At 47.7% G+C, this 144,179-nt stretch overlaps 1 long non-coding RNA gene across 1 annotated transcript; it reads right to left on the bottom strand.

Annotated features, from left to right (window-relative positions):
- Nucleotides 1-42,404: 42,404 nt before the first annotated feature.
- Nucleotides 42,405-123,113, bottom strand: LOC118919601 (uncharacterized). Its single transcript, XR_005027585.2, has 4 exons — nucleotides 122,864-123,113; nucleotides 57,385-57,637; nucleotides 53,859-54,029; nucleotides 42,405-43,393 (listed from the first exon to the last, which is right to left on the bottom strand). It is a non-coding gene; the product is annotated as an uncharacterized LOC118919601 (long non-coding RNA).
- Nucleotides 123,114-144,179: the final 21,066 nt, after the last annotated feature.

Genomic DNA, 144,179 nt, shown 5'->3' with positions numbered 1-144,179 from the left:
ACTTAAAAGTATCTCTGAAACTTTTTCTTCTCTATGAATCATAAATCAGCTCTTGGTATAATTCCTTTCAGTATAAATTTCCCAGTCATTGCTGCACTGTGTGTGTCTCCAAACCAGATGAGGGGAAATGCTTTAAATCAAACAGCCCTGGAATGACCCAGGAATGGTATGACCCAGCAGTCCCACTTCTGGGTATTTATCCCAAGAAACTGAAACCAGGTTCACTGCAGCCTTACTCACAATAGCCAAGATAGGGAAACAACCTAAATGTCCATCAATGGCTAAATGGATAAAGAAGATGGCATATACGTATTTACACAATGGAGTATCATCTAACCTTAAAAAGAAGGAAATTCTCCCATTTGCAACAACATGGATGGATCTGGAGGGGATTATGCTCCATGCAATAAACCAGACACAGAAAGACAAACACATATTATATGATCTCACTTATATGCAGAATCTAAAACAGTCAAGCTCACAAATGGTGACTGCTAAGGGCTAGAGGGTGGGGAAAACAGGGAGGCGTTGGTCAAAGGGTGCAAAGTTTCATTTATGCAGATAAACATGTTCTGGTGATCTCTGTACAGCCTTGATCCTACAGCCAACAACACTGTATTGTGTACTTACATTCTCCTGAGGAGGGAGGTCTTGTGTTACGTGTTCTCACGATGCTAATAATAATAGTGACCGGAGGAAGCTTTAAGAAGTGCTGGATAGCGTACGGCCTTGAAGGTGGAGCTGACCTCACAGGTGAGCTTATTTCCAAATGCAGTGAGTTGCACTCAACGGGTACAGCTTCTGACATGTCAGTTATACCTCAACAGGGCAGAGTTTTTTAAAAAAAGAATGACCAAAGTTCCCAAGTAAAGGACTTGGGTCGACATGTGCTTTATGACACAGGCAGGGCAGGGCGAGCGGGTCGCACTTCCTCCCTGCCTCCACGCATGGCCACCTGCAGGGGCCTCTGCTGGGCTGAGCGGGCCCTGATGACGGCGAGCCTCTCTGGCTGGGGTTTCCCCTGGCCTTTCTGAGGCTCCCGAACGCCGAGAGGAGCCCTGCAAAAAGCCAGCCCGGGAGTCTGCTTGATGGGGTCTCTGTATTTGGGGGCCAATTAGGCAAAGTATCTCTCGGGGCCCCTGTACATTATGCATTCAGTAAACATTTCAGCACACAAGCGTGCCGTGCTGACCTCTGCGCAGGGCAGAGACAGACCTGTGCACCTGCCCTCTAGGGGCTCACAGTCTACAAGGCAGACATTCTCATCTGTTTAAAAAAAACCTCATATTTTATTCTCTGTGCCCATCTGCCCATGGCCGCTTCTGCTGACTACCCTCTGGCTACCCTATTACAGGTTAGCCCTCTGGTAACCCTATTACCATGAACCTATTACCAGTCTCTAACAGCACATCTCCTCTGCCCACTGTCCAGCAGATCTCAGCTGCAACTAGGAGCAAAAACTGCTGATTAAATTCACACTCTTAGGCAAAATGATCAGGAGTCCCGTTTAAACTCCTAATTTTAGAAATACAATAATGTTCTTTACATTAAAACAAGAATCAGTATTTTACAGCTTAAGAACCTATACATGAGTATAAAGTGTGTACACTGAGAATGATCATCAGCTTCTCAGGCTCCTGGTTCTGTTTCCTTCAAACCCTTGCATTCGTCCATGCCCCGGCTGCTCGTAACAGTCAGCCTGACTCAAGGCGTGAACACTTGCAGTGAGTTTTACTCTCTGTTTTATGTGTTTTCCCTGTATTTCTCTTTTCTGCATCAAAGCTTCCTACATGGCTTCTGTGAATTGTATCTGCTCGGTGCACACAAGGCATCCGCTGAGGGTTCCCCCACCACAAACCTCTGTTGGGAGAAACAACTGATCACATTTTGGGCTTCATGCTGTCTTGTCCATGACCTGAATTCCGAAAAGCCCTGGGAGTGTATCTCTTCAGTAAATGTGTATCAGTAACCGCTGAAGAATTTTATTTGAGAAACTAGCATAAGGCTGAAGAAAATCCCCCAAGAGCTTTACTAAAGACTGAAACTGTTTTTGAAACAATAAATAGGGCTCAGAATTTTTGTTTTCTAAGAAAATTTTTGCATACAATGGCATGTAACATTCTTCTGATTCTCAATAGCTCCCACATGTCTGTTACTTGGTTTAACATGTTTGTCTTTCGAAACACAGTCTCCAGCTGATCACATCCCAGGTTTTGTGTATATCTAAGGAAGGTGAATTCCTCGGGCCTGAATTCACACCAGGTCAGGTTGCTCACCTGTTGCTCCCCGAGTCTTCATCGTCTCTATAAACGGAAGCTCAAACTCACACCTGGAACACATCTTGTCACACACTGTCACCCGCTTCACCCTCCCCAGGCCTGTCGCTCCGTATCCACACACGTGCATCTGGACTCTGTCGGTCTCTCTGCACCCTCACTACCAGGGTGGCCATAACCTTCCACCTGAACTAAGACAATAGGCTCCTCACTGGTACCCACTTGTGACCTTTCTGCTCATAGCACTGAAATGCTCATCTTATGTGTTATCAGTATATCGCTTCCTGTTCCAAACCTACAATGGCTATGTCTGCAAACAGGGTGTCATGGGGTTCTCACCCAGTTCCAGAGGCCCTGTGAGGTCCAGCCCCAGGCTGCCCTCCCCTACTGACCGTGCTCGAGTGACGCCAGCCTGCTTTCAGTTCGAGCAAAGATCTTTTCTGAGTGAGGACCCTGGCACAGGCTAATTCCTCAGCCAGACTCAACTTAGGGCAGACTGTGCCAATTACAACTTTTTTAAATTGGGATATACCTGATATGCAATACTATATTGTATATAATATATATAAATATAGATATTATAATATATAAACCAATATATATGTATATTGGCTTCAGATGTACATCATAGTGATTCAATAATTATATACATTACTAAATGCTCAGCACAGTAAGTCTATACCCGTTTCCGTGCTACAATATTACAGTAGTATTGGTTACAAATTGTGGGATCAGAGAAGTAATTTTTCAGACCTAAAGGGTGAGTGGGCCACCCTGTTATGTTGTCTCATACTGTGTCCCCTTGAATTTATTAGCACTAATTGTATCATCATAACTATGTTTAGCTGGCCTCCTCCCTACATAGTCAGCCTCACAGGGACCAGAGGTGTCAGTTTTCCTGTTAAGGACATCTCCTTTGCTTGGAACCCCCCCAAAATAAAAAATTGCCTACTCAATAAATATTTGTTAAAGAATACATTAATGTTATTTTCTCCTAAAACCCAGCCTGCCTTAGAGTATGTTATTTTTCTTCTTTAATCTAGATTCAGGGTTTTTTTAACAAGAAAGACTGTTTCTGAGCAGCAGAGGCCTCTCTCTCAACTCCAGTGGTTGCCATAGCAAACAAATCTTTGTGTTTGAATGATTACACATTTTAGATTGATTCCTCACTCATTCAAACTCACGTGGGTGTCGGTGGCCTGCAGTCAGCTCTGCTTCTCCAGAAGGAAACCCGAACTCCTTCCCTGTGGAAGCGCCCCATTCGGTTCCACCGTGAGGGTCGTGCTGTTCCTTACAGCCTCATGGGGAGAGGACGGGCACGCAGGGCGGGCCTGGGAGGAGGGGCTCCTGACTTCTGCCCACATTCAGCAGAATGGGACTCTGTCTCTTCGCCACACATGCAGGGCAGGCTGGCAGGTGTGTTCCAGCCGGGGCAGAAGAGGAAAGTATTTATGATCAGCTCAAACACAGTTCCAAACTTGCAAAAGAATTATGTTTCAAGAATTCCTCTCCTTTAACTAGATCTGCTGTGGTGATCATTTTGCAGCATATGCAAATATCAGATCATGTTGTACAGCTGAAATTAACATAATAATATACATAAAAATATATAAATACAGTGTGAAATACAGGACTAACTACAACTAGGTCACAGCAGCAAGAGGGTACTGAGGCCACAGGGGGAAGGAATGGTCACAGAAGGCTTCCTGGAAGAGGCCCTACGAGGACTAGCAGTGACCTTAAGGATAGTTCCCGTGGGTCACAAGATGCAAAAAATGGTTTCCAGGCAGAAGGAGCAGCATGACAGGGTTGGTAGACCACATGGTTGTGGGGGGGTTGGCGGGGCTCTGTTGAAATGGTTGTTTAGATTTGGGGGTGTACTGTTTTCCACCTTCCCGCTCCCCAGTCCCACCATGGTGTGGGCCCTTGTAACCAGGGTGCAAGAACCCCCAAACCCCGAAGAATCACAGCTGAGTTGAGGCGCCCTCTGTGGCCACACTCATGGCCCTTCTCTGTGGACTCACAGCCCAGCTGGCTGGACAGAGGCAGGGGCCTCAGTCACAGCAGGCCTCTGGGTCTGGGGCAGGCAGGGTGGGCACAGGGAACGGCCGGAGGAGGCCCTTGGGGACCAAGACGTGAGCAGCCCCTGCACCGGGCCCAGAGGAGGAAGGCTGGTCGGGAGAGGCACCCTGGCCTCCAGGTGCACAGCTTTCGGGGACAGCTCAGGCCCAGGGACCGTCCCTTCCCTGCTCCTCCTCTCTCTCCCAGCTTCTGACTGTGTGTTCCCCTAGCAGTCTGTGAAATCTTTTATTTAAAATCCAATTGTTTGTGAAAAATTCTCTGTGCCTCAGAGGTCCTGTGTTTGCCTTTGGGCTCCCCTTCAAGGGCTCTGTGAAAAGCAGGCACATTGGTCTGCTTATGTAGGTAAATTTTTTTTTGTTGTTGTTGTTGTCTTTCTGAGATTTTCTACAGTTTGAAACAAAAGTAACATCCTTGCATGAAATGTAAAAGGTTATTCCATAACGGACCAATAGTGAGAAGCCTAGGTTGGAAGGAGTAAGGTAGAGAAGGGAAAGACAGCAAGGCCGTCCCCAGAGCCGTGGGGTGAACAAGGCCATGGGCTGCGGAGTGTCAGAGTCCCCAGTGCCAGGACTGTTAGGCGGCCACTGCCCCGTTCCAGTGCCCAGCAGAGGCAGACAACGCTGGGTCTGGAGGGCTTTGGCCATGCGGGGGACGCCTGGCTGAGGCACGTGTCCCCTCTGTGGCCTTCTCAGAGGGTCAGGGCGAAGACATCAGCAGACCCTGACAAGGGGAACCAAGAGCCATGTGCTCAGGGAGCGTGTGGGACCTGGATTTGCAGAGCATCCGTTTAGTCTCTGGATGGCCTAAATCAACCCATTTCTAGGCTTCAAAATGAATATGTAAGACTGTCATTGCTTGTCTTAGGACTGTTCTATGAAGCCAACTTTTCTTTTTTTTCTTTTCGATTGAAGTATAGTTGACATAACACTGTGTCAGTTCAAGGTGCGCCCCATGTTGGTTTGATACGTTCATACACCGCAGTAGGACTGCCTTTGTGGCAAGTCCTGTCCCATAATCACCAGGGTTTGTGGTGGGAATCCTTAGATCTGGTCTCTTAGCCAGTTTGATGATTGTAATACAGTTGTGCTGCCTGTATTCGCTGTTCTGTGCTTCAGACCTCCAGGACTTACTGTTTGCAAGCTTGCCTCCTTGAGCAGCGTCTCCCGTCGGCCCACCCCCGGCCCCTGCTAACCACCGTCTTACTCTGTTTTCCCAAGTCTGGCTTTTCAGACCCCATGTGAGGGGCCCTACCGTGTTTCCTGCCACCTGCCACTCATTTCAGTAACTTGCCTCTGCCTTTTCTCTGCTTGCTTCATGCTTTTGATGTATCTTTTCCGCTTTTCCCTTCTTCTCCCATCTTTCCTTCTGGATTCTTCCATCTCCCTCTTTCCTCTCATGTTAGATTCGGGTCTCAGTGGTCTCCGAGGGTTCAGCCAATTTCCTTCTTGTCCTGGGCTGCAGATGCCACCTTTCCATTTGCGATGGATCAAGCCAAACATGGTGAGTGAGGCTGAACATGTGCCGAGCACAGAGGTAGAATAGGGGCAGAGGGCTTCCTTCCCAGGGTACCAGAAACCGGGGAAAATCAGAGAAATCTTGGGTTGCTGTGGGCCCTGCTGTGACCCCGGAAGTGTGTTTCATTGGCTCTGTGGCTCTACTCCACGCGTCTGCCTTGTCCAGGCCTAAGTTTTCTGGTGAGTCCCAGAGCCACCCCGCTGGCGCCCCCTCCCTCCTGCCCAGTCCCGCCCCTCCTGCTGGCGTCTGGTGAGGAAGGCCGGGGCTGTGAGGACCCACTGGCAGCAGGACAGTCTAGGTACCCCACCCCCAAATTTAACTGGCACTTACGTTTATTGTGGTGGGTGGAAACCTCTCTCCCAGCTGGGGAACTGAGGGTAAAGTCACGTGTGATTACTCCTGTTATCATTGTTATGAGGATCATGTCTTTCAGAAACAAGCTCTTGGGGAGAGATTGCTTTTTGTTGTTCGTTTGGCCTGGGAATAGGAAATCCCCTCCCTGCCCTGATGTTAGGCAGTCTTCGGCTTTCCCTCTGGGGGCACAGATATGCTGGCGAATGGTACCCACCCCCTCTCTGCAAGCTGGGCACAGCTTGCAAAACTGATGAGTCACAAGGATTCTAGTTGCACAGTGATATTAATGATGATAATGATGTGAACAATACTGGTGACTTTTCAAAATGTTTTCTTCTCAATTCTTATTTCACTCTCAAGTAAATTTGAGAGGCAAGCCTTTGCATTATTGCTGCTTAGCTCATCGATGACTAATGTGGCCCGGAGAAGCCGAGGCCACTGAGCTCATAGTTGGAGAAAAATCATTCTAGGACACGGGGCTCCTGATTCTGGGCATGTCCCTGTCTTACATCAAGAATGCTTCCTATTTACTCTTCTCTCCATCTTCAGTGAATAACTATCTTATCCGAGCTTTCACTGTGACATTTCTGTTATTTTTCTTTTCCATTCCATTGCTTTCACCAGTTAAGTCTGAACTTAAGTACCCACGATGGTCCTCACAATTTCTGCACATCCCAACTTCCCCTCGCTCCAAATGTGTCGGTTCCTCACTACCACACTATTCCTCCTAAAAATAATCTTGGAGATTCTGTTATCCATAAAATAAAATCAGAGGCATGAGAGGTCCCTACCTACATCACTAGGCTTACCTCCAGGAGGAATCCTGCTCTGTCCCCCCACCCCCAACCTGCTGCTCGGAGCGCCCAGGGAACTGGCCTGGGACCAGGCCCTGCTTCTCCGACCCCCGCTCCCAGTCCGCAGGGGTCTGCTTGTGGGTCAGGCCTTCTCCTGCCGCGCCAGCCAGCAGTGCCCTCACTCTCCGGGGTGCCTGCTTCTCACCTGCCACAGGCGGGTCCTGCCTCTTGCTTCTTCAGCTTTGTTTTGTCTGTTCAGCCCCCTCACAGGCTCCAGGAAACTTAAAGGCACTGCTTCCTTCCGGCTGCACACACACGGCTGCAAATGCACAGTATGGCCCTCCGTACAGATAGACAGAAGGACGGACAAAGGGATGCCAAAGCCAGCCAAGAATCAGCACATACCCGTGGCCATGGTGGCTAGGAAGGGTCTTGTGGTGGGCACAAATAATTGAGTCTCCAAAGGGACTGAGTTTTTGACACAAGGAAAGGAATGGCCGTGACACACCCTGAAACTGGGTGGGGAGGACAGCAGCGGATTCCCAAGGCTGACTCAGTGTGGCTACCAGCCGACAGGTCTGCTTCCAAAGAGAAGGCCGGAGAGTGTCTATGTGTTAAGTCATTTTAAAGAGAATGTCTATGCCCAGCCAGGTACTCTCCAAGCCTGGCTGTGCCCTGTGGCACACCCTGGGGGACTCAGTCTCAAAGCCAGTAAGACAGGCAAGGCGGTGGGCAGCCGCCTGGTGCTCCCTGGGGCTCACATCAGGGTTGCGCATTATTGGGAGGGTGGCTCGGAGGTGATCACATGGGGGGTGACAGTGTCTGCGTGTCACTGTTAGCCTTGATCACCGCACTGGGAGGGCTCCCCACCTGCCCACTCCCAGCCTGGCTTCTCACCTGTTCTGGGTCATGGGCCTCCCTGTGGAATGTCTCCAGGTGGGTATCTCCTGCTTACTGCCTGCCTTGGGCAATCTGTCAAAAATCTGAGATTTTTGAGCCAAGACATACAACCTTGTTTCTATTATTACTTAACCAGAATTTTTCCAGAATCCATTCTTGCTAAGATTTTTCTCAACAAGACAACCAATGGAAGCCATGTCCAGTATCAGCTGACAGCCCGCTCTAGGTCACTGAGCACCACCTGGGGCATCTGACCAGGTGCAGCTCGGTTCCACTCTCAAACAGACCTCAAACATTTTGGAAAAACTTACATTTACTGCAGGGAGAGGATCCTGGCCAGAGGGGGGTCTGGAGATTCCTGACTAGGTCATACTAGCAGCTAACACCTGCAGGCTGTTTACTATATGTCTGGCATGTGGGGGGACTGCCTCTCTGAGTCCTCGCAATCCTAGGAGTCACGTACAATTCTCTTTTACAAACAAAGAAAACTATTACCTCTCTTTCTCCCAAACTGGCTACTAAATGCCCACATTCAGCCCTGCTGTGTACACCACCCTTTCAAAAGGATTTTGTTCTGCCATAGGAGACATTTTACAAAGTATTGCTTTAATAAGGGAGGAGTTTGGAGTCTGAGAGGGTCTTTGTTGTCCAGAAGCCAGACATTCCTAAAGGATTAAGCAGGCAACCTACACTCTAAATCTGCTCGGCCATTACTCTTCAAGACTGTCCTAGGAAGTCCACTAATACATTGAACAAAAGGCTAATGTAGCCATCACAGACCACAACAGTCATGCCCCGAGCATCCCGCGTATTCTTGGTCCAGACACAGTATGATGGGAAATCCAAGGTGGAGTAAAACATCACCTCTGCTCTCAAGAAGGTAGAACTTGGATATGGAAGCAGAATTCACATGTGAAATAATTACCAAATGCACAGGTGGAAGTAATGCCCAAGGGCTCAGAGTCCACGGAGCCCTCGGAGAAGGGCTCGTGCTGGATGGAGACAGGACTGGAGGGGTTTGAAGGATGGGGTGGGGGGTCTAGATGAGTGGGGGCCACAGACCGAAGAGCCTTCCTGGCAGGATGAGGGGCTGGGACAATGCTGCGCCTGGTGTATGTGAGGGCCAGAGAGTCAGTGCGTTAGGGCCCCGGGTGGTTCGCAGGAGAGGCTCAGCCCCCGGCAGGGCTTGGTCTGGGGAGAGGCATGATGCAAGCGGGGCTTCTGACGGTCCCCCCCTTAGCCTGCTGGGCACACTGATGCAAGCGGGGCTTCTGACGGTCCCCCTCTTAGCCTGCTGGGCACACTGAGCCGCCCAGGGGGTTCTCAACCCTCCTTGCCTTTGCCGTGAGGCCTCTGTCCAACCAAAGTCCCTTCTTAATTTGCAGGTTATTTCTGGGTGATTTACCCTTACACTTATTGGTTCTCAGGTGCACCGATGAGATCATCAAGTGATCAAGCCCAGGGTGTCCGGTGCCACCGTCAGCAGGGAACAGTTCTAAAGGACAGCATGCAGTCTCCTCCTGCCTGTGGCCTCGACTTTGCCTGTGTGTCTTTTACCACTTTCATCCTCTTTCCTCATTTTGTGTCACTTCTTGTCCTCTCTGTCCTCTGAGTGCCCACTACTGCTAGGACTGCCCCACCTGCCAGCACACATTGCACTCCCCGCTGAACTGCCACTGGCTTTCCCACCCCAACCATCGCCCCGTCTTCCCGTCTCTGAAACGCAAGAGCGCCTGGACCTCCCTACTCAGCTCCCAGCGGGAGCCCCGCGCGGGCCCCTGCAGAGAGGGCTGGGTGATGACCGCGCAGGATGCAGGGCTCGCCCCGAGGCGTCCAGCACCACCGTCTGGGCTCCTTGCTGAGCCCTGGCAGTGGGCCTCCTTTGTGCTTCGTGGGGATGGATGTGATGAAAACTAACACAAGGCCCGACCCTCCCAGTCTCCTCTCTGTGCTAACAGATCATCTGCCTTCTGGAAGGGTGACCCAAAGTTCAAAGCCCTTCCCCCAGTTCACGCTCAGCAGAGGGCCGGCGCACCCTGGACCCCGCTGCCCACAGGCTTCACTCAGCAGCCCTCCTTCAGCAGCTGCTGTCCCAGCCCCGAGAAAGGCACCCAGGTGTCTCCCCAGATGCCTGCCTGCCTTCGGACCCAGGCATTTACAGGAGAGTCTCCTCAAAGGAGCCCAAAAAAGCTTAACAGGGTTGCCAGTCAACCCCAGGTGGGCTTTCAGGGGCTCGAGGCTTCAGCAGGTCAGACAGAACCCAGAGTCCTGTCCCTGGGCGGCCAGGCCTTCTCTCTGGGTGAGCTTTCCTTTCTATGCTCCATCCCCTGCCCCCTCCTATCCAGGTCTCCACCCCTGATGGCCTGACCTCAGGGTGACCACGGGCTTGGCACAAGAAGTACTTCCTTTTGATTGCTGTGCTGAGCTCTCTAGAGAGCTGACTCCCCCAGCAGTGCTCACTCAGAGCCCACTGTGCCCGGCCCTCGGGGGAGGGACTCCGAGAGCATGTACAGAATTCAGGAAACGGGATGCTTAAACTGAAGGGGTCCCAGCAGCCACGTAACCCAAGCCCTTCACTTACAGGTGAGCGGCCCGCATCCCGCCTGCTGGAATGAGCAGCTCAGGTTCCCACGGGCCTTCAGGGATGGAGCTGAGACAGGCACTTCCCAGATGCCCCATCACCTCTGACGCAGACGATGAAACAGTAAGTTGATCAGATCTGTGTGTACACTGACCGCGATTCGGTGAAGGTCTGGGGAACCGCTGAGATGCCCCAAGAACCGGGGGGCAGCCAGGGCAGGGCCCCACCCTCAGCCCACTGCCTTCCCCCCGGCATCACTCATTTCCACCTGGGCTGAGCAGGAGGGCCCGCGTGGCGATGGTCCTGCCACCGGCTCGGCCCGGATTGCTGCTCTCTGAGCCGGTCCTTCAGTGGGACACACGGTCTCTTTCCAGGTGTGAGTGGCATGTAGATGGCAGGGGGAGTAAATACTTGGCTCCCCTCATGAGGAAAGGCAAGGGCGAGCTACCCCCCAGCGAGAGGCAGCAGAGGCTTCTCCCCCCGCCCCCCGCCCCGCGCTGAGGAGAGGGAAGGAGGATCAGCTCTCCACGAACGCCGAGGCTGCTCTGCTCTCCCGCCTCTGCTCTCATCGCCGGCCTGGAACAGCAGGACGGAGCTCCGAGGTGCTTGTCAATAAACACCGAGGATGCTAATACGCAGGGGGAAATAATTTCTCAAAGATCATAAGGAGGCTAAACAAAACCCCCAATACAAAAAAACAAAGCAAAATCACGGGTAAACCAGTGACAAACTGATAATGCTAATCGAAGGTAGAACGTGGCCGCGATGAGGGCCTGGGTTCCCATGTACAGGAACCGGCTGCTTTCAGATGGTAAAACAAGGAGCCCGCAGCGCATGGGGAGCTGCAGTAACACAATCATGGGCTCGGTAGACCCGGATCTCCCACAGGTCACAGTGGGAGGATCAGATTCTCATAGTTGTAAAGAACCTCAGGGTTTCAACTTTCAATGTAAAAACTCAAGTGCGATGTTCGCTTTTAGTGACTACTGGTTATTTTCCAAATTCTAACAGATCTTCAACTTAGAGGATAATATTGTTTCCTAATAATGTTTCTTTTAATCCCATTTTATTGTCAAGCTACCATGCTATTTAACATGTGTATGTAACGTGGGTGTGGGACTGGACATCTTTAGGACATTGCCTCAGGCTTTTACAATAAAACAAGAAACATGAAATACTCTGGTATTCTTGAACAACTTACATTTACTCATGAATACCTTTTGTTTTTTGAAAGCCCCTCCTTTTACATAAATAACCAAAACGGTATTTCTCCATAGGCCTTGGCCCAAATAGAAATCAGGAAAAACTATAAACATTTTTTTCCATGCCAAAAAACCACAAATACCTTTAGATTTATCTTGCACAAAAAAATGCCCAGTGTCATCTGGCTTCAAAGCAGAATTTTACATGGCACAGAAGTGGAGAAAGTCCCCTAGAAACATCATTATGGGTTTGAAGTAAGGCCTGTGTTTTCATCACACCTTTTTAAAAGAACTAGGAGACATGCAGGGAGAAAGCTGGATAAGAAAGCAAGGAACTTGGTTTTGGGGGGGAAAAAAAGAAATAAATTATGACTAGAAAAATAGAACAAAGGAATTTCCAAGAAACAATGTTCATAAGAATGTACAAAGAACAAGCACGGCCACCCCAAGGCGAAATGAGAACATTCATTAGAAGCACCCCCAAACAGGGCAGGGCTGCGGTGCAGCAGGGCTCCCGGAGCGGCAGGACACGAGCAGACCAACACCAGAAAATGAGATGTGGAACCAGTGATCAACACCCGGAGATTATAATTTGAAAACAACCTTGACAGAGACAGAAAGAAGCAAAGAAATAAATAGATTTGGAAAAGATAAAGAATCTTTGTAGGTTGTCAATAAAAGGAAAGTCCCATGGGTTAGGGATTCGGAAACTACTTCACTCTGTGCTCTAGCCTTGAACAAATAAATACATTGCAGATAATGAGACCTAAGTGTCTCACTGTCGGAAAAGAATTTACAAATAAAGAAGGGGAAAAGGCTAGAAAAAATTCTGTGGCACTGGATTATACCAAGTTGGAGATACCAATTTGGACTCATGATTTTATTTTAATACATGTACCAAAAAATAGATAAAGGCATAAATACAGATGTGTGTATGCATGTGTTATGTGACTACATATACTCTTAGCTATGTCCCCCAAAGGAAGCTAGATGTAGCTGACACCCCAGTATCAATGAGCACAATTATAATCCATGACTTGGTTTCTAAATACCATTCACAAGAAAACAAAAACAAACAAAACCACCCAGAACAAGAGCTCCTTAGCAAAGTAGTTGATTCCAGGACTGGAACAAAGAAAATACAAGATGAGCACAGAGCATCTTATGGAGCCAGAAAATAAGGACGTGCTGAACCAAAAAAGCACTCACAGCAAAAGGAGACAGGACCCAACCTGAAAGATGTCCCAAAGGCCAAGATCAGGACAATGTGGACACATAAATAGTAAGTAATGATAGTCTTGGAGTACAACTCAAAGAATAAAACAGACACCCATAAGTCTAGAGTGATAGAAATAAATAGCCAAATAAACAAAGTAATGGGAAAAGTGGCAGTTCTTCCTTACAGGGAAATTTTAATTAATACATGTAGAAAGAAAGGGAGAAATTTTAAAAATCACCACCGTTGTATTGGTGAGGTAAGATCCACTGGGGAAAAGCTAAAATCAGTGGGGGAAAGTTGAAGCAGAAGTCCTAAGGTATTTTCACCAAAATATTTAGGAAAAAAGATTAACTTGACAGTGGCAAATCCTGGCCGACACCACTCTGGCCGAGACATCAAGGCTCACATCACCAGTAACAAATCATCGACTGAGAGTCCCACCTGACAAGGTGCCCTGAGAAGGATCCGTCACTCCAGTGGTTCCCTTCCTAATAAATCTGATCATGAGAAACCTCAGAAAAACTCAAACGCCTCAGCAGTATTCTTCAGCGGCACCAAGGGCGTGACCGTCAAGGAAGGACTGAGCACCTGTCACAGCTGGAAGGCCCACGGAGACCAAAAAAAACAACATTGGTGAAAAAGCCTGGTGAAATCCAAATAAACTCTTTACTTCACTTAATAGCATCATAACTGTTCTATGATTATGTAAGAGTTGACTGAAGGGGAAGCTGGGTGAAGAAGATAAAGAAACTCTAGACTATTTTTGCAACTCTACTGTTAAAGGGAATTATTTCAAAATTTAAAGGTTAAAAGAAAGGAAATTCTCACTGATAAAAATAATAGAAAATGGCAATAGCAAATGAATGGCATCAGGCAGCAGATACTAAATAGATTTCTTAATATTACCTGGTGGGAACCGTCTGTCAAAAAAAATGTCTTTATGAAGGAGAAAGAGAAAGCATCCTGATTTGTTAGCTGGACAGCTTCGTGTTTTAGTTGGTCGCCCCCACGGTGGGCCCGGCCTGCCAGCCTCTCCTCCATGGGGCTTTCCTGCCCGCTCTTCATCCCTGCCCCCAGCTCCACAGAGGTGAACTGGAGCTCAAGCCAAAGTGCCTCCTCTTCAGTTCTTTCCAGAAGAGCAAGAGCCTGCACCCGTCTGGTCTGAGGGACTTCCTGGTTCCTAATTATAATGTTGGCAGAGTTGAGGCAGTCTTCTGGGGGAGAAAGGACCAGGGGCTCAGACAGCAGACAGCGAGGGATGTTGCTAGACCCCGAAACCAAGGGGCTTAGAGGAGGATGTTCTCCCTCAGCCCAGGAGGCCAGCAAGGAGGAGGCCCCTTCCCGTTGCCAGCCCACCCCGAGTGTGGCCCTGGGCCGAGCAATGGTGTGCGGGTCACACTCTCACAGAACCAGCACCCCACACATCAGGGCCCTCTGCAGAGGTGAGTGAAGTGACACACTCTCTCTTCTTGCCCTGTACCCCTTCATTTCCTGCTCAGGAGTCACAGAGGAAATAGAAGACAAGGATTGAAGAAGTTTTTCATGGTGTTAATTCCCGGGCCTCTGGCACTGTGAATATTGCTTCGCACCCCATTGCATACTTAACACGTCAAAGCATCTTACCTCTGTCTTCTGGTTTCAGGCTCACTGCAGCTCACTCACAGGTCAGGAACTGACAATCATGTGCTAACATACAATTTATTGATTGATTGCCATGTGCTAAATAAGCCCTGGGCCAGGGACTGGTCTACACACATGGGGAGCTGGTGAGTGAGGCCCACCCTGACTGCAGACTGACATCTGTGGGGGTACAGTTCCTCCTCCTGGCACTCACGTGCTCTCCCACCCCTTCGTGAAGTGTGGTGATAGGCGGGTCTGACCTGGATCCAGTGGTCAGGACGGCATTTAGGATGGTGTGATGTTTGCAGAGATGGGAAGGAAGACCAGGAGTCGGTCAGAGGAATAGGGGAGAAGGCAGAGTCCAGGAGGAGGAAGACAGGAACGGCCCGAGCCGACCATGTGGAGCCTCTGAGAGCTCCTCGAGGACCCGGGTTTCAGCACGAGTGTGATGCGAACCTATGGAAAGTTTTGTGCAGGGGGATGACACAAACCCACAGACTTAAATGACACCAGGGAAGTAGTGGCTTGATGCAGATGTGACTCTCACACATCATTCCTACCCAGGGTCACAGTGCACGACAGGAGGAGCTGGGATGAGAACCCCGGTCTCCTGACATTTGGTCCATGTTCTTGGCCCATTTCCTCCCTTCCTACAAGCTGAAGAATCCACAAAACTCCAGGCAGAACTTCTGATTCATCATGTTGGATTGGCCTGCATTAATTTTGCTCTGACCCTTAATGTCAATAAAGGAATAAAACTGTAATAAATCAGATACAAAAATGGAGGAGGAAACGATAGGAGGTAATAAGTAACAAAGTAAGAGCATTCTGGGCAATGCAAAGTGTGTGGAAGAATCCGGGCAGAGGACACCAGCTGTCCACGGAGAGGATGCCCCCCTCCCAACCAGCTGAGAAGCAGAGGGTCACTCTTGGGGGGAACTGGACCAGAGTCCGGACAGCAGACGTCACAGATGGGGGGAGGGCGGGGGAGGAAGCCATCTGCACGCTGAGCCCCAGCTGCCTCCGGCCTCCCCTTCCATGGGGTCCCTACACCTACACCGTGCCCCACCCCAGTGGATTCTCTATCAGGACCCTGAGCAAAGACCATGGATTTAACTTTGAGGGAAGGAGATGGTCCCGAAATGAGGTAGCTTGATAAATACTCCATTGTTTAAATTTTTCCAATTAAAGGAAAAATACCTTTGGCAGGCAGAATAATCACCCCCAGAGATGTCCAGCTTCTAGCCCCCAGAACGGGACTATGTTACCTTATCTGGCAAAAGCGATTTTGCAGCTGTGGCTAAGGGTCTAGAGATGGGGGAATAGCCTGGGTCATCCAGGTGGGCCCCTCGCGATCACCTGGGTCCTGAGAAGCTGAGAATCTTTCCAGCTGTGATAAGAGAGACGTGAAGGGAAGGAGGACAGAGAGACACAACTTTGCTGGCCTTGAGGATGAAGGGAGGGGCCTCGAGCCCAGGAGTGTGGACACCTCTAGAAGCTGAGAGTGGCCAGGCTCCTGCCCCAGGGCCCCCGGCAGGAACCAGCTGTGCCTGCTCCTCGGTCTGAGCCCAGCGAGGCTCAGGTGGGACTCCGGGGCTACAGAACTGCAAGGTGATGAATCTGCACTGCTCACAGCCAAGTCCCTGATAGCTTGTTACGGCAGTAATAGAAAACAATGACAGCATCTCTTCAAGACCAAGTTCCTGAGAAGCGGCAGGGTGTACAGAAGCCGTAGCTGGTCGGAAGAAGCAGGCTTCGGCGGCAGCGCTCACTCTGTTCTTCGTCAGAGGGGGCTTTCCCGTCTGATGCCCCAGCTCTCTGCTGCTGGGATAAAACATGTGCTTTCCATGACGTTCAGACTGCACAGGTGTTCCTTGTACTCCCCTGTTGGAAAAGAAAGGTCCTGTGGTTCATGAAAGGGATGATTTCATGGCTTAGACCAGAGAAAGTTGCTCCCTGCAGGGTGAGGGGCTTCCTCCGCTTCCTGCTGGCAGTCACGCTCTTCTTTTAGAGTGGCAGTCCGTGCACTATTGACAGCCATCCAAAGGGTGACCTGACATGCAGTGCAAGGCCTGTCTCCTCACTGCTGGGAGCCTCCCTGGGCTTGACTTCAGTGGCCTGTACATTTCATCTTTGGCACCTGTTCCCCCTCTGCCACACTACAGAGTCATGATACGTAGCAAATACGAAAACCATCTTACATCTGCAGGGTAGCCACTCAATCTATTTGTGTTACCTGTTTCTGCATAACAAATTACCCCAAGGCTTAGACTTAGATGAAAGCAGTACATTCATCATCTCCCAATTCAGCAGGGGTTGGTGGCCCGAGGGCCGTCATGCCATTGCAGCTGGGGCTGAATCATCTGAATGCTGGGCCGAGACAGGAGATCCTCCTCCACGACGGCTCACGCACATCCCTGGCAGCTGGTTCTGGCTGTTGGTGGGCGGCCTCAGTTCCTTGTTCTGAGGACCTCATAGGACTTCTTAAATACCCTCACGATACTGTGGCTGGTTTCCCCCAGGGCAGTGATCTAAGGGAGAGCAAAGAGGAAGCCGCATACCTTTTATGACCCAACCTTGGGTACCATTCCATCATTTCCACAATATCCTCCTGATCCTCCTGACACAGGTCACCCTATTCAATGTAGGAGGCAGAGGGGATGGATATGGGACGTGAGAATCATGGGGATCACTTTGGAAGCTAGATATGCTAATTTTAGAAAAAGAAAATGATAAAGCTAGAATTTAGTGGTTTGTAAGATGCCCATACTCTGCATTTTCATGTCAGCTTGTTCTAAGGACATCACTACCAGTTCATAGTAAGCCAGCCACACTAAAACTCAACTCTCCCACCTATAGTTCCATTATAGTTTTCCCCATCCCAATATTTCCCTTTTGCCTGTGGTTCAGAGACAACAATCCATTGATTGGCAGGTGAGGAGAAGCAATGGTTGGCACTGTTAATGCAGAATTTGGATCATTGCTAAGCAAATTTCTCTAACCTGCAAATTTCTTCTAAGTCTAAGGACCACCCTGCCAGACTTTCTGAAAGACAAACATATTTATATGTGATTGACACAAAGCAGGCTTCAGCTTTGCAAAATTGAAGGCCTCCCACAATTTGGTGAGTCTCTTTGACTCTATTGCTGAGTTTACTCATCTTTTGAGTAAAAATGGAATAGATGAGCGGCTCTTGAGTTTGATTATCTCATTCTTCTGTGTTAAAATCAAATTTCCAAGCCCTATCCATGACCTTTCTGATTTAGTGGATCTACAGGGAGGTTCCAGAATCTATATCTTATATAAGCTACTGCAGATGAACTGATGGCTTAGAGATCATTGAATAGGCCCAGATTTTCTTAACTGGAGATGGCACACTTTGGGGAGAAGAAAATAGTGAGATTCTTTTCCTCGAAAAGAGTTTCTACATTATTGTAGAAATGACCTAGAAGATGGTCTTCCAGCTATAAACATCTAAAATTTTATGGTCCTAGATAGAAAAAAAGTTTGGATTTTTATCCTTAGCAAAGCTTTACTAAGTAGATTTGGTCTAGTATTGTCTTATCTATAAGTTTGTAGTTATCACTTTCCTCTAGGGCAGTAGTTCTTGAACTCTAGAGTGAAAAAGAATCACCTAGCCTAGGATCCTCCTCCTAGACCAGGTGTCCAAGGTGTCCAAAATCTCCCAGATCATAAGAACTCCCCAGTGGTGCTTGTTCAGTGCAATACACAGAAGCTAGATCTCTTCCCTGATTGTACTTCGGAATATCTAGGTCACTTTGTAAACAAGTGTTGCAGGCAAGTGTGGGACATTCTGTTCTCAGAAGCTATAGGCCCAGCAACCTAGAGTTATCTACCCCCATCTAGTCTTTGTGCACATGAAGTGACAGGACCACCCCCTACTCCACCCCCACCCCAAGGTTACATAGCTGGCTAACCTCCGGTTGAATTGCATATTGCCTTAAAGGTTTTTTAAATACTGGGTCTTTAGAGGCAGTGTGGGCGTGACAAATTTGGTTGATCTCATCAGAGACAGATTAAAGCAATAAGACAATGCAAATCAGGAAGAGAAAACTAATTAGCAAATTCATTTTATGCCCTGTCAAAATAAAAGAAGGAAAAAGTAAAGCGAATAAAGTCCCTAACAAAATGATTTAACCCTATGAGCAGATAGTTCTTGGAGGCCAGAAACTGACAGCTCCAGGGGAAGTTAGGGGAAGACAATAAACCCCTCAGATTATAAATACCAAACGTGCTTTCTAACCACTGCTACTTTCTCCATATTATTTCAAGGGTGACCAATTCCAGTAACAATCACAGGGAATAACTAATTTGGAGGGGATCCCAAATGGTTTGTAAATTATGGTTTACTATGACGATAGAAGCCGGCATTCACAGATAGTCCGTGGAGACCGTGACGACAGAGCAAGGTGCTGAAGAGGGTGCATGATGCTCAGTCCGGCATGAACCTCCCTGAATGCGGATCCCCCAGGGCTTCACGTTCAGGGGATGCTGGCACTGCGGCCCCTGCCCAGCCTGAACGGGGGACAGCCTCGTGACCTCTGCATCAGAATCAGCATCCAGCAGCCTGATGTCAGGATCCCTGACAGATGTTTCCAACACTGAGGCTTCCTCTGCAGACCAAGGGGGGCCCCTTAAGTCCAGAAAAGAGTGCAGGCTAGGGAGGCGAGAGAGACCAACAGAACGCCCCACGTCGGGCCCTGGGTTTCTGCTGAGGCCACATTTCCCGCACTCACGCTGCAAGTGTGAGTCTCTGAGAAGGGAAGGCTCCAACCCTCCTCCCACACTGTTACTTCTCTCCATCCCCTTACGTATGCCTCCCCAGGGAGGAAAGAGTGGCTAACGTGACTGGCAACACTTGACATTTATTGGACCAAACTTTTAAAATAGGTGATGTCATTGTGTCGCAAGTCGGTGCTTGTGCGCAGAACACCGTTACGCTCTCCCCTTCACACTCCATCATCTGCCTTCAGGCCAGCGAGTACCCTTCGCAGACCCTCCATGGGGCAGGGAAGCAGGAGGGCTCTGCTTTGACACCCCTACCCTGTTTTCTTTCTTTTCTGCCTGTCTTCAAAAGAGCTAGAGAGCTCGAGCTTCTTGTCCACACACCTGACTGAGAAAATGGGCTTGGAGCCCACTGAACTTAGTTCTCCATCACCAATTTTTGTAAGCCCACCCCCGGGTGGTTACAGGGTCCTTGCTCAGTATTTGTAGTCTAACATGATTTATAAAGGGTAGGTATAGCTTCTGTTGCTCGGAGCCCTGGTGGGCTGAAAGCAAGATATACCTTGAGGGCCTTAATAAGTAGCATGTAAGGATTTATGGTCGCTGTACGCAAAGTCCCTCGGTTGGAATGCATTGTCCTTACTGCCAGGATCCTGAACACACAGTTACCCTTCCTGGCCACAGTTTCCTCAACTTTTTTTTAGGGAAAATAATGGTAGCTAACGCAAGAGATTATTGTGGAGATTAAATGAGTTAATACATATAAAGCACAATATTTAAAGTGCCTGGAACATAGTAAAGAATAGTTGTTAGTTACTGTTATTATTGTTCCACTGTTATTAACATCAAGATAAGAAGCCACTACTTTAAGAATCAATGCTCAAGTTGACAGCCGAGCTCTAAGATTTGAAAGGCATAGACACGTGCGGATTGGTTGGCATTTGGCTCAAAGTTAATCAACAACCGCAAAAGCTAATCTGCCCTTAGATGGTATTAACAGAAGTACAGCATCCGGATGGGAGAGGATTCCTCTCATGAGGTTCCGTGTGTCTGTGGCCCTGCCTCTCCGTGACGCCACAAACTAAAGAGTGTTAGCAAATGGGGGCATGACCGAAGGGCGGAAATCAGGATGCTAAGCCTGGAAAAGAAGCCTCAACGAGGGCTGGAGAAGCTGGAAATTTTTAACCCAGAGAAGAAAGCAGAGCGATGATGGCACATGGTGCAGCATCACGGGCAGTGACCTTCAGACTGTGCCTCTTGGAGTGGCACGTGGGTGACCGTGGGTGGTTTACGTCATGCAGCTGGTCTTCAATTCCCTCATCAGGACAATGGCTCTCAATCCCTTGCAGCCCCACTATTCCAGGATGCCGAGGCTGACACTGGATTTGGATCCCAAATGCTCCCATTTACTGGCCCCCTCGTTTTCCCCTCCCTGAGCTCTGGTTGCTGGAACAGAAATACAAATGGAGCCAGATGGCAAATATGAGAGTAGCTATCCTGACAGTAAAGTAGTTTAGAGAACAAAGCTTGGCCCTGGTATTGAAGCAGGATGCGTGGCAACCTCTCTGCCCCCTGAGTTGAAGCCGAGGTGGCAGATCAGAACTGACCCGACCCACGGACCTAGCGCAGGCTGACGAGCTTGCACTGGGACTGTCCGCGCTTTGCACAGGGCCCGACAGGATGAGCAAGGGAGTGTGGAAGGGCCCGCTCTTGCCCAACCGTGCATTCTCACTGGAGGGAAGGCTGCCTTCCATTCCTTGGGACATCGACGGTCTCTCATTTTTCTGAGTCCTTTTTCTGGGCAGAGTGTGACGATGCGACGGTATTCTGACTTTTATTTCTGAGATTCAGCATCACACTCACAAAGACTCCATCATTGTTTTATGAGCTCCTTAATCATTTCTGGTACACAGCTGTGTCAGGGTGATCAGATCCAGTGCATTAAATACACATTAAATGGGGGCTGTGTAGCCGGAAGGGCAACTGGAAGGAGCTAGTAAGTGGGCAGCCCTCTTCTCTGGAATGGGGAGATCAAAGAGCCCCCAAGTAAGTTCCCAGACCTTTAAGGAGATACTTTTCTTCCTTCCACCTCTTACAGAGGCACTTTCTAACTGCTTAAAATTCTTTAGCCCAGGTATATTTATCACGGTGCAGTGAGAGAAATAAAAGTCTGGGAATGAGAAATAAAGAATTATTGATCGTCTGCTTACACTAGGTATTTTAATACAAGTTCTCCATCAGTCCTTCCAACAATCCCATGATCTAAATAGCATGTGCCCCACTTACAAAGCCGAAGCTCTCCCGTGGCCAGTAAATCAGAGAACAAGGGTCTCTGACCCTGAAGCCCACATTCTGTGTGACCAACATTTCCCTGATAGCATCAACACATAATTTCACCACTCTCAGCACAGACCCGAAAGAAAAGTTGCAACTCAGGTTAAAAATGTTTATGATACACCAGATTATCTCAAACACATGTGAAAAACCTGCTTCGCAAGCACTTCTAGAAGGAAATGCTGCGGTGAGCGCCCCTCGCTGGCTGCGCCGGCGACATAGCTGATCTGAGGCCCAGTCCTCAGTACTTCACATAGCGCCTGGCACCTTCCAAGTCCTCCAAGAAGAGTTTGAAGGGTGACATTGTTAGACTTCCTTGATCCTCGCAAGTGGCCCTGTGAGCTTCTCACTCAGCCCACCACTGTCTCCCATGACTGAAAAAAACAATCTACTTGGGAGAGGGAAAATGGAGTCTTTTTGTCAAAATACCAATGAGGTATCTTTCAGCTGTACTGACATGATTATCCAGTAAATTCAGAAAATGTACAGTGCTGTTACAGTGCTGTACATATGGTAGGCGTAAGCCAGTCTGACTAGCCTAGGAGGCGTCCAGGCACGCGGTGAACTGTTCTCATGAAATCCTCTGTCCCTGACCCAAGCAGGAATTTAAGAGGGCTTTACTGTCTTCTCCATTTGAGCATAAAAAACGGTAAAAAAAAAAATTCTAGGCCTGAGGCAGAATGAAAATCAAGGTGGCAGTGACTTCCTTGCAAACCCCCCAGCCTGAGTCCTCCCACCGTACCCACAGCTGATAGAGATTTGAGATCATTTCCCCAGAGAGGACATTTCGTCCCCACTCTTCCCTGCCTGTTATACGGTGGCATCTTCCTTCCCTTAATGCCGGGAATTAAATCACCCAACCAACACTTAGCTCTCTCGTGTTCCATTTGCCCAGCGACACGAGGATTCTGAAACTGCCAGGTGTGAGTCTCAGCCTCCAAATAAAAGGGACCATTACTTTCTCCTCTGTTGAAACATTTCTCTTTTAGTTTCTAATTCAGCAAAGTCCGTAGTTAGTGGAGCAGGAAATAAAAACTCACTGGGAACAGGTCCTAGGTTGGGACTTGCCAGGACCTGCCCCTAATGCTCACCACTGGACTCCTAGTCCAGTGTATTCTGGTCATGACAGAAGAAAATCACTACCGATCCCTCACTGTTTTGCTGTGTCCACTGTCCCAGGGTTTATGTGACATTCTGAAGGGCAGTACCTCAAACTTACAGAGTAAAATCTTGAATCGCACCTAAACCCCTAACAGCTGCCCTGTTCCTCAAAGCCAATGACTTCCAGAGGACAGGCTGCCCCCCAAGACCAGGGGTCCCAGGAGCACCTGCCTTAGTTCTTCTGCTGCAAAAATATCCCTGAAGACCAGGCAGTGTGGGATATGATGATCCATGTGAGACCGTAGGCCCATGAATGAGGGAAGGGGCCAAGTTCCCCTTCTCCTCCGTCTTCACCGAGCCACAGTTCCGAAGCAGCCGCGTCTGACTGATGCCCACGCACCGTGCAGAGCCATCCCCATCTGGGCTTTCATCTCTTCCAGGTGCCTCCACGTGTAGCTTCCCGAAAGGCACTGGTGTTTGTTGAGGGAGGAGCAGTGGTCAGGACCAGGCACTCTGTCTACATGAGAGGTATTCACACAAATCACTTTAGGCCTTGCGTGACAGGTGCGACAAATGTCATTTCCATCTGGTAATAGGAGCTGTTGACAAGCCCAGGCTATGTCCAGATGGCTCAGGTGCCACTGGGCTCTTGAAGAGCAAGTCTGATCCCTTCGTGTCTGTGGTCAGCCTAGCAGCAAGCCAGAAGCCATTTCCATAAAAGAGAATGTCTTTTGCCCAAGAAGGTATACATTTGCTCCGTACACCCAGGGGCTGGCCACAGCCTCCACACAGCACCCCAGATGTCTCAGACACTGCAAGGGCCTTGGGATCTGCTGCTATAACGTTGAGGACAGAACTCCTTACCCTGCAGCCAGGACAAATAGAGGGCTTTCCCTTACTCTGTGCTTGACACAAAGCTCATAGCTTCCCCAGTTACCTGTCAAATTAGTGGGACTAGCACATTTCAATTTAACTAGAAAGTAAAAGAACTCCTCATCCTTCACTTTTGGAGGTGATATCAGCACGCACCAGGTGAGCAGAATGTCAAGAAATTTATCAAGGGTTGAGGCTCCTGTATTTTCCTACATGTGATACTCAACCCAGTAAACACATGCATGTATACATACATACCAGGCATTAGAAAAATATCCGTATTTCTAGAGGTGTTAGCATACAAAGAATGTCTTTTCCATTGCAGATTCATAATGGAAATTAACAAAACATATGAACACCGTATTGATATGTAACACATTAAATGCTCAGGAGCTCATCTCCCAGATGGAGAAATGGACTCTTCCCAACTCACCTTTCCCTCCTCTGTGCCGCCGTGGCTCCACCCAAAGGAAAGATCACCTTGCTTTTGATGTTCATTTATTCCACCTGCTTCTTCCTGGAAAACCACATCTGGTTTGCCATTCCATCCCCAGCTTGGTGCTTATAATCTGCTTGTTGAACGGTTCCACTCCCTGTACTTTTTAGAACATATCTGACAAATTGTGACTGGTATTTCTAGGCGGTGAAGGTTTTTCATGTTAAGGTTTTCTTCTGTAGCCCCAGAACACAGACGGACTCCCTGTGCCTTCGTGCCCAAACCCCGTGCTCGGGTCCATGACGGCAATTACGAGTCGATGCCTGCATCACTAAGAATGGATTTCTCAGATACCTCAAATTTCTCATTAATATGTGGGTGACAATCAGACAGTGGATCATCAATTATCACTGAAGAACTAAAGCCACCTCCCACCTCCCCATGTTTTTTATAATTATCCACTCAACAAATATTTATTAAGAACACAGTATATGTTCAAAACATATATTGTGCTTTCAGACTAGATGGTGAGACCAGCAGTAAGAAATTAATACTCTCTCTTGACCCAACAATTTCGAGAAGGAGAAGAACAATGATGATGAATTATTAAGGAAGGTTTCCTAGGAGAAGTTAGATGAGAATTCAACTTGCAGAATGTGTAGATTTGGGTACAGATCCCCAGAAAGGACCACAAGCTCTCAAAATCCTCAGCCTTTCCTCAGCACAGCACCATCCCCTGGCCACTCTAGTTGGGGAGAAAATGCAGAAAACGACACTGGAAATCATGAGATCATGTGGGTTCACCCTATCAAGTGTCTCTGGGTATTTTAACTCACAGGAAACATTGACCGGGCAGCGGGCCCTGTGCCCGCTCTGTCTCTGGGGTCTCATGTTCCTCATCTTGTGTCAGCTGCACACTTTATTGCTCTGAAGCTACAGGGCTTAATGGGTCCTGCCTGGCCCCCACATAATCCTTCATTTTTTCCATCCTAAGGTTCTTGAACACCATCCAAAAGACCTAGAGAACACGATATACTGTTGGCAGGGTCAGTCCTGTCCCATTCCCAGTAATGAGACACACACATGCGTGCACATGCAGAAGTTTTAAAGCCATTATACCTACAAGCTAAGCCAAGAGCACAATGTTTGTTTCAACCAGAAAGGTGCTTCTTTCCCGGTGTGCATTCTATAGTCGCAGATCGCAAACACCTGCTACAGGACGCATCACGAAAACTAGCAGAGGGCCTTTCTGAAACTGCAGCATTTTATGCCAAGCATGAAGCATATCTTTTTTAAGTGGGCCTGAGCTGATATCCCAGAACCAGGGTGTGGACAGTGATGACCTTTTGATGTGTTACCTTGACTCGTAACCGTCCTCAGTCAGTCACTCAAGCACTGATCTAGGTGCTTTTGTGAGGGTATTTTGTAAATGTGATGGAAGCCCGTAAGTGTAATCACTGAGTGCCCAATCGGCCAGCAGTGGAGGCCAGAACTGAGTGCCCGGGATGACGGCACCACACAGCGGCGGGGAAGAAGAGTGTGTCTGGAATACAGGACATCTCTTCGTGCCTTTTGGTACCACCACATCCTTGGATTAAAGTCAGTGGAGAACAACAGCCATCCGGTTCCCGGGCACTACAAATAGCCGGGATGCTTCAGGAATGAAGGTTTGGGACACTTACCGGGCAAAGGACCACCACCAGCCAAGGTACTTGCTGAGGGCAAAGGGCACGTGGGATGAACAGTGGAAGAGGGTCACAAATACAGCTGTGGCCGTGTGACCCGTTGCAGGTCCTAGGACTGTAGTAGTTACAAGAATTTTTTCCTACTTTGTTATGACTATGTTTGTATATGTGTTGACCGAGTATTTTCTTTGCTTTCTTTTCTCTATTATCCCCTTGTCATCTAATGTAAGATAGATCAATAGTAGTTAACTTTACATCACAGTATTTATGCTCCAGAATATCAAGGGAGTAGAGGGGACTTTCCCCACGGATCCTGCATCCTCTTCTGGAGAACGGGGTAGCTTGCTGTGGTCGAACCCAAGATCGTGGTGTCATGTTGGGTGGAAACAGGCCTTCGCTGCCACCTCTAGGTAGAGGTTGAATTTGGTCTAAGGAGCTGTGCATGCTGCCAAATTCACAAATGGGCAGACCGGGCTGTGATGATCTGTCAGGAGGTTCTGATCTATTATTCAGTCTCATGCTAGTCTCCCTATATGTTCCTGTGGTGGTATTTCAGTCACATGGCTTTACCTTCTATCTGTAACAACCTTCTTCCACCGTAAGGACTTTTTTCTTTCAACACATTTTTCAAATCGCCTTCATATTCATTATCACAATAATCCTATAGCACAGATAAGCCCTGAGTCACCATCCTCAAATGACAGGGAAGTAAACAGGAAGGAAAAATGAGTTTCTCAGAACAAGACAGACCCAGGGTTAAAAACAATAGATTTGTCTCTATTATTTTCTTCATTCCATTCATCAGTGACTTTAGCTGAACTTGAAGGAAACGTGGTGGATCTGTTTCCCCTGGCGACCCTCCTCAAGCCTGACGATCATGCCACAGTGCGCCACATGCCTTGACATTGGCTATCCTCCAGGAAACACTGTTGTGTGATTAATAACCTTGAATGCCTACTTCCTGCTGGCTACAAGACCAAATGGCCATTGCTCGTAACATTCACTTTTCATCAGTTCTGACGTTCTCTAGGGATTTGATTTCTGCAAATGCCTAGTGACCTTGGTATTAAACAGAGAAAGTTTATGTAGCAAAGCAACCAAGCCTGGGATCATGTTAATGGGCAGTTCTGAAGGTAAGAGTTTGTAAAAATAGCCTATTGATCACAAAGAACAGAGAACCAGCAGGAAGCGGGGATAGCTGAATAGAAGGTGGGGGATGCCTGGTGAAGGCTGACCAGCTGACTGTGATTGGAGGAAAGACGTTTGCACAGGAGGTCAGGAGATCAGAGCAAGGCAGTTTGACAAGGTTTAAGAAGGTGACATAACATGTAAATACGGGCTCCTGTGACGAGGGGGATGTTCAGAGTTTAAGCCACTGCTCTTCCCATCAGAGACAGGCCAGTGTGACAGCTTGTCAGCTCCACTGCCTGTGCCTGAGAAAGCCAAGTGAGCAATTAGATTCCCCAGTACGTCCAGCCATATACTTCCAGCCATGATGAACAACAGGTCCCTAAGTAATCTTCTCCTGAAATTAACTCAAAGACTGGACAAATACATATGAAATGATCATTTTTAGACACAGCACACTGACAGCACAGAATTACGAAAAAAAAGAAAAAAGTGAGACTATCCTGGAACAGCCTGGAGCACTTTGCAGGTCCTAACACAGGAGGGGGAACCAAAGGCCCGTCGTGGTGGTGGTAACACTAGTCCGCGAATGTGATAAACGTCATGTGTGCGAACTGGTTGCAATTGGAGATTTCAGTGCTCCTCTCAGAAGCTGCTATAAAAAGGACACAGAAAAAAAATACTCACTAAGGATGGAGAAGAGTGGATCAGCCCTACAGCTAAGCCGACCCCAGTGACTCTCAGGGAACCCTCCACCCAATGATGGTAGGACATTGTTTTCAAGTGCAATCAGAACATTTATGAAGAGAGACTATATCGAATGGCATGTAACAACTACCAGTGCATTCAAGGGCGGAAGGTGCGTGCCCTTGGCCAGTCTAGTGCTATGGCTGCTTTTGCACCACAGTGGCAGAGTTGAGTGTACAGAGAATATATATAGGCTCATAAAGTCTAAGCTCTTTGCCATTTGACCCTTTACAGACAAAGTTCACTGGCCCCTGTTTAAGAAAATCAAAATCACAGAGATCATGTTATCTGATAACAACAGAATCAAACAATGTCAGCAACAGATTCCTAGAAAAATCCCAAGTATTTGAAAGTTAAATAACATATTCCTATATAATGCCTGGGTCAAAAAAGAAATCACACATTAAACTAGAAAATATTTTAAACTGAATGAAAATGAAAACACAATATATAAAAATGTGTAGAATGCAGAATGCTTACATAAGAAAAGAAGAAAAGATCTCAAATCACCAACTCTACCTTAAGAAACGAAGAAAATGCAAAAGAAATCCAAAATAAGTGTAAAGTAGGAAACAATAACACTGAAGATAAAACAAAGAAATGAAAAAGAGGAAAAAGCAATAGACAAATCAGTGAAACCAAAAACAGATTTTTTGAACAGAGAAATAAAGTCGATAAAACTCAAGTCAGACTGTTCAAGAAAAAGCAGGAAGAAACAAATTACCAAACTGTTCAGGAATAAAGGAGAAGCTGTCGCTATACCTCCTACATTCTCTAAAAAGATAATAAGGGAATATGATGAACAATTTTTAAAACTCAAAAACTTAGATAAAATAGACAAATTTCTTGCATGACCAACTTACCAAAGCTCAGACGAGAAGAAATGGATGTAGGGTAACTGAAACTCTCACACATTGTTGGAAAGATCACTAAATTATACAATCACCTAGGAAAACGGCTTGGCAGTTTAGTGTAACATGGAGTGAGCACATGCTGTGTGCTCCAGCAATCACACGTCTAGGTATGTGCCCAGGGGAAATTAAAACATTCTGCATAAAGACTTTATGTGAGTATTCACCTCGGTTTTATTCATCGTGGCCGAGTCATGGAAAAATTCAAGTGTTCTTGAACTGGTGAAGGAACAAAGCTATTGAAGTTCATACAGTGCAATACTGCTTAGCCATTAAGAAGGAATAAGCTATAGATATGGTTTCATCATTATAAAATTCTAGAAAAGGTTTCAACTGTAGTGACAAAAGGCTTATAAGTGGGTGCCAGGGACCTGGTGGTAGTGGGAAAGAATTGAGTGCATAATGAAGGAATTTTTGGAGTATGAGATGTTCTATATGTATATGATAGCTGTGAGGGTAGTCTCACAACATACACCCTTGCCAGAATTCATCAAATTATACACTGAAATTGATGAACTTCATTGCATATATATTATATCTCAATAAAACTGATTTTTAAGAAAAATTCCCAGTCAGAATCGGAGAGAAAACCTGGAGTGCCAGGGTGACCCAGTCCGATGCCAATCAGCATGGCAGCCAGGCAGGCCTTGGGACAGACACAGTTTTGATGGGACCCTTGCTCTAGCCAGCAGGGTGGGAGAGGACATTGGCCGGTGAGCAGAGGAAGCTGCCAGGCTGTTGAGGCTTCATACACTGGAGAACATCTTAGGTGCATCAGACTTTAAATCCTGCTAGAAAAAAGCAAGGCAATTTTATTAATCAACATATAAAAATTACAAATAAAGTTACTTCGTTGTATCAAGAATATTTCCCCCTTGCAAAGCCTTATTATATTAGCTCCTGCATCAGAGAGAAATGAAGGCACTTGACCGCCTCTCATTGCCTCCAAACACATGACATAAACTCTGAATGTAGATTCTGCTCCTAGGAAAACACAGCAGAAATTCTCAGAGGAAGGGTCAGTGCAGAATTGCCTGATTCTGAGAAGTCTCTCTCAGGGGCTTGGGTTTTTTCAGTCTTCCTGAGAATTGCAGCCACAGGAAAGCACTGATCCTTCTGGGAAATGGTCTTCTGGAGATGCAGGCATGCAGAGAAAGAAGTGCTGAGCACCCTGTCCCATGGCCGGAAGGACCCAACTCCACACGATGCGGCACACGGGGTGGTGCAGATGGTCAGGCATGTGCTGTACCAAGTGGTATGAGCCAGGAGCTGGACGGCTTGACAAAGAATAATTTGAGAGATCTGAGTGCGAAGGAGAAAGTTAAAGTAGGAGAGGGAGCTGAGAAAGGGTGAGCGAGTGCAGGGAATGGACGGGGAGTTCCAGCCGGACTGCTGGGAGCTGAGAGCCCCTGGGCCTGAACGGAGCCCCCAGAAGTCCCCCCACCCCACCACCTGGCTGCGGCGGCCCATCGTTTGTCCACTCACTGGACATTTGCTGAGTATACTCCCCGTGCGGGCCCTGTTCAGGATACAGGATGGAGTTGGAGCTGGAGATGGCAGCAGTGCCTGCAGAGCGGCCAGGGAGGCAGACTCCAGAGAACTTTCCAGAATAGGTCGTGGTGCCAGGAGGGGTACAGCTGCTGAGAGGCATGGAGTGGGGCTCCTCCTGGGGCCCCCTGGATAGACGAGGCCCCAGGAGGAAGTGACATGTAGGCTGAGACCTAAGTAATGGGTCTTCCCGGCTGGGTGAAGGCAGCCACCTGTGCCTCCCAGATCCGTCCAGTCACTGCCCAGTCTGTCCCTCACTGTGCAAAGGAGCTGGACTCTTATCCTCCAGAAAATAGGAGCCAGCAAGGTGGACTAAGAAAAGGAGCGACACGATCACATTTGTATTTTTCAAAGATTTCCTGGAAGGCCGGGAATTTTGGTTAGTCCTATTTTACAGATAAAGCAACTGAGTTACAAAACCCAAGTTCACTTGCTGAGTGGGTCCTGTATCCCAAACGATGCCATCCACAATTCTAAAGCCAAATTTTGGCAGCAACAACTTTGAAGGTAAATCTGTACATGCGCTGCCGGGGTCTGGGTGGGGTTACTTTTCTGTTGTCAGAAATAGGCACCGGGTTGTGGACAGATTAGACCAGAGCATCATCACGCCCGGGAGGCAGGCAACCCCCTAGGGCACCTTCAAGTCCAGGAGGCTCAGGAGGCTCAGGGCTTCGCAAGGTTGGAGGAAAAGACATTCCCACATTCCCACCTGAACATGGCTCTGAGTAACGGCCAGCAAGCTGGGAAGGCACCTGCTGGGCACACTGCTGCCCACCAGCCCCTGCCCAGTTGTCATATGCCCCCACCCAACCGCAGGTCACAGCAACCCTGAGCCCAGCAGTGTGGCCATGAGCGTGGGCAGTGGGCATGGCTAACTCCTGGGGGGGCTCCAGGAAGGGCCGTGGGTCGGGGACACGGATGGAGCAGGGATAGAGTCTCCAACCCTGTCCATTTGGACACAATAATCAACAGAAGGGGAACAAGAAGGTCATCCCAGGTGATAGTAAGTGCTAGAAGGTTCTCCAAAAGCATATCATGTTGAGAGTAACAGGAAAACCCATGGAGATAGGATAGGCAGGGCAGACCTCGAACTCAGGTCAGGAGGAGGAAGCCCCAGGGGTACCGGAGCCCAGGCACAGGGAGAGCTGAAGGACCCCATCTGCAAGGCTCCAGGGCCTGGCTGTCCACCTGACGGCTTCCTGCCTCACCCACCGAGCCCTGACCCCTTCTCGGCTCCACTTCTCCCACCGCTGGGCTCTGTCACACCACAGGTCAGCTGGTAGCCTGCAATAAATTGGTCCTTGCTTTGGCAACGGATCAGCAACAGCTCTGAAAACATAACACCTTCTCATTCAGTAACAGCACCTTCCGAGAGTCTATCCTGAGATTCCGAGAATGTTGTCGGGGGTGGGGATGCACAGAGCCATGTAATTACTAAGTACGTCTTTTAATAATGGAAAACCTGCAGATCATTTAAATATACAACAGTAGGGTAGATTCTTTATAGACGATGATTCATCAATTCTATGGACTATTACACAGCCATAAAATGATGGATATAATAATTTTTTGCCACACTTTAATATTTTGATGTATTTCCTTCCCATTATTTTAATAGGCTTCTTTTTTTTAAGTACATATAAAGTTAACACTAATTAACAGTGGTTGCTTTTTCTACTTTCCTTTGCTTTCCTAATTTTTATGATCAACATGAATTTCTCTAATGGGGCAATAAACAAACTCTTTTTAAAGAGTTAGGACACGTCACCCATAAGGGGTGTCTTCACAGCCTGCCACAGTACCCTGACTTCCAACTGGAAGAGAATAGGTTGGTCAGGAGTTAGCCTCCTGAAGACCCAAAATGCAGCCATCTCAGTTCATGTCTGGGAGTTTTGCTCTTTCTTATTTTCAAACATTGCTTCCAAGCCCAGTCACACGCACGCACACGCCTGTAGCAGGCCGGGTCCTGCGTCCCACCGTAATCTGCTGTGGACCTGGGGAGGGAAAAAGGAAGGTTGTGGTGGCAGGCACAGTGTGGCTACAAGATCTGAAGGACGGCCAAGGGCATCTTGCTTCATCTTCTCCCTCTGAAGGGAAAGTAGGGTCCGTAGCATTAGGAGTGTGGAGGCCAGAGGGGCTGGCAGGGCCGCACGCAGTGCCGTCGAGCCCCTGGGGAGAGCACACGGGGTGGGGGCGCACCTCTGTGCCCTGCGTGTCCCGGGCCCCAGCTGCAGCGGCTTCTCCCGTCCCTGAGCCTGGCGGCTCCTCTCCCCGAGCGACGCCCGCCCGGCCCCACCCCCTGCTGAGCCCCTCCTGGGTGCACCCACAGTGCCGTTCCTCCAGGCACCAACCAGGCTCTTAGGTTTTCTAGTTTGCTCATTTTGCTTATTTTGAAACTTCACCCTAAGACCTAAGCTCCATGGGGCCCAAGGCTCTTCATTAAAGTGCTGTGTCCCTCCTCCAGATGGTGGCGGTGGCCAGAGGCCAGCTGGGAACCCAGCAGCCTGAGCTCTGGTGTCAGGTAGACCCCTTCTCCTACAAATCAGGCCATAATTCTGCCTCTGTTTCCACATTTGCCAAACAGGAATCAAGTACCACCTACTTTGTGAAAGACAATAGATCAGAAAACCCCTTCCAAACCAAAGCACTGGTTTTCCACAGAAAGTTCAGGGAACAGCCCGTTTCTGGAGGCCTCCCCAGCCGGGCCAGAACCGCCCGTTCCAGTCTCTTTCTGAGGCATGGGGGCTCAGTCAGGCCTACCCCACCCATGGGCTGCAGTTAGAGCCCCGTGACCGGAGTCAGTGCCAGCTGCCGTGGAGGGTGCACATGCCTGCTGCCTGCTGGCTCACCCTCAGTACCGAGCGCCAGGGCCTTGGGTCCCCCAGGAACCGGAGAGCGCTGCCCACTGAGGCTGGGGGCCATCTCAGGGCAGAAAGGCGTCCCTTGGCCTTGTTCTGGCCACCCCCTGCTCGCACCGTGAGTCAGCAGGCTGGTACATGTCACTCAACAGGTCCTTCCCGATCCACAGTTGTGGAGGGAGGGGGTAGAGGATGGGAAGTGGGGTTTAGGAGGCCTAATGCGCAAAGCCACCCCTGACCCCTGCCAAGGGGCCCTGCCTGCCTGGAGCTAAGGACTGAGGGCCCTCCTGGAGGCCCCGAAAATAGCAGAACCTTGTGGGCCAGCCAGGTCTGCATTCACAGCCACCTCCCACACCCCCTGGCCTTGAGACGTTGGCCAGAATACTTGTAGACCTCAGTTTTCCTCTGCAAAATGGGGCTCATCATATAATCCACGTAGTATCACCCTGAGAGCTTAAGTGCATGTCTGTTTTCTAGGGTAATTTCTGGGACAAAGCAGATGCCGGGGCTGGTGGAGCTCTAGGGCATCCCCCAGGCCCCAGGACTACTTCGGGTCTCCCCTTCCCTCTGCCACCTTCTTCCCGCAGGGCCACACTGGTGGCTCACTGACATGACACATGCTCTCACGTGCACCTGCAGATTCCTACAGATGTGATGACTCCCTCAAGATAGAATTTCAGGCCACTGTGGTGTCCAAGGATTGGCTAAAACCACCATAATATCTTTGTTTGAAGAGTTGGTGATGTTTCCCCCAAACCACCTCCTGTCCTCTGGGTCCCTCCTGCCCCGACCTGTTAACCCCCCTCCCTTCAGTGTGGCCTCCACTTGGAAGCCAACTCTGAATCTCTCCCCACCACCTGCTTGGCTCATGTCAAGCCCGTCACCCAGTCACTGCACCCAGCCCGTCCGCCCTTCCCCACTGTCAGGGCCACTAGGAACGGCATGAAAACCAGCTGGGGCTGGCGAGGCCGTGCGAGCGCACTGGGCCCAGTGAGACGGGAACAGGGGCATCCGGAGAGCCAGGGTCTGTAGGGGAGAGGCCCCAAAGGAACTGCAAGAAAGGCAAGCACGGGAGGGGAAGGAAGGGGAGCCCGGCGAGGGAGAGGCTGCCGCGCACGCCGTCCTGCTCCCAGGGGCGCCTCGGCTCTTCTGCTCGGACCCTCTGCAGCACCACGGGAGCACCTGAACTTAACTCTGAAATCCAAGTAGGAGCACCTGCTGCAGGGGGAGCCGGCCAGGCTCAGGGGAGTAATCAGGTAAGTCTTAGGACTACCCCCAAACGCTACATTTTGAAAGTCAAGAAGTAAAACAAGAGAGGGTCAAAACTTCTCTTTTCTAAACCACCGATTTGGAATTGGAGATACCTAAATTGTTCTCGATGATTTTTTAATCAGAAGAGTGAAAATAGCTCCCCTCAGATTCTGCTTTTCTTAACAGGCTTTTGCTCAGCAGGTAGACACTGTTTTCTGCTCCTGCCCAGTGAGTGGAGGAGAGAGCAAGGGGGAAACTGCCTCACTAGGGGGCTGCGAGTTCGGGCGATGACACAGGGTGACCTTCTCTCCCCGCTCCCACCCTGCTCCCCACATACACCGGCTCCTCTCCTCCAGCTCGGGGTGTGGAAGACATACGCAGTCCGCCCCACTCCCCCTCTCCTTCCCAGCCTCCTTGTGTAGCTGCCGCAGCAAAGCCCTCACGCCATCCTCCTCCGTCCCCGCTGCCTGCCAGCCGTCCCCCCAGCTGACGCAGCCCTGGGCAAGGAGGAAGCCCAGGCTAACTCTCAGCAAAGGAGGGAAAGAACTTAAGATTTCCAATTTCTCTGAAGCTGGGGTGCTCAGAGTCAAATATGTCCTTTGGGGAGGGTTTCTGATTTGAAATGGAAAGATTAAGATGATTTTAAAGAAGGGATCCCTTGAAGCTGAAAGAAAAGCAGGATCAGTTTAGGCAATAATTTAAAACAATTAAGGAAAATCAGGATATTGAAATTACACCTCATGCTTTTTTTCCCCTTTAACTTATGGTGTTTTTTTCCCAAATAGTACTGCTTTATTTTCAATGCTTAGTTCCTTAAATAGATTATAGTATCAAGGGCTCTCCTGAAATCAGAAGTCATGTTCAGGAGGATTCTGGAGAGAACTAACTGCAGGACTGTGCAGAGAGGAGCAGGCAGGGGGGAGTGAAGCCCCTGACATTGTGGGAGCAGCCAGGGGTGAGCAGCAGGGGTGGGGTGGGGGCGGGTACTGGCCCCAGACCCAGAGGGCCAAGAAGAAGAAACAGTGGGTCCTGGCAGAGCCGGGGCTGTGGAGGGGGCCACTCGACAGAACTGAAGCCTACAGGAACTGGGAGCCAAATGCCAGGGAAGCCGCAGCGCAGACCCGGCCCGGCCAGGCCCGCAGGCGCGCCTGGTGTGGCCTCGCAACAAGCAAGCACAGAGACGCACCCACACACCCACTCCCCATGCAGAGAAGACCAAGAGGTGAAATATGCATGGGGGTGGCCAGAAGAAAAATAGTCGGCATGAATATTTATTTATTTATTCTAGAAAGTATAACTGATAGGAAAGGCTGCTAATCTGCCTTCTACTTACTCTCTTTGTCTGCCAAGCTTATGGGAACCTTAATTTAGATTAAAGGAAAAAGCCAAATGCCTGCTTACCTAATTGGAGTAAATACCTGTATCAAAAACACAGAGCCAAGCGTTCATTTTTCAATGGAAACCTATTGTACCAAACATGCAAGCTAGACAGTACGAGAGAGGAAATGAGAGAATCACGTGATGGGCAAGCAGAGCAGGACCCACAGCTTTCCTGCCTGGACCTCTTAGCTGCAGTTTGCCATCTGGCACCTGAAGGACAAGCAGTCAGGCAGCACTAACTTCCCCGGGATGGGACTTCCTACCCGCACGGACTGACGGCAGTTGGCATGCTCTCCACTCTTGACCTGCCCATAACCCAGATTTAATAAAGATGACATTGGAACATGTTGGAATAGGAAACATTCACTCAACATCTATGGAGCCTTCACTTCCTGCAGAGCTCAGTGCCCCTTCCAGGCTGACCACTCGTCCACCTGGAGAGAAAACCCAAGTGCAGAAATAGTTCAGACACCGAGCATTGGCAGGCTGTAGTGAGGACTGTAATAGACGTGTAAGCAGATCCTCGCAGGCTCTGCTCTCATGTCGCGCAGCACACCCATGCACATGAAGATCTAGGTGTTTACCCTTCCCCTTCCAATTTGTCTGATATGTGTCACATCGATATATCAAGAAAAGAATGAGACACACCAGTACGTTCCTTGGCAAATGTAATTATGTGATCGTCTGGCAAAGAAAATCCTAGCTAATGCAAAACTTGTTTTCAAAACATTTTTTCTCTTTTTCTGCCTTGAGCAAGCTTACAAATAAATATTGAGGGTGCCAGGAAGTTGCTCAATTATTCATGTACTAAACTTTTTAAGCATAGCTGGGAAAGACAATCTCCTTGAATTTACCTGCTTGCCCAAAAGCCATATGCTATTCATTGGCAGAGGTTTCTACATATTCATTTTATTCACCTGGCAGTAGTGTGTCTCCAGGTGAAGTAACTCAAAGTGCATTTTGAACCACTTCATTTCACCCAGTTAGTGGCTGTCTTTCTTAAGCCCAAATTCAAAGGCATCTGCTACATCCGTTGTTAGAGCAGAGGTCAGAGACACACATGGCAGGCATCGTGCACAGTCACGGGGTCTGAGGTACAGTGAAGAAAGGACATTTAAGTCAGCGCTGGGAGACCCTATTTCTTGCCAAGCACTATCCTGTATCAGCTGTGTGACCTTGGCAATCATTTAACCCCTCTGAGGCCCAGTTTTCTCATCCTACAACTAAAACCTTAGAAAAGTAATATTTGCTCTGCCTGCCTCACAAGGCTGAAATTACATATATTAAAATTTTATATGTATTTAAGAAATGACTTTATGGAAGCATGGGCCTACGAAATGACCTATGTCCCCCAAAGTAGGTATTTGCATGCATTTCCCAGAGAACATGACAATAAACCTCCCTGACAGAGCTGGTTCTCATGGGTTCCAGTCTTACACTCAGTTGCAGAGCTCATGGGCTATTTATTTGAGCTCTGTGTGGCCAGCACAGTGGAGGACACTAGGAATTGTGTGGAAAATAGAAGTTCCTGTGGCCAGGATCCTCACCTGACCCTAAACTACTTGATGTAATTGGTCTGCTGCTAGGCTAGTGCTCCCACACCCGCTGGCAGTGAGCTATTATTGACTGAGTCACTATATAAACAGCTCTGCCCAGGGCTCTTGGTGGAGGCAGAGATGGGGGTGGGTTACAGACCTGCAGACAGCTGGATGCAGATATAATTCTGGTGCTGGACCTATCACCAGGAGAAAAAGCCAGATAATAAACCCTTTCACCCTAAGAACATCCCATTGTCATTCCTCGGTCTCACTGAATCCATAGTGAACTTGCCCAGGGCTGAAACCCTCAGGCAGGACAGAACACAAAGGTATTTCCTGCCCTCGGTGACCTAACAGCATGTTGAAGAAACTGGAAAGAAAGAAGAGAGGGTGGTGAATGGCAAGTTATCAGTGATAGCAATGCTCCAGCCCCCACCCCTCCCATGAAGATCTGACTCATGGAGGCTGGGAACAGACAATCGGACGGGCCAGGGACAGAGCTGAGAAGCGCCAGGGGCCTTTGGTGCTGCTTCTGGCCTGGGCGGGATCACTAGACTGAGGCGGCTCATGGTGGGAGCATAAGAAAGGAGTGGATGGAGATGGAAGGAAAACACAGAGCTGAGACTCACGTTTGGTGGTGCAAACCCACGGGTTTCATTGAGATGGAGTGGTGACCAGCCTGTGCCTCCCCAGAGGGGACTGAGCAAGACCTCAGTCTGAATGGAGGAAACAGTTCCTACCCCCCAAGACTCCCACCATGGAGAGTTCCAGTGACCTGTGAGCGGCCAGGGAGGATTTGGGAGGTTCGCTGTGAAACCAGCCATGCCTTCGGATGGCCAGTGGGTGAGGCTCCTTACTAAGCACGAAGGCGGCTATCTCAGACATGAAGTACGTGGGCGGGCTCACCAGACATCCTGCATCCTCAGTTCACGCAGCAGCTGGTTACTATTGTGACCCAGCCTTGGAGTTCACTGGCAAGCCCCTAAGAGCCTTCCTAGGTGACATTTATTTTACCCCATAAATTCTGAAATAATAAAAGAAAACATGTATTTTTCTTTTATAACCATGTCTTCCTTTCAAAAATGTACATCCATACCAGTGGCCTGGCATTCAGTAGAATTAGATTTTCCATCTGTGAGTGATGTTGCCCCGAATGAAGAGGCCCAGACAGAAGAAGCTATTTCTCCAGGACATGCAGCTAAGGTTGCAGCATTAACATGAAAACCCAGGTTCCGTGCCTCCAAATGTAGCATGTCAGCTGGGGTCAGATGCTTTATTAAATCATTTGTTGGACAACTTGCAGAAACTTAGACATGTGCTGTAGAGACATAAAGAGGCAGTGATGGAGCTCATTCAATTAAGCCACTGCACATCAGGTGTTTTCAGTAAACCAGCTCAGTATTAGCTTCCCAAGGGAGACTGGTCCCCGTCCAGCAGGGGGTCATCTCGGCTTTGCTTAACCGCTTGAGGTCAGAGCCCACCAGAGTTGGAGAACACCTGTGTCATTCATCAGAACGCTTGCAGAAAGCCCTCTCTGTCTCCATCTTCCTCTGTCCTCACAGTTCCCGAACTCTACCCAGGCTCCCTGCCTCTTCCTCCCTATGCTTTAATAATCTCCTTTCCAGCCTCCAGATTGCGGCCCCAGCAGCCACACCTTGCAGCTAAGAGACAACACTGCCTCCTGGTGGCCAGCCCCAGACTCTGCAGGGGACCGCCTTTTCAGCGCCACCCTCTGCATCAGTTTGCAGGGCACAGGACGCCGTCCACTCAGGTCTGCGCCCATAAAGGTGGAGGGAAGCGTGACAGATGGCTGCAGGGTTTGGCTCTGGGGTGGGCACCCGTTCTGATTGCCGCCTGCACGTGGTGGGCTTCGGCGCTGAGCCTCCGTGAGGGCCTCCCCGAGAAACCTTCTCCCTGTGAGGACCTCGATCAGCCACTGAGAGCTGCCGTCGAAGCCAAAACTCAGGTGTTTCATACCAGGACAGAACATCACAGACACACACATCGTACACACAGGAGGAAAATTGATTAAGGAGACCTAACTCCAATCTTTACTGGCAACCCTCGAAGGGTGGTAAAGGTGATCTAACCTCTGATCCCCAGCACCTCTCCTATCCCTGTATCGCCTCCAGGTGTCTCCCCACCCTGCCCCTTGGAACTACTCTTCATCCACACCAGGTTCCAACAAACAGCCGCACCCTTGCCACGGAGCTCGCCCCGCCTCCCTCCCCGCCCCCCTCCAGGTCTGTGTTTTGAACGTAGCCAGTGCCATGTCCTTTCCTCCTCTCCAGCCTTGTGCCTCTCTCTGCTTGTCCACCTGCCCTCACAGATGCCCGGAGCACCTGCCTGGCCCAGCAGGCCACTCTGCGGCGTGGGGAGGGGTGAGAGCCCACCTGAAATGTCAGACCCTTTGATGGACCAGGGAGAGGCGAGCCGGGAACGTGCCCACTGAGACCTTCCGTCCAAGCCATGCACACCCCCGTGTGATGTGCACTCTCTGTGGCCTCTCCTGGCCTCCCACATGGGTGTGGTCACAGGAAAATATAAGCAATGCTCTCTGAGCCTTACATGTGACCCTTGAAATCACTAAACAAGGACGGATACTTGCTGGTCAAAAGGAAGGCAAGAACCCTCTGAATGTTATTAGATTCTGGCTCTGGACTGTAGCTGCTATCAGATAAGCCACGAATGCACCCCGGGAGGCCTTCTGGATGGAGGTGAGGCCTTAGATCTTCTTGGTTTGTCTCTGCCACAGGGAGTCCCCTGGAACGATGAACCCACTCATGCTTACTTCCCTAGCCTGGGATATGTACAGCTTGTAACTGGCGGATCCCCACCCTGATTCCCTGGCCCATGGAGGGAGGACACTATGGTAGGAACTGCCAACAGGAAGCCCAGGGAACTGCCTCCCCTTTGCCAAAATAAGCCAGAAGCAACGGCACATGCCTTAGGCACCCATGCTCCCCAGTGTGCAGGGGGAGGGAATGGGGCACCCCCACTGCCTTCCCGTTTGATGGCCTGGAGGGTGACTGGGCTCCTCAGCCCTGTACCGGCACTGATGCCCATCGTGCCCATGGTCCGGCCCGTGGTGTCCTCACCGCTAAAAGCGGCGTCCTGTCCCTGCCTGGGACGCAGCCAATGTCCGGTGCACAGCTCGCCCCACTTCAGTCAGTACGGACGGCCAGAGACGATCTGTCCTCACAGGGACGGGGCGGCAGAGCTCTGTGGTCCTGTGCCAGCTGCCCTGCTTTTGTCGTAAGATGGGGCAGAGGGGCCGCAGGCGTCTCACATCGCGTCCAGGATCGCCTTACGCCGACGGCATTCCGCTGACCGGGCCTGGAGGGAGGAAGCGGCGAGTGTGAGAGGAGGGGGCAGCTACGCCTCAAAAGGCTCGGAGACCCCCCACGCTGATAAAGCTTCTAGAGGCGGTGGCGGGACATGTCAGAAAGTCCCCCCAGAGGGAGAGATCCGCTCTCAGCTGGCTGCACCCAGTTCAGAGAAACAGACTACGGTGGCCTCTTTAATTCTGGGGGACCCTCGGGCAGGCAGGCGTGCTCCTACAGTCACTGAGCGACCTTCAAGAAGGCCAGTTTGGGGGCAGAGACAGTGACGCGCAAGAAGGTCCAGATCTGCATGTCAGGCCCTGGCAATAGTTTAGCTGTCCTGTCCTTCATGGCTGTACGCCGCCATATGCAATGGCATTTCCTGTGTGACAGACAGATACTGTGTTTCACAGAGTCTGTGACAGATCCCAAAGTGAGTCGCCGCACAGTCCCCTGCATGTGGAATGAAGCCACGCCCTCATCTGCCAGCAGCTACCCTCCATGTGGTAAGCAGGGCCTGGCCTCCTGCCGACCCTGGTACAGACCTAACACGTGACCGCAAGGCACCAAGTGATCGTGTGACCCAGCCTACCAGAATCAAGTGGGTTTTCTGATGTACCAATCATACGATTGGATATTAACAGTCCTAGTCAATGATCCAGTGGAAATGGTGTGTACCAGAACAGGCCCCAGAGTCGGGCACCACCCTGTGTCCACTGCTCTGCCCTCAGTACACACCTGTGGCTTCCCGGGGCTCCCTGTGAAAAGCTAACAAGAAGGGAAGGCTTATTTACAGATGGATTTGCTTAATACATGCATAACCAGCCAAATGTATTTCAGCTCCAAAAAGGGTTGGCTCCAAAAGACAAGACCGCAGGGAAGCCCTCCAAATGCAAATGTGATTGTGCATGGCAGTGTGATGGGAGACGGCCCGGGGCACGGAGAACGCCCCCGCTCACTGGAATAAACTGTCAGATTGGACCGCTGCTCAAAAAGTAAAAACAAGTTGGAAAGATATGTGACAAGGCAGCCTGAAGCAGAAGGATCTCGCAGCCTCTTGGAACGGGAACTGTAGGCAAAACATTTGTTTCCCGCAGAAAGGCCTCGCCGGGGGCCACCCAGGGGGATGCAGGCCCTCGGTCCCCAGGTGGACGCGACAAAGCCTCTTGCAGATGGTCTCTCCACTGCCTGCTGATCGCTCTACCAGACAAGCAGAGGACAGTCATGGCCACCACAGAAGCCTCCTCATGGCACCTCCCTGGGCAGTGGCCAGTTTCCCAGGGCAGAGGCTGGGGCGGACCCTCTGATCTGGCAACTTTTCCACGAAGACCAGTCGGTGCTAGTGTTCTGCTGACTATGCTGGACTCTTTCCATGATGGGAGGTGTGGCTGTTCATCATCACCAGGAAAGACTCCCACTCTGGGTGGAGATTTGCTTCTGCACCGCCCACCACCCTTGTTTGTGAACTTACCAAATGCCTATTTGTTCAGCATAGCACCCCATCTAACATTGCCTCTAACGAGGGGTTCCTGCAGCACCAAAGAAAGTACAGCAGTGGGCTACGCCCGCAGGGTTCACCGACCCTATGCCGTGTACACCGGGACGCGGCGCAGATGCTTACTGAAAGGCAGAAGGCCCCACCCAGGCTTTTACGTCAGTGGCTATAGACGGAGCCATGCCCCCATAGCTAGAATGCACTGGTCTGGAACAAATGGGGGCTGGGAAGCTCTTTTACTATTGCTGCAAATAACCCACCAAGGATATCATTTCTTGTCTTCACACCTTGAGCACGTGCTGGCCCTAACGTCCAAGGCAGAGGTGATCGGGGTGAACTGCAAGCTGCCCCCCGTGGTTGTGCAGTCTCCTCATGCTGGTCAATCAAGAGCCATGAGAGGAAGACCCAGCTGAACCAAGGGAACAGCAGCCGACTGCCCCTAGGGGGACAAGGGAGATGTCTGAGCTCAGGAGAGTCCCTGGTGGCCCCTGCAGCAACTCCTTGGAGGTGGGGACACCGGGAGCTCTGAAAGTAACAAAATCAAAGTTCCAAACAGCCTGCCTGGTAAAACGGCGCCACCCAGCTGAGGTGCAGGAAGCGCGTAAAGGGAACAGGAAATTAATAGTAAATATCAACAGTTATCCTTACCGACTCAGGCACCTGATGCACCCCAGAGACAGGTGCATCAGCTAAGTTTTATGTTAGTTCATCTTTCATTTTCTCCATCTTTACTCCCACTGACTTTATTAAGAAGACGGTGGAGACTAATACTTTCATTTCAAGTACTGCTATCACTTAGTGAAATGGCAGCTCGTGGAGCTTTGTGCTGAAAACACATTTATTTTCACTTGAATGACAGATAGATAAGCAAACGCTCTGAGGGACAGAAAGAACTGCATGGGCCACTTTCATCACACCAGCCAAGCCCGCCCTCCAGCCAGCCTGTCGCCTGTGCCCCTTGCTGTCAGCGTCTGGCTGGTTCGGATTCCCGGGAAGTATAAGCAGGAGACTCGGCTGGGAAATGGGTGAATCCGAATACTTACTCCCTGGATTGCTCTGCGTGGGTTGCTATCAGCTGAGTGAGTTTCTCTGCCGAGACCACAGCCGCTGTCAGGAGACCCTCTCCTACGACTCCTCTGCCCCTGGGCTGGGGTCAGCCTTCCCTCTCCGTACCCTCCAGGCCCGGCAGGGGCTATGACTTCCTGTTCTTGCTGGGTTTTGAGTTCAAGTATTTCTTCTTGGTTTCCTGAAACCCTGCTGACACGTTTGTAAGAAGCCTCTTTGTTCAAGTTTCCTCAATCACCCACTGGAACGTGGTGTCTGTTTTCTGTTAAGATTTTAAGTTACACATTCAGATCAGATTCTCAGAATAACACTTCAAGTAATTAGAAATCAGCAACATACACAGACCTAAAAATGGACTCATGAGTTAATGAGTTATTCATGCAGGTAACGTTCAGGACTGAATGACAAGCTGTGTATTGTATCATAGACATCTAAAGTAGGACCAAGAAAGGGGAAATTTGTGCATTAATAAAAGGAGATGAAAAGTAAATGCCTCAAGAAGTTAAAAACTTTGACTAAGCTTTAAAAATAAAGGCCAGACTTATTAGATAATAAGTTAGTAAAATGGAATAAAACTAATGAGTTTCAAGAAAACAGAAATTTTCTTTTTTTAAACTTCTCAGAAAGAAAGATCAAGAAAAGAATGAAACAAAAAATTCCTTACTAGATATCCAGACTTATCATAAAACTGTAACAATTGAAACACTGTGATATCAGTGCCAACACAGATAATGGAAGAAAATAAAGAGGGCAGGCAACAACCTATTAGCATATAGGACATTGACAGTCTAAACCAGAGAAGAAATGCTAAGCTCTTCAACAAGGGTGCTGGGAAAATTGATGATGCAAACATTTGCATATTTTATATTCCTTATAAAAGACTCATACCTATGTCGTACCATAAATAGAACTGATTTTTTTAATGAGTTAAGTATCCATATGTAAAAAGCAAATCCTAAAATCTTACCAAAAAAAATAGAAGACAATGCCCTGGGGTTAAAGAAGAAATTGTTAAATAAGACACAAAAATCACAATCAATGAAGAAAAAGATGGGTACATCTGAATTTATACATACATTCACTTTATGTTTGCAGAACTGTACATGTGTTATGTAATGGACACAACAATGAATTCATTCACTCAACAAACCAGGCAACAAGAATGTGCCAAACACTCCAAATTGCTGTCAGTTGCACAACAAACAAAACTGACACAGTCTCTACCCTGCACAGTGTATTGGCGGTTAAGCAAGCTGAACAATACTGCATCCAAGAGCACAATGAAAATACTCCTTTTATATCATCAACTCCATCATAAAGGATGTTTTTTTCCATACAAATTATTAATCAATTCATCAATGGAGTTGTAGGGATGTGGCAGCTCGGGGGTGGCTGCTTCTCCTGAGGCATTTGTCCTATGTGTTCAGTCATCCAGTAAGTACTTATTGACTGACTCCTGAGTGTCAAACATTATAATAAACACTGGGATGCAAGACGAGTAAGACACAATTTCTCCTCCACCCACAAGCAGGAAAGCTCTGAGGCTAATGATGGGCACGGCAGACATATAAACAGAACAGTGTCACGTGGCGGGGATTATGAGAGTGGGAAGTTCCCGGTGCTGCGGGGCCCACTGAGGGGCCTGCTCCACATCCAGGGATTAGGGTGACGCTTTCGGGGGTGCCCCAAAACCCAACAGTGAAAGCACCCAAAATATTTTAATTCAGATAATTGGGTGAATCTTAATTAACTCAGAATTCTCAACGCATGCATTGCCATAAAATTATAATTGTGTGTTAAAGGTCATCTTGCAATTTTGAGCCAAAAAAGTTCAGATTCAGAAAAACACAGGTATTTCAGAGATCTCAACAGCCAAAGTTGTACAGTAGGAGTTTTCTTAGGTTAAGATACTGTAACAGCAAACTAACTATTGTTTCTTGGAAAAGCATAAAAGAAGAGGCAAAACATTGAGTTCAGTCCTGATTTCACCACACCCTAACTGTTTGAAGGGTGCACTGGGCCACCAATCCTCTCAGCGTTCGGGAACTCCGCCACACACGCCGTGCGGTCATTGCCCTGATACAGAAGCACTGAGCAGAACAGCCTACATGCATCATTACCCAGTGGCTCCATGTGACCACCGAGACAGTCAAACAGCCGGGCTTTACCATCCCCAGAAAAGGTCCTCTTTCCATAAATTAATCCACCAAAAACCCACTGGCCTGTTTATAGCACCATGTCTATAAATGATGAAGATCTGTACTTTCCTTTCCAATAATGACCCTGTCAGATTTCTGGCCTCAAAAATATTGGGAAGTGCTTCCTTCTCCTCCCTTCTTTGGAAGGAAGATGTGCAATAACAGTAGTATTTCCTTTTAAATCTCTGATGGAATTCCCTAGTGAAGTCAGCAAGGCCTCAAATTGGCTTTATTGAGTAATCTCTTTTTAAAATTTAAATATACATATGTTTTCAGATTTTCTATCTCTTTTTCTGTTCATTTGAGTGGGAGATTTTGTACATTTCGCTTCGTGCTGGCTTTACTGGCTTAGGTTTTTCACAGTATTTCACATTCGTCTTTATCTTGTCTATAATCTATTGATCTGTCCTTTTAAATTTTCTCATGCTGATTACTTGTGCCTCGTTTCTTTTATATTAATTAATCTAACTTGGGGTTTATCCGTTGTGTAAATCTGATGAACATATCCACTTTTGATTTGGTCAAAAGTTCCCCACTGGCTTCTCTATTGCGTGTCTCATTTTTATTTCATTGATTTCTGCTCTTATTACTTTCTTTCTTCAATTATTTTGGACTTAAGATGCTCTTTTCTTCAAAGTTAGTTAGAAAGGGCCAAAAGCAAAAAAAGATCTGAGTAGACACAGCCATGCATCTCCCCAGAAGCACTGCTTCATTGCTCATGAAGTTCAGTGCATTACATTTTCATTACCATTCAACTCTAAACAGTCTCTCTAATTTCCCTTGTGATATCTTCTTTGACTCACAGATTTTTTGTGGCATATTTTCCCATTTGAGCTTCTCTCAATATCATATTGTTGTTGATTTCTAACATTCATGGTCGGAGAATATACTTTCTATGATGTCAATCCTTTAAAACTGACTGAGACTTTTTTATCGCCTAGCATATGGTAGATTTTGGTAAATGTTTATAAATATATCTGGTTTTTGTCCACAAAGCTCTATTGTGTTAAGTTGATTCATAGCTATATCCCTATCGCCTACATCTTTGTGAATTTTGACCACTTCTCTTACCAGTTACTGAGAGGGATGTTAAAACATCTTCAGTTCTGGTTATGAATTCATATATTTTTCCAACAAAGACTGACTCCTGTCAGTATTTTTCTCATTTATTTTAAAGCTCTGCTATTAAGTGTACACAAATATAAAATTGCTATGTCTTATTTCACTCTTAGAATTTGCATCATTTCTTTTTAGGTTTTCATTGCTCTGCTGAAATTCTCCACATATGTATATACATATATTGTTCACCTTCACCTTTCCCATTATATCCTTTAACACATGTTATGGTTATTTCACAGCCAACACCTCCTAATACCATAATTATGTCTTCGGATCTGCTTCTGTTGACAAATTTCTCTCTGGATAAAAAATCACATTTTCATGACTCTTTGCTTGTCTAATTTAAAAAATTTCATTCTGTTCATTCCATGTAAAAGAATGATTGAGAATGAAATAGGTAATATTCACCCCTGAAGGCCCCGAAACGGGTGGGAGGCTGAGTCAACTATATCTGGAATTAGGCTGAGGCTGGGCTTCGTGGCCGCTTTAATTAGACTCGGTTCCCCTCTGGCTTCAGATACTTTGGGGTCAGGATCCAGACCCGCCCACAGCAGGGCTTAGATCAGAGCTGGAGGATTCTGAGCATCTCTCAGGGCTTCACGAGCCACAGCCAGCTTCCCGAACGAGGAGACCTCGCTGCATCCCGCGTCAACGGGGGCGGGCCTGGATCCCCCACAGCTCTGTGCCCCGCGCTCCTCCTGCACGCCCGCCACGAGCTCCCTAAAGGTTCCGCGCACCTGGGGGTGCTCACTCCCCCCTCCTGCCCTACCCTCAGCCTAGGTGCTATCACCAGGCACTCAGTGAAGGTCCCATAGGAAAGATTTGGTGGGTGGGTGGGATTCACCCTGCGACTGAGAATCCCCAGAATTCCCAACCCCCATGTCAGCCACACATGGATGAAAGTCTAAAAGACATTGGGTACCACATCCTCCTGTATGCTGAGGAAAGGAGAAATATGCCAGGGACCAAAGTAGCCACAGGTTCTCCTCTTCTAGGAAGGGCTTGTCTCTCACTGGAATTTGGCTCATTTAGGCTTCCCTGTGTCCTCAGCTCTAGATTGCTTTTTAAAATCCGTATGAGCCTGTAACTTATGTGAATTGTTTTCACTTTTAGGGTGGGAGCAATGGTCTCCTGCAACTTGCTACCCCTTAAACCCATTCGAGGCTTTACTTAGTGTCTAGAATGTAGATGTGAATAAATCATCCTTGCAGGGAGAAAGAAGCAAATGCAGATTTAAATAGTTGTCTGGGCTCACTTTACTTTCCATCAGCTTTACACACCACTGAGAGTAAAATTGGCTTTGTTACCTAATTGTGCCCATTTCTAAGGGCTTCTGCATATAGAGCTGTAGATGGTTATACAGCCCAAAGCTTACAAGCCAACAGGACAAATGGCGACTGAAACACACCTCAAGCTTTTTTCCCAATTTATCTTCTCAAAGGAGAACCTATTCTTAATTCACACAATGGCTCTCTTTACAAAGACCAGCGATGGCCCTAGTATTACTATCCTCTGCAGATAAATAAACTCATGTCCCTAAACCATAAACATGCACTACATTTCTCTGTTCGACTACTTCTTACTACTATAAAGAATATAAATTGTGGTGCACAAATTAATGACAGTGCCTTTCGTATGCCAGGTCCTGCACCAACACAGATGCCCTTTCTCGAGTGATGGAAGTTCAACAAATTCAAAAACAAACGGGAAAATGCCTTGAAAGATTCCGGCATGAATTTTTAGAAAATAGGACAGCTTTTTACCAGATGTTAATATTTACCTTTTCCTGCAGACAAATTTTCTGATTTCTTTGATTATGTTGTATCTCATACATTTTATTTTCTGAAAAGGACATAAAAGCAGGCATTATTGCTATTTGCAAGAATATCGCCTACATTATCTAGAGTGACTTGTCATGTACCAAGGCCGGAAGGAAAGAAAAACTGACAAAGGTACAGAGAGGGCCTCGGCTGAGCCCTGATGCGTCGCTGACTCTCTGGGAAGTTCCCTGAAAGCAGCAGGAGGGACCGTTCCAGACCAAGTTATTTTTCAATAAACTTTCTTGAAAATTACTTTACAATCTCATTCCTCCAAATAAGCATGAGTTTATCTTTTTATACATTATTTGGAGTATGAGTCCAAATAGCTGTGAGATAAAGCCTAGTTCAAAATCTTTACCGACACCCATTTATGCGTCTGTGCACAAACATCATGTGAAAGCCTGTGATTCATTTATGTAATTGGTTCCATCAAAGCTATTTATCCAGGTTACATGTGAGTCTTCGGTTTTGTCATACAACCAGTGATCTTACTCCAGGATGAGATATTATTAGGAAGGTGCTTCCGCAAGGCTACTTCTCAGAAGGGCACTGCTGATGGATGGAGCTCCCAGGAAAGGAGCTTGGGGAATGGAAGCCCCTTTAGTAGAAGGAGAGTCAGTGGGCCAGTGCCCTGGCTCTAGTCCAAGCAGTGGGGTGACGACCAGTGCTTTTCTCTGCTAAAACCATGCTATTAGGACACAGGCCTGCACGGCAGAGAGCAGTCCCTGAACGAGCGTCTGAGCCCGGCACAGAGGCCACCAGGAATCTCCTCAGCGTCTCTGTTAGGAGCTGCTCCTTAAAGCTGGTACCCGAGAGAAATACTGAGTCACCAGCCATCCAGAATCCTGAGGGCTAAGCTTGTTGAGGGCTGAGAGACGCTGAGAAACATGAGATGATAAGGATGAGATGACACAAATAATAGCAGCCCCGAACGGTTCTTCATGCCAGGCCTGAGGTAAGTCCTTCCTACCGTCACTCACCTGCTCACAAACCGCTAAGTGGTTCCTGGCATCGCGTCCTCCGACATAGAAGGAAACTGAAGGACGTGCCTAGTAGGTCAGGTGATAAGGATCTAGAATCTGGGCTGACACCAGAGGCTGAGCTCTTCGCCACTGAGGGAGGCCCAGCTGAGGATGGAAATCACTGACTGGAACAGTGACTAAGAGCTCCACGTGGTCCCCAGGGAGAGGCCACGGCAAAACTAAGCCTCCATCTGTCTTTGTCTGGCATTGCAGTATCTTCACCGAAGGCCAAAGGGACTTTTTAATCATTTTATATTTCTCACTAAGGAGACAAAAATAACAGTTTTCCCCCCAAGAAATACTTATGGATTTGGAAGCCCATAGACACTAGCTAGGATTTAATTCAATCCCAATAGTCAGAAAATTCTGTGGGCCAGCTCAAAAGAGAAGTTATTTCATATATATTTGATAACTTATCTATCAAACCTATAGTTGTTAAGATTAACAAACTATCCTTAATAATATTGTCTCAGCTGGATTTTAAATGAACATCAAAAATATATGTAGACAAGCTTCCAGTTATAAGATTAACAAGTGCTGGGGGTCTAATGTACCTCATGGTGATGATAGCTGATGATACTGTATCATATGCTTGCATGTTGCTAAGAGAGTAGACCTTAAATGTTCTCACCACAAAAAAGAAACAAGAATTACATGACAGGAGGGAGGTGTTGACTAACACTATAGGCTACGGTTTTGTAATATTTAAATGTATCAAATCAGCACATTGTACATCTTAAACTCACACAATGCTGTGTGTTCATTATCTCTCAATAAAGCGGTGGGAAAGAAATCTAATTAATTAATTAATTGTGTGTGTGTGTGTGTGTGTGTGTGTGTGTGTGTGTGTGTGTAGAAAAAAAAGCCTGCAGGAAGTTAAAATGAAACAATGTTGAGCAGGTGGTATTTATGAAAAAATTCAAGAAGTATGATATGTCTTTCATATTCTGAAGCAATGATTAAGCATTTAAAGTGGTAGCTTAGATGGAAAGCATGTGTTTTCTAGAAATGGCTGAAAGAATATCTGCTGTTCTAAACACTCTTGGAGTGACCAGTAACCGGTTGCTCCTACGTGGACGGTAGAGCCCTCTTCCCCACCCCTTGGCCTGGGGGCAGGCGGGGGGTTTGTCTGGGGCCAGCAGACTCACTCATAACCAAAGGATGCCAGGGCAGCTCTGGGCAATTTTTTATGCAGCGATCGGTAACTACAGCTGTAGATGTGATCTTCATTCCACAGATATTGCAGAGAAATGAAATACCTTCCCTAAGGACACAGTTTTATTAGATGCCAGATTAGAGGCAGCTCTGATACTTAATCCTGCACTATTTCCATGGCAGCCTCCACTTCCATCAGAAATCATGGCAACAGATGCCTCCAATGCTTAGGGCCAAATTAACCAGATTTTAAATTAAGCTGCCTGGTTGTTTCGGCAATATACTCTCTTTTCACATTTTGTCGGCCCATAGATAGATTTTATGCAATGAGAATCCATTATACAAAGTGGGATTAAAAAAATACATCATTGCCTTAGCTCCCCCCACATTTTCCCCAAAAGAGTCCCACATCAACGACCCGCAGTAACACTCCATTTGCCTTGAGTTCCAATTAGTTGTTGTTAATTTTTAAAAAGCAAGAAATTAGCTGCTCACTTTTTGAAACGGAAGAAATGGGAAGGCACTTCGAGAGTGAAAGCAACCTCAGTGCAATGCATTAAACACCATGGGAAACGGCTGGACTTGCTCAGGTCAGAGAAAACTGCTGACCAGCACGGGTCATTTCTGCCTGCTGGTTTCTTCCTTGCTTGATTTTTTATTTAGGAAGAGGAGGAAAAACTGGAATAGGAGAAACAGAGGCTTAATAGAAGGGCTACATTTAGGCAAAGTGAAACGTTTGTCAGGTATGACGAGTCAACAGAGATAAAACCAAACAAAAAATGGCCAAAAAGTAAAAAGAGAAGCAGTAAGTCCCAAATAAAAGATGGTTCCATGTATATAAATTACAAAGAGATAAAATAAATTATGCTATTAGAAGTGAGAACAGCAGTTCTCTTTGGAGAAGGTAGTTTCTGGAAGATTGCATAAGGGGGATCTCTGGGGTGGCAGAAATGTATATCTCTTCTGAGTTCCTCTGAGTTCTAGTTACATGTGTGGTGTTCCATTAGTGAAAATTCATCAAGCCGTCCATTTATGGTATGTACAATTCATATATATTACATATAACATATATACATAGTTATGCATACACATCTACATGCATAGGTACACATATACATACATGTACATATATACACACACATATATAATGTTTCCATAAAAATTAAAGGAAAAATTTTAAAGCTTATTGATTAGCTTATTCAAAATGTATTATTATTCCTCACTGAAAACTAGGGAGTCTACATGCTTAGGATTAAAGTCTAAAACCTGCAGAAACCTAAAGCTTGGACACCAACTTTAAAACCTTAAATGGTTGACCATTGACCTTAAATAAAATCCGAAGCCTTTGGAGTCTCAGGCATGCCCTGTCTGCTCCCCCTGCCCCTGCTCCCCTGCTGCAGCTCTACAGAGCCGGCCCAGCTCAACGTACAGGGCAGTCAGGATCGCCGGCCCTGCACCCTCTCCCTGGCCCTTCTCTCCCGGGCCCCCCAGCCCCATCTATCTGCCTCTCCCTCCCCCCCCACCTCACCACCTCAGCCTGCCCTCTACCCACGTCGCCCCCTCAACCTGTCCCTCCTCCACCCACCTCACTGCCCACTGGGAATTTCTGCCTCTCTCCCACCATCCCACTGCTTGGACGGTGTCCCCCTGCCTGGAGTCTCCTTTGGGCATTTCCCCCTTTAATACCTACCTGACAGGTGTTCTAATTCCTCATTCTCTTTACATTTATTAGGTGGCCTTCTCCTCAAGCAAAGGCTTTCCTTTCTCCACATTTATTTATTCGTTCCTTCACTTATTATCTGCATGGATTTCTTTTAAATTCGCAATCTGTTACTTTTATGTTTCTTCTCTTAGTGTTCCCAGGCTTGGCCCATGGGGGCCCCTCCCAGTTGGCTTCTGTGTCGCTGGCAGGTCCCCATAACCCCCTGAGTGGCGTCCTGTTTCTGGCCCAGTGAGATGCTCTGGCCTCCCCTTCTGCTTCTCCCCGCCCCAGCCTGGGATTCTGCCAGCTCTCCGAGGATCCTGGTTCCTCCAGCAGAGAGCCATGTGGAGAAGCCAGAATGCGCGCACCTGGTGTGCTCGATGCCAGCAAGGCCTGGCGACTGTCACGCCCTCTCCAGGTCACACCAAGACCTCCAGTTCCAGGCCAGCACCACCAGGCACCCCCACTCTCTCCCTTTCCGCGTGTATAACTGCCTTCTCTGACTATGAGCAGCCTGCTGCCCCAGCCCTCTGTACACTTACTCATCAAATCCACACCTCCACGATGAGATATCTGCCAGCACCCCCTCATGTCTGAGCACGGGGCCGCCTCACCCTCCTGGGCTCCAACACCCCATGTTGGACATGGAAAACAGAAGTGGTGGGGAAAACAGAAGACAAAGGACAAAGAACTAGAAGATTTTGAAACAACAGAAAATCTCTCGGATTGCCCAGAAAAGAGAGAAGTTAAAATTAAGAGGGGGCCCAGGTTGAAGGAAATGAGCCTCCGGGGCTTTGCGGTGGAGGTGGGCTGCGACGGCTGCGCCCGGTCAGGGCGATGTCCAGCCCAGCTCTGCGTCCTCCGTTTAGCCACAGAAACAAACACTCCTCCTCCTCCTCACCTAACATGAAGGTCCGACTGTACAAATAAATCCAAGGCTTTGCACCTGGGTCACCAAGGCTGCCCTCCGGAAATAAATCTGCCTATAAAGTTGCAAAAGCCGATCCTGCATATAAATGTACTTGTCTTCTAAAACAAAGGGCATCTCTGAGGGATTCAGCTCCTACCTTTCCTGAGCACGTACTCTTTCTTGCCATGTGGAAGGCTGGATCAGTGAGAGGTGTCAGCCCTGGATGCCTCCAACCCTGTGGGCCTGAGGAGAAGTGCCGCCCCCAGGCTGGCCAGAAATACCCAAGCCAAAGGGTGGGGAGCTAATAGATATAAAAGAAGTCATGTGAGAGCTGTTAGCCCCTAGTATTATGCAAACCGCAGAAGAGTTAAGAGAACAGATATCTCAGATCCTTGCCACCAAAGCTCGGAGGATTCCGGAGGAGCGCAGGAGAACAGATGGACGGCGTTATGCACAGACATCCCGGCTCCAGAGGAGTAGGTCGTCTGTGTTCCCATTGACATCGATGAGACTTCTGGAGATGCAGCAGCCATATTTTTAAAGATAATCCATGGATGATGGCTCCTGGCTCTCATAGAGAGGCTGAAACTAGGAGATTTAAGCTAATTATAATTCTTCTAACATTTTGTTGGAGTGTAAATGAACACAGAAACATGTTTCATACCTTGTTGAGGTGCGGAGCTCAGTAATTGGTTAATTTATAAAACCAGCATGAACTTCGGAAAAAATTTTTTTGCTTCCCCAGCCTTCACTGCGGGCATCTGTCCCCTGTTGTTATAAACCACCATCCCATGCACAGCATATCCTGGAACTGCTCTAGAGAAAACAGAGGCTAACAATTCATGCTTACTGTTAAAATTCAAAACAAACAGAAAAAAATAAAGCAACAGAAGCTTGTAAGGGTCAGGCTGAGACAGGGGCAAAAAGCCTTAATTTCCCAAGGAAGGCTTTTCATCATTAAGGATCCCACCTTGGCAACATGTTGAGCTGTTTCGGTTCCAGCCACCATCTCTGCTGACAGTAACTACCAAGCTGGTTTGAACCATCCTTACTGTGCCTGCTTCCAACAAACACTCAGGTTTCATAAAGACGGGGCAGATGAGGACTCTTCAAGGCAGAGAGCTCAGCGAACAGTTCAGTCCTGAGGAAGGGACAAGGTGGGAGCTTCTTAAGTCAAGCCTCAGCCTTGCCCATCCAGGGTTAGCTAGCACCCAACTAGATGCACAAGTAAACATCCTGAATGTGAGCCTGTTTGGGGCAGGAGTTAGGGGGATGCAGGCAGACAGAACTCATGGCCCTGAGGAACTAAGATCGGGGCTTCACAGTAAACAACAACAACAAAAAAATACGCTTTCTGGAAAATTCGGCCTGGAAGATGGGAAGGTCTTCCCATCCCTATCTCAGCTCCAGCAGCGATTCCCAGTCAATCATGAGGGTGTCTTCCTCCAAAAAGCTCCAATTCAACCCTGCTATTCAAGAGTACACTTAGCAGACAGACCTTAGTTCAACTGATTACACCCTGCGTAAATGGAGCATTGTACTTTCAGCTAATCAGGAATGAGTTGCCCTATGCAAACAAAGCATCATACTTTCAGCCCATCAGGAGTGAGCTGTGATGTCATCAGTGCAGTTATCTGTTAGGTCCAAGGGCATGGACTTCCTCCATCCTAGAAGCTTATAAACCCCCCGGCCCCGGGACCTCAATGGCATCCTCTCTTGGAGCACCCCCTGGCCAGCAGGAGTCACTCCCCTTTCACTCCCCATTAAAAGCTTTGCTGGTTACTCCACACTGTTGTCTGCCAGCCTCATTCTTCATCGCCTCTGAGACACAACCCTGGGAAGTGCAGCATCTCAGACGGTAACATGTTTGCAAACATTTCATACAGAAGAGTGTGACCATTAGGGACTCTTGGGCCAAAGCAACAGGTTCCCAGAATGTGTACCTGTGATGTCCAGGCTTGGCTTCAACGGTGGTGTCCTGAGAGTGGCTCGGCAGCATGAGCGTCTCTCTGCAGGACACTGGGACTTTAATTGTGGGCTCAGCCTGCTGAGATATCAGCATGGCACCAGGTCAGGATACAGTAATTCTGGTCTGGCCACTGCCGATACTAAAATGTAGCCCCCTGATATTTTTATGGCTCAGCATAAATCTTTTTGACAATGAGATGCCCACCTGTCGTGTGCAGGAAGGGAGCTTCCTCTGGCAAAGCTAAATGGGAAATGAGAGGAGGAGGGTTATTAATATCTGGCATCCTTTCTGATTTTCATGACGGAAGCTACAGTATTTTAAGGTGCACAGAGCCCAGAGAAGCATCAGCAACAATAAGAGAACAGAATTTGGGAGTAACTTGGGTCTGCTATGTCTTGTATTTTATGGATACTTTGTAATTTGTTTTCCTTCGGCACAAATCACAAGCCTGCCTCCGTCGCTGGAACTGTACATCAGTGTCTGTTTAGCTGGGCCACGTTCCCCCTCGTCCCGGGTTTTATGGGCTGAACTGTGCCCTCCCCAAATCCGCATGTTGAAGTCTAACCCCCGGCACCTAGAAATGTGACTGCATTTGGAACTAGGGCCTTGAAAAAGGTGATTAGGGTGGAATGATGTGCTTGGTGTGCTCTGATCCAGTCTGACTGGTGTCCTTATCAGAAGAGAAGATGGGGCCCTCCATAAAGAGGCAGCAGGGAAGTGTGGGCACAGAGGGACGCCCCCGTGAGGACACCGAGAAGACGACCGTCCGCACCCAGGAGAGAGGCTGCGAAGGCAGTGACCCTGCCCACACCTCCACCTCAGACTCTGGCGTCTGGACTGTGAGGCCATTTGTTTTGGCCGCGTTGCCCCCCCGTCTGTGGCACCTGTTCCAGCCGTCCTGGCATATGAACATGCCACTCCCAGAGGGAATACGCAGAGGTGTTCACTTGGAGCTGCTCAGTGGAATCACCGTAAGTTGTTGCAGCCAGCCTGAGCCTTGTCCTCTGAAACTGCTTCCAGAATAAGTCCCATTTCACAACGGATTGAGGAGAAGCCCACTGCAAGGACCTGTCCCTTGTCCCCTGGGTTTAATTGCTTGGCTTCCATCTGTGTGACGCCGCCCCCTGCTTTCGCCTGTCTCTCTCATCCCTCCCACTCCTCTGCGAGGCCCCTCCTTTAGCTTTGCCACTGTGGCTGAAATGTTCACTTTGGTTATGATGGGACATTTTAAATCGTCACCAAATTTGTCTAAAATAATTTCAAGATTTTTTTCACACATTGTGCACCTGTAGCCTTTCGTAATTGTCAGCTGATTTTGTGCATTGTGCTGGGTTACCAGTCTCACGGCCAAATGCAGAGGCAGAAATGACTTGCACCCCCCCTTTCCCAACTCCCAGAGGCTGATGTGTGCTGACACAGCTCTTAGCTCTTCAGGCTAAAAGAGGGCTCTGCTCGTGCAGGACCCTCAAGTCCAGCACCTCCTACCCTCTGAACCTCCTACAGGAGTTACATGTCAGAGCCTTCTCTACCCCCAGGCTCCGTCCACTGCCTCAATTAGAAGGGCCGTGCTCCTTCTCCCAGCGGGCTACATCCTGCACTTGACCCGGACGTCAACCCTGCGATGTAATGGTGCTCATCCGCAGTAAGGCCACTTTCTAGAATCTAGGCTGTATGCACAGGATTTTTCCCCCTGATTCAAGAGGAACATTTACCTTCACTCCAATATCAAATAGAACGACTCTCTCCACACCATTTCCCTCCCTTCTATCACAAAATAGCTGAGAAAGCTGAAAACAGCCGAAGCGTCACACAGGAATCTTAGCAGGTGCAATGAGATAAAAGTCGTCTTTAAGAATTATGATGTTTCTTGCTTCGTGTTTTATATAGAAGGGGAAAAAAAGAACTCCCCTGGCTCAGATTTGCATGGCAAAGCAGCCTAGCTCTCTCTTCCCATAACCATTGGAATAATTAAGACCATGGAGATAAATACATTAACATTTCTTAAGGCCACCAGGCACCAATGAATATGGAGAAATGATTGTTTTTGGAGATCTTGAAAGGATCTTAAAATCTGAAAGCAAATTATTCCTAAGAAGTAAGTTCTGAGCTGATTCAGACTTAAGCCTTGATTTGACGTTGATTATTGAGCCAAGATCTGTGTTTCCAGATGGAGATGCTATATCTCATTTGGAATGTGTGGTGAGGGCTCCCACCGATAGGCCACTTACAGCGGGAGCGGTGGAGATGCCGGCTCGGGTGGGGGTGGGGCGGTGGGCACATGGCTCTGGAGTCAAATCTGCTGCTTACGAACTCTGACCTCGGGCAAATTATGAACCTCTTAGTTTCCTCCTCTGTGACATGGGGATAACAGCCCTGGCTTCATTAGTGCTGATAATTGCTGCCGAGGTCCCTGGTATGAATGTGCAGGGGTACAGTGGTACAAATCTTAGTGTGGCATGTATTTGCTTAATAAAATAAAGCATACAGACATGACACACGTGGAAGGAAAGGCAGGAATGGAACTCACAGGAGCCGATTTCATTTCTAGTCCTAGCTCTGTGGCTAGGAAATGGGGTAGCTTTGCATAAGTCACTGGACCTTCTGGGCCTCGCCTTTCCCATCTGCAAAATGAGGGTCTGGAACACATGCCAGTATCTTGCTGCCCATCAGAGGAGGTGGTGCAGTGACTCTGGCGGGCGGCGTTAGGAGCGTCTGTAAGTGGCGTGTCTGAAACACTGCTGCAGGTCAGTCAGCACGTACTCGTCCGGACAAGACAAGATCTGGATGGAGAGGTAATAAAACACAATGGCTACAGAGAAGAAAAGACATTAAATTGTGATGTAGTTACTTCTTTTTCATGGCCTCTTGGAGAAATTCCACGAATAAAGAAAGAAATCATTCTGGCAGAGGAACCTCAGTTGCCTTTCTGAGCACTGAACATGTTAGCCGTCCATCAAGATGGGGAGGCACAGAGGGACCCATCCAGTCATCCAGAAACTCCACTCAGAGGACAGAGACAGGACCTGGACGCTGACATAGGTTATGAATGCAAAGAAGGATGTATGCAAATCGTATTAATAAAATTTTTGTTTGGTACACTCTGAGTGATGGCTGTGTAGAAACATTAGAGATTTTTCTTTGAGAGGTACTGAGCGATCGACCCATTTGGGGCACCCTATAACCCATCCCGTCTTCGCCTGCCTCAGTGGTTATGTAGGTCTCTTAGATTGTTTTGTTCTAAATCTCAAGGTTTCAAACAACTTTAAGCCCCAAGTCCAGCCTTAATTAAACCTATTGAAGAGCAAAAGAAAATAAGCTTTAAAGGTCCCCTCTTTGGCTCATAAAATCTCAGCACAACAAACCAGGAAATATTCAATTATTCCTAGGACACTGTAAACATTTTATGGCCCGATCTTGTTGCTCCTCTAAGTCTCTCTCAGGCATGGACGTTTGGTCTGCAGCACGCCCCCCTCCTCTCCCCTTGCATTTCATCTCTTTTATGTACTTGAAGAGGGATTTGCTTTTCGATTTACACCCCCTCTCTCCACTCCAGTGCTTTCGGGAAGGGATGCAGGGTGCTCTCAAAGTGGCTGTTCATAGCCATGTTTGTGTTGCTTTCACACCTCTCTGAAGAAAAAGACGACGTGACTGCCTAAGTCAAGCACCAGGTGACAGAGGAATTCATCCATGCCAGCCGCCCCCACTGCAGGACCCAGAAGCATAGCTCCTGAGGGAGTACATGCTGAAGCCACACTGCACCCACTTGCTGCCAAACTGGAAGCGATTTTCTCCCAAAATACACCCCATTGTGTGGTTTCTGGCCAGCCAGCTTCTCCCCAAAGCCTTGGGCTAATTTCATGCAAAGTCAGTGACCGTTTATGGAAGTCAGTGTAATATTCAAGTAACAAGAGCAAGTCAGACTTGCTGCTAAATTGGCCTGACCTTGAGCCTCTGTTCTAACCACTGGGTTTCTGCTTTATTCTTACATAAAAATAGCTCACATCTGTGGGCCAGTTAAAGTCTCTCTGCACTGAACACGTCACATGTGTCAGCTCCTGCCGTTCTCCCGGTGCCCCACCCCGCGCCTCCCCCTCCCCACCGCTGTGGTTGCTTCATGATCCCCTTTCACAGAGGAGGCGTCGGGGCACAGAGAGGTTGCCAGGATGCCACACCCCAGGGCCTAAGCACAGCACATTCTCCTTACCAGCCCACCCTCAGCAGCAGTCCACGTCTGGGACCTGGGTGCTGGTTGAAATTCCCAGTCCCGAATCATTTTCTTAAACCATCCCAAATCCCATGCCTCCCTGAGGTCTGCCTCCTCCCACCATTTCCCTTTGGGGAAGAAGTCCTTGCCCTGAGATCCACCCAGCCATGGGCCCTGTTGGACCTGATGCCAGCCCTGTCCCTGTGTCCAAATGCTGCGTGGTCCTGGGGTACTCACAAGTGCACCCCAACCATCTTCCAGAGCATCGCATCTCCCACTGTCCGATGTCCCAATGCCCACACCCCACCGTTATCATAGTCCCAGTCCCCAGGGGGTGTGTTCCGCTCTCCTGAACGGATTCAGTGCAAAGTGCACGCAGAGTGCATTGGCTGTCATCAGACACAGCTCACCACGAGCAGAGCTTTCTATTACTGGTCCCGAAGTCACCCCAGGCTTTTTCGAGCAGCTGGATAGACTCCAGGAGGCTCCTTCCACCTCCTCCCCAAGTAGCCACCTCACCGTGGAATTAGGCAAACTGGCTGACGGTGTGGCAGCCACGAAGAGGCTGCCGCTAGACGGGCCGCCTTCTCCGCAGGCTGCCGGCCAGGGCCCAGCACAGTCAGCTGGGAAGTGGTGGCCGCCGCAAGGCGTCCACACCTGCACAGAGGCAGTGTCCTTGATCAAAGTCCAAGCGGAGAAGTAAAGCTTCCCCTCCGCCTTTCCAAGAGTCATCACGACATGTGATGGGATACAAGATGCTACACTGATATGGGGACTGCGCAGATATTACAGATAAAAATGAAAACAAGCCCAGGCTACATAACCTTTAAGACGTTTGTGAGATTTTGGTGGGCTCGAAGCCCCCCATCTCTGCGTGACAGACGGTGTGTGGTCCTGAGGGAGATCTTGTTGTGAAGGCCACTGGATAGCAGCTCAGTTGAAACTTTTAAAACTGCAGTTTCCTTATAAAAAGAGGCACAGCACCACATGTCGAATTTACCGAGTAACATAATTCTTCCAAGTGGTAAAGACATCTCAAGACAAATGCTGGGCATAGAAGCCACAGGGCATAAATATGCAAAGAAGTAAAAAGCTAACTTTTTCAAACAATATTGCTTCTCTCTCACTTACCAACTTCACATTTCCCTGTATGGCCCCGGAAGATGACTGGTTAGCCAGAGACGGGTAAGATTCCTCAAGGGAGGAACAACCTAAGACAGGCACAGTCGCAGGGGGCCATCAGGTGAGAAATTGGGGATCAACAGAGGTGAGGCTTAGAACCTCACCCCCCCTGTTCTGAGAGAAATCTTCTGCATACATGGATGTTTATTGCCCTTGTCTAGCTTGGATTAACACATAGTCTACAGGCACACACCTGATCATCTACATTTGCTCCCTTACAACACTAAACTATGTTTTCTACCTTTATCTCGTATCTACCTACCACTTCAGCATTTTATTAAAAATAATAATAATAGAGAAATGTGGTATCCACATATAAATCAAGTATAAAAATCAAATGAGTATTCATATTTGAACTGTGTATAGTTCATAATGCATGAGCAAAACCGAAAGCTTCTGTGATGACTGCCCTTGTACTGTTCACCATGTAACTTATTCACTATGTAAGAATTTGTTCTCCATGTAAGAATTTGTTCGTTATGCTTCAGAAGATTGGAGACTGACGAAAATTAGGCTTGGGGTGGATTAATGATTGTGCATTGAGCATTGACTCCCCTATACAGAATTTTATTGTTGTTAACAACTATTTGATCAATAAATATGAGAGATGCCCTCACAAAAAAAAAATATATATACATATATATATATATATAAACACACTTCCAATTGTAAAATAAATAAGTAACCGGGATGTAATGTATAGCATAAGGAATATAGTCAAAATATTGTAACAACTTGGTATGGTGATAGCTGGTACCTAGAATTATCATGTATATAAATGTTGAATCACTGTGTTGTACACCTGAAACTAATGTAATGTAATACTATTGTCAACTACCCTTCAATAAAAAAAAAAAAAAAAAAAAAAAAAAAGAGGCACAGCAGAGGCGGCCTGCCCCGCCACACGAGGACCCAGCAGGACGGCAGCGGGCAGGCACCACGGGGGCAGTCCCTTGACCCAGACCTTCCCGCTTCCAGAGCACATCTGCTGCTAAAGCCCCTGCCTGGGGTGCTCTGTTCCTCTGTGACAGCAGCCCCTACGGACTGAGACCCCTGCGTTAGGATGGCACCATCACCCCATGGGTGCTATAGCTGCCCCCTTGCTCAAACGCTGTCTGGTTTGCCTTGAAAACTACCAGTTTTGTTTCCTACCTTGACCTATGATCCCACGAAAGGCAAACGTGGGCTGTGTGGTGCTGTCTGGCCTATGCAGGGGGCCTCCACAGGGTCAGTGAGCCGGCCCCCCGCTCCCGACTGAGAGGGGCTGGTCGCCTCACTAGGCATTATGACTTGACACCAGCATCCACAGGAATCTGGCCTTGAGTGTGTGTAACTGACAGGTAAGTGACTGAAACATGTCACAGGAGCAGCAGGAAAGGTGGTTGTAACAGGCTCATACCCCAGGGTGGGGATAAGGGGGCGTCTCCCAGGCAAGGGCTGTGGGGCTGTGTGTGGTACAGAGGGGACGCATCAGGATGCAGTCACCGCGGGAGGAGGAGGGACTCTCAGTGGCAGGCCCTGCATGGGAGCCAGGACCTCGGGACTTAACCCCAGCTCAGCAGCTGATTATGTGGACCTTGGGCAAATCACAGGCTGTTTCAGAGTCTAGCCACTCAAATCCCACAAGCCTAAGTGCTCTAAAATATTTTTCAAAAGTTATATTCCCTTCCACACATGTTCTGTTTGTCTTTTTTTTTACTCTAAAACTACTTCAAGTTCTATTATCATTTTTTGCAATCAGCCCAGTTCACCGAGGCCGAGTCCTGAGCTTGTGGAGTCTGTGGCCCAGGTCCAGTGGTCTGGGAGGGAGGGCACCTTAGGAAGGCTTCTAGGGAAAACTTTGGTGTGGGCAAATGCTAGAATGGCCCATGTGGTGTTTTGTTTTCAAAAATATTAAAGGTAATAAAGGTGGAAAACCCTCCTTCTACAAACACTTAGAAAGAAGCTGGTTAAGTTTAACAAACAGACCACAAATGCAGGGCTGAAAGCATGATTTTTTAAAAACCCTAAATCCCTAGGGACCTTGAGAACATAGAGAGCTGAAATGCAGTGGTGGCGCGAGAACCCTATGGTGGCCTATGACAGAGGAGGGATGACGTCCCCCTGCCCAGAGGATGGGACTGTGGGGGGGATAGAAAGGGGCCATAAGTCTACAAGGGCATGAAGTCATGAGGAGACATTCCAAGGATTGTTTAGCTTCAGTGGAATTGATCAAATAAGTAAAAATATTAAGAATCGGAGGATCAGTTTGCCAATGGGAAAGGGAGAAACCTGAGGATGCCAAGATGAGCCCTATGAAAATGTTGACTTAGGCATTGATGTGAACTTCCCGGTTCTCCAAATATCTAAAGACAGGTGTAAACAAAAGTATGGTTGTGTGGGGGTGGGTGGCCGGCTGCAGTGGGGGCCCACACAGCCACAGACCAGCCCAGGGGCTGGTGGGAAGATGGTTTCCCAGCAAGTGTCAAAGAAACACTAAGGTAGAAACGTGCCCGGGTGCCAGACTTCACTTGCTTCACAATCTCCCTGAATAAACAGGGCTATGCACAGAATAGCACTTGGCCATATTTTACCTTTATTTCTGTGATGATGATCTGTAGCACCCCACAACCATGAAAGGCAAGCCAGTTTTGAGGTCTCAGCTATCTGCTGCACCTGAACGATTGGTCCCTGGGACAAAGCAAGTGCGAGGTGCGCAGGTGCGAGGTGCCCAGGTGCGAGGTGTGAGGTGTGAGGTGCACAGGTGCACAGGTGTGAGGTGTGAGGTGCGCAGGTGCACAGGTGTGAGGTGTGAGGTGCGAGGTGTGCAGGTGTGAGGTGCACAGGTGTGAGGTGCGCATGTGTGAGGTGTGAGGTGCGCAGGTGCACAGGTGCAAGACATGCAGGTGCAAGGCACGGAGAGCCCTGTCCTGGCACTCAGGGTGCCGGGCTTCAAGCCCCGACACTTGCTGGCTGAATGTGAAACCCTTCACCCCTCCTCGCCTCTCCTCATCTGGTTTTCCTCATGGGGTGATGGTGTTGGACAGTGAGCTCTGAAGGTATTCCTGCTCTAACTTGTCTGATGCTAAAAGCCCTTGTGGCCCATAACCTTTAGGGTTATTGGCAAGTTCATGAGTTAGTCTTGTCCTCCATCTGGATCATATGCCAGTGGAAGTGGAGTCCGCCTGTCTGTCCTCCAGCCCTGCCTCCAGCGCGCTGAGTCCCGGCCTGCATGCTGAGGCCAGGGCCCTGTGAGCGCCACACGTGGGGCCAAGCTCTCAGACTGCAAGTTTTCAAAGTCCTTAAAAGCAAATATGATGAATGGAGAAATTAAGAAAAAACTCCATAAATATAGGTTTGTAAGTTCCCACAAAACGTTTGCACCACTCAGCACCATGGGCGCCTCTGGCCAGGGCCGTGTGTGTGTGTGGACCCCTTGCCCCGTTTGCAGGAGAGGCATTTTTATTTTAAGGTGTGTGTATGGTAAACTCCTGGCAATACCTGAATTGGCTGCTAAAATAGGGCATAAGCAGATATATAGGAGATGGGACCAATTTGTTGACACTATTTTTAGGAGAAGAAACCCAAGCAGATTTGTTAATTAGATACTTTGTGAATATGCAGATACTTTCTGATAAATGCTGCCATGCTGTACAAAGGCCATGATTTTCTCCAAACAACTGTTTGGCACATTAAATTGAACACCAAAAGAATAGAGTTTCCAATTAATCTTCCAAGTAGACAAAAAATAACAGTTTGACTTTTATCTGTATTGCATTTTCAAGGTAACACAAGTCGAAGTTCACTTAATTTGCTCTTGGCTTTGGAGGGGAGATCAATATGATAAATAAACCACATTAAACAGGGACTTTATTGGTATTTGGCTGAATATTAATAGGCTTATTTGGTCTGCCTGGTCCTGTCCCCCAGGAGACACCAGCAGAGCCCAGTGACAGTGAGCTGAGAGGCGACGACTAGGAGCTCATTTCATGTAGGGATCCTGAGTCAACACTTTCCCAAAGTTATGAACAAATAATGCTGAGCGCACTGCATTATTTAAGATAAATGGCAGTACCAATTTCCAGTACATGACTGACGCTTAAATGGGATTTTGTGCATTTTAACCGCCCCCCTTCCTTTTCCACAGACACAGTGGTCCTCGGCCTTTTCCTCTAGCCACACACACTTAGCAGACGCGTGGGGGTCTCCACGGCTCGGGGGAGAGTGCATGGACTGAAGGGGCATTGCTGGAGAATTGTCAGTGACCTTGGACCCACTACCTGTTACAGTGCTTCAGGAAGTCTATAAACCAGAGGAAACAGAGAGGGTAATGATGCTGGTAGGAATTATCACAACCAACATCTCTTTATCATTTTTAAAGACTATTACTCTTCCTTAAATCACAATTAGCTTGTTTTTTTTCTTCCTTGACCCTCTGTATAATCCTATAAGAGAAAGTAAGACAGTATTAACTTCCATCTCCTAGATAAGGGAAGTAAAGGTCCAGAAGTTAATGGTAACTGTATGTAATGCCCTGGAGCACTAGCCAGCACACAGTGCTGTGTGTGGACTTGCTTTCTGATTTTCAGCAGCTTTGCTGCTCTCAAGAACCCTATGAGCTAGGCCCTGTTAGTGTGCCCATTTTGAAGACAGGGAAACTGAGGCACCAGTTGATGAAGCAACATGATGGAGGTCACATCAGGGGCATCTCAGTCGGGATTCATACAGAGTGTTCTACCTCCATGGACTGGGCTCCAACCACTGTTTATCCTGCTTCTCAATTTAAGTGGCCTCACCAAGGCCCAAGCTGGCAGCACCACCAGACCCAGGACTCAGGCGACCTGACACAGTCCAGAGCTTTCTCACCAAATTCTGACTCATTTTTCTGCAAGCAAAACATTTAAAAAGCAAAAAGTCAAAGTATCTAAGTATCTTCAAACGGGCTGTGGAGAGAAGATGGCCTGTGGATATTGAGGTTTCTATTCTGTCCATTTTTCTCCTCAATAAATCCTGGAGAATCGTCCCCGCTGATGGCCGGGTGCTCCTCTGAGCCTGGGGCGCTGTGTTGCATTTCCCTGATTCCAGGTGGTCTTCCATTCATCACAGTGCAGGCCTGCCCCAGTAAAACCCTGAGCCAGTTTCATTGAGAGAGTCAGTGAGGGTGGAGGAAAATGTTAAAGCTCCTGAACTTTCTAAGCATCTATGCCTGGATCGTCCCCATACATCGCCAAGGCCTTCTTTCTCAGTGTCTGGGAACGCCTGTGTCAGTCCCGAGGTAAGGAGGTTCCCTCCCTGACCTTGAAAATAGCTTCAGTCTAGTTGCCCATTTTTTAAAAATAATTGACTGATGCTAAAATATAGAGACGGACTGTGGCACTGACACCCCACTCAACCAGAACCTGTGTATGGCGTTTCCTTCTTGAATTTTAAAGAGATGCAGTAATTATGTCACATGAACCCAATATTATAATATGAATTCAATTTTTCCTGTATCATCCAAGCAGAGAGACATCATTTTATGGCAGACGCACAAATCTGGCTCAGAGAGGCTGGCCTGTTCTGTGTGGCCAGAGTCAACCAACCCAGAAAAGTCACTTGGCATCTTTAAGCTTCAATTTCCTCATTTGTAAAATGGAAATAATTAGACAAATCTAGGGAAAAGTTTCATTGACGTTGAAGCACTAAAAATGAGTTCTCGCTGATTACTACAAAAATAAGACATTGACCCTTTCAGTGAACAAAACTCCAATGACTCCAACAGTTTATACATTCACACAGCCAGTCACATGCTTTTCTGGATCTCAGAACCTGATGCCCAGGTACCTGGAAAAATCAGCCTATCGAGCACAGCTGGGCGCATCTTCTGAAAAGCAGCCAGGCAGGTGGGCGCCTGCAGCTCCAGGACGCAGGGTCCCGCCTCGGCTCTGTTACTCCTTGTCTTGTCAAGTTGCTCCTCGTGACTTCATTTCCCTTGACTGTCAAATGAGAAACATTTCCCCCTTCCTGTTTTGGGGAGCAAATGCAAAATACTCAGATAGGGAAGTGCTTTCAAAAGTGTGGTTGTAAGGAACAGTTTACATAGCGCAGAACTGGCAGACCCGGCCAGGGTGGGGAGCAGCCTTCCCAGCAGAGACCCTGCCAGCCTTGGGGCGGCTTGTCATTCCCCGTGGGGGACCCTCCCATTCCAGGATTGGAAGGGTTCCCCGAAGAACCCACCTCCCGCCTTCCCTGTGGACGGTCCCTGGAGCAGAGGCCCTGGCGTGACCCCTGGGCAGGAGGGCTGGGTTTGCAGGGAAGAGTTTGAGATGCTCCAACGGTTGGCAGGAGGGGTGTCAGGGACTGTCCTTGCCAAAGGGAGACAGACACAGATCTCTCCCCAGGCTGCCTTCAAGGTCCAGCTCAGGTTCAACGAGCTCCTGCAGGTGTTTCCGGACACCTGCTGCCCTCTGACCTCCATGACCTTTAGGGTTATTTGCAAGTTCATGAGTCAGTCTTGTCCCCCCATCCGGATTCGTACACCAGTGGAAGTGGGGTCCACCTGTCTGTCCTCCGGACCTGCCTCCAGCGTGCTGAGACCTGGCCTGCATGCCGTGGCCAGAGCCCTGTGAGCACCACGCGTGCGGCCAAGCACAGACGTCCTGCACCCAGAAGCCAAAGCGCCAGTGGGATCAATGCCATCTGGCTGGAGAGCAAGACTCCTTTGTTCTGGCACCTGAGGTTCCCTGACGGACTCCTTATCTTTTCATTTCTTTTCCGTACTTGGCATTAGAAAGAGAGAAAAAGACACAGCGCACACGTTATTCTCCCATCTTCGTGAAGCTCTGTCCTAATATGTTCGGGGCAGGAGAGCCAATCAACACCAAATGAAACAGAAAAACAAGATTTATTTACTCATAATTGGGTTTCCATTATATCATTTTCCCAATATGTTTGTCTGGGTGAACTGTATCACATCCAGGGAGAAAAACCCCACAGGATATATTGCAAAGTGCCAGGCATGACAACGTGAATTAAGTAATCATAATTGACCAGACCCAGTAAAATCACTCTTATCCATGTGTGAGTGCTAATGCATTCTGACAGGCTCCTAATTTCTATTTTGTTATTTATGAAATAGAAACCTGACAATTCACTAAATCACCATGAGCAATTCCTTTTAAAATCAGTTGCATTTGCTGGACACAAATCATGTTTTCTTTAAGAACTGCACTGGGCTGAGCAGTCCAAAGCTTGTGATAAGGAGTAAAGCAGCCAGGTGATGGCCTGCTGACATAAACGGAGGGGTCCTCACCAAAATACGCCCCATCATGACTGCCCCATGGTGCCTAAAATTCCACCATTTGAATTGTGCTTTAGGTCAAGTATGTAACAAGGAGATTACCTGTCAGGGTCCTCTCTAACCAGAACACTAAATTTTCAGAAGTTTGGGGACAGTGTATTTGCAAGGGACTAATTACGAAGGTGTGGCTAGAGTGCAGGGAACCCAGGACTGGCATCTACAGACCGGAGCCCACCCTGAGGCAGTGGGAACAAGCTAAGAAGGGGTTATCCAGGCCTAGAAGGCAAAGAATCCTATAAGGCAAGCCTCCTAACACAGCTAGCCCCACGTGGAGCAAGCCCGTGGAGTAAATACCCTGCTCCTCGCCACCGCTGATCTCAACGGCTTTTCACCCCCAGGCTGGTGAGCAGCTTAACCGCCCCACAGGAAGCTAGAACAGGAAAGGTCCCGGGCCTCCACCCTGCACCTGCGGAGAGCTGCCGGCCAGGGCTCCGAGCACTGCCAGCCTCACGGATGCAGGGCAGCTCAAAGAGCCGGGAACCAGGGGACCGGTTCTTGACTGGGGCCTTCACACTTCAGGGCCTGGGCGCGGGGAGGCAATGAAACCGTGTCATTTGAACTCTCTTTTAGCAGTTTTCCAGGGAGGAAATTGTTATTTGTAATCCTCTGTCCTTCTAAGGAGGGGAGAAACCCGGGCCTGTTTCCTTTTCACTGTCTCCTGTTGATGCCACCTTTTCATTTGTAAGCAAGCAGGAGGCTTATCTTAATCTCCTGCAGGGAGGAGGGGACCCTGCTCTGCTTTGATCCCCCAGAGAGTGAAATTTGTGCAGGATCTCATCTCAGTAAGTGTTGGGTCATCAATTCATGGGTAAAAAACAAGTCTCCTTCACAGGGACAAAAATTATGAACTATTTTAAAGGAGAGGTATATCTTTTTACCATATAGAATAAGGTAACCCAACATTAGTGCAAGTTAAAACTCGGAGGGGTTTTTTAAACCTAATTTTCTGAAGAGATGAGTTCTCCATTTTTTTGTAACATGGACATTTGTTGGTGTACCAGAGGAAGTGCTTAAGAAATTTAATGTGAACTTGTTGATTTCACTCATTACATAGGCTGAGCATTCCTTTGTGTTGTCAAACTGGCTTTCTGTACCCCCTTCTTTGGAAGGGACTGAGATAGCCCTCAGCCTGTCTCCGATCTGTGGGTCACAAATGAGAGGATTCTGAAGAAGGGATGCATGTAATTGCATCCAAAAAGGGATGAAAAGCAGCAAGTCTGAGTGATGAGCCATTACTATAATCTTTAACACGAGGGATTAAGCCAAACTGTGAAGAATAAAGTTTTTATAGCCGGCTTTGTTCCATAGAAATACTAAGAGGATGAGTTCTGTGAATAACCATTGGAATTTAGCAGACTAAGGGAGATGTGACAATGATGATAAACACGGCCAAAATGTGCAAACCGAGGGTCCATGCCTCGCGCCGCCCGGGTTCCATGAGTATCTCCCAGCGACCCCCTCCCACCTTCTTACATGTGTTGTCATGGCTGTACAATTTCTGCTGATTCTTCATTTCAACTCAATCATTATTGTTTTCCCAGACGGCAAGAAAACTTTCCAAACTCTCTCAATTTCATGCCACTTTCTTCCTCCCTCAGTTGACAGAGCAAGTAGAACTCGGCTGATTTATTTCTGCCTCAGGTGCTCAGGATAGAAAGCAAGCCCAGGAAAATGACAGATGTGGCAGCCACACCAGGAAAGCAACGGAAGGTCTAGACAGAATCATAGGAAGTTAGAGGTATGGAAGTCCTTAGACGCCCTCCCAGTAAACTATGTACCAGAAGCATGACACAGAGTATTGGAGGCATTAGGGGTCCCGCCAGTGCCATCCTTGTCATTTATTTCACAGCCCCATCTTCCAGCACCCTCCCTAGAGGCCACCGTCCTGCCAGGATCTGTGGTCCCCAGCTTCCATTCTAGGTCCCAGTTTGCGAGTTGTATGCAACGTGGGTCACTGACTTTCAGATCCACCCAGACCCACAATATATCCCATATGGCCATAGGCTTCGAAGCAGGAATTCCCTGCCAAGGAACTGTCTGATTCTCTAAGCTAGCCCAGAATACATGGGGCCACCAAAGCCCCCCAGAGCTCCCCATTCCTTCCGTGCTTTAATGGTGATTATTCCAGGCCATCAAACCTCCATCAGCTTGTCCTAGTCCCACCCTCTATGACAGAAAAACAAGACGTGTGGAGGCCCAGTGTGTTTGGGACCCCGGCGTGGGGCTGGGACACTGGTGGCCTTAGGCATGATTGGCAGCTGGAGAAGCAGCCCCCCAGAAGTGCCCTCGTAGGAGCTCTGAGGAGATGCCTGGCAGGGAACGTGACTCGGGAAGAAAGTCAAAATTCTCGAGTTGTGTCCTGATGGGTGGGCATTGCCAGGGTTTGAGGAAGAAGGACCCACCTGCAGGGCAGCATGCCTCCTGGACTGTTGTCCCGTGTGACTGACATGACCGAATCCCAGGCCGTGAGGACCGGCAGTGGCAGGGTGTCTGCAGACCATGCAGGCAGTGGTGCCCTCAGTGCGGACGTGAGCCCCCCGGCATCTGGCCCTGGCAGCCCCGTGTAAATGGTGACAGCGGCACCCAGCTAGCAGTGGTGAAGACAGGGTTGCAGGACTTACCCCAGAAATGCCAGAGGGGGGCAGAGAGGGAGGATTGGGGAGTGACTGCCACAGCCGGAGAAGCCACTTGGCCAAACAGAGGGGCACTCCAAGGACACCGCCTGAGCCCTGTGATAGTCCCGGGACAGGGGAACATGCCTCCGTGAGAAGTCTCCTTTTTGTCTATCATTTTTTTTCAGCTACAGAAGGCTTTAAGCAGTTCCAAAACTAAAGTTACTATTGTTCATTAAGACAAGAGTGGATCATTCATATGGTAGTCCCCAAACACTGCCTTTTTTATATTATACCACTTGATTAATTTTGATGCAATTTAAAGGTTCTGTTGGCTGCAGTAAGGCAGCGTGTCCCAAAAGCCCTGAGAACTCGGTTGCTTACAACTGGCATTTACGTTTTTTCTTACTCATGAGGCTGCTGGTCACCAGGAGCAGCCCCGTTTCGGCAGTGAGTCAGCTGGGCTTGGCTGCAGGCTTGTGGCCAAGTTAGTTCTGTCCCATTTGTCTCCACAATCCCTTTGGACCAGCGGCTTTCCAGGGCGTGTTCTTCTCGTGATGGATCACCGGAGCGCAGGACCGGAACCGACCACTCGAACGCATTTAAGGCTCTGGGCGCATCAAGTTCGTTACGGTTCCACTGGCCAAAGCTAGTGGTCAAGCCCAACAACTACACGGCAGAGAAATATACCCTCCCCACTGGCACACTGGGAGGTCACTGGGCAGAGGGAGGGACAGGGACAGCCCCCCCAGAAGATCTTGTTAACAGCTACCTACTGCAGCAGAGAAAGGAACAACCTTTTACATTATCCCTTTTACCTAAAGCTCTGTTTGCTAATTTGGCCATTAATTTATTTGTTTATAGGACTTGATTGGCATGGATCCAGTTTAATAAATGTTTGTTCAATAAAAACAAGTATCAGAAGGAAACCCCATCACTTATTTTATTTCCTTCAATGTTTCTTTTTTTCCCGTTCAGTTTCCTTACTTCAAAAATGCTCTGTTGCATTTTCAAACTTCATCCTCCCTCTGGTCATACTGCCCTTGGGGAAAGAACAGTTCACTTACAAATACTAGTATTTCCTTCTAAAACCTGGATTACCCTCAAGGTCAGGTTCCAATGGAATGTTCTGCTTTTCAAACCCCTAACTTCTTTTTACTTTTTAACATAAAGATACGACTCACCCAAGGCTTTGTAGATCTTAGCCTCACCCAGTGGAAACCTACCCAGACCACGTAGAAGAACATTGCTAATTAGGTGATCAAGGGCGGGTAACACTGCAAAATGTGCGTGGGACCAATAGGGCCGGTAATGGCCCTCCATCAGGACAGCACAGATCCCCACCATCTCCACCGGGAAAACAGGAGTGGCAGAAACGCTGAGCATCTGTAATGCAGGTGGGTGGGACCTCCTTGCACTAGCTGCCTCCATTCTCCCTTGTGGAAAAAAGAGATCTAGCACAAGACTGCAAATCTACAACCACCATTTCTCCAAGTGGCTTAGTATATCCAGTTTGTGTTGTATTAGCGACCTTCACTCCTGTCTCATTAGCGTCACACCGTGACAGTGTTTGCATTTGCTTATCCAGCACAGAGGAGGTGATTGCTTCTGACTAGTCTGAGCGCAGAGCGACTGATTTGATTAGATAGAAAGCTGGAGCTGCCACACCTCTGCGGGAAGATGTCACTTATTGGCTCTTTGGCAATCAAGTGTATCAGCTGCTCTCTGAAAGGATGCCCAGCCATACAGGCAACATTGTGAGAGGTCTTGGTCCTGGGTCACCACTCAACACAATGAAGCAGTGGTTGCTATGAATTTTTTCTTTTTTGCTCGCTGTCCCAATATATGGTATTCATTTATTTACTCTGCAGTCCTAGAAAGCCAAGGAAAGGACAGGGGCAGGGGATGGACAGAAGGGAGGAGCGAAAAAGGAGAGGATACTTAGACACAACTTTAACAATACATGAGCCAAAGTAGGCAGGGCCCTGGCTTTGCCAAACTGCCAAGTGTTGAGCCGCGGTTCCTGGGCCACATGCGTAAAGCACTTCTCCTGCTGGAGCCAGCTCTCCAGGCGGTCTCCAGGCTCTCCAGGCAGTCCCCAGGCCCTCCAGGCGGTCCCCAGGCTCTCCAGGCGGTCCTCAGGCTCTCCAGGCAGTCCCCATGCCCTCCAGGCGGTCCCCAGGCTTCCCAGGTGGTCCCCAGGCTCCCCAGGTGGTCCCCAGGCTCCCCAGGCGGTCCCCAGGCTCTCCAGGTGGTCCCCAGGCTCCCCAGGTGGTCCCCAGGCTCCCCAGGTGGTCCCCAGGCTCTCCAGGTGGTCCCCAGGCTCTCCAGTCAGTCCCCATGCCCTCCAGTCAGTCCCCAGGCTCTCCAGGCTGTCCCCAGGCCCTCCAGTCGGTCCCCAGGCTCCCCAGGTGGTCCCCAGGCTCCCCAGGAGGTCCCCATGCCCTCCAGATGGTCCCCAGGCCCTCCAGGCAGTCCCCAGGCTCCCCAGGTGGTCCCCAGGCTCCCCAGGTGGTCCCCAGGCCCTCCAGGCTGTCCCCAGGCCCTCCAGGCGGTCCCCAAGCCCTCCAGTCGGTCCCCAAGCTCTCCAGGCAGTCCCCAGGCCCTCCAGTCAGTCCCCAGGCCCTCCAGGCTGTCCCCAGGCCCTCCAGCTCTGACTCTTCAAGAGGAAATATTGGGGGTAATGACCTCATTAGCTATGCTATGGCCACTTCTCAAAGCTCCTGTAATAAGAAATAACCTGCCTAGAATGTTGTTTCAGGGAGAATCCTAGCATGTGACCACCACTCTCCCCACATAGGGCTGGTCTGACAGGGAAACGGAGTGAGTGGCTGTCAATTAAGGCAGTTGGCAAAAATATCAATCTTTGCCATTTTCCCAACAAATACTAAGGAAATTTGGGAGTAAAGAGAAATGTCCTTTATTGTGAAGCCTCTCTCCCTGTGCCGTTCTAACTTTCCCTTACGCTCCCCCAATTATCTCCTCTTCTTACACACACACACACACACACACACACACACACACACACACACACACACATATGCAACTTCAGATGCTGCTGCCACACAGTAGATTTATCAGGACACATTCTTTACTGGGGTCATTTTCCTCAGAGGAAATTTCCTGCAAATAACCAAGGATGTAGCATTTGTAGACCATCCCTATCAGATCTGCATTTTAGAAAGATTCGCCGGCCCCTGTGCTGGGGACCCATCCACTGGGATGAGCCTGGAGACAGGAAGACTAATCAGCAGCCCGGAGCAGCGATCCTGGAGGGAGATGGCGATGGGCCAGGCCAGGACTGTGCACACGCCCAGGCCTCCTGAACCTGCAGGTCCACTGAGGGTCACACAAACATTAGTGCCCCCATTCCCCAGTCTGCACCCCACGAGGCCGTGTGGGATCTCAGCAACACCAAAGCTCATTAGGTCCGCCTGCCCAAGCACCCTGCTAATACTCTGGGTCGCTCCTGCGCTCCACTCACAGGAGGGTCCCCACCCTGCCATTCTCAGGCCAGGCCAGGCCTCCGGCGCAGTTACCTAGGGAACGCTCCATCATCCAGGTGGCCAGGCCCTGAGCTACCAGAGCCGCCGTAGGCTTTGACCACCCACATTCAGTGCATGAAAGAGAAACGTCTTGTACCCCAGTGTCGGGACCTGTTGGCGGGGAGCCGAGCACCGGGCCATTGTAGCCTCTGCCTTTGGCTTGTCACTTTTCCCATCTCAGAAACAAAAATATTTTTTTTTCTCAGGCCCACTTCTGTCATGCCAGTTGGTTTTTGCAGGATGAAGTGAGTGGGTTTTCTCTGCCCCCAAATGCCCAGTATCAGCAAACACTTATCTCTGCAGTACCTACAATATTACAGACTTGTGTCCTTACAACCTGAAGAAATGCTTTGTTATAATAATAATATCACATATATATAATGAAAACCCAAACAGTAGAGAAAGGTTAGTGAAGGATCAGTATTTTCTGCCCCGATCCCCACTTCTCACTCACTGCTGCCTCACGTCCACGCCCCGAAGGTGATCACACTAGTAATCGCTCCTTAGCATTAGAAAGATGGCCCCAAAGGCAATCACGCACAAGATGCCACGTGTTACATACAGCACGCGTGTTCCCGTAAAGTAACTCACCTGCCCTCTTGGTGACTCTGAGGGACAGCAATTGAGTGGCTGGTTCCAGAGTGCCTGCCACGCCCTACCTACAGCCTGTCAATATGTGTTTATTGCATATTTCTGATTTATGCATTTTAAATAACATCTACTGACTCCCCATTGACAGCTTAGCTCACTTTCTTTCTTACTACTCTTCATTTTCTCTTTCTCCTAATTTTTCTTATCTTAGTTTCAGTTCCTTGTTGATTTCTCTACAACCTCACAACCCTTAAGCCCTTACTTCTGAATCCCTCGCCTTTGTTATCTCGTTATTATCTCCAGGACATTAAATAAAGATTCCCACAGCTCTATAGTTTCTTCTAGCTTCCCTCCTTCCCTTTGCTTCTCAATACCACACAGAAATATAATTAGTTACATTGTAAAGGTTAATAACTGGAGACACAGAGTAACTTCTGTGCTTTCTCTGTAAACTGTTTCTAAAAATTAGAATTTCGAAACAGCATTCTTTACAACACTGACAGCACAAAGACCAGTCACCAGAGAACCGAGTGGTTCAATGGATGGTCCTATAGAGAATGAGATCTACGCCCTTAAAATAGTGCCATGCAAAATAAACTGCCACAAGAATCTAGATTAACAAATTTTCTGTTCTGACACTCATGACCTGCTCAAAATCTGGCCACATTTAAGCTTATGTCAACCTGGGGTATCTTTCTAGAGACGATATACAGCTTTTCTGGGGTTCTTAAGTTCAAAAGAAGACGTGACCCCCACAGCCCCTAAAATCACCAGTTTCTTAACCACTCTCCTTGCTTCAATCCTTACACTTTCCCCGCAGAGCCTCTGCCCTCCACCTCCACCCAGACCAGGTGTCGCCCAGGCACCCACGCTCCCTGAATGATGGAGGGCTCCCTCCAGCAACTGAGCTTGGACTCAGCTCCGCCGTCCGAATCACTTGCACGTTGCTAGAGCGCATTCTTGGTCATGTGCTCAGGAAGAGTGCATGAGAAAAAATTTTCTGAGACTTTACTTAACTGGAAATGACTTTATTTTGCCTTATCACTTGTTATTTTGACTGGTAAAGAATGCTAGATATTAAATCATTTCCCTCAGGCTTGAAAGGATTTGTCTCTTCTTTTCCCCCAATAGTGTTGCTGATGAGAAGCCTAATAGTAATACCATCCTATCCTCATTCTACGCAGAAAGACCGCGCTTGGCTTTACCCTGTCTGGAGCCCTTAGAAGCTTTTGTCGTGTGTGGCTTCTCACGCTGTAGCGCGGCTCCGTTCAGCTACTGCTTTCTCTCCCACTCCCGTTAGTGAGTACTCACGGACTCTCTCAGCTGAAGGAGTCCTTTTTGTTTCAACTCAGGGAAATGTTCTCCCGTCGTTGCTTTTTGCTCCCCTCGATTTTCTTCTCTTCTCTCTTTCTTGAGCACCCGTCATATAACTGAGCCCATGAATTGGCCTTCCAGGCGTCCGGTTCCCTATCGATATCTCCCATCTCGCTGTGCCCTGCTGTGCACTCTGGAAGATTCTCATAACATTTTCTTTCACCCCATGCACTGAACTGCTCATTTTAGCAACCATATTCTCAAAATATAAGAATTTTACCCTTACCACAGGGTATTCTTTGTACTGAATGCAGTATTTCCTCTGTGTAAATCCAGACCACAGAAAACATTAAGAACATGTTTCCATAGTGTCCTCCAAGGGACTGACTTCCTCTGCAGTTAATTATTCTCTCAGAGTAAAATAAGCATTACAAAAGAAAACAGACAAACAAGTGTGCGGTGACCCCTGGCTATCCATTCACGTGTGTGAAATGACTGTCAGTCTGGGTGACTGGCCTGTGTTCACTTGCTGCTGTTTCCTGCCTTGAGGAGAGAGACTGTGAGCTGGTTTTGTGCGTGAGGTGTGTTACACGGCAGGCTTAACAGGTGCCACCTCAGGGTGCCAGGCGATCAGGATTACCTTACAGTCAATGGAAAACTGAGACTTTGCACTGAGATAGCAACACCATTCCCGGCCCCCATGGACCCCTGGCACATGCTCGGTGTCTTTAGGACCGTCCCTGCCTTACACCTGGGTCCAAACCCTGGCGATCAGGGTCTCAGCAGGTGCAGGGTAGGCGGACGGCACAGCCGCTCCACAGGTGGACGCTCAGCCCTTCAGTGTGACTGTGTCCCCTCTCACTCCCCTGTGCGCACCTGCTAATCGCATGCTTGGAACCTTCCTGGAGGCCTGTGAGTGAGACGGGCCCCCCACGGGTCTGCAGTCTCTCTTCAGCTCCCTCCCAGGGAAGCTTCGTCTGCTTTGTTTACATGCCAGTAATGAGGCCAGTCACCCCAGCCTCTCCCCACCTTTCAGAAGTCCCCCCAAGTCCCTGGTGCACTGCTGGTGCTCTCAGGAGAATTCCTTTCTGTATTTCTTTGTAACAGCTTCAGTGTGGTTTGTGCAGGGAAGGGAGATGAAACAACTCAGGTGACCGTCCTGAATAGGAAACACTAACGGATATTTTTATCTTCAACAATTCCTGACAAAAAATGCAAATATGCCCAAGAGTCACCATCTCTTCCAGCCTTTTCCTGCTGGCATGCAGTCAACACCTGGGCAGGTACTGAGAGCTTATGCACCAAGAGGGAAAGGAAGACAGTGGTGTCTGGAGAAGAAAGTGAGAGGAAACTGCAAGACAGATTCACTACAGAAGAATGGAAAGTGTACTGGTGTTTGGAGCAAGCTAGAATTTAAACAGAAATTCAAATCTTAGAGCAACTTCTGTGATGTGTTTTTCCAACTCCTCATCTAATGTGGATGGAGCATGAGAACACGATGAGTCCAGTGCTTTCAAAGGTAACTTCTTATTCATAGATGTCTCACAATGTCCATTTGTTAAATATGTCCCCTGAGCTTAAGCCATAAAGTGTCTGTCTCATTGGAAATGCCACAGAGAATGTCACTCAGATAAAATCTTAGCCCTTTCAAAATATTTAGGATCAAGTTTAGATTAACTGGGCTAATGGAACAGCCTCCATGCATGAGCCACTCTGTGCTACGGTTCATGTTCTTTAAGAGAATAGCATTGTACACGGTGAGACTTAATTAAAATCAGTGCCCTCATTAGGATCCCATGACATTTGGGCAGGAAAGGCTGAGAGAAGCTAATAGATGCGTGGAGAGGAATTTCCTTCTTTACTCCTGTTCTTTTTCGTAGCCAAAAGGCTGCAATTCAAATCCTTATTTGGGAAATTCTTTTTGAGTACAGTATTTGGTTTGTTTCTACATTCCCTTTCTCCATTGCTCTTACTTAATTTAGATTTTCAGCTACTTTATATAAAGATTCAAAGTTGTTCCTCTTGATAATGTCATATTACACTTGCTATTAAAAAGTTAGAAATTCATAGCTCTTACTTGGTGACTGTAAAAGTAACAGCCATTTCAAATATTTTCTTCTGGTTAGGTTTCCTGGAATAATTATTCTTCAAATTCCCCACTTATTAGTTTGTGTAAGGCTGTCATCTTCTGTATCTATTTTGAAGCCTCATAGCTCTTTCTCAGTGGCGAACTCCACTGACAGAGGCCGTCGCATGGATGGGACAGGAGCAGGGCTGTGCGCATGATGTCGCTCACCGTCACCCCAAGTCCAGCAGGTGTGATTGCCCTCACTGAACAGATGAAGAACATGTGGCCCAAGAGGCCGGGCGACCTGTCTGCGGTCCTACAGCCGTCAGTGGCAGGGCCAGGGTTCCCACCCAGGCACGTCTGCCTTCCGGCCCCTCATCCCCCTGCCGTGCTGGTGTGGCAGCCGACAGCCCGGCCATTCTCCGGGACACTCCGGCGCCTGCACTTCCCACATGCAGGACGACCGCTCCATCCAAAGCAGCCTTCCTAGTTCACAGAGCCGCTGGTCAGCATTTAGCACCCACGTTGGCGCTAAGACGTTATACACGTTCCTCTTGGCTCAGCACCATTTTAGAAATGTTTCCACAAGGGAACGATCTCCAAGAACTGCTCTGCCTCAGGACTGGGAAGTAGTGGTTTCCATTTTCAACTTTCTTTCCTCTCAAACTCAACCTCTCTTTTGAGATGTTAGAAATTCATTACAAAATCTCACACTGAAAACAAAAAAATTTCTAGATAGTTATATGGAACCATTCCTGAAAGAGGACAAAATTCTTTCTTTTTCTTGTAGTAGGAACCCTTGAGACCCACCCACCTGAGGAAGTTTTAAGAATGCAGCACTACCCGCCTGCATGCTGCTGCCCAGCCGATCCCTAAAACTCACTCATCTCGCGAGGCCAAGATCGTGTGCCCGGTGTTTACAGCTCCCCTTTCCTTCTTCCCGCAGCCCTTGGAAACCACCAGTTCAGCCCTTGCTCCTGTGGGCTTATCTATTTCAGATATGTCATGTGAGCGGACTCATTCAGTAATTGTCCTTCTGTGACTGGTTTATTTCATTTGTCATAATGTCATCCCTGTTGTCACATACAGCAGGATTTCCTAAATATTTGTATTTATAAAAAGGTTTCTCTAGAACCAAAATATACAAATTTTATAGAAAAACATCTTGCCACTATATGGGGACTTTATAAAATCCCTGCATCACTATCAACCCTTTACTCTTAACTTTATACCTGCTTTGCACTTACTGTAGAGATTTGTGTCCCAGGATTGGCACTAGGAATTCATTCACTATATGTGTATAAAGTGTTTGTCTCAAATTTAATATAGTCCATTAAATGACATTGCATAGTTTTCAACTTACCTACAGTCTTTATCATTGTACTAAGAAATGTGTGAAGATTGAGTGAAAATCCTATAAAATAAGTAAGCATTTATTTATCCCCCTAGCAGCTCAGGTGCTGTGCGAGAATACAATGAATTTTCAAAGGACAAGCACTCGGTTGGAAGCGAGTCGTTCTGCTCCACATGGAAGTCAGTGATGCAGATTTTCACATGATGTTTATCATGCTTTTCTTTCTTTCCAGCACCCAAGTGGATTTTCTTTTTGAACAAAACAAATGCTGCAGTCATGACATAATAACAACCTGCAGTGCTACTCAGAACAAGATCTTACATGTAAGCATTTTTTTTTAATTTACCACAGAATATATTCAAAGTAAAATATGGAACAACTGAAGGGGATTCCAATCCCTTCATACAAAGCCAGGGGAGCGCTGCACCCAGACAGACTGGGTTCTGGTATCATTTGAAAACCTAAGTGTATATAAACTATGGCTCCAAAGAAAAATAGACAACTCAAGACAGTTAAGGTTTTAAATCACCTTTTCCAATTGTTTTGCAAGTTTACTGAGATACAGTTGGCATATCACATTGCATAAGTTTACAATGTACATTGTGTTGATTAGATACATTTATATATTGCGAACCAGTTACCCCAGTGGAATTAGTTCACACCTCCATCCTGTCACATAATTAGCAATTTTTTTTGTGTGGTGAGAGCATTTAAGATCTCCACTCTTAGCAACTTTCAAGTACATGACACAGTATTGTTAGTACGATCACATGCTGACCATTAGATCCCCAGGACGTGTTCATCTGGAGCCACAGGGCTGTGCCCCTCGAGCAGTCCTGCCTCATTTCCCCCGCCCCCAGCCCCTGGTCACCACGGCTCGCTCTGTTTCTGAGTTTACTTTGTTAGATTCCACATGCAAGTGGGATCCTGCACCGTTTGACTTCTCTGTCCCACTTCCCTCACTTAACATGACACCCTCCAGGTGAGGGCGATGAAACACGGTGCAGCCTGATGGCACAAGCGATCACAAACTGTCTGCATTTGTCAGAAATCACAAATCTGTGCACCTTAACTTAAAAAGAGGTGAATCCTACTGTATATAATTTGTACCTCAATTAATCCGAATTGTAAAAATACATCCTAGTAATTGTGAATGGGATATATGTTATTCCAAAACCGCGCGTGCACCCACATTCAGAGAGTATGGTGTGTTCCAATGTTTAAGTTCCATGCTTTCTGAATTATCCAGATTAATATTTTAGGGAATCTACCTTGAAAAGAAAGACACAGAATAGAGAAGACAGGTGTCGGGGGGAAGAAAAGAGGTCAAAGATGTGGCGTGGTGGGTTTTCTGTTGGCGGTTATCGTGGTACATTCAAACGTTGAAGCAACGACCATTTACTACCTTACGGACCGACCTTGACATAGTCACTTAACCTTCTGGGCCTTGGTCTCCTCAGCTTCAAATGCCCGCAATCCCTCCACCCCTTTCCTCCTCAGAAAGCTGTTGTTGTGAGGATCACGTTCATTGAGTCATGCGAAGGCAGCCGAAAAAGGCACAGGAGCCACGCAAATGTAGGTTGGCAGTTGTTGTGTTGTAGTGTTAGCATCACCATTATTAGTTAGTTATTGTCATTTTATACCATACAGAAAATTCTGGGCTGACATCTAAAGAGTTTTAATAAAAACGTGAGAAACTTAGAAATGCAGCAACTTGATGAGAAGTCTATAAAAAATTTTCTTTTCCACCCTAATCTAACTCTCATACTCTTCAAAGATTATTCTGGAAACAAACCCACAGCAGCTCCTCACAGCTGCTCCCCGCCACATGCCGTCCGGATGGCAGCTTCTTTGGCAGACACCTGCTCCTACCCAGGCGGTGGCACTGCTGTGGAAAGCACATGCTGTCTGACAGCCGAGGAAAAGGAGTTGACAGGAGCCTAGGAGGATCCTCAGGAGGCTCCGGCCCATCAGGGGAGCGAAGGCCACACGTGTGGATAAAGCTGGGTGAGACCTGGAGGGAAAGCACCGCACACATGCAGATGGGGTGGGACCCAGCTGTCTCGGCTGCACGCCACCTTATGTGCACACAGTCCTGACAAAGAGCACACCTTGGAATAGAAGAACAGGGCTCAGAGAACGTCTCTCACGGCAGAGCCTCTGGACCGGCGAGGGGTGGCCAGGACATCTGGGAGACTCAGAAAACCCACTGCGATATAAGACAATCCAGCCGCATATGACAAGGTGCGGCCGGGCATGTGAATGAACGCCATGATGCAGTGTCTTCTGCAAACACGCTGGGGGCTCTCTGAGCCAGGCCTGTGCAGTCTGAGCCACAATATCAAAACAGCACAGGAGGAGAGACAACAAGACCAAAAACAAGACATTCTAAGAGCAGTTTTAGCATGTGGAAGGGATACCAAGACCATCCAGGGGGGAGGCTCAGTTGATTCATGAAGCAGAGATGTGACACTGGGTATTTTTTACAATTGTCAGTTATGAGCCATGCACATTTGTAGCACTTTCATTGAACCAAGTCTTGAGCAAAATCTTACAAAGCAGAGTAATGCTTTGAAGAAATACTTCCTTTCTATACTAGTGAGTTTGAGATCAGTTATCTAAAAATAAATAGACAATCTCAACCTGTTCCTTCAATCTGTATACTCCAGAAATGGAAGCTCACCTTTTGAAATATTTTGGAGTAAAAGGACCAGCTCCCTGAAGCATCTGAGAACCTATAGAATGAATAAGGGGCCCAAGTGTATGTTTGCTTAGGAAGACTAAACAGAAGAGGAAAGACTGAACAATCACACGAAGTCTGTGGTCAGGAAACTGACATGTCACCTGGACTCATTGAGTCATCAGAAAGCCCCTGCTCAGAGCCACCCACCTACAGCTGGCCTTACTCCCTACTGTGAATTCCCACCTGGGACTTCGAATCTCCTACTTGCAGAGGGCTAACCCACTATCACCTCAAAATAATGCAGTTCCCCACCCACATGTAATTAAGCTACATGTGGGTGGGGAAAATCTGTGAAACCAAGCCACACTCGGCAGCCATCCAGCCAGATGGTCAGGATTGGTCAGTGACTGCCAACTTCCCTGATTTTGTCCCATTTCTCAATTCTGGGCCAACCAAAGAAAGGCCAATATGCCCCAAAAGAAATTTCTTAAAATGCCATGTTTCTTGTTAACCGACTCCCAGCTTCCCTAGGTCCACAAGCTCCAATCAGAACATCCCTGAAGCCTTCTCTTAGTTTGCGATGACCTTCCCCGGCTGGCCTGCCTTTGAGCGTCCGGCACACAGGTGACCGTGGCTGACTCCCTGGCTGCGGCGAGCTCTGAACAGATAGCCCATTGGTTCTCACTGGGGGTTCCTGTTCATCTTCACAATATGGAAGTTTGTCTTCACTCAGTTTGATTTGCAGAAGACTCCCAAGGTTCCATTTGAATCTCTTTTATGATTTCTATCTCCTAATAGTCTCAATTTGATTGGACATTATCATCGTACCTTCCTTTACTTCTTTAAGCATGATTTCTTCTAGTCTTTGAGCATATTTATAGTAGCTACTTTAAAATCTTGGTCTGTTAAATCAGATACCTGATCCCTCTCATAGTTTTTATTACCCATTTTTATTTCTCCTGCGTATGGGCCATATGTTCTTTTTTCTCTGTTCGTCTGAAGGAGTTTTGTTAAAATTGGATATTTAAATAAAATATTGTAGCAACTCTGGATTCTTGTCCCTTCCCCCCTCTCCAGCGCTTACTGTTGTTCGATCTTTTTTGTTAAGTGACTGGCTTAAATTATATTAAATCATAGCAAGGACAAACTGACTATTGTACACAAGCAAGATTATTGCTCATTTATAGTGCACATCTCATTCATCATAAGCATTATTCTGGTAAACATATAAAAAGTGGGAAAAGGACAAGAGTTCAAGTTTCAGGACTCTTTGGACATAAATGAATGCTTTCCATTTAACTAGCCTTCCACAGTGTGTTTTAAACAATCCCTGGTCATTGTTTGCTTATTCTTGGGATGTGTTGAAGCTCTTCCTTGCCAAGGACCTATAGATATTATAGTGGTAAAAATATTACTTGATTCATTGTTTTCATTTTGGGGAATTCCAACCTATCTCTGATGTAAATCCCATTAAAATTTGTGCCACTGTCACTCAGAAAGCTTTGCAAAGCCTTACCATTTGCACAGAAATTTTACTGGCCATATTAAGAAAATCTGGAGAGGAGGGGCGGAAGATGGCGGCGTGAGTAGAGCAGCGGAAATCTCCTCCCAAAACCACATATATCTATGAAAATATAACAAAGACAACCCTTCCTAGAATAAAGACCAGAGGACACAGGACAATATCCAGACCACATCCGCACCTGAGAGAACCCAGCGCCTCGCGAAGGGGGTAAGATACAAGCCCCGGCCCCGCGGGAGCCGAGCGCCCCTCCCCCCAGCTCCCGGCGGGAGAACAATAGGCAGAGCGGGAGGGAGACGGAGCCCAGGACTGCCGAACACCCAGCCCCAGCCATCCGGGCCAGAGCGCAGACACAGTGCGTGCCCAGGGGGCCCTGGATGCTAGGGAAACAGGGCAGCAAGAACGGTGAGCGGGCACCGGAGGCCGGGTGTCGGAGGACATAAGAAAAGCGCGTGACCAATTTTTTTTTTTTTTTTTGCTGTTTTGTTTTGACGAGCACTTTTTAGAAGTCTTAAAGGGATAGGGACCCCAATACTAGGGAAACAGGGCAGTAAGACCGGTGAGCAGAGGCCTGAGGCTGGCACCGGAGAATAAAGAAAAACGAGCTGCCACCTTTCTTTTTTTTTCTTAATTAAAAAAAATTTTTTTTTGATTTAAAAAAAATTTTTTTTTTTTTTTTTTTTTTGGTGGTGGTTGTTTTGTTTTGGCGGGTGCTTTTTGGAAGTCTTAAAGGGGCAGGGCGGGTCACTTAATCCAGAGGTAGGGAATCCGGGGATCTCTGGGCACCCTAACCCCGGGGCTGCAGGGAGCAGGGAGGCCCCTTACGGAGATAAATAGCCTCCCAGCAGCTCCTGCTCCAACGCGACTCCACCATTTTGGAGCAGCTGCCCGAGCCAGGCCACGCCCACAGCAACAGCGGAGATTAACTCCATAGCAGCCGGGCAGGAAGCAGAAGCCCTGTCTGCGCGCAGCTGCCCAGCACAAGCCACTAGAGGCCGCTGTTCTCCCAGGAGAGGAGGGCCACAGACCAACAAGAAAGGAAGTCCTTCCAGCCGTCACTCGTCCCAGCTCTGCAGACTATTCCTATCACCATGAAAAGGCAAAGCTACAGGCAGACAAAGATCACAAAGACAACACCAGAGAAGGAGACAGACCTAACCAGTCTTCCTGACAAAGAATTCAAAATAAGAATCATAAACATGCTGACAGAGATGCAGAGAAATACGCAAGAGAAATGGGATGAAGTCCGGAGGGAGATCACAGATGCCAGAAAGGAGATCGCAGAAATGAAACAAACTCTGGAAGGGTTTATAAGCAGAATGGATAGAATGCAAGAGGCCATTGATGGAATTGAAATCAGAGAACAGGAACGCATAGAAGCTGACATAGAGAGAGACAAAAGGATCTCCAGGAATGAAACAATATTAAGAGAACTGTGTGACCAATCCAAACGGAACAATATCCATATTATAGGGGTTCCAGAAGAAGAAGAGAGAGGAAAATAGATGGAAAGTATCTTAGAAGAAATAATTGCTGAAAACTTCCCCAAACTGGGGAGGAAATAATTGAACAGACCACGGAAATACACAGAACGCCCAACAGAAAGGATCCAAGGAGGACAACACCAAGACACATAATAATTAAAATGGCAAAGATCAAGGACAAGGAAAGAGTTCTAAAGGCAGCTAGAGAGAAAAAGGTCACCTATAAAGGAAAACCCATCAGGCTAACATCAGATTTCTCAACAGAAACCGTACAGGCCAGAAGAGAATGGCATGATATATTAAATGCAATGAAACAGAAGGGCCTTGAACCAAGGATACTGTATCCAGCACGACTATCATTCAAATATGACAGTGGGATTAAACAATTCCCAGACAAGCAAAAGCTGAGGGAATTTGCTTTCCACAAACCACCTCTACAGAACATCTTGCAGGGACTGCTCTAGATGGGAGCACTCCTAGAAAGAGCACAGCACAAAACACCCAACATATGAAGAATCGAGGAGGAGGAATAAGAAGGGAGAGAAGAAAAGAATCTCCAGACAGTGTATATAACAGCTCAATAAGTGAGCTAAGTTAGGCAGTAAGATACTAAAGAGGCTAACCTTGAACCTTTGGTAACCACGAATTTAAAGCCTGCAATGGCAATAAGTACATATCTTTCAATAGTCACCCTAAATGTTAATGGGCTGAATGCACCAAACAAAAGACACAGAGTAATAGAATGGATAAAAAAGCAAGACCCATCTATATGCTGCTTACAAGAAACTCACCTCAAACCCAAAGACATGTACAAACTAAAAGTCAAGGGATGGAAAAACATATTTCAAGCAAACAACAGCGAGAAGAAAGCAGGGGTTGCAGTACTAATATCAGACAAAATAGACTTCAAAACAAAGAATGTAACAAGAGATAAAGAAGGACACTACATAATGATAAAGGGCTCAGTCCAACAAGAGGATATAACCATTCTAAATATATATGCACCCAACACAGGAGCACAAGCATATGTGAAACAAATACTAACAGAACTAAAGGGAGAAATAGACTGCAATGCATTCATTCTAGGAGACTTCAACACACCACTCACCCCAAAGGATAGATCCACTGGGCAGAAAATAAGTAAGGACACAGAAGCACTGAACAACACAGTAGAGCAGATGGACCTAATAAACATCTATAGAACTCTACATCCAAAAGCAACAGGATATACGTTCTTCTCAAGTGCACATGGAACATTCTCCAGAATAGACCACATACTAGGCCACAAAAAGAGCCTCAGAAAATTACAAAACATTGAAATCCTACCAACCAACTTTTCAGACCACAAAGGCATAAAACTAGAAATAAACTGTACAAAGAAAGCAAAGAGGCTCACAAACACATGGAGGCTTAACAACACGCTCATAAATAATCAATGGATCAATGACCAAATCAAAATGGAGATCCAGCAATATATGGAAACAAATGACAACAACAACACTAAGCCCAAACTTCTGTGGGACACAGAAAAAGCAGTCTTAAGAGGAAAGTATATAGCAATCCAAGCATATTTAAAAAAGGAAGAGCAATCCCAAATGAATGGTCTAATGTCACAATTATCGAAATTGGAAAAAGAAGAACAGATGAGGCCTAAGGTCAGCAGAAGGAGGGACATAATAAAGATCAGAGAAGAAATAAATAAAATTGAGAAGAACAAAACAATAGCAAAAAACAATGAAACCAAGAGCTGGTTATTCGAGAAAATAAACAAAATAGATAAGCCTCTAGCCAGACTTATTAAGAGGAAAAGAGAGTCAACACAAATCAACAGTATCAGAAACGAGAAAGGAAAAATCACGACGGACCCTGCAGAAATACAAAGAATTATTAGAGACTACTATGAAAACCTATATGCTAACAAGCTGGGAAACCTAGGAGAAATGGACAACTTCCTAGAAAAATACAACCTTCCAAGACTGACCCAGAAAGAAACAGAAAATCTAAACAGACCAATTACCAGCAACGAAATTGAAGCGGTAATCAAAAAACTACCAAAGAACAAAACCCCCGGGCCAGATGGATTTACCTCGGAATTTTATCAGACATACAGGGAAGACATAATACCCACTCTCCTTAAAGTTTTCCAAAAAATAGAGGAGGAGGGGATACTCCCAAACTCATTCTATGAAGCTAACATCACCCTAATACGAAAACCAGGCAAAGACCCCACCAAAAAAGAAAACTACAGACCAATATCCCTGATGAACGTAGATGCAAAAATACTCAACAAAATATTAGCAAAACGAATTCAAAAATACATCAAAAGGATCATACACCATGACCAAGTGGGATTCATCCAAGGGATGCAAGGATGGTACAACATTCAAAAGTCCATCAACATCATCCACCACATCAATAAAAAGAAAGACAAAAACCACATGATCATCTCCATAGATGCTGAAAAAGCATTTGACAAAGTTCAACATCCATTCATGATAAAAACTCTCAGCAAAATGGGAATAGAGGGCAAGTACCTCAACATAATAAAGGCCATCTATGATAAACCCACAGCCAACATTATATTGAACAGCGAGAAGCTGAAAGCATTTCCTCTGAGATCGGGAACTAGACAGGGATGCCCACTCTCTCCACTGTTATTTAACATAGTACTGGAGGTCCTAGCCACGGCAATCAGACAAAATAAAGAAATACAAGGAATCCAGATTGGTAAAGAAGAAGTTAAACTGTCACTATTTGCAGATGACATGATACTGTACATAAAAAACCCTAAAGACTCCACCCCAAAACTACTAGAACTGATATCGGAATACAGCAAGGTTGCAGGATACAAAATCAACACACAGAAATCTGTGGCTTTCCTATATACTAACAATGAACCAACAGAAAGAGAAATCAGGAAAACAACTCCATTCACAATTGCATCAAAAAAAATAAAATACCTAGGAATAAACCTAACCAAAGAAGTGAAAGACTTATACTCTGAAAACTACAAGTCACTCTTAAGAGAAATTAAAGGGGACACTAACAGATGGAAACTCATCCCATGCTCGTGGCTAGGAAGAATTAATATCGTCAAAATGGCCATCCTGCCCAAAGCAATATACAGATTTGATGCAATCCCTATGAAACTACCAGCAACATTCTTCAATGAACTGGAACAAATAATTCAAAAATTCATATGGAAACACCAAAGACCCCGAATAGCCAAAGCAATCCTGAGAAAGAAGAATAAAGTAGGGGGGATCTCACTCCCCAACTTCAAGCTCTACTATAAAGCCATAGTAATCAAGACAATTTGGTACTGGCACAAGAGCAGAGCCACAGACCAATGGAACAGACTAGAGAATCCAGACATTAACCCAGACATATATGGTCAATTAATATTTGATAAAGGAGCCATGGACATACAATGGCGAAATGACAGTCTCTTCAACAGGTGGTGCTGGCAAAACTGGACAGCTACATGTAGGAGAATGAAGCTGGACCATTGTCTAAATATACAAAAGTAAACTCAAAATGGATCAAAGACCTGAATGTAAGCCATGAAACCATTAAACTCTTGGAAGAAAACATAGGCACAAACCTCTTAGACATAAACATGAGTGACCTCTTCTTGAACATATCTCCCCGGGCAAGGAAAACAACAGCAAAAATGAGTAAGTGGGACTATATTAAGCTGAAAAGCTTCTGTACAGCAAAAGACACCATCAATAGAACAAGAAGGATCCCTACAGTATGGGAGAATATATTTGAAAATGACACATCCGATAAAGGCTTGACGTCCAGAATATATAAAGAACTCACACGCCTCAACAAACAAAAAACAAATAACCCAATTAAAAAATGGGCAGAGGAAATGAACAGACAGTTCTCCAAAAAAAAAATACAGATGGCCAACAGACACATGAAAAGATGCTCCACATCGCTAATTATCAGAGAAATGCAAATTAAAACTACAATGAGGTATCACCTCACACCAGTAAGGATGGCTGCCATCCAAAAGACAAACAACAACAAATGTTGGGGGGCTGTGGAGAAAGGGGAACCCTCCTACACTGCTGGTGGGAATGTAAGTTAGTTCAACCATTGTGGAAAGCAGTATGGAGGTACATCAAAATGCTCAAAACAGACTTACCATTTGACCCAGGAATTGCACTCCTAGGAATTTACCCTAAGAATGCAGCAATCAAGTATGAGAAAGATCAGTGCACCCCTATGTTTATTGCAGCACTATTTACAATAGCCAAGAATTGGAAGCAACCTAAATGTCCATCAATAGATGAATGGATAAAGAAGATGTGGTACATATACACAATGAAATACTACTCAGCCATAAGAAAAGGGCAAATCCAACCATTTGCAGCAACATGCATGGAGCTGGAGGGTATTATGCTCAGTGAAAGAAGCCAAGCGGAGAAAGAGAAATACCAAATGATTTCACTTATCTGTGGAATATAAGAACAAAGGAAAAACTGAAGGAACAAAACAGCAGCAGAATCACAGAAAGCAACAATGGACTAACAGGTACCAAAGGGAAAGGGACTGGGGAGGATGGGTGGGTAGGGAGGGATAAGGAGGGGGAGAAGTAGGGGGGTATTAAGATTAGCATGCATGGGGGGGTAGGAGAAAAGGGAGGGCTGTACAACACAGAGAAGGCATGTAGTGATTCTATAACATTTTGCTATGCTGATGGACAGTGACTGTAAAGGGGTTTATAGGGGAGACCTGGTATAGGGGAGAGCCTAGTAAACATAATATTCGTCATGTAAGTGTAGATTAGTGATACCAAAAAAGAAAGAAACAAAACAAAACAAAAAAAGGGCAGTTCCTGTGTGGTAACCTCCAATGAGTTCTACACAAGAGTATAAAGGGCATATAAAAGTAAAAGAGGACTGGGTAGGCAAAGGGTCTGTTTGTGTTTATACAGAGGTTCAAAGCCTAATTGGGCTACCCCGAAAATGAACTAAGATACAATATGAAGAAGAACTTCCAACATCAGCACTCTCTGGAAGACTCACGCCAGAAGATGATCATCAAAAAACCCCAACAAAGATCCACGCACTGCTACAGCTGTAGATGCACTCATCCCACCAGCTCCTGGACTTGCCATGGGAATGAAGGAGATATCTAAGCTGGCCTGTGCATACAGTAAAACAACAAATTTGACTGGATCTATACTGTTGGAACTCAACCAAGAATTAGGAGAAGTGCAAATTGTAGCTCTCCAAAATCTTACAACTACAGACTATTTACTGTTAAAAGAACATAAGGGATGTGAACATTCCCCAGGAATGGGTTGTTTTAATTTGTCTGATTTCTCTCAGACTGTTCAAGTTCAGTTGGACAATATCCACCATATCATAGATAAGTTTTCACAAATGCCTAAGGTGCCTAAGTGGTTTTCTTGGTTTCACTGGAGATGGCTGGTAATTACAGATATGCTTTGGTTATGTAACTATACTCCTATTATGTTAATGTGTGTGCGCAATTTAATTAGTAGTTTAAAACCAATACATGCTGAAGTTACTCTACAAGAAGATATGTCAAAGAAATAATCAATCTTCCCAGGTTTTCTTCCGCCTGCTACTTCTATAGCTTTTCTTCTTCCTTCCTAATTACAACCCTTAAATAGAATTTGTGCCTCATATCAAATTTACCGAGTATCATAATTCTTCCAAGTGGTAAAGATACCTCAAGACAAATGCTGGGCATAGAAGCCACAGGGCATAAATATGCAAAGAAGTAAAAAGCTAACCATTTCAAACAGTAAGGCTTCCCTCTCACTTACCAACTTCACATTTCCCTGTATGGCCCCGGAAGATGACTGGTTAGCCAGAGACGGGTAAGATTCCTCAAGGGAGGAACAACCTAAGACAGGCACAGTCGCAGGGGGGTCATCAGGTGAGAAATTGGGGATCAACAGAGGTGAGGCTTAGAACCTCACCCCCCCTGTTCTGAGAGAAATCTTCTGCATACATGGATGTTTTATTGCCCTTGTCTAGCTTGGATTAACACATAGTCTACAGGCACACACCTGATCATCTACATTTGCTCCCTTACAACACTAAACTATGTTTTCTACCTTTATCTTGTATCTACTGACCACTTCAGCATTTTATTAAAAATAATAATAATAAAGAGAGAAATGTAGTATCCACATATAAATCAAGTATAAAAATCAAATGAGTATTCATATTTGAACTGTTTATAGTTCATAATGCATGAGCAAAACCGAAAGTTTCTGTGATGACTGCCCTTGTACTGTTCACTATGTAACTTATTCATTATGTAAGAATTTGTTCTACATGTAAGAACTTGTTTGTTATGCCTCAGAAGATTGGAGACTGACGAAAATTAGGCTTGGGGTGGATTAATGATTGTGCATTGAGCACTGACTCCCCTATACAGAATTTTATTGTTGTTAACAACCATTTGATCAATAAATATGAGAGATGCCCTCACAAAAAAAAAAAAAAGGACAGACTTCCAATGGTAAAATAAATAAGTAACCGGGATGTAATGTATAGCATAAGGAATATAGTCAAGATATTGTAACAGCTTGGTATGTTGATAGCTGGTACCTAGAATTGTCATGTATATAAATGTTGAATCACTATGTTGTACACCTGAAACTAATGTAATGTAATACTGTGTGTCAACTACCCTTCAATAAAAAATAATTATCTACAAAAAAAAAAAAAATCTCAAGAAATCTTAAGAAAAATATAGAAATAATAAATAGTATGCTTGGGCTAAATTTAGGATGAGTTTCAGAGACTCAGGAACTCCTATCCCCTAAGGTATTACCTTTGACTTTAATGAAAATGCAATCAGATCTTTCCGGGACTCACTCTCTCTCCCACGATGAGTCAGTACGTCAGTCCACACCTGTAGTAACTTTATCTCTGATTCTAGATTGTACCCATAGGTGAGCAGACTTGAGGCAAATACTCCAAAGGACTCACATAATAAATCAGTCTTACCATCCGCAGGCATGGGCACCCTTTGCTCATCATCCTTCTAAACAACCCTTGCCTAATCTGAAACCTGGAAAACTGGTTTTCTTAAGAAACACCTGAGAAAGATGGCCCTCAAAACCGGAAGGACACAATCTTATCAGATAAAGTTAAGTAGAACAGCAAGAAAATCTCAAGGGTTTTGTCATTGGATACACATTTGCCTTCCCTCCTTAAAAAAAAGACATAGGACATTTTACAAGCATAGGAACCTGCCTTGTATGGTGACCTCAAGCTGAAATCTTTTGAAATTCTCTAAAAGTAAGATAATGATTGGAAGAAAATGGCTTCTAACAAAGGCTTTCAGATCAAGTAGATAGCTACGTGATGTAGGCACATTCAGCCCAAGACCTATAGAAAAAGACAGATACTCAGAGCCACAGATTCCCAAGCTTTAATTTGCATGCTTGTGTTGTGTTTATTATTTTCTTAAATCCTTGCTTCCTGTAATGTTCTGGATAGTTGAGAGACATGTCTTTTAACGATGGTGCTTATAAGATCCTTATCATTAATAAATAATTATGCATCCTTAGCCGCTCCGTGGTATGATTCCAATACCAAAATACAACTTATTAATGAGTGATCTAGCTAGGATACATAAGCAAATGAGCTGTGTGGTGTGTAGCCACTCTCTATGCTACCATCCCTTTGATACCACTTTCTTTTAAAAAGTCGGTTGGATTCCTTTCTAATTGGTCTCAACTACTAAGCACTTTTTAGATTGCAAGAAACACAACAGAACAGCCAGGCAGGAATCTAAAGCCCTCTATCATATTGTGCATAAAAAAAAGTTTTCTGTCTCCCCAGAAACAGCATTCAAGTGCCTTTCATAGGAGATGTCTCTGTAGTGGAACTTTTACAATAAGAACGTCTTTCAAAGGGGTAGAGAACAGTTGCTGTATATTCAGAGCTACCTCACTCTTACAGACCTTGTAAGAAAAGGATACTACTCAGGCTCAAATGTAAGCTCTTTTGCTTTAAATCTACCTGACGAGCTCTATTTTTAAAAGTCCACCACCTGGCATAAAGCCACACTTGATGAGTGCTTTCAAACTTTACCGTACTGTGGCACCCCGTGTATCACCAGACTGTCCCTAATGACCAGCTGCGGATTTGTGGCACAAAAGCCCATTGGTTATGACCCATCAATTGTATTGGAATCTGTTTTCTCTGTACACTGATTCCTGCCTTCAGGAGAGACCTCGCCGGGCAGGCGTTCTGTGAGAGCGAACACGTGGCAGTTCAAAGCAGAGCTGTCGATACGTGTCCTGGCCATTCAAGGGGGAACACATGCTGCCTTATGGGGAGATTACTGTACTTACTTACATACCCACAGATCTCTCCTGGAATTAATGTAACAAAAGGGTCTGGAAAAGAAAGACATAATGAAATTAGGTAATTTACCCTCATGTAACCTTCAGAAAGGGGATGAGATCTCTTTTTGTTTAACCTGGGTATATTGTTTAATTCGGCTTGGATGAGGACTACACTCTGCCCATAATGCTTCTCACGGTGATCGTTTGCATCCTAGTGCTCAGAGGCACCATCTCCAGTCTTTAACACAGCTGGACAGCCACTGTCCCATCAAAGGATGCAGCAGTGATCTTCTAACAAAAGGCAGAAGGAACTCTGACACTTAAAAAGGCTGGAATATTGTACCTTAGTGAAAATATGTATTTTATATAATTTTAGTACTGTTGAATGTATTTCTTGACTACAGTGTTACTAGAATCCTGTTACATTGTTACCTGTCTTTGAAAAAATAATTCTAAAAGAATTTTAAAAAAAGGTTGGAATAACTCCATTAGATACTCTGCCTACGGCCATGGCACAGTGAACAGTGGTGCAGATCAGAACTGATCGTGTCCCCAGAAGGTAATGGCCTAATTCTCTCACTCGACTGAAGAATAATCAAGGGGCAGGGGGTTGGGAGGAAAGCACTGAAACCAACATACTTAATTGCTGTGCCAAACGATTATGAGGTCATATATGTTTTATTGTCTCTGGGTTAAAAATTTGGAGACAAACATGCTTTTCTATTGCTTAACAATGTATTAGAGTCAAGCAAAAATATCTCAGATGCTTGCTCCAAGAAACTATTGGCCCCCCAAAATAGCTTTGTAAACCAACTACAAAAACTTACTTCTCAAGATTGACAGCTTGCTTGTTAATATGCTCTTCAAGACCTTCACCTCTCTGTGCCCACCAACCTAAAGCTATTATAGTATAAACTTCTCCCATTGCAATCAGTCTCCTGTGTAGTAGACTGTGCTGGTCAGGGTTCTCCAGAGATACAGAACCACTATATATGTACAATTTAATCTGAGAAGTTGGCTGCCGTGCTTGCGAGGGCTGGGAAGTCCCACAGTCCGCTATGTCCCGCTGGAGGCTCAGGAAGGCCAGTGGGGTAGCTCGGTCCGAGTCCACAGGCCTGCGCACCAGGGGAGCTGATGGCACAGACCCCAGCCCCAGGGCTGGAAAAAAGAGTGGGATGGGATGTCCTAGCCCAGTCAGTGAGGCCAGTGAGAAGGAATAAGGTCCTCCCCCCTCTACCTGCTGTCCTGTCCAGACCCTCAGGGAACAGGCTGAGGAGAGGGCCATCTCCTTTACTGAGGTCACAGGGTCAGATGCCAATCTCAGCAGGAAATGCTCTTACAGGCACACCTGGGAATACTGTTTACTGGGTCCCGTGTGACCAGTCAAACTGACACCGAAAGTCATCCAGCCTGGGTGCCAAAATCCTATGAATATCTTCCCTTGACTTTCTCCTCCTGAGACACTAAGAGTGTCGAGGTGGTGCTCCCTACGATGGTCATAAATCTAATAAATTAAGCTCCCCTGGCCCAACACATGTTAGAATGGTGTTTTGGGGAGGTAGGGGGGTGACAGCTGATAGCTCGTGCATCCCTCCAACACAGGGCACTCTGAACCCAACCTGGCATAGAGGTGGATCCTCAAGCTTGAACCCACCCCTTGGGGTATGAATCTGCCCTCTCTTAAGGTCAATCTATAATCCTATCTTTGTCGATGGAAATTGAATGGGAATTTACATTGCTTCCAGTTTTCTCATATTATGAACAATACATTCATATTATGAATAAACATTATTGCACATGTCAAAAATTTTTCTTGAATATATACTTACAAATAAGATGATTTCTGATCACAGATATGCAAATGTTCAATTTATAAGAAAACATGAATCTTTTTCCTAAAGCAATGGTCCTAGATCAATGTTCCCACCAGCAACGAGTACAAGTTCCTGACTCATATCCTTTCTACCATTTAGTAATATCGAGTTCCTTAATTTTGACAATCTGACCAATAATGAAATGAAATATGTCTTCATATATTTATTGGCCATTTCTTTTTCCCTTATGGTAAAATAAGCATGTCTTTTGCCCATTTCTCTATTTTATCTTTTTCTCGTTTTGCCAAAATTTTAAATATATTTTGATGGTAATCCTTTATTAATTATGTGTTCCAAGCATCTACTCTTAGCTTGTGGGATTTTTTTTTCAATTTTTTAATGCCTGCTCATGAACAGAAATTCTTGTTGTTAAAAATAATTAAATTTACCATCATTTTATTTTTTGGTGAACATTTCTGTCCTTTGCTTAAAAATCTGTTCCCTAATAAAGGCCAAAAAGATATTGCACAGTTTCTTTTAAAAATTTTTAAACAGCACTATGTTAAGCCTTAATCCGTTTATATTTTATGGGCGATGACAGCAGATCAGACAGGAATCAGAAGCTCCGCTGCGCACTAGGAACCTACAGGAGAGCCTCCTTCGGAGGTTAGTGCAAACAGCCCTCGTCTTAAGCCACAGAAAGCTTAAGTGGGGATCCCTGGCAAGAGCTGATGGTCTCCTAGGAGACAGTTGCGCTCATGCAGCTCTCTTTTTATCAAATATGGCACAGTTTGCAGTGCCTGGAGGAACTCCATCACCCCAAATCCTCTCCCCTCCGACCTGCCCCAGGAATCTGAAACCCCTGCACAACATGCAAACCTACCAAAGCGTGGCCTAATAAAGCTGCGCCCGAGGCCGCCACCTGGCGGTCATGTCTTGTTTGAGGCCCGCAGACAGCCAAGAGTGAGAAACGCAAGGTGAGAGAGATGTCCCTTCACTGGGCATTTTTTCCTAATGAGCCCTAAGTGGCACCACAGGCCCCTTGACATGAGAGGTCCTGTTTCTGGCACAGGCAGTACAGAGATAGGAAAGGGGTTGGAGAATCTGCCCTCCTCCCGCTTTCCTCCCATCCTTTATTTCCAATTCGTCAAAACTCATCTGGTGGTGAGTTAATGCCTCGCATACACTCCTTGCATTATCAGCGCCTCTGCGGCCACTCAAGGTACCAAAAGGAACGGGAGCCAGAAATCCTGCAGTGGGTTGGCAGCAGCTAAGGGAGGGTCACAGGTCCACCATGGAGCAGAACTGTGTGGGTCCAGAAAGAACCCGTAAGCAGCCGTGGATCCAGGAAGCAGACAAGAGAATAGAGGAGGGCAGGTTGGATGCATCAGGCACATTTATTTATGACACAGTGTTGAGGGATAAAAGCAGAAATTGCAAAGCAGTTTGTAAATAGTAACCCCAGTTTGGGTATGTACCCTTCTTGCCGTATGTTTTCTAAGCACACGAACTCTTTACAATGAGTAGCCTAGGAGTGGGGTATTTTACAGTTACTTTTTTAAATTTAGAAAGTAGTGTATCTTCACTTAATTTTTAAAAATTGTAAGTGTATAAAGTAAAAAAATGACTGTGATCTAGTTTTTAGGTACTGGATATTGAATTCTATCAAATACAGGGTATGCCTGGATTTTTTCAAAGGAAGCTTTTAGAGGACTTCTACACACACCCTCCCAGAATGGTCAACTCCGCAGGCAGAAATCAAAGAATATGACGCCAGTCATTCTGTACGGCCCTCGCTAGGGCAGCTCTCACCACCTGCAATTATGCACTGTCCCTCCTTAAGCAAGTCTCGCTTCCTTAAAATCAAAGATTCCACAGCGCCCCTGAGTAGCACATGATGAGTGGCGGTCGGCCACCTGCAGAACGGGCCAGGCCTGGATGGTGGGCCGGAAATCTCTAAAAGCACACCCAGCTCATCAAGAAAGGGCTAGTAATGCTTTTCTGGAAAATGAAAAGGATCAAGCAAAGGTGTTTGTTTTTTTCAGAAGTGTATTTGGAAAACACGACCTAAATTATGAAGGGATCCTGGGAGGAAAGAATCCTGGAGGCAGAGAAATGAAAGGCGCCTCACACAGGGGCCGACGATTGGCATCTGGGTCCAAAAAGAGCAGAGGAATGCAGACGCCTGACAATGGAGCTTATCCTGAACTCTGGCTAAGGAGACAAGGACTGAGTCGGGGCTGGGGGCTGGGGGCCAGGACAGAAGAAGGTGCCGCTCCAGAGTGAACCCTCTGTCTAGACTGGGAGTCCGCAGATCTGCGTCTCAGGAACCAGCCCCTCAGGACTGGGTCAAGGGGTGCTGGCTGCCAACCAGGGCACCTGGGCGCTCTCCCCCCACCGTCTCTGCTCCCTTCGCAAGGTGACGTTCTTCACCTAAGGTTGTCCAGTTACTACGTGGCAGACGCCACTGAGACCCAGCTCTGGTTGTATGGTGCCCCTCCTGGTGGTCCCCAGAGGAGTCAGAAGGCAGGCGGCGGGCACTCAGGCTGGGGCAGCGAGAGGGGCAGAGAGGACAGGAGGCGGCCTGGGGTGCGGGAAGGGTGAGGGACGCTGCAGGCGGGCAGCGGCGCCGCCTGGGCCGTGGGAAGTGGCACCCGCAGGGACCACAGGAGGCTGGTGCGGGCCGGCATCGCACGGTGCTGAGGAAGAGCAGGACGCGAGACCGGAAAAGTGGGGGTCAGAATGTGGCGAACCGTGAATGCCGGCTTGAGTTTTCTATTTTGAATCAAGTTTCGATGTGCGTGTCAGTCGTGTTTTCTTCCTTCGGGTGGTACATGGTGTGGAGAACCCCGAAGGTGTAGCTGCGCTGTTGGTGCCTCTCGGGTTCCCCAGCCTGCATGGCGATTCTCATCCCTTTGATTCCAGCCCGAGGCTCCAGGATCCCAGATGGCTGCATCCTATTATCCTCATGATCACAAAGGCTTAATTAAATGCCCTCGGGTTGCAAAGCACTACATTCTAAGACAGCCGCCCAGGCAGCTATGCGAGGCTGTCCTGGGTCTGGAGATGGGCCGGGGACTCTGCCCTGTCTGTCGCTGTCTGAGGCAGGGGCAGGAGCCGCACTCCCTCTTTGTTATGCATGGTGGGGAGGGAGGGAAGGAAGTGCTCTGATTGAGAGATGCTTGGATATTCAGGACTTACAGCTCGGGTGGTTTGGAGACAATGCTCTAAGTACATTTCCAGACAGCGTTCCATTTTGTTTTCAAAGCTTTCCTTGAAGCTGGTCAAGACTCAGTGCTATTTGCATACTGAATGTAAACCAGCAATGTGCCCTCACGCTCCAGGAATGTACAATTACTGGAAAGTGACCGCGTTCCCTCCGGGCTTGTCCTGCTGTCTGCACGCCTGCACCCCCTCGGGGAGCCACTGCATGGATATGCTCTGACGAGAAGGGGCACCTGCTTTTTGGAGCCACAAGTAAGGACAATGAAAAATTAAGTCATAGGAAACACCCATGTCCCCATCTCTGGGACAGGGCGAAGTTGTGATCTCCTGAAAACTCAAGGCTATGTGTCCTCCAGAAGGTCTTGGAAAGTGACACAAAAGACACTCTCCACCAAAATCAGAAGCTGAACCCAGAGACAAAAGCAGAGTGCGAGGTCTAAGCAGCCGTGGCTCATGCGTGGGACCAGGGACAGCTGACAGGGACAACGGGCCCCACTCAGCCCAGTGTGGCACACTGGAACTTACAGTGGTTTCCATTTCCTATTGGAAACCAAATGATTTACTGGGGACACTTCTGAGAGCAAAAGGGGGTGCTATTAACAATCACCCAGAACAAATCTGTCCAGGGCAAATCTGGGTCCAAGTCCCCCTATTATTAGATCATATCCAGTCTCTCCTTCCCATCGAGCTGTGCCCACCAAGTGCCCACACCCCTTGTCCTCAGTATGGTCACCTGATGGCCCTGAGCAGGTCACCTCCCGGTTCTGATGACTCCCCACAGCCTGCTTCCCCATCCTGTCAAACACACACACACGTGCACACAGCACACAGACACATGTGCACTCACAGGGTGTGTGCTGTGCACATCCTTGGGACCCTGCATTCTCTGGTTCTTTTCCTGGAGTCCCGTGCCCCCAGCTGAGGCCATCCAAATTCCTCACGCTCTTCCCAGCAGATCTAGGCCCTCCCACCCCCACCCTTTCCCCTGCCCCCTCTGTTTTCAGTAGGAGGAGAGCCCTGAGAGATTTCCACCTGTGCCACAGAACCGCCCACCCTTTGGTCCTCAAATTCCAGACCCACAGAGTGGAGGAAGGACAGCCAGCCACAGGGGAAGGCACGAGGCAGCCGCGCCAGCAATCTCATCCTCTCCCACAGGCTGTCAGAACCATTGTTATTCACCAAATGCTGTTCCACCCCTCAAACAGCCCTTCAGCACAGCTGCATGGGTGAAAATGCAGTGCACCACCCCCGCCCCTTCCCGGTCTGTTAGGTGCCCTTCCCACTCACGTCCTGGCAGAGGCCCCATCCCCAGACCCCGCCCAGCTCTTGTTCCGTTCCTGACTGGGCTGGAATCAGGAGCCCTGCTGCCAGCCCCTGCTCATCTCCAGAGACTCTCCCGACCTCAGACACGCTCACCTCCTCCATAAATGGGGTTGCTCCACCTGTCGGAGCCCCCTCTGGAGGTTGTTAGGCCAACCAAGCAAGAACAGCTCACCTACAGCATAGGGAGGGCTCTGCACTGAGCCGCTAACCATCCACATGCCCCACTCCCCACAGTCTGGTCACCTGCCAGAGGCCTCTTCAGGTTGCAGCCCCACCGGCCCAGGTAACAGGCTTCCCCCTACTCGGTGGGAAAGCACCCTGCGAACCTCGGCTTCCTCACTGCGTCCCCGACCTCACAGGGCTCCCCTGTGAGAGCAATGCCTTCCCGGGTTCCTCAACCTTAACCCGGGCTGCAATTCCGCTTCCTGCCGGGCCCCTGACCGGTGAAATCGCCAACTTTTGTATAAAAGAGACACATTGTACTGGCTCAACGCTGTGGATTAATATGAATGAAAACAATGTGGATTAAGAGACCTTTGGAAGAAAAGAGGAACTGAAATGACATGGGCAGGGCTTCAGTGCGCCCGTGCGCACCCGCTGGCTCTCCAGGACCATCCCAGTTTGCACCTGCTGGCCTGGCATCATTACCACCAGCACTGCCTTACACTCCTAGAAGGTCCTGATTTGGACAAAAAAGTTAACCGGTGAGAGAGAGAAAAGCAGGAGCATGGACAACTGTGCAGAACATCCACTCCAGACAGGCCCACCCCACTGTGGCCCTGGGGGAGCAGGCAGAATGAGAGAGCCCAGCAGCCCCGTTGAGCAGCCCTCCACCCGGTCACCCCAAAGTACTGCGTTCCTTTACCAGTGAAGGGTGCCCGCCCCAGTCCAACCTCCCCTCTTTCTAGGTAAGATCTATTTAATCATCCAGGAACTCAGAGAATTGTTCCTGCTTCTCCCTCCTGACAACAGCCACTGCTGGGCAAAGCCCCCTTTGCGTCAGCCACCTCCAGAATCCCCGGCGTGAGCCCGAGCCCTGTAAACCCCATCCAGCAGCGCTTTCCTGAGGCGCCCGCCGCTGCCCCGCAGAGGTGCGTCTCCTCTCCAACAAGGTGAGGCCTGCTCTGCGGCTCAGACGCGCCCCCGCTGGTTTTGGCTGGAGGACCCTGACATGTCAGCTCAGACGTGGCAGGGCTTTTGGGCCAGAACAAACACTTGGCGTGGGAAATAAGCAAGGCAAGTCCTGAGGCCTCCAAAAGCAAATGTGCTGGCCCACGGGATGTTTCCCTTCCAGATCCTCTTCCCCCAAGTCACTGCAAATCAGCCCTTACATTCCCATGACCCTCCCCGCACCTCTAAGGAGAAGCCCGGAGTGAAGTGCCGCGTCCGCAGGACGCCCACATGAGCTCTTGGCTGACCGCATCCATGCTCGGTGTTAAGCAAGCTCAGTGTGTGGTGATTGCTTAATATTTGTCCCTCACAATCACTTTTGATTTGCAAGCTAGACCTAAAAGCCTAGTAAGATGGTGATCACTTCTGAGAGATGGAGATTTCCTATAGCTGAATCACTACATTTTCCAAAATACTTGAGTAAGTTTTGTTTGGAGAGTAGCTCCGTTACCCACTTGGGATTATTTCTGACTCATGGTAATGCAGGAAAACCGAAGGCTTGCATTTTTATTTCCCAAATCATCTTGATCTAAAGTAACAGGTCAACATAACTGAATAATCCGGCTTCTTTTTTTCAGCCTGAAGTATTGAAGTTGCTAATCTCTTCGCATTTCTAATGATGTCCTGGATTCATTTGAGGACTTCAGTCTAATCAGTGATGAACAACCTGGCGGAAAGAACCCCCAGGGAGGACGGGAGCCAGGCCATTCTCACGGGGACAGCGGTGTTAGCACTGGCGTGGGGAGATGCGTGCTGCTTGTCTTCACCCTGCCCCTTGCACCCCAGCAATCTGCAGGGTCCGCCAACACACTGCCATGCTTTGCATCTGAAAGTCGATGATGGATGGGGTCAGTGTGTTGATCTTCTCCCTCCCAGATACCCTAACTGCATGGAATTAGATTTCTTCTTTGCACTTATTGCCCAACCCCAGAAGTATGACTCGAATGTTAAGTCCCAGCACTGTCACCAAGCCAGAAATGCAGAGGACAGCGCATCCCCCGGGGGCCTTTGCTAGGATCCTCACAGGACTCTCACAAATGGGCTTTAAACAGCTAAGGCTGTAGCTGTTGAATAGAAAAAAAATTAGTAAGTTAAATGTTTAAAAGTTCCCTCCCTCCCTAGTTCCTTGGTTCAGCCATCTTATCTCAGCCCTGTGATGGTTTTTATACTGTGTGGTTTTTACTTACTAAAATGAGTATATTCTCACCAATAAATGAAACAATGGAGCATGCGCACGAGTATGTCCCACATGCCAGCCCTTGAGGTAGGCATTCTAGAAATTTCCATTAGACTGCAAGGACCTGGAAAGATAAAATTTTAATTATTTTTAAAGAAAGTCATTGGCAAATATGTATTGGGTGCCTGCAAGTCTATAGAGATAGAGATGGATAATGCAGCTCCGCGGCCAACAGTGGGGGGCTGTCTGAGGTGCTGGCGTTCCCTCCCTGTGTGCAGGTAAGCGGTACCCTTTCCCCACCTTAAAGAAACCTGTAGTACCTTTCTCTCACAGGAGCATGCTTCATACAAAGTGCCTGCTGGCCAACAGAGCTGCCAGATTGGAGTGGCGACCTGTGCGGTCCATCTGGAAGCCCACTCCCAGTGTCAGCGGAAAGCTTCACGCTCCTGCCCCCCAGCCCCCTGGGGACCCTGGCGACAGCAAGCCCAGGAAGGGTTGTCAGAAGCAACCCCAGCAACCTCACGAATATCTGGCATGAAACCAGGTGAATTTGGGATTATGTTCCCGCAGGGACAATTATGCTCCTGCAGGACACGGTCTACAGACTCAAAAAGGATCCTTGAACTGAGGGGAGTTAAATGAAGGTGTCCACTCATGAATAAACACACAGGCTGATGATGGAGACACATGAAGCAAAGCTCACCCAGTATAGAAACCGAGGCAATGCAGAGCCAAAACAGATGAGAGGGAACCAGTGGGCACGGGATTTTCACATGGGATGTGGCTGTATTTGAGAGCAAACTGTCTTTAGATGGAGAGTGAGGTGATCCAATGAGCTAGCGCATGCCCGGGTTTGGGGTGAAGCTGAGCTGAGCTGTGGTGGGGGCCGGGGCAGCCCGCAGGTGCAGGGAGGGAAGGGACAGGCCCCAGGGCCCGGAGCTGGGCTGAGGAGGGCCCAACCCCGCCCAGCCATGGTCTTTGGAGGGGAATAGTCTCTGCTCATCTTCCCAGACCCAAAGCAGCGAAGGGAGACAGAATGTCCAGGACAAAAAGGCCCCCAGGTGCACCTCCATGAGAGCAAGACAGGCTCCAGGCCCACCGGGAGCACCTGCCGGGCAAAGCTGGGGCAGCAGGGGCAGAGTTGGGTGAGCTCTGAACCAGACACACCCAAGTTTCATCCTGCTAGGAGCTCATATTAGGCTCAGAAAGGGAAGTGTCCCAGTCACGGGATGCAAGGCCGCTTCCGGAGTTCCCAACGGCAGAAGCTGGGAGTGACCCCGACTCACCTCCCAGGAAAGGCTCTGAGGCCTCCCCTGGCTGGACCGCCTTGCGTCGGTCATCGGCCCATCCCTGACCCGATCGTCTGACGCACAGGCTGAGGTCAAGTGACATTGCAGAGGAAAGGACCCATCGCCCACAAACACAGAGTCCGTAAAGGAGGAAGGAGTGGTTTCTCCAGCCACTGCGGGTGTCACTCATCAGAAAGGAGCAGAACGGATGCCGAGCGGTGAGGCGCAGGTGCCCACCTTCTTGCGGGTTTAACCAGGCGCGTCCCCGTCTTGTCCTCAGCACGGTGCTCTGCAGCAGGTCAGCACAGAGGTATGGGAGACCCGGTCAGCGGCTGCAAAGAGCTGGGTGTGAGACGCGCACAAAAACGAAGTTAACAAAGTGCCAGGCTGCAAAGCGCAGACTACAGAAGGTCAAAAGTCAGGAAAGGATATTCTGACTTCCTAGAAAAGAGACCGAAGTTCTCCTCGAGGGCCGTGCATGTCTGTGTCCAGGGCGGAGGAGACGGTGTGGGCTCCAGGGTAAGTGAATGAGATGGAGGCCCCCCTGCCCCGGGCGCAGTGCGTGAGAGCACACCCCAGCCGGGCTGGCCTCCTCCCCTGAGCCCCTGGCCCCCACCGGCCACGGTGGCCTCACCTTCTTATTCATGTTGACAAGCTCGCGTGATTTCAGCAGAAGGAACAGCTCATCAAAATGGAGCAGATCGGGGTAGTCAGTTCCTGTTATCATTTTCCCTTCTAGGACAAGCATTCTACCAATCACTTTTCTCCCTCAAAGCCATTAGTCAGTCAGCGAGAGGGGCCCCATGCTTTGCTGTGCCAGCTGGTGACAAATGAGGGCATTAATTTCCCTGAGCAGGTGCTTTGGTTTGCCACTCGCCTAACCAGCAGCAGACAAATACGGTCGGAGGTAACGTCTCTAGGATTACGACGGCCTTGATGGGAGAGAACTCGGACTGGTTGGAAGGTCAGCACTGTGGACTAAAGGGGCGTGGCTCAGCCATGATGGGGCTTCTCTGTGAACCCAAAAGCTCACTGCAGGCAAGGAACTAATAAGATCCTTTCCAGTTACGCTGCTTAGGGTGAAGAACAACCGAAAACATGTCTTCTTACAAATTCTTTTACCCGCTCAAAAACGTGGAGTGGCTCCCTGGTGCCGGTCGGTACGCAGGCAGAAGACGTCAGAGGAGATTCCAGTCTCTACGGGCTCCTTCCCCTGGACTCCAAGTCCTTCACTTACCACTAAAGACCCCGCTCCTTGGGCAAGTCCAGCCCACCCACCGTGGCCACCTACGAGGACCACCTGTAAACGCAAGGAGTACCACGTGTGGCCGACCCGCAGAAAGTGAGCGGAGGTGCGGGCCACTCTGGGTGATGTCTTTGGAATTCTCAGGTGAAAACGCAGCAGCGGAACACTGATCGCTTCCTGAACCCAAAGTTCCCGCAGTTTATGAAGGTTTCACACAGAAGCGATCGGTCAGCTTCACTTTACCTGGGGACGCAAGACTCACAAAGTTTCCAGCCATATTTTTGAAGGGTTGATGCTCAGCCCGTGCTCGTCAGCACCCCGTGAGGATGGCAGCAGGCGTTTCATCTCCTCACATGTACCCAAGCTTTGGGTGATACAACAGCTCACACGCCTCAGTGTGCCTCTTAATTATGGCTGATCTAGGTAACGCTGCCAGGAGGCACAAGGCCTAGAGAGGAAAAAAATTCTTAACTCCTCCCAAAGTGGCCTGGAAAGAATTCCCAGACAAGACCCTTAATCCTTGTGTAGGCCAGGAGTCTTGGAAACGTAGAAAAATGTGAGCAAATGCTTGTGAATTCCCAGCTGGGTCTGCTGCCCTCTCGGCAGCCCGGCTTCACCCCACCCCTGGCAGCACCTGAAACAAGCAGGTCCACTCGGTTAACACCGGATTGTGCACCTCCCCGAAAACGGGAGTCCTAAGCCCCGTACGGGTCAATGGGACCTTGTTTGGAATTAGGGTCCTTACAAAGGTTATCAAGCTACAGTGAGGTCATTTGCCCCCAGTTTGTCTTTATAAAATGGGAAATTTGGGCACAGACAGAGGCATGCATGCAGGGAGGCGGCCACATGAAGAGAGAAGCGGGGATGGGGGTAACACAGCTGCTGGCCACGGAGCACCCAAGCTTGCCCGCAGCCATGCGTGGAGATGCTGGAACGGACCCCCCCAGAGCCTCAGAAGGAGCCCGCCCTGCCCATACCTTTATCTCAGACATCCAGCCTCCAGGCCGTGCGACGGTTCTGTCGTTTAAGCCTCCCAGCCTGTGGTACCTGTCACCGCAGTCCTGGGAAATGAATACCCTCCTTCCTTACCGGGCTTCACAGGCTGGGGACCCTCCTGCAGCCAGTCTCCCCTCCCCCTGGATCACTCACTCTGGGGGAAGCCGTGGCAGGAGCCGCAGGGCCCACAAGTCCTCCCGCCAGCAGCCACCTGGTGAGCTTGGAAGCAGAGCGTCCAGGCCCCTGGAGGACTGCCACCTCATGGATGCCCCAAGCGGGAGCTGCCCAGCGAGGTCACCCCTGTGTGGGTGGGACTCATTCCTCAGGCAGCAGTCATGAATATAGGCGGCCTTTAGGATGTCAGACCCCGAGATGTGCTCACACATACCCCCCATCTACAAGCTCATTTGGAGGGGGGCACAGAATCAAGCCATTTATGTCAGGAACAGAGTTGTCTGTTGTGTCGAGAATGAATGCGCTTGACCACTAGAGAATAAGGATTCAGTCCTTTAACACAAGATGATTGCACAGCACCTGCTGCTCCACAAGACGCCTCTCTGGGACCACCGTGCCCCAACCCAGCCATGGGACATGGGCTGAGGGCTCGTGGCTGCCTGTGCGCAAGCACTGCCCTCAGCCCCATGGAACTGCCGTGCCGGAGGTTATGGCCTCTCGGTGACTGTCATGCAGGAACATAAAGGGCGGCCCATTGCCTCACACTGGGAGCCCGGCTCCAGCGGGATCGTTGGAGACCTGGCCGCCCCTGACTGGGGCCTGCTTTTCCCCCGGGCACTCCTCACCCCTCCCAGGGCTGCAGCACTTAGCCCCTTGTTTATTTTGTGTATTTGTGCTTTGTTTGTTTTCCACCAAATCAGCTAGTGCTTTGTGTATTTATAAACTTTCCAAAGCAGGAGGGATTCCCCTTGATTTATTTGGCATAGAGATTCCTACACCATTATTTTCCACTTTGAACTTTACAATTTCCCTCCATGTGCTCTGCTTTGGTTTACTGTGGTTGCTAATTTCCCTAGTTTTTTTGAATAGATACTTTAATCTTTCATTTTTATTAATATTTATAGCTCTGAATTTCATTCTGATCACTGTTTTTAATATATCATGCAGGTTCTGGTATTTTCTGGCAGTTTTCATTATCATTAGCTTTTAAAAATTCTGTCATATTAATTTGCATCTCCCCTTTCATCCAAGAGTTGTTTAATGACATTGCCCCACATGAGGCAATCTTTTTTGGATTTCGATAATTATCTGCAGTTTCATTGTACTGCAATCAAAGAAATTAGTAATATTTCACTTTCGGGGACTCACTGATATTTCATAATGCTTACTGATACACAATTAAGTTTTGTAAATGTGCCATGAAAACTTGAGAAGAAGGCATATTATCTGTCTCTATTATCAGAACATCTCATTCAATATGTATCCACAGATTTTTCCCTATAATATTGTTTAAGTATTTTATTTCCCTACTGATTTTTGTCAGCTTGATCTGTATGAAGCTGACAGTGATATAACTAAGGCTTCTGTGGGTGACTGTCTTTATTTCTTTGCATCTCCAATAATTTTTGTTTCATAAAAATGGTTGTTATATTGATTGGTGTATGTGTGTTCATTACTGTTATATCTCCATCACATTTTACGTGCTTAGCATTTTAAATGCCCTTGTTTGTCACATTCAGTGCTTTTAGGAGTCAATTCCAGGTTGATTCCAAGACTGCAGCCTCGCCTCTCCTACTGCTCCCGTTCACCTGGTACCCCTTTGGCATCTTTCACTCCTACCCTCTGAGTCATTCTGCTTTAAGTGTCTCTTCTTAGGTTACACTTAGGTCTCAGATTATGGAGCAGCCAAACTCCTCGGATTTAACAATTAAGTCCATTCATAATGATCAACATGGCTGATATGTCCAATATTAACTAGGTCATGATATTTGATAAGTTATGTGTTTTATGTTATTTTGTTATGTTCCTTTCTCGGCATGATGTGTACACTTTGCTCTTTATTTTTTAAAGTTTTATTCTTTTGTTTCTGGAACATTTGCGTTTTCGTTGTGGGGCTTGTCTTTGCCTCTGTGTCCTCTGTGGCCTCCCTGGATCCTTTCTTTCTCATCTCATCTCTTCCTGTCTGACGTTTCAGCACCTGATGGTGTGCTTTAACTCCCGCCTATCTCCTAAAAGACAGTAAGTTACTTTTCTTTCCTTTTTCCTTCTATCTTTTCCTCTCACTTTTCAGTCACAGTATTTCTGTTTCCCATAACAATGTCACATTTGCATATGAGTCTCTCCTCCTGCCTACACTTTGCTTTAGTCTCATGTATACAATCGAATGGACTGTGCACAGTACTGTCATGCTGGAGATTTTCTGGCCATTCTTGTTTAAATGAGGCTCATTTCCTTTGAGATTCCTCAAGAAGGGAGCCTGGGCCCCCAATTCCCCAAGCCACTGAGTGTCTAATACAAGCCTATAGTCTTGATGCTTCACAGACAGTTTGATTGAACATGAAGGTCCTTTTTCACACTTTCTTTCACTGAGTTTTTAAAAAATTCTGCCCCAGTGTTGCCTCCCTTTCTATGCTGTTTTTGAGAATTCTAATTCTTTTGCTCTCCTAACTTACTTAATATCTTTAAACCTGAAAACTGTGGGATCTTTTTCTTAACCTTTGATGTCTAATCACATTACTAGAACATATTGTGAAGTTGGTCATTCTTTCTGTTTTCCCAGCTACCCAGTGGACCCTTTCAATACGCAACAGGCGGGTCTTCTTCTATGTCCATCACGCATTCTTGGATTACAGTTTGCATATTAGTTCAGTTTCAGTTCCAGTGTTTGACTTTCTAGATCTGTGATTTCAATTATATGGATGCTGTTCCTTCTTTGCTTGTCTTCCCATTCAACCTCTCTGTTTTGGATCCTTTTTACTTCTTCCTTTATCTTATTTTCATGTATTGGTTGCCTTCTTGCATTTCTTTGAAGCCCCTTATGACATGCCATTTGCATCACCTTCACGTCCAAGATGATTTTTACTTTTTCTTTAATTTTTTTCCTGAGTTAAGCCAAGTCTTTTCACTATTTTCTGGGGTTTTTTTTGGTCCATTTTTGTTTTTACTTTTTGATTTCTGATTCAAGGTGGTACTTCATATTATAAATGCCTGTTTGAATATATTTAATTCACTTGGACCACATCTTACAGTTCTCTTTTGCTTCATGGTTGTCAACAGGGGAGGAATTTCAACAGCTGAAACATGTTAATTCTCACTTTTCATATTTTCATAGTAACTTCATACAGACTCATCCAACAATATGCTCTTTATTTTGTACATTTGTAGCAGTTTACAATATTTCTGCTATCATGTGTGGCATGGTGTCCTCTTCTGATTAGCATAGTAGCCTTTCTTTAGTGAATTAGTTTCTTGTTGATGCATGGAGTGGCTGTGTACCCTCCAATTTTTACATTACTTTTTGTCTTTAAGGACCTTGATTTTTCCTTTTGCTTTTTATTTTTTTTACTACCCAGTCACTAAAAGTGCCTATCCCTTATTTTCTGTCTTTTTCTCCCCAGAAGCCATACTTTTTGAAATCTACCATTTCAAATCACACATACTTGAAGCCTCTTCCCTGTAGCCAGTATTGTGGCCTACTAATGCAATTTTTTAGTATTTTCAAAATTAGGAGAACTTTATCATTTTGGTGATGGTTTTAGAATAAATTTAGACCTGTTGCTTACTGCCATCTTCACTTTTCTGTGCAGTATTTTTTTTTATATCAGACCACCTTTGCCTGCAGCAAAGATTTGCAAAAAGCTTTCGAGATTACTTACTGAGGTTTCTTTCTTCTCCTTCCTTCCGTCCGTCCTTCCCATCTCTTTTATTTAAAAACCACTACAAGTTTGTGCATTAATTGTCTTCCGGTTATGTTAATGTCTGGATTTTGTGTGGTTTTTTGAGTTCTTCTTTTACTATCTCTTGCATTTGGAGAGATGTGATTAAGGCATTTGTCATTGTCCTCAACTACCTGGAAGAACACAACAGCATTTTTTTAGAGCTATAGATACTATCTTGACCGGAAACTCTGAATTTGCAACTTAAAATAGGATGTTTACAAAGCAGTAAATTCTGAAAGGTAATGAATACCAAATTCCAGAACTAGACTGACCAAAACTTCTTAGGGATTTGGATAAGATAATGTCTGTGGAATAAGGTACAGAATATTGGTTAAGAGATAGGCTCTGGGGCCAGACAGAGGTGAGTTTGATTCATATCCTTGTTACTTACCAGCTGTGCAGCCTCAGGTAAGGACTTCGGGCTCATTTTACAGATCGGGAAGCTGAGGTCTACAAGAGTTAATCCTACACCCACGCTCATTGAATACTAACAGCCGAGTGAAATAATGCATCAGATGCTCTTTAGTTAGAATTTATGGTGCACAGCAAATATTGGTGAAGTGTTAACAAAATAATGGGAGGAATTAGGTAAGGTTTTATAGAGGATAAGTCCTTAATTTGTACATTAAAATGTAAGTGATAATTATAGATTAAAAGTGTAAGGGAGATTCCTGGGGGAATTTTAACATGAGCAAAGATGCAGGGGTGATCTTTGAGCCTGACATATTGGCTAAAGGGGGTGACAGGTGGAGTTTCAGAAAAATGAGACAAGCCTTTCTGCCCATCTGAAGATTTATGTGGAAAAGCAATGGTAGATAAGATTGGATTGATCTACAGGCCTGGCTATAAAGGCAAGTGAATGAGTCCTAAACCTCAGGGTTTTACTTGATCCAATGTTTCTGGAGAAACTAGTGCAGGTACTATGAATAATGTGCCCTGATAAAAACACTGTATGTATTCTACATATGTCTGAGTCTATGTAGATTTGGAAAAATCAGATTGAATAAAGCTAAACTCATTTCTTTGTGCCGGAAACATGCCCTAAGCTTTAATATACTGGTTTGCATTTATGAATCTTCAAAATGGAGATATATTATTCAGCAACATTTCTTATATTTTAATACTATTTGTGACCCTTTTATTATAAAAATAAAACAGTCAGATCCCAATTTGAGTAGCGCAGAAGTAGAACAAGCTGCCCTGGAGTTTGGGCCTGCGAAGGGGAGCGACCCAGAAATGGACCATTGCTGCTCCACCCAGAAGAGACTGGAGAGATGAAGCCGACAGGAGGCCTCATTGTAAAAGCAGAAACGTTTGACGTGCTAGAATCCTGTTCCTCTGCGAGGGCATTCTCTGCTGCGCTGCACCTACAGTGAGCTCTGGGGACACAGGAAGCGGCTAATTCCTCCGCTGCCTGTAAGCGTCTTTGGTTGCTGGCCCACGCAGGGTGTATGTGAGGCCCACATGCCACACCTCAGCAGTTTCTTTTGTCTCGTGCCGCCCTTCCAGGAGGTAGGCCAGACCCTCTGTTCTTGGGACTCTGCAGGGGAATGGATACTGACCCCTGTGGAGCCAGATGGACCCCATGCTCTTTTTCCCCTGTCTTCTATAATACGTGCACCCACCCCACCTGCACACACCCTACCAAGCCTCCAATATACCTTAGCTTCTGCATTTCTGGGTGTTTTCCCTAAGGGTGAACCTATCATGAAATTGTCATATCCCCCCAAAGAAAAAACCAAGATCACGAACATTTGAACTTGTGCAGTCTTACAACGGCTGCCTTAGACATGGCCCCACACTTCGCAGACCTGCAGCTCCAGCACCACCTCCTCTGTCACCCACAGGCACAGGCACACGTTGCTGCCAGGGACCGGGGGGGCAAGACCAGAGGAGGGCAGGCGGACAGGGGGCACCTGTGAAGGGCTGTGGCTGGGCCCACATGGGATCTCACCGTCCCTCGGGGCTGTCCATGGAGCGGGGGGCCGTGAGCGAGGGTGTCAGCTCTCCAGCCCATCCGGCCTGCCCTGCTCATGTGCAGGCGGAGGGGACAGGGGCGCCGGGCCTCTGCGGCAGGTCACAGACGTGAGCTTGGGACTGACGGCACCTAGTTCCTGTGGCAGTGAGGCACGGCCACGTGGGGAACAAGAGCTGGGGGGAGGCAGGAAGAGCGGGAGAAGCATAACGGGAGAGCCGCTGAGGTCGCCCGCCCCAAACGAGGGGGCCAAGCCCACGGTCTCCCAGAGGCTGCTCTCTTGCACACCCGGCCACCCCGCCCCACTCTGAACATGCTATCAGATGCACCTTCAGTTCAGAAAGGACCGTGAAAAAGGCATCGACTCCGGTTGAGCCCGTATCACCAAAGTCTCACCAGAGGGTCCAGGTCACCCATCTGCCAAGAGGTCGGAGTCTGGAGCCGCACTGCCAGCACCTTGAGCCTGCTGGGGTCCTCCCTGCTCTGACCTTGGGCGGGATGGCACCTCCTCGTCTCCAGGTCCCTCCTCTGTGGACTAGGGATGACACAGCACAGGCCCATAACCCATATCCACAATTCCAAAACCCTGAAGTTCTCAGAAATCAGCTTGTTGGTTTTTCATGACTTTTCGGCAACACTGCAGACCTGAACTAAAATGATGCAATTTATAGTCTAGATTTTCCCACTTATTATGAATATTCACATACATCTCTGGAGAAACAGGAACATGTTTAATGATCAGCTGCTGCTGAGGGTGTAACATTACATGTGGTATAGACACCCAAACAGCTAATCGGGGGTAAAAAGCTGTATTCCAAACCACATCGGGACTGAGAGCTTTGAATAAAGGGGTGTGTGGTGCCTTCCAGATGAGCTGTGTTTGGGAAGTTTTGATATTAGAGGTGATTCAAGATGCAAACATTAGTAGATTCCAAGAGCGAATGTGGTGCCTACAGGGGATCAAGCATCATTCTAAGCCATTTATGTGCACTTACATTTATTTATTGCTTGCAATCTGCTAACATTTGCATCTTAAATCATCATCAGTATTGAAATTTTCCAACCACATCACAAGTGACTTCAAACACTGTGGGCAGGAAAATGCCCATGAGTTAGAGGCTTTGTGTTGGGGGACCTGTGTGTGTATGCATTTTAATGTGGTTAAAAAACACATAGCATTAAATTGACCATTTTGGTTTAGCCATTCTTAATATAGCCCAGTGGTGCTAAATACATACATATTGTTTGTACAACACATTGTTGGAAATGTTTTCTCTTGTAATACTGAAACTCTCTACCCAGGAAACATTAATTCTCCTCTCCTCCCCCTTGAGCCCTCAGTAACCCTGTACTTTCTGTTTCTATGAGTTTGACTACTTTAGGTAGCTCATACAAGTAGAACCATACGGTATTTATCCTTTTGTGACTTGTTTACTTCTTCAAGCCGCAACCATGGTGTAGCATGCGACAGGATTGCCTCCTTTTTTAAGGCTGTGTAATATTCCAATGTGTGTATGTACCACCTTTTGCTTATCCGTTCATCTGTCAATGTGATGGGCCAGTTGGGTTGCCTCCACCTCTTGGTCATTGTGAGTAAGGTTGCAGTGAACATGGGGGTGAAGATGTCTCTTTGAGCTCCTGACTTCAGTTCTTTCAGATGAATAACCAGACGTGGGACTGCTGAATCACGTGGTAGTTCTATTTTAAATTTTTTGAGGAACTTCCACACTGTTTTCCACAGTGCCTGAACCATTTTACATCCCCACGGACAGTGCACAAGAGTTCCCACTCCTCCACTTCCTGGCCAGTGCTCATTTTCTGTTCTTTTGATAGTGGCCGTCCTGATGGGAGGGAGGTGGTATCTCACTGTGGTTTTGACTTGCATTTCCCTAATGGTTAGTGATGTGGAGCACCTTTCCAGGTATCTATTGGCCATTTGCATGCCTTTTTTGTTTGACCATTTTTAATCAGGTTATTTGTTTGTTTGGAGTTGTAGAAGTTCCTTATATATTCCAGATATTAACCATTTATGAGAATATGGTTTGCAAATATTTCTCTCATCCCATAGGTTACCTCTGCATTCTGTTGATTATTTCCTTCGACATGCAGAGATTTTAGTTTTATGTGGTCTCATTTGTCTATTTTTTTTTATTTTGCTGCCTGTCATGAGAGGCTTTTTAAGAAATCTAGAAATCGATGTTGGAAGCCAGTCCCCTTGTGATGAATTAGGAATAGAAAGACATCAGCACTACGCTGAGAGCAAGTCCGTGCTGAGAGCCCCGCCACCGAGGCAGCAGCCCACGCTACTGCTTCATCTGCAGTGCAGAAGGCCGCTCCACAGGCCAGGGCGAGGGAGCTATCGTGAGCCAGCTCTCATGCAGAGGGGAGACTGTTAGGAGGGAGGAGGGGAGAGGAAGACAGACGGCTGTGCGGGAGGGAGCCTGCAATGCAAAGCTCACCTGCCTTTTTTTTTTTTTAATGACATCATTAGTCACTGCTGAGGCCCAGGACTGGTAATGGCAGGGCTCACCCATGAGGCTGGACAGGGAACACACCCCATCAGGATTCCTGAGCAGGACAAGTGGCAGCCTCCAGATTCACGTTGACAGGACTGCCAGGTACCCCCCAAGAATGTGCTGTGAATTGACGGTCTTTGTGCAGGTTAATGGATATTGGAGGAAAGCAAAGCCACATGATTCATCTTGCAGGGTAGTATCCCACCAAATTAGACGATCTGCCCAGATACTGGAGTCACAACGTGTCAGAAAGAAACAGAGGTCACGCCCGCCTCATGCAATCGGATGTGAGGGGTGGAAAGAAGCACAGGGACTGGCTCAGCTGTGTGTGACCTTCAGGTCTACATCACCCTCACCCTGTTTTTGTTACACTGAGAAACAGGGACCTGCTGTGACATTTGGATCATCTTACAGTTTTCTAAGCTAGAGTGTAGATTTTTTCCTGGATGGTTAGGGTGCATGTACACTGAGCTCTTACTAGGTGCACAGAAGATGAGGTGATAGCAGAAACAGACCTAATAATGACACCCTGTTCACATAATGGTGAAAATGGACAAGGAACTTTAATAAACAATCCTAACATTGCCAGGACATAATTAGGACATTATCCAATTTTACTGATGCTGACAGCTCATGAAGAGAAATAATTACCCACAACTGGAAGTGGCCCAGCCTGAAATAAGAGTCATGGTCTCCTAGCCCTTAGGAGGTGCTCACTTAAATTTAATGCAAGTAAAAAAATCAGCCTTATATTTGAGGATGTAGCTTGTACTTTGCTGGGTATAGTGGGGAGAACAATCAACTAAGTGCAAGTCCAGGATTAGAAACTGGAACCCTTCCCATTCACTTGTACATCTGACCTACAGTCTTCACTAAAGTAATTTAACAGTACAGAGCTCTGAATTGACTTAAAGAAAAAAACCTAAATAGAAATATTTAGGCACTCTTCCATCCATTTCTTAAATCAAAGCACTAATTATTTAACCCAGTTTTCACTGCAGGCATAAATAAAATGCTTGTTTCAATTCCCAGCTTAATCTGTATGGAATGTATGACTGTAAGGTAGCTTGACTGATGCTTGAATTCATGTGTCTCAGTCTGGACCCCTTGGGAGCAAACCCTCCGAGAGAGCCCACCCAGGTCCCCCCCGCAGCCCCAGGAGCGCCTGCCCGTTTAGAGCTTCCCTGTCACAGCAGCCATCACGCTGCACTTCCTGTGCCTTCACGGTGCTAAATCCTTAGGTTTTGAGGGCAAATGTGATACTCTGAAGCAGACAAAAGTCATTCTGAGTTGTTTTAAGGTAAACTAATACCAGTTTGGGTCAAAATCTGTACTAGTGAGACTGATTTGGCTTAAACTGTTGAGAAAATGCCTAGAGCTTTTAAAGGATAAAGCCATTCTTTGCCGAGTTTTTGGAAATCTGGCAGCCCCCTCAAAGAGCACTCTTACAATGATTGTCTGTGGCAATGTGTGGTTCTGATAGGATGTTAGGAGCCCTCTTACTCTGAGCCCTTTTGCTGCGGGTTAGGAATAATGGCCTCCGGCCCTGCGCATGAGCTCCACCTCCCACCCTTCCCAGGCTCAGGGGCTTCCGCCACAAGCTCCCCTCCCCTAATAGGAAGACAGAACACGAATTTGCCCAAGTTTCTTCTTTCCTGCTTCTATTCTTTTTGGAGCAGAAAAGGAAAAAAATTAATTTTTTAAAAATAACACCACGTCATTCATTTCCATAAGCCTTTTATGATTTTTAACCAGCACAGAACATCCCAGCTCCACCTCAGACCGGCCAGGCTACTTTGCTCTCTATAATGAATAGCTTTAAATGTGCACGGATAGCTTATGCTTGCTCACTACACTCTACAAGCTACACTTCTAGGCAATATTTATGCCTGGTAGCTAATTCCACTTGCATTAGCAAGGAAGCTTTGGGTTATAACCTAGCAAGGCTTGGTTTACAATTTTTTAAGGAAAAGCTTTGAGACAAAGATGTAAGGTAGATTCTCCACGCCAAATACAACACGTGGGCACAGGCAGCCTCACCCCTAACATGTTGTAGTTGTGGTTAAGTCCGAAGGAAGAGTCTGTTCCTACAAGAGTAATGCTTTCTCCTTTGATATGCTTTGATTTATTGGTCTGCTGTGTCTCCGGCAAAACTCTGAATGGAAGATGTTTACCGTGGGGGAAGGAAGACAAGCAAGGGTTTACTTCACTTGCTGTCTATTCCGGTTAGGAATATCAATATTTTCCATAAGTTTGATTCTCTCAGCTACAGCCTAGGAGTGAATTTAGCATTTTGGGAAATCATATTTCCTCTTGCAAGCAATGAAGGCACTAGTTAGTCTGTTACTAATCCTAAGCAATAAAGGTAGCTTGTGATAGTTTTCAAAATTCATTAGAATGACAAAATTCTATGCAAGCTGAAATTTGCTTTGACACATCTCACCTTTATTACTTTATGGCAACTGTCCCCTCACCCGCATTCTCACCAAGCCAAGTCTACTTCTAGACTAAGAGGGCAACAATCCCAGCATCTCATGTCTACTAAATTCCCCGGACTTAAGGCAGAGCTCGATGTGCAGTAGGTGCTCACAACACAGTCTGTTAAATGAAGTAGTGAGGGATACTGGCCCAGGTGCCAATGGAAGAGGAGGCCGGGGGCCCAGGTGGGGATGTTGAGGACGAAAAGCATAAAACTGGGCCCCTGCTCTCAAGGGGCTTGTGATATGATTGGAGAGACCAAGCAGCATACGCATGAAAATTAATTAATTTGTGTCACATTTTCTCTAGAATCCTTCTCTAGACTGGAAGAAGAGCCTAGCATATTTAAAAAACTAAAAAGAAACCCACTGAGCCTAGCTACAACACTGTGCAGAATTTGAGAGTGTGAGATGGGCAGGCGATGGATGCCACAGAGCCTGGATTGGGAGATTTACTTCTTCCTGACCATGAGGAGCCCTGGTAAGTTCTAGAAGGCAAGCAATGTAATGCAGTCCTATTTTAGTTTATGAAAAGCCACTGGTTGCTGGTGAAAGAATGGTGTACAGAGGAGGCAGGGAGGCCCGTGAGGTGGCTACTGCATCCCTCCAGGTAAGAGGCGAAGGTGGCTTGTCTAGAGTAAGAAAAATGGGGAAAGACGATGTGATCGTCATCTATTTTGGTGATGGGACTTTGCTGGATTTTCAGATCGAGTGGGTGGTCAAGATAAGGGAAAAGAAAAAGGTTAAGGGTGCTCTGTGAATGTTTAACTTGATAACTGGTCACCTCCTACCCTGGTTCTCTCCAGTTCCCACCACCACCACCACCCCCTGTCACTTCAGAAAAATGGCATCTTACTGCAATCATGAACATCATTTGGGAATATCAATTCTGGGATGCTGGTTCACCCAGGCAGGGATTCAAGTTAGTGGCTGGACATATGCATCAGAACCCAGAGCCATGGTCAGACCAAAACCATCAGATCCGGGAGACTTTGAAGGCCATAGCGCTGGATGGAACTGTCTAGAGAATAAATGCAGATAGAGACAAGATAGGTCTCAGGATGAAGCCATAGGACTCCAACACTTACAGTGCAGGCAGCTGGGAGGGAGCCAGCAAAGAGACTGAGGAGAAGAGGCCAGGGAGGGAGTAGCAACCCTCTAGAGGTCAAGACTGAAACATTTCAAGGGAGGGGCGACCAGCTGGGTCACATGCTGCCAAGTGGCTGTGAAGGATGAAGAATAAAATGTCTGTTGTCAGCTCTGGAAGATGAGGCTGTTAGAAAGTTTGGCAGGAACTTTCTAATAGTGATGGGAATAGAAGCCGCATGGAAACATTTGTGAAGGAACAGGCCCCAGACATCACCTGCTTCTTGCCATCTCCAAAAGGAAGCCCTGCCACAGAGAAGACAGGCCTTTTGCCTGAGCACAGACCTTGGCACAGTGGCCATGGATGAATGGCCTTGCTGCACTTCAGTGTATGCAGAATGTGGGCCCCAAAAGGCCAGAGGCAGGGCGTGGACCTGCCCAACAAGACCATAGAGTGCCTCTGCTTTCTCCAGCACAGCACAGCTGTACAGTACTGATCTGGGCCTGGGGACCAACGGATGTCAGAGAGACTGTGTGCAAAACTGTGCAAATACATGTTTCCAGTGAAAGGGTCCATAGCTTTTACCACATCCTCAATGGGTCTAGGTCTTCCCTTCAAATAAAAATATTAAGAACTTTGTTCTACACTAAAGAAATTGTCCAGCTCACCAGACTGAGAAAGACTTTGAGCTCAAACTCCCAGGGAGCATCATTTGTCATCATCTAGGGCACCAGGCTACATGGCAACACAGTCAAGGAGACTCCGAGAGGCCTGGCAGCCTCAGGCATCACCCACCCATCGCATCGAGCATTCGTCTAAGCTCTTAAAGCTTTTGATTCCAGGGAAATGTCTCTTCCGGGCATGGGGCTTCAGAGGCTGATAAATGCTGACCGATCCATCAAGTGGTCCGAGGACAGCGCAGAGCTGTAGTGGGGGGCCACGCTGCGCTCTGCCTATAGACTCGTGGCTCAGAGCACGGAGCAGCGTCTGACAAGAGCCCTAATCCAATTTCTGAAATCAGTTCCCATCAGGAACTCCTGTCCTGGGTAAGACACAGAGGCTGGCTGGTAAGTGGTAGTTGGCTTTCTGACTGGGTCAAAGCTACCCCGAGGATTTCTCTCTACTCTGGATACTAGGGCATCGGCTGCTAGAAATGCTCAGCATCAATGTTGAACCTTCTTCTTCCAAGACTACAAAAGAATCTTAGAACACTTGTTCTCTTGAAAGTGCCAGAGGTGGAGCATAAATGGGCTCTCCGTGCCCGAGCAATCTACTTCTTGCAGAACGCCACTTTCATAAAGGTCAGGTTGACTCCTCAGCTCCCACCACCATATTCGGCCACTTCAGAGCCAGAACTAAAGTCCAGTTAAGAACTTGACATCCAGCCACTAGTGGAAACATGGCCGACCATCCTCTGAAATACTCTTCCCCGGGGCAGGCTCAGTCCTGCAGTCATAACCCAGAGATGTCCCAAAGCTTCAGTGCCTGGGGCTGGGTGGGGCTGCGGGCAGGAATGCTGTCCCTCACACATCGTTCAGTCACTGACTTTCAAGGTGACAGATATATATTTGGTTACTTCTCTTTTTATTTCTCAATCTCTGGCACCCAGCACAGTGCCTGGCACACAGAATCAGCACAATTAGGTTTTTTTTTTTATCAATAAATGAATTGTTGAGGAAGTAGATGAACACTTATTGGTCAAGATCCAGTCAGGAAACAGAACCCAGGGTAAGATTCCAAACAAAGGGAATTTAGACAGGAAATTAATACAAGCATTGGAAGAACAGAGATACCAAATGGGGCAGTGAGGCAGCCCAGACGTCAGCACCAGCGGGCGCTAACCTGCCCCCGGGGGAAGGCAGGCCTCTGGGCCAGGACTGTGGCGAGGCAGGGGGACTTCCCACAAGAGCAGGAGCACCCCGGAGATGCTGCTGGAAACGGAAGCTCCCCCCATCATGTGCCGAGCCTCTGCTGGCACAGAGCAGCGAAGCCTGAGACAGGGAGCCGCCCTGCATCCGGGCAGAGAAGGGGAGGGCACGGGTGGCGGACACGGCTGACTCACGCCAGCTCCGGGAGAGTTCCGCACCTCGAGGGGCTGACAGGGTGCACCTGTGTCAAGGGGTGATACTCGTCTGTGTCAGAGCCAAAGGACGGTAAAAGCCCGAGCACACAGCAATTTAGGAGAGGAAGGAGTATATCTATCTGCTCCTCGAGGGAAGGCTTGGATGTTTGTGACTGAATGCCAGCACACAGAAGCATTCTTTCAAAAGATATTTATTGGAGTGATTGCTGGTGTAGACGAGTATGGTCTGAAAAGATTTCCAGAGAGGACATGGAATGAGTCCCTGCCTTTGAGAGATGGGAAGGATCAAGGGGACCTCCTAGAAAGGCGGCCAGGAGCGCAGAGGCTGAGAGGGAGAGCAGGGTGCAGACCTCTCCCGGCGCTGAGCTTGTCTCTGCTCAGCACTGGCACGCTGAGCCTCCCAAGGATCCGGGGCGCTAATGTCTCCACAGCAAAACTGGAAAAATCTTTGAAGGTAGGAATGGATCTTCTTCACTGTCTTGTCCCAAGCCTCCCAGTTGCCAAGTTACAGATCACCTGCTGGCATCACGCCCTCGGTCTCCCCCAACAGCCCCCTCAGATGCCGCTCCATACCCACCTGCACCCTGCCACTTTTCCGGTCCACGAAGGTGGTCTGAGCCTGCATGGGTGCCCTCTAAATCCCCCTCAAGTTAGAGAGGTATTGAATGAGCATGACCTAGAGGTCACTGGAAAACAGGAAGGATGCCAGCACAGAAATATCTCTGAGAAACTTCTGGATAGTGCAAAGATGATGGAGATGGACAGGTGGGAATGATCGTGTGCGTGCAAACGCACAGCATGAGCAGCGCCAGCTGGAGAGGGGCATGAGGGAGGGGTGGCCTGCTCCTCAACTTCGGGCCTTGGCTCACACAAGAGAGATGCCCATCCCTCCCACGCTCCCCCAGGAGAGCTCACTTTAACCTTCATTTCCCTCTAAAGGGAGGATGATGCACTCGTGTGACTGGCAGGGCCTTCCCTGCCCGGTTGTCTGGGGCTCAGAAGCAAGCCTGTGCCTCACAGCCGATGCCCTGCTGCCCCCTCTGTGCACCCCTGCACACAGGTGCCCGGCCCTCCTGGACGGGGTTTCTCTCCTCTCTTCCAGCACCTCTGCTCTGCTAGCAACAGAGGTAGTCATCAGATTAGGTCTTCGGTTCGAGGACCGTCCCAGCTACCTTCGGGGCTAAGCCTCCTTCTTCAACCCAGTGTTTTCTTAACTTTTTAGCGAAGTATAATTGCCCAGAAAAGTACACATTTTGAAACAGGTTTAATCAGAGAGCTCTGCCTTTGGGGGCTTACTGGACACTGTCATCGCCTAGGTAAAGTGGGTGTTTGTTCTCCTTGTCCTGCCAGCCTTTTCTCTGTGTGCTGCACCCGCATGAGCCCAGGGAGGGGTCCATGGAGCCCGAGGCCCCGCAGCCCTGGGAGCCCTCAGCAGGAGGCAGGGCTGCCGGCCCCTGACCAGCTCCTGGCGGAGAAGCCTTCCTGTCGGTGTGCCCTTCCCAGCGGGGCCAGGCTTCCTCTGAGGAAATGGGGCATCGACTCTTACAGATTCCAGCTCATTCACACCAGATTAAGCTGCATATTAACAAAAAAATTAATAGGCAACAAAGAATCAGCAGATAGGAGAATAAACAAGCCGTCACAGAGGACCAATTCCAAAATACGCTCCACCACCAAGACCTTTCACTGACACCGCCCAGAAAATTGTGAAATAAATACATAAATCTATTCTGCTGGCGGCGTGAATGATGCGGCCTCACCACGGAGGTGCTGCAAACGACGTCTCGGCTGCGGGGGGTGCCTTGGCATTTGGGCAGAGCTGGTAAAGTGTCAGCGAGTTGAACGCAATCATCATCTTTAATGCATCATTGAAGCATGCGCTTCTAGATGAATATTAATAAAAGAAAAAAACACCGGCAACTAAAATTCTAGTGGCTCCTAGAAATTCCAAAGGATGATCAGAGGAGGGAAAGCATGCAGACAGTCCTAAGGAGAGAGCAAACTTTGTCTGACGTTCTGCCTTCCTTGCAGATTTCTGTACCTCCTTGTGCTTCCCTGGCTGGTGGAAATCTTTCTCTTTCCTTTAGTAACTTGAAAGTTTTACCTCTTATTTCCTTAACTCATGTTTTCCATAATAATTTAATCAGAAGACTAAAAATATGGTGACTAGAATAACTTGAGACATGTTAGTCATCATAACAGGTTAAATTCCCCCCTTAAAAGGCCTGTTCTGGCAGGTTAAGGTAAATGTATGCTGTTTACAAGAGTCCCCGACAAAACCAAATGGCACAGGAGACGGTAATAAATAAAGACGAGACGAGACACACAAGGAGATGCTAACGAGGGAAGGCTAATGTAGCAACACCAACAGGAGGTTTCAAAGCAAACATTCCTAAAGGAGGCAATGAAGTAATTTTCTACTGATTGAAGAAATAATTCACAAAGAATAACAATAGCCGTGTATCCCTAGGCACATAATAAAGCATCAAGATTTATAGCAAAAGATATGCAAATTCAAGGAGAAATTGGGAAAGCCAGAAACATATCTTTCAGAAATTGATTCAATTAGACTTAAGAACTTCAATAACACAGCTAACAACCTTGGCACATATAAAACTTCTACACCCAAAACCAGAATAGACATTTTTAGAGCACTAACAGAATAGTGAATAAAAATGTCATTAGTTAATAAACATAATCTCCATGCGTTCTCTCTAAAACAGAGACCGCTGGAGCATACTTTGTGACCACCGCTCAACAAAACCAGAAAAGGACAAGAGGAAAGTCAAAATGGAACTTTGGAGCTAAAGAAGTCAAGGAAGAACTGAGAACCGTGGGTAAAAACAAAGCAAAACACAACCCCAGAGCCGTACAGGCCGCCCCCGGGCACTGGCTTCCGCGTGGGCCACTCGTGTCCACGGCCCCTACACCCCGGCGCCAGGCCCCTGGAGCCCGACCCCGAGGCGGTCTGCCCGGCCCCCTGTGGGTGTCATGGGGCGCCTCCTCACTCCGCGGTCTCCGTGCATGGTCAGAGATCTTACATCCGTCTGTGCCCATGACGGCCAGTCCTCCCTTCGTGGGTCTGTGCTTCTAGTCCTACTCAAGCAAGTGCCCCCCTTACTCCAAGTTATAAGAATATTATCCAAAAATTTCTTATTTTAAAGATTATTTGTATTTTTATTTTTCAGTATGAGCTGTGTTGGAGGTCTAGTTCCTTCTGATAAAAAAACAGTTGTATAAGACGAGTCCGTTAAGCAGGGCTCTTGTCCCAGGGGACTTGAACGGCAGCCTGTGTCACATATCACACTCTGTGGTCACGTAGCTCCGTCCTTCTGCCTCCCTCTCATAATGTAAGGACCCTTGGGTTACAGGATAGGTTCCCCTCCATAATCCAGGATTCCCGCTGTGTAAGGTCATCTACCAGTACCCTAGCTCCATCTGCACCTTGACCCCCTCCCCATGTGACCTCGCATCCATGGGTCCTGGGATAAGGACGTGGACTTACCACGCCTACCACGGAAGGTGAGGTTGGTGTCTCGCCTCCCTCTCTGCAGCCACAAGGTAGGGCCCTGAGACCATGAGGAGGGCCTTGCCCTGCCCGGCCAGGGAGCTGGGAGCTCGCATGCCCACATGAAGGGACGTGGAAAGTCCTGGGAGGCAAGAGAAGGGGACAGGCAGGGATCCAGTCCTGGCGCCCGTGGTCTGCAGGTGTGGCATGGGACTGGGGTGGCCAAGCTGAAGCTGCCCCCGTCCTTGCTCTGTATATCAGGAACTCTGTCAGCCTGCTTTGCCAACCAGCTTCCTGGTGATCTGGCCAATGAGAGGGCTCGTGGGAAGTGATGTGCAACAGGAGGGGGAGCCGGGCATGACCCCCACTCTGCCTCAGGCCACATCACCAGCACCTCCTTCCTGCTCAGAGCCCTCATCAGAAGCCCTCTCCCCAGATGCTCCCAGGACCTGCCACATGGCCCCAGAATCTGCATTCCGGTACCACTGCCTCCGCCGGTTGTCCCTGACAGGGCAGGACACCGTAGTGTCACCACGTGGTTGCTAATCTTCCTGCTACCCTTATGTGTTGATTGCTTCCCTGTCCTATCTGACTTTCCTGGTCTTTCGCCATCTGTGCAGCCCATTCCCTACGTGCATCTCCCTCTGTTCACAGGCCTCCGGTGGTTTCCTTACTGGATGTGGACTAATACGTAGTGGTAAAGCCTCTTGCAAAGACAGGGCTGTAAGAGAATACCATCGGATCAAACAAGCTGCGACTAGTCAAAAGCAAGCAGGAAATCAGCAGAGAACTTGAGTAACTCCTAGGGTAAAAGACCATTAAAGGCAAAAAACACCAAGACACTTTGAGGTCTCAAATCTCAGGACAGAAAATACAGTTAACCCTTGAACAACATGGGTTTGAACTGTGTGGATTTTTTTCAATAAATACGATACAGTGTTGTAAATGTACCTTCTCTTCCAGATGATTCTCTGGATAATATTTTCTTTTCTGTAGCTCACTTTATTATAAGAACACAGCATATAACACATATAACAAAAAATACGTGTTAACTGAGTTCATGTTAAAGCTTCCCGTCAACAGCAGGCTACTAGTAGTGAAGTATAGGGGACAGTCAAAAGTTATCCCTGGATTTCTTACTATAGGGGCATTGGCAGCCCTACCCCCTGTGTTGTTCGGCATCTGCTACATTGCTCCCGTTCTGTCAATCATTTCCAATAGACCGACGCCCTCAGGCAAAGCAGTTCTGGCCCATAAACAGAATTCATGCATGTCAGGAACCCTCACACAGATATGGTGTAGGTGTAGGTGATGTGACGTTGGTGTTTATACAAGCAACCAAGGGAGGCTGTCAAAAAATGAAAATGTATGGGTCCCCACCCCAAAACTTTAGGAGCTCTGGGTGAGACCCCTGAGTCTGCATTTCAGAACCCAAATGCGTCTGACACAGGCTATGTATTGGGAAATTCTAGATATGATCAATGATCTCCAGAAGGTTACTGAAACATCTTGGCCTCAGTTTCCCCAGCTGCCACATATGGATAATACAAACTCAAAGAGATGTCCTAAGGAACAAATAAGGTGTGGCAAAACATCTGGCATAGGCAGGGCAAGGACAGCAAAAGAGAAGAAGGGTTGGATGTACCCTACAAGTTCATCTTTGCTGTGTATTTAGAATAAGCCTCTTTCTCTGATATTTTACCTCAGCACATATTTTTTACATTTTTGGGGTGTCAATCTTGGTGACTCAGTTCAAGATGATATTAGTTGACATGGAATAGAAATAGTTAACCCAAGACCAACGTCAATTTAAGCTAGGAAGTCTCTATTTCAAGTAGAATTTTTAAAAGCTCTCAGAATGGTAAGAGATACTAACTTAATTTTTTTAAATGCTTCTTCACTTTGCAAACTGGGACAATAAACTAAATGAAAAGAAAACGACCAAAACCTCAGTTAGAATATTTAATTAAGACTAGCTGAATTATTTATGTGAGGGGACTCATCTCATAAGAATGTTTTAGAAGCTAGTTCTTCTAAATTTAGTTATAAAATCTTAAATGCCCTGTTACAACTGTTCAAAAATGAAACTGTGTCACGTCCTGCTCACACCCCACCCTTACCTATCAGCCCATTAAGGATCAGCAACATGCACAACAACAGAGCTCCTTGATAAGGCAGAATCTGATTGCTACTTAATCATCATTAAAATGGCTTTAAGGTAAGCTAACATGCTAATAGCATCCGTGTTAACAAGCCCCATTTATTCTTCACGTTATGTGAATAATTAGTGGGTAGAGCTCTCTGTCAAATGGAGCTCTGCTGTCTCATGGGGTCAATACCTGGCAAATTCAGTCCTCTGCACAGTTATGTCACACCTTTCTGCAGAGCCCTGGGGCGCGGGTGCAGCTTCAGACACAGAAAATAAAAACTGTCATACAAATGAGAGTGAAGTATGAGAAGGAGGGGAAGAGGATTAGAAAAAGGGCAAAGCATACATCACTTGGCTTTGATGGGAATCTATGAACCTGAAAATCTTTTGCGACCAGGAAATGTTTCCAGCAGAAAAGAAAGGAGTTTAATAGCTCAGTGCCTGAGAGGGGCTTGGATTCAAAGCCACCACGCTGCAAGTTTGGAAATCGAGAACCGAGCAGCAGTAGGGAGTTGCAGGTATCATGAGTCGGGGAGAGGGCTGCAATAATCAAGCAGCCAAGGGTGCTCCAGGCCAGTGCAGATTTCCACAATGAACACCGGGAACAGGGGTGCCCACCTCCGGGAGCTGACCGTGTGTCCCTGTCAGCACCTTGGGTCACTGCATTAGTGAGGCTGTAGGAATGAGCCCACGAGCTTCCCGCCCTTGCACTGGAAGGGTGCGCACCAGACATACGGAAGCGTCTCTCATTCTGAGACCACAGGTCTAGAATTCCAAAGCCAAAGTCAAAGCAGAGACTATGGGCTTAAATAAGAAATGTAAGGGGATCCACTCCAACCAGATCAGGAGAGCCAATGAGCAGCAGACTGAATGTCAGAGAGATGCCCCACCACCCGGCCCCCTGCCTGCATAACAGTTAGACAGGCGAAGCGATATAAACTGAGCCGGATCTGCCCTAGTGGAAGTCATTTCTGAATATCTCATCAAAGACTCAAAGGGAGCCGATGTTAGGCACCTGGGTGGCTAGTTTCCAGAAACTCTGAAACAACAGGCTGGTATTTAACACAGTTAAATGTTTGGCATGCAGTAAAACCCACACCACCAAAATACCCATCTAATTCTTCAAGCATTATTATCAAGAGAGTCCCACATGATATGGGAAAGTTATTAAAAGCTATCACTCAACTGAGAGTTTTTCTGGAAATGCGTTTATTGGTGCACAGTGGGTAAAGTTAGTAACTTCTATGACAACGGTTGCTTAGTACCTGGAGGAACCTCTGGCCATCATGGGTATCCTGCAGAAAACACACATCAGTGACGGGAAGTTGCAAATTCCCTTTGGTGAAACTACTGATATGGAAAAGGCTGAACTAGTAGATATTTTTCCCATATCCCAAAGTACACACACATGCAGACACGTAAGTACCCTTGCCAAAGGTTCTAACAGTAAAATTATGCTTGAGAAGATTACAAATGGCCCCTAAAATATCGAAACCTAAAAACACAGCCAGCTTCTCTGTAAAGGAAGTCAGTGTTTTCTATTCTGTATGTGTAAGTTTAAATTACCATCATGATTATAACTTATATTATGGAAGAACTAACATTTATTGAGCATTTTCCATGCACTTGGCACTACAAAATGTTCTTTATATATAGTAGCTCGACGAATCCTTACAACAAATGTTCAAAATAGAGCAATTGTTGCAAACCTACTGTGTCCATAGGCAGCCAAACCCAAGGATGTGCAATGCGTGCCCAGGCCCAGCCTGCTCGCAAAGACAAAACAGGACTAAATCCAAGGCCTTCTCAGGCCCAGCCCAGTGTTCCCTCTGTACATTTTTTCATAAATTTTTTCCATAAAACTTTTCTGGTAAACATTGGCAGTTACTTCCATTTTTTGACTCCTTTGCACTTGGACTTCAGTATTCTTTTTTAGCTTTCTATTTTGAATAAAGATTCAGAGGAGGAAGTGGACAGTGAGGTCCTACGTGCCCTTTTCCCAGTCTCCGCCAAAGCTAACATCTTGTTATACCACGTAAACTAAAACCCAGTGCGGTTTCACGACAAAGCCGCAACCTGAGGATGGACCCTGGGACCGTCCCCTGAGTTCTCCCAGGCTCACCGGTCACACACATACTCAGCTGCGTGTGTTGTGTGGCTCTGTGACATTTCATCATGTGTGTAGCTTTGCATAACCGTCACAGTCAAGATTTCTAACTGTGCGTCACCAGGCTCCCTCCTGTTACCCCTTTAGAGCCACACCTACTCCTTCCCACTCATCCCTAACTCCTGACAACCATTGATCTGTTTCTACTTCTGTAATAAAGTCATTCCCATATTCATAATCATATCACAAATGTTATACAAAAAGAATCGTGTGGTATATATCTTTTTGACTCGGTTAGTTTTTTTCACTCAGCATAATTTCCTGGACATTCATCCCACTTACTGCCTGTATCACTTGTTCATCCCCATTTGCTGCTGACTACTGTTCCATGGCCATTCATCTGGCCAAACATTTGGTAGTTCCCAGTTTGGGGCTATTACAAATAAAGTTGCTATGAACATTTATGTACTGTGTCTGTGTGAAAATAAAGTTTCACTTTTCTGGGATAAATGCCCAAAAGTACAATGGTTAGGTTGTATGTCAAGCCCAGTTTTAGTTTTTAGTTTTAAGAGGAGCTGCCAAATCATTCAGTGAAGCTGTATGGTTCACGTTACCACCCAAGGTGGGAGAGATCATTTCTCTGCATTCTTAACAGCACTTCGTGTTACCATCGTTCTTTATTTTATCCATGGTAATAGATACAACAATATCTCATTGCGGCTTGTATTGCATCCCTAATGGTTAATGAACTTGAATATCTTTTCACATCCTAATCTACCCTCAGATATCCTCTGATGAAAGGTCAGTCCTCTTTTTGCCCATTTTCTAACTAGACTGGTTTTGTGTTTTGAGAGTTCCTTACATACTCTAGATACAAATCCTTTGCTGAACATGTAACTTGTCCATAAACATTATCCAACATTTTGCGTCAGTAAGGGCTTTAAAAATAACACCCGGTGCACGCTAGAGTCCGCACGGTTAAATGAATTTTTCAAGAACTCAAACACTTACCATGTGCTTTATTTAAAAAGCAGCAGAAAGCCTGGGTACTGCTTTCACAGAAGGGAAAACTAGAGCTCAGGGATATTCTAGTATAGAATCGTGAGATGCAGGCAGGGCGGTAAGAAGGGTCGGCAGAGGGAGAGCTCAGGGGTCTGGCAGACCTATCCGTCATCGCTGCGGCTCACACGCCGCCTGGCGGGCTCTGTGAACTCAGTGGCGTCCTGGGAAGGGCAGGCTTGTACTGGCAAACAGTCTCATCCACGCTTCTCTAGAGGAATCAGCAACGGGTTCTTACCTGTACCCACTGTCCTGTTTATCACATATGGCTGCTTCCAAGAGGAAATCCGTTTGGGCAGCACACACCACTTTATTCTTCGGGGCTGGTCAAGCACCAGAAGGCTGAAGCATGGCTGAGACCATGGATGCAATGGAATCTCATACTAACCCTTCCCCAACAAGCCCCACGTGTTTCCCCTGCCCTGTGGAGTGCTGCCCCTTGGGAAAGTGGGGCTTAAGGGCCGGTGCTGCAGCAGCCTTTCTCTGAGTCTGCTTACCAGGACAGAGTCGCCCAGGGCATTTCTCCTGGGTATTGTCCCTGGTGGATATTGTCCCTGGTGTGTGCTGCCCACACATGTGTGAGGAAAGGCAGATCCCAGCCCCTGTCCCATGTCAGACAATGAGAAAGCATTATATATTTTTCTTCAATTTTGAATGAAAAATAAAGATTTCATCTGACCCATGTTTAACCAGTAGAGCAAACACTTGAAACGAGACGGATATCGTGTTCAGATCATCTTTGCAGGATCCTTTCTTACTTTGTAATCCAAATACAAACAGAACATACATGAGGTGGGAAGCAGGAATGGGGTGCGGAGAGAGGGGCCCCCAGTTCATTAGCTCATCCACATGCGGCCCATGGCAGCTCCTCGGACTTCCTAAGACCTCTCAGATCCCAAGTCAAAAAACACTGGGATTTCCTTCTTTTTAAAGGTTGAATAATATTTTATTGTGTGGATTTGCCACATTATCATGGAAGGACAGATACTGCATGGGGCCACTTACGTGGGCACCTGAAATAGTCAGTCTCATAGAAATGGAGTAGAAGGTGGCTGCCAGGGACTGGGTCAGGGAGGGGAAACGTGCAGTCGCTACTCTCCAGGCCTAGCGTTTCAGTTACACAAGCCGAATGTGCACCCCCAGGGGCTCTGCCCCCGGACATGGCACCTGTGCTTAACCACAGCACACTGTGCATGTAAAAACTGCTTACGAGGGTCGACCTCTTATGAAGTGTTCTTACCACAATTAAAAAGTAAAATTAAATTAAAAAATACAGCAAGCAGACTAAGCTGTTGAATCAAGAGAGATCTTAAAAGTACAGTTAATCTATCGAGAAAAAGATGTCATGTATCACCTAGAGATTGAATCACCAGATAAGCAAATTTCATGCATCTGATAAGAAAAAATAAAGTACATGTCAGATCTCGGGGGTAGAAAGCACCCAGAAACCCACTACATGTTGTACAGGTGGAGAAAAAGTCCAGGGACCAGGGACGCGCCAGGAGACAGCCGGCCGGCCAGGGTGGGGGCAGGGCTGGAGGTCAGGCTGCCTCCCTGGTTCCTCGCGAGCGTCTCTCTCTAGAGGCCTGGTGTGTCCCGGTGCCCTGCTCCCGTGTACTTAGTGCCAGAGGTCACGGAGGGACCAGCACGTCACCCCCTCCTGCCTTGCAGCTCGAAGGCTGTGTCGCAGGAGAAATCTCGGTGTATAGGAAGTGCCCGCAGGTCTTCATCTAGACGCCCCAGACACCAACCTGGCTACTTGCTGCCCACCCTCCCCAGGACGAGGAGCCAGGAGAGGCCTTCCCTCTGCTTGGTCTCCCCTTGGCAGAGGCGTGGGAAAGCCTCACTGCCTGCCACATGGCACCTCTGTGTATCTCCCACCGAGGCCAGGCTGAAGCAGTCAAGGGCAAACGCAGGCTGAGGGGCCGGCTCGGCGCACAATCCTGAGGACAGAGGAGAGGGCAACATGCTTCTGAAGGTACCTTGGCCTCATGTGTGGTAAAATGGGTAAAAGTGCTTCCATAAAGCCCCTTGGAGACCTGCCTGTGATGCTGCATGGAATATCTGATTTTAGAGACCGGAGGTAGCCATCAGCAACCTCGCCATTTTAACTGTATGGCATCTAGAACTCTCAAAGTGATTTCTCAAACATTCCCTCACTTGGTTTTCTCATCACACTCCTCCCCGTAGGTACAGACTTCATTCAGGTGAGAACTCCTAGAGCCCATTGTCCCAGGCTCTGGCCTGGGCCCCAGGGTTGCTGAACAGACAGAGGGTCCCCTACCTGTAGCACCAGGTCCCCTCATGGGGAACTGAGGCTGGTATTTATAAGTAAAAAGTAAGCCAACAAAGTACAAGATACTTTCAGCTGCTGATGGGATCCCACAGGATGGAAATAGGGCCTGTGATGGAGGTGGGGGCTGCTTGGAGGAACAGGTGTTCTGGAATGTGCCCGGGATTTGCTTTAATCAGGTGAGGGAAGATGACAGGCAGGAAGAAAACGGCCTCAAAAGAAGAGTCGATCACCCTCAGTTCCCAGGAGGAGAGTGTGCATGCCACGCAGGGCTACATGGGGCACGTCAGGAGGCAGCAGGAGAAAGGGAGGCTCCAGTTCCCAGGAAGGGCGGACCGGCTGGGCAGGCTGGGGCTTGGATGGTGTGAACAGCTTCAGTGGTGTCTGGGCCCCAGGGGTCTAGATCATCAGCACGTAGCCCCGGGGCATTTGAACAGGGATACGGGCTTGATGTGTGACAGGTACAGGAGGTGGCTGCAGGTAAGGCTCTGGTTTGCACAGCAAAGATGTGCTCACAACAGTTGTTTGCTTTCTCCAGAGATTAGCTAGCCCAGGACGGGTGGCCCCTCCAGGACTAGCAAGGGCCCAAGATGTCTGACCGCAGCGTACAGAATGTAACGGAATAATTAAATAAGGTGGCAGCGGGTGCATACATTCAGAATGGAGGGCAGCGATGCCCTCCTTGAGGAGCTGATACTGGAGAGGAGAGGACAGGAGAAGGTGCCAGCCATGCACAGACAGGCGGCAGGGAGCAAAGCAGGCACAGGGACCCTGGGCAAGTAGGAGTCAGCCCCGCTCAGAGGAGCCCGTGCAGCCAGAGCAGGGGGCGTGGCCAGGCCAGGGGAAGATGGGCCCAGGCCAGCAGGACCCCGGAGGCCACGGCCATAGGATGTGACTCCATCGCAGCAGGAATCCATTAGCAGTTTGTACGGGAGCCTTGAGATCTGATTTGCACTTTTAAAAGGTCATCCTGACTGCAGTGAGGGGGATAGATTGCATGCGGGCATTCGGGGGAAGCAAGGAGATCGGGTAGGAGGCGGCCACCCCACAGCACCATGTGGGCAGGAAGACAAAGCGCCCTCCCGGCTTTGTTTCTCTATTCCAGACACCCCATCACACTCCGCTCCATGTGACGGCTCAGACACGGCCTTCATCCAGGGCATCGTTCATTTATCACTTTTTCACATAAATCTAAGTATTCTCAGTTGTCAAAGTGGTCCTCCCACACTCTTCTCGCCTGCCTGCCGCTATGGACAAAAAGGACCATTAAAAAATCCCATTATTTAGCCAAAAACTATCTACGGATTGTGCAGTACATGCCCCCCAAAAATTTGGTAACTATGGGAAATAAGTAAAGTTTATGACATAACAGTCCTAACTGTAAAGAACTGAGACTTCTACTGCAGACTTGAGTGAATACGATAACTCAGAAGTGAGATTCACCCCAAGCTGGGAGGGAGGCCAGAGGCCAGAACACTCCGAGCAGGACCCACAGTGGGGGTGAGACGTAAACTGGCCCTTAAAGAACCGTCACCAGCGTCTAGGACCTCAGGGCACCAAAGACAGACAAGGAGCCCAGAGCCCACCTATAACCCATTTATACCAGGAAACAGGGAAAAATGATTTGATAAAGAGCTGAAAAGGAAGAAAATAGAAATAAGTACCAGTTGGATGGCTTGCTTATGATTTATTTCATAACAGAAAACCATAAAAGTAATATTCTACTGTAGATATATATATATGCTGCCTTTTCTAGATCCATCATCTTCCATACGATGCTGGGGTTGTTTCCGTATCTTGGCTATTGAGAGTACAGCTGCAGTGAACGTGGGGTGACTCCTGGAGTTACTGGCTTCTGTGCCTTCAGATATATTCCCAGCAGTGGGGTTGCTGGATCATATGGTAGGTCAGTATTAGTGCCTTGAGGACCCTCCACACTGTTTTGCACACTGGCTGCCACCAGTTTACAGCCCCACCAACACAAAAGAGGGTCCCCTTTTCCCCACATCCTCACCAATGTTTGTTTTATCTTGTCTTTTTGATAATAAAAAAGATGGAAATCTTTGTGACAGCATGGGGGAATCTGGAGGGCACTATGTTAAGTGAAATAAGTCAGACAGAGAAAACAAATACGACATGATCTCACTTTATGTGGGATCTAAACAAATAAAAAAGCCAATTTCATAGAAACAGACTGGAACGGTGGTTGCCAGGGGCAGGGGGAGGGGGAAGTGGAAAGGCTTTGGGGAAAAGACACAAACGTTCAGCTGTAGGAAGAGTAAGGTCAGAGGACCCGATGCGCAGCGTGGTGACATGGTTAGTGACACGGCGCTGTCAGCTTGGAGAAGCTGAGCGCACACCGGAAGCACCCACGCTCCGCTGGCTGACTGAGGGGACAGGCTGCTCGTCCTCATCTGCGATCACCTGCGATGTGATGCATATCAAATCATCGCGTTGCACAACTTAAGTATATTCAACTGTATTTGTCAATTATCCCTCCGTAAAGTTAAAAAGTGAAAAATATAGAATGTGTGAACCACTGTAAAAATAAAAACTAAGCATGTTTAGAACACCTTGACCTGTGTTGTAGTTACTGAATGGCACACATTCTCCAGGTGGTCGAAACGGAGGTGTGTCCTCGTGCTCGCAGACCCCGGGGAGGGCCTTCCACGCACCTGTTGCACCGCAGGAAGACGGGCCGCACGGATTCGCACCACAGTATGTACATACTTACGTTTTAGTTTACAGAAAGCGTAGGTCAGAAACACTGCTACTCCCCACTCACGGTCCTTGGCAGAGGTAACCCAAGAGTGGAAACTGAACAAACTGCAGTTTCTAATTAAACATAGCCGCAAAAGCCCATGGCCAACGCCAGGCCACACTAACGGGCACCGTGAGTCCCACCACCGCCTGACAGTGCAGCGACCGAGCCTGCCTCGCCAGGAGACCACTGAATCGCCACCCGGGACGCCCCGCGTCCAGCGCGGACACTGTTAGTCGTCCTCACACCTCGTGCCGTGGGTCCTCAGACATGCAAACAGTGAAAACTACTCGCCGTTTGCCCGAGGGAACCGGGCAGCCCCGCGGCCATCAGGGCTCTTAGAGAACCAGGGGGTCTGGCCCGCGTCCTCCACACAACCCGAGCAGACCCATGCCCGGGCCCCTGCCTCTCCTGCTGCACCCGGCGCCGCCCCGAAGCCTGGGCTCTCGGTCCTGCAGAGCGGCATCAGAGACGCCTGCTCAGCGGCTCATCTCCCCAGCCTGGGGAGTGCTCCCTGGCTCAGGATCACACACGCAGAAGGTCCCAGCAAACAAGTGCCCAGTTCCGATCGATGAGACTGTCGGCAGCGGAAGAGGCCGGAGTGCCCACCCTGCCACTGCCACCGGCCCCCTCTGTCCCTGAGTTCGGCTCAGAGCTTGACTCCCCCACCCCTCCAGGGTCCTCTCCCTAAACTGCCAGCATGCTTTGCTTTTGGCCTTAGTAAGAGAGAAGTGTTAAACAAGTTCACGGTTAAACCTGCAGTTATTTCACAAAGTGGTGCTGGGAGCCTGTCAACCACAGAAAGGTGGTACCTTACAAAGCACGTCTTCTGGGGGGTGCCAGGGTTCCCTGGGGTGCAAAACAGTTCAAAAGTGGAGTCTTCCCCACAGCCCATGAATCTTATGGGCAAGGATGCTCCTGGATAGCATTTTCGGGGAGACAGCCAAATTTCAACCCTCAGAAACAGAGGTTTTATTTTCAAAAAATCCGTGGTAAGTCAATGGTGTAAGTTGTGTAGTATTTGCAGGTCCAAATTTTAGAGCCGCACGTAAAAGCCAAGGACCAACACATAACACCTCTGTCCCTTTAAACCCACAGTGACCCGGATATGTGACAGCCGTTTCCCTGCTCTCTCAATTTTCAGGATTAGTGTCTACATTTTAGAAGTGACTAATATCTGCATCAAGAAAATTTGAGAATTTGAGCCCTGTTGACACCTCTATTATCAAAGTAAGGATTTCCTTTAAATATTTTGCTTCACCATGTTTAGAGTCAGAGAGCTAAAGTATGTTCTTGGATTTCTTAAGAGATCCTCTAAACCAAATCCCTCAATTTTAGAGATGAGGAAATTAAACTCCAGACAATCATTACATGAAATAAAAATAATAGTTAGGTATTATTTAAAATCCTCAAAGAAAGTCCTCTGTCTTCAGGCAAAGAAAATGACGTTCTCCCTGGCGAGCTGGAGCTTTTGCAACTTAAGAAACTGTAGTGTCGTAAGTTTAGTACACTCTGAATTTTTGTCCAGTTAGAAAGGAAAATGGAGCTTTCATTAAGAAGCTTAATAAATTAATAGGCAGAAAGCATTAACTGATGTCTCAGTGACAACACAGCTCAGCATAGTTATCACACAAATTATCGCTGAGTGATCAATTCTTTAAATGGCTAAACATAACAGGAGAAACACCGTAAGTGCATTTTATCTTTTTACCAAGAAACTTTGCCCTGCTGGTTTAAAAAGAAGACGCTTTAAGTAGCCAATAGTGTATTTCCTAATTTTGATTCTAGTGTGTCCAGATGACTCAACATAGTTATTTTCCAGTCGCTAGAAGGGGCAGCCCGTGTTCATGGTCCTTAAAAATACAGCCAAGACGATCCTGGAGGAGGAGATTTCCACGACCCCCTCAGCGTTTTGCTATCACAGAGCTTATAATGCTGTGCTTGAATTGTTCATCAGCATCCTTTCCTTGTCTTTGTGCGTCCTCAGGACCAGGGCCGTTCTCCTGTCTTCTGAATCTAGTGCCCAGCACACTGCTTGCTGCTTCACAGGTGCTCAAATATGCCAAATGCAGGGAAGCCGTCTGCCTGCCCAGCACCCAGTGCCTCAGCCGATGCACAGCATATCAAGACAAGAAAAAAGTAAGTGAATCTGAATCTCTAGAGATTCCAAGAGGGTTTATTTCCTAACTCTTCTGTCTAGAAAATTAATTTTGATTCAGAGTGGCAAGCTGGACAGAGTAAAGACAGACATGCGTGACTGAGCCATTACTAATAGGGGATCGGGACCACTGCCGCACAGGGGGACCACCTGAGCTTCCAGACGGACAGACTCGAATGGAACGTGGTTACAATGCGACAAATCCTTTAATCACAAATCGTTTAAGACACTCTGCTAAATGAAAGCGTGTTCAAGTGACATTAGACTTCAGCAGCGCTGTCTTCTGCATAGACAGTCACCCATTTTTAAGTTGCTTGCTCTCATTTTCTGTATTTTCAGGGAGGAAAATGTGTCCCTTTTTAAGAGATCATTTTTCCTTAAAATGACAGCGATTTACAAAAAATGGTTTCCTAATCACACAATTTTTCTTAGTGAAAACAGAAATTCTTCACCTCCTGTCTGACTCTGAGGGCAGGGAAGAGGTTGGGAGAGGAGTCATCTTCACATCACCTTTCCACAGAAGCCTCCCACCTTGGACCAGCCCCTGAAAAGCAGGCAGAAGAGCACCTGCTTCTTGGCGCTCCCCCAACTCCATGGTTTAGGAGCATTTTACCAGGATGCTCAAGGTTTTGAGATGGTACTTACCTTCTGGAACAATAGAAAATTGGTTAAATGATGGAATTTTCCTGAGTGCCCTTTCCTCGTAATATACTATTGTGGCTACAATTCTCCTTATCCTGGGAGCACAAGATATGCTCACACCGAGGCCCCTCAGAGCACAGGGCTACTAAGGCAGATGCTTCAGGGTAAACACCTCTTATTCCAAAGTCTGACCCACTAACCTAAGCAAACTCTTTAATTATTTTCTTTTCTATTTGCAATCTATATTATTAGAACATTAAAGCCATGAATGTTCACGTGCAAGTAAAAAATTGCCCTTACATTGCCACAGATAAACATGGGCTGGAAACAGTTCACGTTCAAGTGCAGGCGCATGCTTCCGTTTTCATTTGACCAAAGTGCATGAACCTCTCAGCCAGCCCCAGTCATGCAGGCAGTGTCCCTCCCACTGCCACCCTGTCACCTATGCCCTCTGAATGTAAATGCTTTCCTAGGACAGTGGGAAGGAAGAATCCAAATTGGTATGAAATTTCTATGCCCTTGACAGAATGGTGCCTCAAATTTGACATTAAATTTTGGAAAACAAGTCACATTTTTTTTAAACACCTGACTTATAAATCAAAATTTGAGCCCAGAATAGGTGGAGGCTTATCTAGCATCTCCAGGAAGACTCATACAGTCATGAACCCTACAAAGACAACCAAGACGATCAGACCCTCGGACATCACAGCTGCTGCAAAACCACAGACTGTGACGAAGCTGTGCTTGAAAAACAACAACATTCCTTAAGATGGGTCACCAAAAAAAAAAAGAGGAGGAAGGCAGCTTTGCTGCAGTTTCTTGATAAATTAAGTTCTCTGTGTGCCAGAAGAGCCCCTGAAAAGAGGAATGTGGGAAAAGAGACTTCCAGCCCCTCACCCGGAGAGGCATCGGTCTCTGCAGAGAGGAGAGTGCCCCGGCGTCCCTGGATGCATCCACTCAATGCCATCTTCCCACCAAAGGACGTCCCATCGATCTGCCGCTAATGTTTGAGGGAATGCACGCGGGGCTGTGTTTGGAGAGGGCTGCGCTCCATCACAGTCAGATGGGTCCAGGTCTGGAGCGGGAGGATTTCTCAGAGAGCTTCACGGTACTGGAGTGGTCAGCCTCCTCTGTCTCCTTCCCCCTCTTCCTCTGCTTGGATAAAGAAAATCAAGCAGTAAGGTCTGTCCACCCAGCTAGGAATGGAAGCTAAGGGGCACTTCCTGGGAGTCGGAACGTCTCCACAAGCCAAGGAGAAGCAAAGACAGAAATCTGCTGGTCCCGCGGGGTCAGTCAGGATGCAGACACCGACCTGCACCTGCAGGAGACCCCATGGCTGGAGATTCATGCTGGGGAACCAGCCCACACTCCCCAAAGCTTCATCCTCCAAAAGGCATTCACTGAAACTACCCAGTGCCTGACTTCACTGCCCTGCCTCGGCAGAAACGCTTTGACCTTTGAACAGTTTGACTTATAGCATCAACCAGCCCGACCTCACACCCATCCTTCCACCCTGACCAGATCTCCATCCTGGTGCCACAAGATTCTGTGTAGGACACACACCAAAAGACTTGATGGGGTAAGACAGCGCCCCAAGGAGACGTGTGAAGAAGAGCAGGTAAAAGGGCAGTGAAGGGAAATTGGAGTGTGAGATGGGATTTCCACCTTTCACATCAGGCTAGATGAACATATCACGGTTGCTAAGGCAACAACTCACGTATTTATTCAGGCCTGGTCGCAGAAATAATTTTCAGTTTCAAAGCAATGGAAAGGGTTGATATGAATAATACATTTTTATCTATGTTTTAAAACAAAGTGACAGTATCCTATTTGTTCATATCTGTCTGTGTTTTACATTATGTTCCAGGATGAGTGTTTTAGGAGAAATTCCATTTGAAATGGGAAACTGTTCATGCTGCAGATACAAATACAAAACAACCGACCATCTATAGGTCTGACATTGTAATGGATTTCAAGCACATTTGTTATCAAAGAATCACTACAGGGAAGAGAGACCAGAAATGCAACACAAGTGTACGTCTCTTCATGACGCTTCCCACGGATGTTTCTCGTGCGGAGACTGAAGGTCCGTGAGCAGTTCAGATCCTGTAAAGAGACCCGTGTTCAGGCATAGAAAAGCTCAATGTTAAATGGCACTTTGGTTCACCTGTTTGCCTCAAAGGTTTCCAGGCCAACAATAAAAATGAAAAGAAAAAAATGTATATATATATATATATATAAAAATATAGCTTGAACACAAGAAAAACATCTCGAAGTCTAAACTATTCATTCCAGTGGTGTTGCCAAATCACTAGTCAGACTCATAAAACATAGAGCATAATGTGACATGTTATGTCCAAATGTCCCAGAGCAACTCTCCTTGCCAGCTGGTGGGAGAGAAATCCTGTGCAGAGTGAGGCAGGCTGTCGCCATCCCCCCACAGAAGAGAAGTCTTACGTATTCCTGTGGTCTGGCCAAGTCAAAACATCCCGTGTGCTGCGAAGAGCAGGTTGTTGGACCTTGCATGACTAAAAATTAGGCACAGAGTTTGGTATGTCTTTTCTGCAGCCCTATAATTCAACTGCTAATCGAGTAGAGTGACCTTCTGAAGCCTCATGTATGCTATTTCCAAAACCCATGGTCAAGTGTGCTTCAGAGTGGAAGAGAGTCTGCAGCAGATCCTGCACCCTCCCAGCTGGGCCACTTGCCCGGCAGACCCAAGGTGCTGGGTGCCACGAGGTGAGTCTCTGGCAAACCCCATAGGAGAGCCGCAGTGCAGACCCCTGGAGTTCCACAGTAAGACCGTGCGTAGTTTCCTGACGTGAAATGCAGGCCACACCTGGGGGCTGCTACCAGCCTTTGATGAGCTGGGTCCAGGGATGGTCCTATAACGCACAGGACAGCCCTCTCCCGAAGTTATCCTCCCCTCTCCCCTGAATCATCAGGCCCAAAATGTCAACAGGGCCAAGGTTAAGGAACTGACGAGCAATAGGCTTTCCTCTGGGATTACTCACGTCCTGCTCCCCTGTCATGACCTGCGGCAGTGTCCCCAGAGCACCTGGCATGGCCTCTTCACTCTGGCCAGGTCTTCAGAGTCGCCTGGGCCCATGGGACAGGCAGAAGCTCCTCGGAGCTCACATGGCATCTCACCCAGTGACAGTGCACCTTGATCTTCAGACAGGTAGACTCGCTGACAGATTTCTGGAGCTCTCTTTCCACAGAGATCCCTCCTGACCAGCCCTCTGCCTGGCAACATCCACCAACCTCAGCAGCCCCAGACTCCCACCTGGTCCCCTCAGTTCAGCAAGACTGATGCTTTGCTTGCACCCCCTCCCCTGTCACATCACAGTTCCAAAACTGCCTCCAGACAGGAAGCAAGGTGACAGCAGAGCTCACCTCGGCTTTTCTGTCTCTCTTGGGACATAGGTCCATGCTGCCTGCTGCCAAACACTTGCTGTTGTTTCATGCACCGTGTCCAGCTTCCCAGCAAACAGAGAAGGGTTCGTCCAACACCTGGCACGTCCTCGTGACCAGAAGCAGAGTCCCCCTCTGTCTCCTGCTTCCCCTGCATCAGTTTCTCTTCATCACCTATGTGTGCATGTGTGTTTTCTACAGACAAACATCAGTAAACCTCTCAGGAACATCGGCAATCTTCTTTGGTCATTAAATATAATTCCCCAGTCCCAAAATTCATAAATGGCACTCAGACAAATAGACTTAAGAAAACTAGTCAGAAATGTCTTCCTCTTTCCCCTTAATACTTTGGACTTCATAAAAAAAGTAGGTGCTCAGTCACAGAGCCTGCCTGGTTGCCCAGCCCCAGATGAGCTCCTGGCCCTGGCTGCCCTGGACTCTCACCTGCCTAGACATTTTTTTGCAAGTTCCCCCCAGGCCCCTCCAGCCACCTCTGTGCTCCAGGGGAGATGACTCTGTAGGCACAGCCAGAGCCCCAGCTTGCACTGATGGACGGTAGACCTCTAGCTGAATCGTGGTACCAGAGATTCCCCACCTGTGGCTCCACAGAACTACGTGCACAGGCTCCCAGGAGTCCATCAAAGTGTCCGCCTTTCATGTGAGAGTGACTTGATTTGCTAAATATCCCAGAACCTCATGTTAACCACCTTTCTCAGCTTTAATCAAGGTTCCTTTCGTGTGAACAATTTTCACTGCCTGAAATATTCACAGCAATTTCTCAGATTGCTTTTTCTTTTATATACAGAATGTATGACAGCCTTCACTCACAATTTTAAGTTATTATTGAACTTGGCATTCTACACTTTGGAAGTTTTGGTTAAATATTCTGAGAACCACTGCATTTTTTAGACTGTTGCATTTTCTTTTTGTTTCCATCAGCACTAGCAGTTGATAATCTTTGGGGAACCACAATTTACAGAAAAACGGAGTTGATCACTGTGAGTCAGTCAGTGAACATCTGGAAAGTATAAACCAGCAAACTGTTTTGACACATGGCCCATGGGAACATGTAGACGCCAGCAGCTGCTCGCTGGCCCTCTAGCTAGGTGACTGCCCTTTGTGGATAGACTCAGAGCCTGCAGGATACAAACAACTCCTAGGTGAAATTGTAACGTGTGCTGGGCCCTCTCTGTGACCAATGAAGAGAGGACCTGCAGACACTGAAATTCCCCAAGAGGGCATCCTGCTTATCACCAAATGTCTCATCACGAGCATTGCCCCCAACTGAACAGAGTCATTAAATATTTGCCTGGCAACTTCTTTAATGGCTTTTAAATATCCCATTATATAGAGGTGCCACGTGTTGACCACTCCTGTAACTCTTGGGACATTTCAGTTGCTTAATCCCTTCTAACTCAATATTCTCATCTGCAAAAATGGGGAAAATAAGCAGAAATGTTCCACCTCCGCCACCTCAGAGACTTGAGGTGGAGACAAGATGGGTGTTAAGGAGCAGGCCTCGCTGGCTGTCAGACCGTCGCAGGGCTCCCCACGTAGCACCAGGGCGTGGGGCCCCGCTAAGCCCGGCCGTGGTACGACCTTTGTCCAGACCGACACCACTCAGCGAATGGCTTTCTAGGTTCAGTGAGGGGCTGGGTTCTCAAGCCCCCTGCAGCTTCCGCCCACCCTCCCCGCTGACCGGGCCCTGCCGCACCGCCCCAGCTGGCACACGTTGCCTCTGTCCTAGCAGATGACCCGAAGTACGATCAGAAGCGGTGTGACAGGTTCAGTGATACAGAATCCAAGACTCAAAGTGTTTTCCTGAGAGAAGATGAGTAATATTCTGGCTGAATATATGCAATAGAAAATAGGAGAACAAAATAGATTCATGGCCACCAGGGGGTCTTTATTCATGGCAGAACCTGTGTTTACAGTTCCCACTCACCTGAAGTATGCCGTGCGAGGTGCCCAGGGGCGACGAGACCCTGTGCCCTGGTGACCACACTGGAGGGGCGAGGACCGTCAGACTCTTTTTTTGTGATTCCATCAGGAGGTCCAGCCCGACCTCCTGAATATTTGTTTCTCTAACTCAATTATTCTACAGGCTTTTATTATATTGAATCACGCATCTCACAATATTCGAAATGGTTCATTTGTTCAGGGAATTACATGCCTCTAATTTTATCACAAAATGCTGACAAGCAGCAGAATGGTAATGAAACACGGCACACCCCAGCCACAGTCTCTAGGACACAAAACGAGACGGCACGTTTAAACACTGCCACGGTGCCAGTCAAGTGCAGATGCAGGGGAGCAGATGCTATTGGGCATAATAACGATTTGCATTTGTGCCACTCACTCGTCCAGAGAGCTCTGCTGGAAATGCTGCCACCTCTGGGCTAGCCTTGGGCTCACAGCCGGAAGGACTCCCCTGGCGATTCTTCCAGAGGCGCCTGACCACTCCCAAAGGACTGTTTTGCCACTGACAGTAAAGTACTTAACAAACAGCAGCAGTGGCCCCCTCTGCCCTGCCGTAAGGGATGCCATGGGGCGCCACCCAGGTGCTCCCTCAGGACTGCAGGGCTTCCTCCCCCCGCTGCTGGGACCTGCGGATAGACATCCCTTCACTGTCACCCCCTCTGCAAATCGCCCTCCAGTGACAGGCTCCTTCACCCCATCTCCCCACTGGGGGCAGGGAAGCTCACCCCTATGGACCAACGGGTGTGGGAGGGAAAAGGCCCTCAGGGTGGGACCCCCTGAAAGGGCACCCGGCTGAGGCCCCCTGCAGACCCCAGGGCCAGCTGTCCTGGCCAGTCCTGCTCTCTGCCTTCGCAGGTGATGACCTGGAAAGGGCTCCCTGACAAACTCCTGCAACCTCACCTCCACCTCGGCGCCCGTGGCTCCGTTACCCCCACCATCAGGTCGGACGTGAAGGCTGCTTACGTCCAGCCCTGCCCACCCCAAGTGCAGATGTTTAATAAGGCCCACTTCTCTCTCCCCCATTCCTGCCATAATCACTCCTGCTTCTGTGCCTCTTCACTCTCATTCAACGTGGGGGAATGGCCCTAAATATTAACAGCTAAGCAGAAGAATGATGAACTCAATAACAAAAGACAGCTCAGAGGTCCCTCAGAGACCGATAGGGATGAGAAGGAACTCACGCAGAGGTGGCAGCCAGTCTGATGGAAGAAGAAAAACCACCGCAACAGCTGCTCTCAAAGAGATGCAGGTGCTGCCTGAGAACAGCGGTGACCTGTGGCCCAGCCCTGGTCTCCAAAAGGGAGCAAAACCAGAGAACAAGCCAAGAACGAAGGAGGCGGAGAGGCTGGGAACGCCCTGGGGGAGAGGAGGACGCAGCTGTCCCCATGGGCACCCCACATTCCCCCAGGCTGGTCTCCCGTCCCATCAAGCGCAGTGACTGCAGTCTTGAGAAGCTTTCCACGTCTGATGTCCGTTCATGGATGACTTTTGCAGAGAGAGACAGTGACACAGGGATTATTAGACACTTCCACATCTTACTTAGTTCTCACCGCCACACTCCACTCGGTGAGTCAGGTGAGCTGCCCAGACCACAGAGCTCCTGACCGTGCATCTGTGGACGTCAACTGCAGTGGCCTTTCTCCTGAACCACAGAGCCTCTAAAATACCAGGAGGCGGATGCTGGCCAGCACTGCTACTGAAACCATCATTTAAATTAGAGGATTAAATCGGTAATGGTGACATCTCAAGCAACTTGCAGAATTTTATTTCACATTAAACAAATGCAAATCCGTCATAATCCTCCTTCAAAAATGCTTCAAACTGAAGTTAGTTCTTATAAAAGCCAAGTCTGCAAAACCAATGAATATAATTCAAAACTCTCATCTTAGTTACATTTTCTTGAATGTGCTCATTCTTTCAGACCATTTTTCCTGGGAGAACCGTTAGGCCAGGGTTGAGCTAGCACATGAGTGGGGTTCTGGGCTGCACCGATGCAATACGAGCCCTACATCATGCTAGCTACTGAACAGTGTCACAGTAGATACAAATGTCAGCCAGCAGAACAAAGGCTGGTGGCACTTAGTAAAATAGGGAAATATTTAGTCGATTGTGAAATTGATAAATAGGATTGTTGAACAAAATTAGTAATTTCCATTTTAGGCTCTGGTGTCAACTCTACTGTCCGATGTAATTTGCAGGGAAGGGCAACAGCCCAGGAAGGAGAGTTCATCAGTAGACCTACCAATTTTCATGATAAACATGTTCAGATGTGGCTCTTGGAAAATTACTGAAATAGAACCCGTAAGTTTCATTGAAAACATATTGTATATCAGGATTTTCTGAAGTGCTCATGGGAAAATGCAGAAGCTGGAGCCCACCCCAGACGCGCCAACCGGACTCATCAGGGCAGAGCCGGCAGCCGCTTTTTAACAGGTTCTCCAGACGAATCCGTTGAAGAGCCGGGCGTGAGACGCCCGCATCATGATGGTCAGCACCAGGGCTGGGAAACGTTGCTTCTCTACCGTGTTAAGCTTCATCCTGTCCTAAGAATTCTGTACACTCTTCCAGGAGGGCTTCTTGTATCAGTGGGGAAGAAAAATGGCCATTGTAAAAACTACATGCCAATCACGGTCAACACCCAAACCCTAAGGGATGCAGTCAACACCCAAACCCTGAGGGACACGGTCAACACCCAAACCCTGAGGGACACGGTCAATACCCAAACCCTAAGGGACAAGGTCAACACCCAA

This window comes from Manis pentadactyla, chromosome 7, assembly GCF_030020395.1.
Source record: "Manis pentadactyla isolate mManPen7 chromosome 7, mManPen7.hap1, whole genome shotgun sequence".
Taxonomy (NCBI): Eukaryota; Metazoa; Chordata; class Mammalia; order Pholidota; family Manidae; genus Manis; species Manis pentadactyla.
The sequence above is the reverse complement of the archived record's forward strand: the minus strand, read 5'-3'. Positions and strand labels throughout refer to the sequence as shown.